General features: G+C 43.3%; 1 protein-coding gene and 2 long non-coding RNA genes across 3 annotated transcripts; 1 reads left to right on the top strand and 2 right to left on the bottom strand.

The window, feature by feature from the left end:
- Positions 1–32,230: 32,230 nt before the first annotated feature.
- Positions 32,231–39,788, bottom strand: HOPX (HOP homeobox). The gene is made up of 2 exons (XM_023638044.2): positions 39,645–39,788; positions 32,231–33,031 (listed from the first exon to the last, which is right to left on the bottom strand). The coding sequence occupies exons 1-2, from the start codon at positions 39,786–39,788 to the stop codon at positions 32,954–32,956; spliced, it is 222 nt and encodes a 73-aa protein (XP_023493812.1). The 3' UTR covers positions 32,231–32,953.
- A 589-nt stretch (positions 39,789–40,377) lies between these two features.
- LOC111772903 (uncharacterized) lies at positions 40,378–82,174 on the top strand. The gene is made up of 5 exons (XR_011437567.1): positions 40,378–40,513; positions 41,271–46,719; positions 62,487–62,569; positions 63,908–64,027; positions 82,016–82,174. It is a non-coding gene; the product is annotated as an uncharacterized lncRNA (long non-coding RNA).
- Positions 82,175–90,921: 8,747 nt separating this feature from the next.
- LOC138923649 (uncharacterized) lies at positions 90,922–98,410 on the bottom strand. Its single transcript, XR_011437566.1, has 3 exons — positions 92,741–98,410; positions 92,123–92,217; positions 90,922–91,597 (listed from the first exon to the last, which is right to left on the bottom strand). It is a non-coding gene; the product is annotated as an uncharacterized lncRNA (long non-coding RNA).
- Between the last annotated feature and the right edge of the window lie 34,215 nt (positions 98,411–132,625).

Genomic DNA, 132,625 nt, shown 5'->3' with positions numbered 1-132,625 from the left:
GCCAATTGGGAGAGATGGATGGAATTCAAACATTCACAAATACATGTAAAATTAAGCAGTGGCAAGTGCTGTGAAGGAGAGGGTACAGTGCTATGAAATAACAGAATAGAGGACTTTGGCTCCCTTAGGAAGGCAGGGGAAGGCTTCTTTAATGAAGGGACAATTGGGCTGGAATCTAAATATCAGTAGGATTAACGCAAGAGGGAACAGGAAGTCAGTCCAGGGGGTGGGAACGTGGGTTAGTGGACATTTGTTGATTTGGGGGTCACCCTGCCTCCATTCCTCCTCCTTGTGGTAAGAACTCCCAATTTTCTTTTGGGAAATTACTTTCTCTTCATTGTCTAAAGCTTTACTGGAACTTTTATTAAAGTGTCCGGGCCAAGGGATGGGCATGTGACTCAAGCCAGCCATGGCCATTGAACTGTCCTCTAGGGCTTTGGATCTTAAGCAGAGTGGTGCAAGGGGCAGGGGGCTAGTTGGGCCTATTTCTCAATACTGATGCCCTGATGAGACTTCGTTTTGCTCCTACTACCTGTGTTCCTGGAGCTGCCCTGGCTCTTCACTTATTCCTTAGACTTAGGAGCTGCTCAGTCTTCCAGTAAATCCCCTGTGGCAGGTGGGGAGATGCATCAGGGACTGAAAGAAGGCCAGAGTGTCTCATGTGGAAAGAAAAAGGGTTGTGTGATGCAGGAGGAGGCAGAAAGATGGGAGCCAGGCCATGCAGGGTCCTGGAGGCCACGTTAAAGATTTTAATCTTTATCTTAAAACCAGTGGGAGCTGTTGAAGTAATTTAAGCATAGGGATAACACAATCAGAGTTGCCTTTTGGAAAAATTACTTTGACAAATAAATTGGGGAGGGGGCAGTGGAGGTAGGTAGACCGAGTTAGGAGGCTATTTAGTAGATCAGATGAAAGATGAAAATCGTTTGGTGGTACCATGGTGGAGATGGAAAGATGTGACAGACTTGAGAGATATCTGAAGAGGTGAATTTTTACAGGATTTGGTGATGGATTGGATATAGGGTGGGAGAGAGGGAAGTGTTCAAGATAACCTGGATTTCTAGCTTATAAAACAAGATGGATATTGACAGTCTGAATATACAAGTGGACAATGGCCAGGCCATACATGACAATAGAGCTGACTCACAACCTCTGCACAACCAGATCAGGAATCCAAACCACAGCCTCTGCAGTCCAGAATGGTCAGGATCTGGTGCCTATTTTTTGCCCCCACTTCCAACACAGGACCAACCAGAGAAAGAAAGCCAAATATATCCTCTAAGCCAATCACATAGGATGCCCAGTTTCTAGTTAGCCTCCAACTTCCCCACGCCAACAGCTTCTAATCAGAGTATACCCAAGGCTTTCCCCCTACGCCGTCCCACTATAAGCTTTCCACTGCTCTGCCTTTGAGTCTCTGCCAAATGCAGGTGACAGTGGCTGACTCCCTTGCTATAGCAAGCTCTGAATAAATAGCCTTGATGTGTTCTCATTTGGGTGATCTTTCTTTCTTTACACAATAGAGAGCCCTTCACTGATGTAGGGAACACTGGGAGAGGACCAGAAGAGGAGAGTGGAGGGGCAGGTGTCCAGTTCTGGACACTTAGCTTAGAGGATGCCTTTGAGACATGTAAAAGGAGATGTCAGGTGCAGGGCTGCATTAGGACTTTCACAGACCCTAGGCACTTTTGCCTTTCTGGGTTCTTTCTTCCTTAAAATAATATTAAAAATTATATTTTATGATTGCATTGGTATAAAGATGGACATATGAATATTATATATTAAAACATTTTAAAATGAAAGTTAATTTTTTCTTCTCACTTAAAAAGAACTAAAACATTTTTGTGAGCTCCTAAAAATATTGTGGGCTGTCGGCACTGGGCCTACTGTACCCAATGCAGCCGTTGGCCCTGTTCAGGTAGGCGGTCCTTATATGGGTGTGTGTTTCATCGAGGAGACCTGAGATCTGCCAGAGATACATGTGTGTGAGTCGTCTCCGTTAGGTGTGATTGAAGCCCAGGGGTGAGAGAGGAGGGACTGAGAGAGTGTGAACCCTGACTGATGTTTACTGATATTGAGAAATTGCTATTAATTATATTTAGGAGGGTACTGGTATAGTGGTTTGTTTTTAAAAGCAGTTCTTTTAGAGGTGCATGCTGAAACTTTTGTGGATAAAGTGGTAACCAGAATTAGCTTCACAATAATCCCGACAGGGGAGTGGATGAAGGTATAGTTGAAATGATGCACTGTTGAGAGTTGGTGATTGTTGAAACTAAGTGATGGGAACGTAGGGTTCATTATAATATTATCCCTTCTATTAGATATGTTTGAAGTTTTACATAATGAAGTGCAAAGTGGGAGGGGAGCGAGGATGGACAGTTAGAGGTCAGCAGAGGCTTGAGGGGCCTGAGCAATGCAAACTCCCCCAGCACTCCGCCCCTCGGTCAGGTCTGCTTCACTCCCCAGTGTTTGGTGTAAGGGCTGTTTAAGGGGGGAAACCAAGGCAACGAGTCTCTATTCCAGGTCCGGGGATAGTGTGGAGGAAAAACAGCACATAGATGGTGAGATAATTTATAATTTGGTGGAAGCAGGATTGTGGAGTGCAACCCACTAGGAATAAGGTAAAATAAGATAAACTGGTGCTGCCACCCCAAGTCCAGGGGAATGGGAGGGACTCAGAACTTTCACCACACTGACGGCAGGGAGGGGTTTCAAGTTAATTCTAATTGAATTTTCAAAGGTCAGGATGCCTCTGTTGCCCTCTGGGGTGCAAGTGCTTGACACACAAGATATGAAGAATAAGTGCGAACAGAGAAAGTCTTGAAGACTTGCTTGTTAACCTGGGTTTGGTTAAAGGAAAGTAAATGGTGACATAAGTGTTAAATGTCTTCCTGCGGTCAGGGAGAGAGGGGGTGAAGGAGGTCCTGCTTCCGGTCAAGGAGGCCGGTTCTGGAATGAGGTTCTGTCAGGTATTAACTATGCAACCTTATACTAGTTACTTAACTTTTCCAGGAAAAGGGGCTGACAGTGTTTTCTGTTGGGATTTGAAAGGTTCCAATAAGTTGCACCCCTTCTTTCTTTGCCTGAGTTCAGAAACAATTGAGAAACCCAGGCAGATGGAGTTCACAGTAATTCATTCACAACCAATAAAGCTGTTTGGAGAATGTGACTGTGGTGGACCCAATGGATTTGCTAATATACCCCTCCTTCTGATTGAATTGAGCCCCTGGCAGGTCTCCTCCACAGGGCACACCTGTCCCCAGCGCACACAGAATGCACGCTCCTTACGGCTGGGAGATCTCAGGGGGAAAGAAATGCACTCCTTCTCCTAGATTCACCAGTAGGGGAGTCGCTGCTCGCATGGGAAGGAGGAAATAGTGGTGGGTGAGGGTGAAAGGCAGGAAGTTCTCCTCTAGTATTCTGTCTCTCCGCATGGAAGCAGGAGCATTGGGGAATAAATTATAGTTCAGCCCTAACACCTGCCTCATTGGGGTCTTGTGAAGTCCTTAGCACAGTGTCCAGTACAGAGTAAGTGGGTTTTGTTTTCTTACTCATTATTATTAGTGGATATTAAGAAGCTTCCCACGTCTTTCTGGATAATGGAGTTGACTTCCTCTGGTGATGCCAGTTACAGTCCCAATGAAAACACGATTCTCCTTGTAAGGGGTGGCGTCCACTTCCCCACTGCTTGAGTCTGGGCTGACCTGTGACTTGGCTTAGACCAAGTGGCGCAAGTGATACCATATGACTTCCAAGCCCAGGCCTGAAGAAGCCTTGCGGCTTCTGCTCTTGCCTTCTTGAAATGCTGCTCTGGGACTGCATGGGAAGAAACCCAGCTTCCTTGAGAGACCACTTGGAAAGAGAGACCCGGCGCCCCCAGACCTCACCTCTGAGCCCAGCCTGCAGCTCAGCCTCTGCTCAATGCATCCAGGAAAGAGAACCAACAAGACCAGCGGAACTGCCCAGCTCACCCACAGAATTGTCAGAAAAAAATGGTTATTGTTTTAAGCCACTAAGTTTTGGGTTGGTTCGTTATTCAGCAGTAGTTAACCGAAACAGGTAATGAGCTGGTGGAGCAACAGACTGAAGCCGGTGGGGGGTGAGAAGGGGGGGCAGGGGGTTCTGACTGCAGCTGGCTGATTTCCATAGGTTTGTGAGCGTGTCCTTGGTCTGGGTCTGCTAAATGAGCAAGCAGACATTTCTCCCTTAATTAGATGTTTTAAGCCCCTGTATCAACTTGTGTGAATTAACCCACAGCAGATCTGAACTTAAGTGACGCACAGTTGGCTGGTAAGAACCCGCATGAGTTGAGGCAGAGGAGTGTGGTGTTCGCTGACATCGCAAGTCTCCCACTTTACCTGACTCCTCTCTCCTCCTCCCAGAGGGTTTTGCTTCCTAAGGACCCATCTAAGGAGGTCCTGGCCCATGGCTACCCTTGGCAGCAGAGACCTACCAGTGAGGAGAGGGAAGCTGAAGACACACGTTCTTTCACAGTTTGTGTTGACTTTTCCATCTGGGAGGGGTTGCCAGGTGGGAAGACTTCCCCACCCAAAGCAGCGTGCTTCTGCCTGCCTGCCTGCTCTCTGTTGCCAAGGCGTGGTCTGCTAGAACTTCCAGGATGTTGGGCATCCTAGACTGGATTGCAAGACAGGGCAGGCATACGTCTGGAGACAGAGAAAGGTGGCTGTGGGGAGCGGAGGAGCAGAAAGAAGCAGCTAGTCTTCACTGTGAAGTGGGGAGTGAAGTCACCCCAGGATACCAGGGACACAATGGTGGTGGGTAGGTAGCTGCTCTGTGAAAAGTGGAGAGTGGCTATGGCTCAGGCAGATGGGCATCAAAGGAAATCTTTAACACACATCAGGTATAGCACACTTCTTTTTGTGTAATGCTCTAAGCAGGCAGGAGTGCCCTGGGGCTTAGACAGTTGGACAGCACCATAGTCTGACTTCAGCAAGCTTAAAATGTAGCCTAGGTCAGGGAGCCATTTTAAATTCTGGCTTCTCTGAGATTATTACCACATGGTTGACCATTGGTGGAGAAAGAAAAAATGACTGTACTATATGATTTCAAATTTACGGGGAGGCAATGTAGACATGGTTGGGAATGTACTTTCTAGCATCAGAATGGCAGGATTTGAACCCTGGACTTACCACTTATTAGCTCTATGTCTTTGGATAAATTAATTAACTTCTCTGGGCCTCAGTTTCCTCACTTGTAAAATGGAGATAAGAATGGTACTGTCAAATGCTGCTCCCCAAATTCCCATCTAATGGCTTCTGGACAAAGCAAAGCTGAGTTTCTAGCTTGCTGAGATAAGGGCGATCTCTACCTCAACAGAGTCTTAGCAGCATCTAGAAAAGGGAGAGCAGAGGTGGGGTATTTATGAGTTTGGGGCTTGATTAGGAGTGGACAAGGGCTTGACAGACACAGCAAGGCAAGGATTTCCGAAGGAGCCTTTGGGAATTGATGAGAGCAGGGGAGTATTTTCAGGACAATTAGCAGAAGTTATTTGTAACTTCATCTCCCTGGGCAAGAGTTTCCTAAAGCTGTAGTCCTGAAGGCAGTGGGATAGTAAAAGTCATGTTAATGTAGACAGTCAAACGTGTGGGTGTAGATGGTTCAGGTTCAAGTTCTCCCAACTTACCTTCAGCATTCTTGTGAAGAGTAAATGAGATAATGGATGAAGTGGTCTAAGTATAGACATGGCACGTGGTAAATTCTCAGTGATTGCTACCATGGGTAGTATCATTTTGCTGTCCAACCCTATCTCTCCTGCTAGTTTGTTAATGCATAAAATTCCACCTGCAGAATTGTTTTATCATAACCTAAGGCTTTATCCTTTTTTAAAATGCAAACACAGGCAGAAAGGGTACCTCATTAAACCTAACCAGGCATTTATTTACACCTCAGCATGGAGGGGTTTATAAAATCTTCAACAGGGAGCCTGGAAACTTAGAATATAAACTTTACTAACCCCTTAGGAGAAATGGTACTATACATCCTTAAGCTATTCTAGAGGGGGCTTGCACATGCCCAATCCATGCAAGACAAAAGGACAGTAGCTCTCATTCCAGAACCCCTGAATTTCTCTCTTTCAATCTGGGGTGTCAGGCTGCTCTGATCTACTAAGACATTCTTAACTCCTCAGTGTTTGTGCTTGCCCAGTGTATCAGTCAGTGTTCTCTAGAGAAACAGAACCAGTAGGAGATTATCTATCTGTCTATCTATCGTCTATCATCTATCTTTCTATCTAAATGAGATTTCTTGTGAGGAATTGGCTCACGTGATTATGGAGGCTGAGAAGATCCATGATGTGCTATCTGCAGGCTGAAGACCCAGGAAAGCCAGTGGTGGGATTCAGTTGAAGCCTGAAACCTTGAGACTCAGGAGAGCTGATGATATGAATCCAAGTCTGAGGGCTGGAGATGATGAGATGAGATGTCCCAGCTCAAGCACTGAGGCAAGAAAAAAAGAGTCAAACCTCTTCTTCTCGGTTCTTTGTTCTACTCAGGCCTACAACAGATTGGATGATGCCCACCCACATCAGAGAGGGCCATCTACTTAGTCCACTGACTCAAATGGCTAATTTCGTCTGGAAACTCCCTGACAGATACACCCAGAAGTAATATTTAATCTGGGTACCCTGTGGCCAGTCAAATTGACACATAAAATTAACCGTCACACCTAGTCACAGAGAGGAGCTGGGGATTTGCAGGTGGAAGAAGGGATGCTTCATTATCTCTAGAGAAGGAGTCCAGTTTGTTCTTGAAATCACAGACTCCCAACAAAGCTCCTTAGGCTAGAGAGGTAGTAAGCTGCCTCAGTTTACCCCAAAGTATCTGCAATCAGTCATCTCTTCTGCAGGTTTCTATACCATGCCAACAGGCTCTAGACCTGGGGATCAACCCTGGCTGTACCTTAGAGTCAACATGGGGGCTTTAAAAAGATACCTAAACAAAAAAAAGGAAAAAAAATCCCTAGGCTGGGCCTGCTCTTGCCACCCCTGACTATCCAACCCTCATCCAACTGAATCAAAATGTTAAGGTGAGCCCCAGGCACCGCTCTTTTTCAAAAGTGGCCCAGGGAATGCTAATGTGCAGCTTAAGAACCACTGCTCTAGACCAGTGCTACTCAAACTTCAGCTGCACGAGTCTCTCTCAGAGGACTTGTTCAAACAGATTCTGGGGTTTCACCCCCCAGAGATTCTGACTCAGAAGGTCTGGCTGGGGCCTTGAAGATGAGCACGTCAAAGATGCTCCCAGGTGGTGGTGATGCTGCGTATTGGTTTCCTAGGCCGCCATGACAAAGTACCACAGACCGGGTGGCTTAAACAACAGAAATGTATTTTCTCACAATTCTGGAGGCTGGATGTCCAAGATCAAGATGTCAGCAGGGTTGGTTTCTTCTGAGGCCTCATTGCTTGGCTTACAGATGGCAGCCTTGTCCCCCACATCTTCCTATAGTCTTCCCTCTGTGTATGTCTGTGTTCAAATTTCCTCCTATTAAAAGGACACCAGTCATATTGGATTAGAGCCCACCCTAATGACCTCATTTTTAACTTATCTCTTTAAAGACCCTATTTCCAAATACAGTCACATTCTGAGGTACTGGGGGTGAGGACTTGGACATATAAATTTTTAGGGGGACACAATTCAGCCCCTAGCATGCTGCCTCTTGGATGTGTGGAACCCCCCACTCTGAGTAGCAAGGCTCTAGATTCCACAGATCAAAGAACCAGTATGGGTTCATCAGTTAACAGCCATTTTATAAGAAATATGATCTCTTATGGCTTCTTTTATATATTCCTTTGCTATTAATGAGATCTCTGAGTTCTCTTTGCCCTTCCCTCTGGAGCGAAGTGAGCAAGGGGGAGAGAGGTAGAAGTCTGAGGTCAGAGAAATAGCCAGGAGCCAGGGCTTTGTGGATTACTGTGAGGACTTTTCATGTGAGAAGCAGATGGGCGTTCTCTGTCTCCTGACCGTCTGCTGAATATCCTAAGGTCTGGGAGATCGTAGTTCAAGATCTTCCCTTACCAGCCTGCATCAGCCAACTGAGATGTTCAATGGCAAGCTGTCTGTATTTCCCTTTGCTCATTTCCGTTTTAGTCTGCATGTTTTTTTAAAATTTTATTTTATAGTGGTAAGAACACAACATGAGATCTACCCTCTTAACAAATTTTATATGTACCACATGTTATTGTTGACTGTAGGTGCAATGTTGTACCCCAGGTCTCTGGAGCTTATCTTGTTGGACTGAAAATTTATGCCTGTTGTTTAGTAATTCCTCATTTCCCCCTCCCCCTAGCCCCTGGCACTACCATTCCGCAATTTGATTCTGTAAATTTGACTATTTTAGAGGCCTCATATAAGTGGAATTATGCAGTATTCATCTTTCTGTGACTGGCTCATTTCACACAGCGTAATGTCCTCAAGATTCATGCATGTTGTTTCATATAGCACTATTTCCTTCATTTTTAAAGGCTGCATAGTATTCCCTTGTATGTATATACTACATTTTCTTTATCCATCCATCTGTTGATGGATGTTTAGCTTGTTTCCACATCTTAGCTATATGACACCAAAAGCACAGGCAACAAAACCAAAAATAAACAAGTGGGGCTACATCAAACTAAAAAGCTTCTGTACAGCAAAGGAAACCATCAGCCGAGTGAAAAGGCAACCTATAGAATGGGAGAGAGTATTTGCAAATCATATATATGATAAGGGGTTAATCTTCAAAAATAAAAGGAACTCTTATAATTCCATAGTGAAAAAACTAGTCTACACAGGTTTGGTACACATGGAGTGGCTCTTGCAGGATAGTCTGCAAGGCTGACTTGAGGAACATCATAGGCATCTAGGGCTCGGGTGGCCAGGATTCTGCAGCATCTGCATTCACCTAAAAGAATGTAAGAAGTTGGCTGAAAAATGGCTGTTTCAAAGCCTCGCCCTGGGCCTTCCTTCAGCAGTGAGGTTGTAAGTCCTGCATGGGAAATGGTGGAACACAGACACAGCTTTGCCTATAATCTACGCAAAGTGACTTCTCAAGGAAAAGAAAGTCGTAGCCCAAGAATCAGACTGATTCTTGCCCTGCCAGGATGAAACCTCTTTAAAGTAGTTGCTGTCATCCAGCTCCTTGGAAGTTTTCATGCTGAAAAAAAGAAAACTCTCAGATGTTTACTAGACTTGTTGTGGTGATCATTTCACAACATGTGCAAATGTTGAATCACTATGTTGTACACTTGAAACTAGTATAATGTTGTATGTCAATTATACCTCAATTAAAAAACAAGCTTACTTTCCAAGTGTTTTTAAGATATATGAAATTCAGGGGACAGGCTAAGGGCTGCATTCAGATGTGGAGATGCATTGTAAGCAAATTTGATTTTTGTGAATTTAAAGTGTGAGAGAGGAAAAACTTTTCCTCTATCCTGTCAAGTTTAGTGTCTGGGGCCTGTGAATTAAATTGACAAAAGACAGATTAGCAGGAGAAACGGGTTTATTCCCGTGCATACGGAAGCCAACAAAAGAAGCAGCTGGCTCTTTAAATGCTTAAAATTTGAGGTTTACAGACCTAACTTAGGAGGGACAAGGGAGAGAGGGGAGAGGCTCTACGGGAAGAACAAATGGGTTTCTTTAAGAAAGACAAATGCATTTTTAGGAGAACAAATGGGAGAGAAGAAAGTTTGTGGTGTTTGTTTACGCAGGTGCGGTGGTCTTTCTGTCTTCCTCGGAGCCATGAAACTCCCCCAGACAAGGGATTTATGGTAGCTCAGTTCTCAGAAGTTGCCGCGTTTAGTCAGATAAGTGGAGAAGGCTTCTTTCTGCATCTGTTGAATCTCAAATGTTTTCACCTTAAAAAAATCTTCATGTCAGCTCTGGTTCCCACAATAGTAGGATGATAGAGAATTATTGTCTGACTGTGAAGGCGGTGACTTGTAACCTGTTCTCTGTTGCTGTCTGGCCCCTGGCTGAGGCCCGTTAGCTGGCAAACTGTAATTCCCTTCATTCCCCATGTCTGGAGAACTATGATTATTTGAAGACACCTGCAATTTTATGAGTGATTTTAACGTTTATTACATTGTTATTCTAACATTTACTATTTTTATAATTTAAAGGGTTTTATAAATCCTATAAAAATATTATTCAAAGAATGATATTGCCAAAAGTGGGCTTGAAAAATGCAACCATAAATCAAAAAGTTAAGAATAAAAGTTAGATATGATAAAATTGTGTGAATAAGGCCAATCAACCAAATTTGTACTCTGCTATCAATTTAAGAGGCAGCCCCATGGGAAAAATTTTAAATAGTGTTTAAAAATTAAAAGCAGCATTAAAATAAAAATGTATGTCAACAGTTATAGATTTTTGTATGCCAGGAATGCATCCCTCATACTTTTTATTTATTCCTATGGGAAAATGAGTCTTGATTTATGAGACATCTCTAAAAACTTCTTCCTTGAGTAAAATATGACCCGCTGTGTAAGATGGTGGACAAAAGCTAGACATCATTCAGTTCACAAGTAAAGAATCAAATTGCAATTCAATGGCCGTTGTGTCTGTAGACGAGCTAGACTTGAACAAACATCTCAAAACTGTAGGGCAACTCATCCTGCAAAATCATGGCAACTATAAGGTAATTCATCCTTAAAAATTATGGTAAGATTAGAGATGATAGGGGCCGGACCCTTGGCCGAGTGGTTAAGTTCTCGAGCTCTGCTGCGGTGGCCCAGGGTTTCACCAGTTTGGATCCTGGGCGTGGACATGGCACCGCTCATCAGGTCATGCTGAGGCGGCGTCCCACATGCCACAACCAGAAGGACTTACAATTAGAATATACAACTATGTTCCCGGGAGCTTTGGGGAGAAGGAGGAGGAGGAGGAAGGGGAGGGGGAGGAGGAGGAGAAGAAGAAGAAAGAAGAAGAAAAGAAGATTGGCAACAGATGTTAGCTCAGGTGCCAATCTTTAAAGGAAAAAAGATTAGAGATGATAAGTATGTGGACTCTGCTTGTTCGTGGAAGTAGATCTATGAAATAATGTTGATTGAAAACAGTTAGAATTCACAATAGTGCAGCTATTACAGCTATGGGAAAAAAATAAGCTCGTCTACTGATAAAGATGAGGACTTAATTTAAATATATGTAAATCGTGCTTATATTCATTGGCTTCTCATTTTCTCCAGAATTGTCTGTGTGAATAATAAAAGCAAATAGGAGTGGTTGCCAGGTTTGGGAGGCATGAATTGGTGGAGCATAGGGGATTTTTAGGGCAGTGAAGCTATTCTGCATGATATTGTAATGGTGGATATGTGTCATTATATGTTTGTCAAAGCCTAGAGACTGTACAACACAAAGAGTGGACCCTAATGTAAACTATGGACTTTAGTTAATACTAATGTATCAATATTGGCTCATCAGTTGTAACAACTGTATCACACTAGTGCAAGATATTAGTAATAAGGGAATTGGGCAGGGGGTGGGGGTGAGGAGGTACATGGGAACTCTCTGTACTTTCCACTCAATTTTTCTGAAAACCTAAAACTATTCAAAAAAAAAAAAAAGAATAAAGTCTATTAATTTAAAAAAAAAGGTAAATTAGTAGAAGAGAAGATTGCTGCATGATACATTCTTAGGGAAATCTTGAATCCTCTAACACAAATCAGTTTAAAACATGTTCTAGGTTCTTTGTTTATTTTGTATTAAGGTGCATTGTTTATTTTGCAAGAGCGTAAGGATTAAGAAGAAAACAATAAAACGCCTGACACCCATTGCCAAAATAAACTTTCTCATTTGGTTGATTATCATGAACATTACATCAACCAACTCAGAGGAATAAATTTCACGCTTCATAGGAAAAGTTCCAAATCCCCTTCAGTTTATTAATACGTAAACACTGTATCTTAGCAATTCTCACTACAGCATTCACCACATCAACCAACATATATGAAGGCGTTTAACAAAGTGCTTTATTGTTAGTATCTTGTTGATCAGCAATCACACATTTAACTTTGTCGGAACACACAGATTTTGCTCAGGCAGAGAACCAGGCCTTGAACTCCCTCTCTGCGTGGAAGTTTGGTAATCCAGGAGAAGTCAGACTCGCTCTCCACAGTCAGACCCAGCCTCCTCCAGCCCTGGGGCCACTACGTCCTTCTCCCTCATGCCACTCACCACCTTCTCTGCCTTGAATCATGGGCATAAACTCAGGTCTATGAAAAACACACCTTTATTCTCTATAACTCAGCTTGCTTTCTGGCCTTGAGCCATACTCCACTCGTCTGGTGGAAAAACAGCCTCACGTGTTTCTGGGTTCCAGGAGCCTCCTGAGATGTTGAGTGGTGGGGCTTGGGGGTGGGGTGAGGAAGATCCTTTGGGCCTTGGTCCAGACAGGTTACTGCTAAGGCACGTTACCCCTCTCCGTGTGTTCCCTGCAGGTCCCCCAGCTTTCTGCTGCTTTTCTGCGGAGACTGGTACGTGGGAGTCTTCCGCAGGGCTGCCTTTGTTCATATCTGCCTAGATACAGCCATTTTCTCGCTAGGATTTTTTTTTCCTTATCAGTGACTGTGTTGCAAAGCCAGGCACAGAACTTTTCTGCTCCTGGAATCCAGGACCTCTCATTTTTTCCTCTTTACTCCCATCTATAAAAAAACTCTTTCCGGTCTGGGGATGACACAGATTCTCTTTCTTTAATCTCCACCACATTGCCCCACCCCTTGGGTTCCCTAAGGGCTTAAGTTTTTGGAACAAGGGACAAAAATACTTTTAATCTATATTTGTTTTCTCTCTTAATACATCCCTCCCTCAAGGCAATGAGGCCAGAGCCTGCTGGAATAGAAGGAAGAGAAAGGAGCCCTGTGGAGAGAAAAAGGAAGAAATCCATATTTCAAAATATTATGTGGCCATGTATTTTATTTGTATGTAGGTCTTATCTCCCTAGTATATTTTAAGCTGCCTGATAGCATGAGTTGTTTTCTCATGCCTTCACAGTACCTGTGGAGTGAGGAGGCGTGTCCCCTGACGGTCACTGGTTCGTCTTCCTTAAGCCTTGGACAGCTTTGAGGAAAGCTCTGGAGCCTGTGGGATCATGAGGGTCACATCCCTGCTACTAAATCATAAGACTTCCCTTCCCAGTCGTTGCCAACTATTACATTTTTGGTCACCTTTGGAGACATTGGTCCTCTGAACAGTTCACCAGAATGGATGGAATTTTGAAACTGTTTTTCACCCAACGGAAAGGTTTTGGTCCAAATCATTAAAGGTGGTGAATATAATAACCAGAAGGGAGGGGGGTAGAAACCTTAATGGCACGAGTCTCCTACCCGCAAATGCCACATTGCTTATCCAGAATTCTCACACCTGATACTCGTTTAAGCTGAGGCACTGAAGGCCTATCTTAAAATGAAGCCCTATCTTAAAAAGTGCTATTTGCTGATGCTCTTAGGTTACCTTGGTAGTTACTCAGCAGAGCATAAACTCTGATGGAATTGAAGCTGGGTACCTGAGGGTTACTGTAAATATTCAATAAGAATATGGTTAGTCTTGACCTCTTCCCAACACAGACGCAGATGAAAAGAAGTTAATCTTGTTGATTATTTAACCTGACAGGTGATTCAAGGGTCACAAGGATTTATAAACTTGTTTTGCAGAAGAAATAGAATGCCTTTAAGGAAGTTAAAACCACCAGATAACCAGCCCCCAGCTACAGCTGAGGCCCAGATGTCTGGTCGCCCAAGGCTTATCTGCAGCAAAAGGAACAGGACTTCGCCTTTGTTTCTCCAAACTCCACCTTCCAAGCCCCTTAGCTCTATAAAAACCCCTTGCTTTCTTCTTTTGTTAAGGCAGATGTGGGGAGAACCTTCCACCTTCTCATTTTGGCCAATTCTAATGAAACTTTCTCCATCTCCAAGCATTAGTGTCTCAGTGATTGGCTTACTGTGCATCAGGCACAGGAATTTGAGATTAAGAGGTTCGATATCAGAATGAGACACAGGACAGGTAAGCTTTGATGGAAGAAGGTGAGGATGGGAAAAGGAAAAGGCCATATTCTCCCATGGAGGCTAGGATGAGAAATGGAATATGAAAGTGTCTCAGAAACCGGTCTAACAGTTTATAATTTTGTCCAGAAAAGGATGGCTCTGCATTGTGGAAAGGGGAGTGTGTGAGCCTATCAGCTTTCTTTTTTCTGAGTTGTCTGATGACAGCCTTATTCATTCTCCACTCAACTCCATAGGGAGCCTGTAGCTGCGGTATTTAGCTTCCCAGGGTTTTCACTGTGTGGGCTGGAGTCCCAGGGCCCCGGGTCAGTGGCTCCTACTGGGAGGCAACATGCTGATGGAGAAGGGAGAATAAGCTCTGTTTTGCTCCAACCACCTCTCTTTTCCTGCTTCAACTGCCCAGGGCTGAAGGTGCTCTCCATGCCCGACTCTGCCCTCACAGCCCTAAACCTTGTCAAGGCCATTAACTCAATTTTTTTTAGATATATCAAATAAAAAGGTTTTTTATTGAGATATAATTGACATATGACATTATATTAATTTCAGATGTATGACATAATGATTTGATATTTGTATATATTGCAAAATAATCACCAGAAGTCTAGTTAGCATCCATCGCTGCACATAATTGAAATTTTTTTTCTTGTGATGAGAACTTTTAAGATCTACTCTTTTAGTAACTTTCAAATATATAATACATTAGTACTAACCATAGTCACCATGCTGTATGTTACGTCCCTAGGACTTACGTATTCTATAACTAAAAGTTTGTACATTTTGACCCCCTTCACCCATTTTTCCCACCCCCTACCCTCTGCCTCTGGCAACCACTAATCTGTTATCTTTATCTGTGAGTTTGGGGTTTTTTTGGATTCCACATATGCGTGAGATCATCTGGTATTTGTCTTTCTCTGTCTGACGTATTTCACTTAGCATAATGCCCTCGATATCTATCTATGTTGTTGTAAATGGCAAGAGTTCCTTCTTTTTTATGGCTGAATAATATTCCATTGTTTATATATAGCACATTTTATTTATCCATTTCTTTGTCTATCGATGGACTCTTAGTTTGCTTCCATGTCTTGGCTATTGTAAATAATGCTGCAGTGAACATGGAGGTGCATATATCTTTTTGAGTTAGTGTTTTCATCTCCTTCTGATACAAACCCAGAAGTGAAATTACTGGATCATATGGTAGTTCTATTTTTAATGTTTGAAGATCCTCCATACTGTTTTCCATAGTGGCTGCACTAACTTACATTCTCACCAACAGTGCTCAGGGTTCCCCTTTTCTCCACATCCTCACCAGCACTTATTTCTTGTCTTTTTGATAATAGCCATTCTAACAGGTGTGAGGTGACATCTCATTGTAGTTTTGATTTGCACTTCCCTGATGATCAGTGATGTTGAGCACCTTTTCAATACCCATTGGCCATCTGTATGTCTTCTTTTATTCTAAACCTTTCTATTCCTCTAGCATTTCCTGTCTAAAGAGAGGTCCGTGCTCAGTTCAACTTCACAGCTGGGCAAGACAAGCTATTTTGGTGCCCAGCCTTCTGTCGGCTGCTGGGAATGGAGAACTGGGTAGTTGGAACCATCACCTTCCCCTCTCCAATTCCCATTTAAGTGGCTCTGGGATGTGCCCTGCTCTCAAAATGTGAAAAACAGCAGATGATGTCCCGCTGGGATATTTCACAATGGGGTGAACTTATATACTTCTGGCTTTGCAGCTTTTAGCAAGGAAAGCAAAGACCTTAGTCAAACCCCATCTGAGCTTCTGCTTGATCCTTAACCTGAATTCAATTCTGAAGGTGCACACATACCTGGGGGCAATTGTTCTGTATAAGGAGGGATTACGTGGCCCTTGAGAGCTCAGCTGAAACACTGAGGCTGGATGCTGAGCAACCTGTATGGTAAGAGCAGCCCAGGCCTCTTCCTCTCTGCAGCCCAGTGCCCAGCCCTGTGTCTGCTGCCTCAGAGCCACTTCCTCAATGTTTACAGTACTGAAATGAAACTGTATTTAGTCCACATTTATGGCATTTGGGTCTACCTTACCAAGCTTTTAAATATTCCCAAATAAGTCTCAGGCTCTAAAAAAGATAATGCTATTAATTGACTCAGAATATTCTAATTCTTTGTCACTGCTTTCCTTTATTGCTCACCATGTCCCCCAAGCATTAAGGAGTGCATGATGCAAAGGAGTAGAAAGTGAAGGGAAAGGCCCCTTCTTATTGTCAGACGCTCATGTGCTTTTATAGAATAAGTATTTTGTACCAGGACTGGACAGCATAGCGGATTCCTCATGAGAGAAGATGAAAGGAATGACAGCGTTGGCCAGGGCAGGCATACCAAAGCCTCTCTCTTCCCCCCAGCCAGCTGCTCAGCAGTTCAGAGCAAAACAACTCTTCTGTCAGGGATTTGTGTTGGACCTGACCCTGCTGTGGCTTTTTCCTCATACAATGTAAGGCAAGTTCCCTGATTATTATCCTTGGTTAGACTCAGCTAAACGCATGCACAGGACCTCTTAGGTTGCTGCTATTGTTCTAGAAGTTTCTGGGCTTTGGCGATGGTCTATGACTGACTTATTAATTACAAAATATCAAATTCTTGGGAAGGTTTTCACTCATTAACCTCACAGCTCCCAGTTGTTGGTGTCCATGGAATAGCTTAGCTGAAATGGAATTGAGTTATCTAAACCTGCAAAAGATTCCAAATGGTTAGTGTTTGACCTTGTGGTATATAGGTGGCAACCCTGTTTTCTGATCCCCAAACAGGACACATCTGGACCACGAGAAAGAAGATTTGAAATCAAGGCTGCCCTGGGAGTGGGTTATCTGATCACTCTATGTATATTGTATATTATTTGGATAGCTAAGTTATTTTCCTAACCTTGTTTTTCTTGGACAGATATTATAATTATTTGTGGTCTGTAACCTCACAGCAGCTTGAAGGTAGTGAAAACAGTTGTGAAAACAGTTGTGGGTAAAGAGAGGAAAGGAAGAGAGAAGCTGCCTCAGATGATCTGAGTGAGTGTTTTGGAGCTGCAGGTGCTACTGACCTAGAATTAGTTATAGAGAGTTTATCGTATTATTTATATTATATATAATATATAAATATTTTTATTATATTAAATTTAGTATATTATGTTAAATGTATTAATTAATATATAAATATACTTATTTATATATTATATTTAATATGTTAAATATACAATATATGTTATATTAAATATATGTTACATATATTTGATTTTGGAAATCCCTCTGGTAAATAAAACAATTAGTGCTGTGATGGCTCAGTGAATACTATTTGGTGAACCAGCTGAATTCCAGTTGTCTAACCTTTAGAGGCAAGAGTGCTTTGCTGCCTGGACTTTAATTTAACTTATTATTTTCCCTCATTTTGCCTTGCAAAAAGTCATTATTTGAGTTACCTATTGCTGTGTAACAAATTACCCTAAAACTCAGTGACTTAAAGTAATAACTGTTTATGATCTCATTTCTGTGGGTCTGGAATCTGGGTGCATCTTCGGTGGGTGTTCTAGCTCCTTGTTGGCTGTTGACTGGAAACTTCCCTGAGTTCTTGGCATGTAGGCTTCTCCACAGGGCAGCTTGCAACTTGGCTGCAGGCTCCCTCAGAATGAGTGAGAGAGTAAGAAGAGAGAGCAAGACAGAAGTCATAGTCTAATCTAATCTTGGAAGTGACATCTCATCACTTTTGTCATAGGGTCAAGCCCAATCGAGGGGAGGGGACTCCACAAGAGCATGAATGTCAGGTGTTAGGGATCATTGGAGCCATCTTAGATGCTGCCACCCACAGCTAAAGAGAGAAAAGTGACCATTTTATTTGGTATCAAAATTAGTATGACTTAGATACGACACCAAATACACAAGCAATTAAATAAAAAAATAAATTGGACTTCATCAAAATGAAAGATTTTTAAGCATCAAAGGACACTATCAAGAAAGTGAAAAGACAATCCACAGAATGGGAGAAAATATTTGCAAACCGTATATGTGATAAGGATCTAGTATCCAAAATACATAGAAAACTCTTACAACTCAACAATAAAACGACAACCCAATTTAAAAATAGGCAAAGGATTTAAATAGACATTTCTCTAAAGAAGGTATACAAATGATCAGTAAGTGCATGAAAAGATGCTCAACATCATTAGTCATTAGGAAAACAAATCAAAATCACAATGAGTACCACTTCATAGTGTGTTTTTTAAAAATGGAAAATAGCAAGTGTTGACAAGCACATGGAAAAATTGGAATCCTCATATACTACTGGTGTAAAATGGTACAGCCACTGTGGAAACAGTTTGGCAGTTCCTCCAAAAGTTAATACAGAATTACCACAGCAATGCCACTCCTAGGTGTGTGCCCAAGAGAAGTAAAATTGTACACTACAAAAAAACCTGTACACAAATGTTCATAGTAGCATTATTCATAATACCAAAAAGTGGAAATAATGCAAATGTCCACCAAGTGATGAATGGAAAAAAAATGTGGTCTATCCATGGAATATTATTCAGCCATAAAGAGAAATGAAGCACTGCTCCATGCTACAACATGGATGAACCTTGAAAACATTATGCTAAGTGAAAAAGCGTGTCTCAAAACGCCACATGTTGTATGATGCCATTTGTGTGAAATGTCCGAATAGGTAAATCCACACAGACAGAAAATAGATTAATGGTTGCCAGAGGCTTGGAGGAAGGGAGAATAGGGACTGACTGCTTGTAGGCACAGAGTCTCTTTTCAAGGTGATGGAAATGTTCTGAAATTATATATGGGGCTGGTCGCACAACTCTGTGAATATACTAAAAACCACTGAGTTGTACACTTTGAAGTGGTGAATTTTATGTTATATGAATTGTGAATTATATCTCAATAAAATTCTTTTGTTAGATTAATATGACCAACACCAACAATATTTATTGTTTGGTAGCGTGCAAAGAACCCTGCTGGGTTAGGTTCTAGAACCTAGATCAGTGGTTTTCAGCCTCTGCTGCATGTTAAAATCATGCGGGAGCTTTAAAAAATCCTGATGCCCAGGCTATACCCCAGACCAATTAAATCAGAATCTCTGGGGTGGGATCCAGGCCTCAGTGGTTTTCAGAGAACCTTGTGTAATTCCAGTGTGCAGCCAACTTTGAGAACCAGCACCTAGAGCAGAGTGACTCTTCAGCAAGTTGAGTTCACTCAAGAAGTGGTGACTCTCATGCCGTGTCTAGTATTTTCTTTCCATTAACAGTAGTCAGCAAAGAAAGCTGCGTGCCCTCAAGGACAGACTCCTCTTCCAAGTCAAGACGGCTTCTCAATTTCTCCTAGTTCACTGCTCTTTTCCTTTCTCTGGGTGACTCAGAATGTTCAGTAGTTTAAAGAGGGCGTATTTTATGCCTTACAATTCTTTTCTCGTTTTGGATTAGGTTGCTGTGATTCAACTGTGGGCAGAGAATCATTTGCTCCGCTTTGGAACAAAAGTTGGCTTCTGTCCAAATGAGTTGGCACTTTTGTCCTGAAAAGGCTGGATTTTAGAGTTGTGAAGTTCTGAGCAAAAATTAAGATACAAGGAGCTAGGAATGTGAGGATGTTTACATTGGGCCCACGCTCTCTCTTTCGTATTTATCATCCATCTGTAATCCTCTAGTTTATTTAACTGTCTTTGATCTTGGCCTCCCGAGTCTTTGCCTTTGGTGCTCTGAGTCCTCCACGGCCAGCAGCTTGCCAGGTTGCTTTGGCATCACATTTGCCCTGTTTGGCAAACCCATCTGGGCTTGTGTCCCAAACCACTGTAGCCCTGATTAAATCCATCAACCAAAGTATTAACTTTTTTCCATTCATCCCCAGAAGCTGGAGGCAATTTGTGGAAAAGATAGAAATGGGTGAAGAAACAGAAGTTAGAAGATTTAAAACAACCACAAAGAAAGGATCAGCAACAGCTACTGTAGGCTACGTAAGGACCAAGCCTGTGCGGTTCTAGTTAGTGACCCATCCTGGGGTTAGGCAAGGGGAGTAGATACACAAGATCTGCTCTGGTGCCATTCACCAATCATAATAAGAGAAATAACAATGAGAGAAAACTCTAGAAGGGAGACTGAGCGGAGACTGGCAACTGCAGGAAACTTCTGGTAAGAAGACAAGAAGTTGCAGAGTCTGTAGAGCCGAGGAAGCCCAGACAAGACAGGGTAGCGAAGTAACAAGCAGAGGCATGTGGATCTGCCCCTGAGAAGAGTGGAAATCAGACATCTTGCTAGAATTAAATGAAGTAGAATGCACAAGTTTTAGGTATATAGATCAATGAGTTTTCACGTATAAACACCTGTGAACCACTGGCCAAATCAATAGTTAGAACATTTCCATCTTTCCGGAAAATTTTCTCATGTCCCTTCCAGGTTAACAGCCCCCTCCCCTAACGCCGAAGTAGCCCTGTGCTTATTTATATGACTGTAAATTAGTTTTTCCTGTTCTTAAACTTCATATGAATGGAATCATACAGCGTATGTTCATTTGTATATGGTTTCTTTTGCATGGCGCATGTTTTTGAGGTCTATCCATATTGTTATGTGTATCAATAGTTTATTCTTCTATTCTCGCTGTGTAGTATTTCATAATATAAATATGCCGTAATTCTTATCCATTCTCCTGTTAATGGACATTTGGGTTGTTTCAAGTTTGGGGCTATTAGGAATCAGGCTGCTATGAACATTGGTGTACATGCCTTTTTGTGGACATACACATCCATTTTTCTTGGGAATATATCTAGGAATGGAATTGCTGGCTCATAGGGTATGTATATGTTTAACTTTAGTAGATACTGCCAGACAGTTCTTCCAAAGTGGTTGTATCATTTTACACTTTCACTAACAGTGAGAATTCCAGTGGTCATTTTTGAGATAAAAAGGAAGTCAGCAAATACCTTAACCTGGGTCAAGCTCCTGGCAGCATGAAATTCGCAAGGACCTGTGACATATGGAACCAGCAATGCTTTGCAGCTGAGTGATGAAAGAAAAACAATAAAAGCAGAGGCCAGAGAGGACGCCCATAACTTTCCCACCCCAACCAGTGCCCGCAGGAAGGAAACCCTGCAGCTATTTTTGGGTAGTTTGCTGGCATAGGACATTAGCTAGTTAAAAGGGAAAGGGGTTTGATGGAATGGAAAATCCTAAAGTTGTTTCCAATTAGCCTACTGAAAAACAGTAATCAAAAAAAATAAGCAGGGTAGGTAGCAATGTTTCCCATACTTCACTGAGCAGGACAGCTGGTTAAAAACACAGAATTTGCATTTTTACAGAGATACCCTAGGTAAAATCATGGGTGTTTCAAAAATCACTAAGAAATGCTGTTTAGAGGTTCAGCAATGCTTGCACAGGGTGTGTGATGGGGACAAGAGCGGGAATATTCCCATCTCACTTGACTTTACAGCATAGCACTTTGTTGACGCTGTCCTTTTTGACCTTTAAACATTTTGTTGAGTATCCTTTTAAACATGTAAAAATTGAGGGGAACCTTCCACCATTCACTTTGTCCCCTGGGGTTCTTCTTCCCAGTGTGCAGCTTCGAAATTGAGGGGCAGCTTTGTCCCTCCCTTTCTTGTTGCCAAGGAGGATAATCACCAGAAGGAACCCAACCCCCTTTTAAAGGCATTTGTGGTTAGTTTCAATTTTGAGTGACGAGAAGACATCAAAAATTACTGATACAACATTACAGAGTTAAAGCTGTTTGGCACATAGTAGGCACTTGACACATGTTGATAAAATTACATTTATTTCAGGAAAAAATGTATTAAGCGCCCTTTATGTGACAGGCACTGTGCTAGGGCAAGGAATACTACGGTGGAAAAGATAGAGGAGGTTTCTATTTTCAAAATCCATTTTCAAGAGGTTTTCATTTTAATGGGGAACTGGATTAGGCAGGTGTGATAACTGTTCTAACAAAAATATATGAACACCTAGTTCTCAGTGGTTTAGTGCAATAAAAAATGTTCATATCACGCATTTCATCTCAGTCCAGTTGGGGTTGGTAAGAGACAGATGTCCTGCTCCAGGCAGTCATGTGGGGTCTCAGGCTCCTTCCACATTGTTTTACGTCCACGGAGCCCTCTCCACTCAGCCAGTAGATTGGAAAGAGAGAGTTAGGAGACTGCCTGGGTAGTTTTCATGGCAAAGCCAAGCCTGGAAGTGGCATACATCACTTTACCCACATTGCATTGACCAGACTCAGTCATATAGTCACACCTAACTGCAAAGGAGGCTGGGAAATGTCGCTGGGTACAGAGAAGAAAAAGGAAACAGTTTAGTGAAGCCATAGCAGCCTCTACTGCAGGGGGGAAGAGTAACCAGGGAAGTGAGATCTGGTGTGGAAAACACTGTATGAGGGGGAGGTCAAGAGTGCTGGATAATATACAGGAAAGACACCTAACCCAGACCGGGCTGGGGCAGAGAGAACATCCTGAAGGAACTGATGCCCAAGCTGAGGCAGAAAAAAAAGTTCATTTCTCTCCAAGATATGGTAACTTGTCCATTAATGAGATACCCCCTTGCATGAACAATTTGTTTAAATCCAAAAACATTCTTTTCTTCAAAGTAACCATTAGAAAATAATAAGCCCTTTCCCGGTTACTCTCGGTCTCTGCTTTAAGGAGAAACGGCGTGATGTGGCATACTATTGGCTGACTGCCCCAAAGCCATTCCTTCCTTCTTCCTTGATAAGAAAATGCCAATTTTCTTCAGCCTTCAAGCAACAGTGTGTTCAAGGAAAATGGACTCTAGGAACTGGACTGTAATTATTCTAAGGCGACCATGGTAATCCAATTTACCTTTCATTCATCTGATGAATATTTAATGAGCTCCTGCTATGTGCCAGTCTGTTCTAAGTGCTATCTTTGCCAGTTACAGGTATGGAGTGGGGCATCAAGTCTGGGGCTCCAGATGATGAAGGGGAAGGGGAAGACTCTTGGGGGGCTTCTGGGAAAACGCTTTTCCTCTCTGATAAAATAAAATGAGAGTTGCCTGGAAAGAAAGCCAGGGCTCTTCGTTCCTGCTTTTGGGCAGTGTCATGTGGTGTGATGCTTGGAACTGCAGCAGTCATCTTGCGATCATGAGGAGAAAGAGAGGAGAATCTCAGAGAGAATGACCCAGAGCTCTGGCCTAGTCAGGCTATTGAATTAGCCAAACGTGGAATCACCCACCTTTGTTATATGAGAAAAGAGAAAGCCTGATAAGCCACTTTTAGTTGGATATTCAGTCACTTGTAGCCAAAAGCATCCTAACAAATATGTATGAGTTTGTTGGCATTATTTGTTTTGGATTAGAATGGGTGAATATTTTAATAAATGGATGAAGAATTTGACATTTTTCATTTTCTTCTCAGCTGTGTTGTTTGATCATAGAGGAATTTCTATCCCAGACATTTTTATGGATAGAAATCATCTTCTGTGATCTTATTGGCTCCTCTTTTGGCCACTGCAGATACCCCATTGGAAGCTGATATGTTTAGAAGCAAAGCCATATTCTCTTCTAGGTCCCTAGCCGTGTGCCCCTCTGGGAGCACTCCCAAGTGAGGGTTTTTTGGGTTTTGTTTTTTAATGTAGAAGAGGCAGCTTCTTATCTGAAGAATCATCTTTCCTTCTATGAACTTGGTAGACAGGTTCATTCCTTCCTCCCTGCCTCCCTCCCTTCCTCCCTTCCCTCCTTCCTTTCTTCCTCTCTCTTTCTTTCTTCCTTCTTTCACCATGGAATGAGTTGGGCTGTGAGCTGTACTCTTTGTGGTCTGTGAGATTTTTGGAGGTTCCATGAATCTTGTTCAAACAGAAAGCTGGCAAACTCGATGTTCTAATTCAGAGCTTCCTGGCTGAACTCAGTGGAACTCCAGCTGAGGAATTAAGTTGGTAAGCCAGCGATATTTGAAATGAGTAATGGAGATATTTGAGGATCAGCTTTAGTTTTGGAATAAGTATGTCAAGCAGCTTTTGCTAGAATGATTTGGCATAAAGTCACAAATATTTAAGATGCCACTTGGCCTCTCACCATCTTGATGATGCCAGTAGAAAGGATATCTTTCCATGAACTGTGAAATTTGGATGCTAATGCCTGTTTGCTCTGATTATTACATTGTTGATCTAAAATCATCATCACCCTTTTGGGACTTTCATGTCTGCCGTTTCTTATGTTGGTTTTGGTTGTTTTGACTAACAGCTATAATTTGAGGGAGAAGTACTGTGCTGGTCAGAGTACTGACAGGAAATAGATGGCAGAGGTAATTGAAGACAATTTAATGAAAGGGCTCTACAAAGATGGGGAATATTAAGGGAAACCAACAAGGGATAGGGAAACATTGGGGCTAATAACAGTTACTACTTCTAGGCTTAGAATGAGCCAAAGAGAGGGAGAGGTTACTGGAAGCTGGAGAGACCTATAGGTGTGGAGATGGCCTCCCGATAGAATCTGTGGCCTTAGCTAGGAGGACATAGTTACTGTCAAACTGTGACTCTGGATGAACATAGACAGGGAAAAAATACCCTCACCTTACTCTACTCTTATCCTCTGACCTCCTGCTAGTGACTGTCACTGGCTAAACCCAACCAGAAGTCAGAGAGCAAGAGAGCAAGGGAGTCAATCTGTAAAAGTCACCTTCCTTGGCCACAGAATAAGGTAGAAAAGGATGGAGAGTGGATAAGGAAGGGCAAATGTGCTATCCATTTGCGCACCTTCATTTTCATTGTCAATAACTTTAGAACTAGTTAATAAGTAGGCAGGTCCTAGATCCATGCTTTAATCCATATGCCTTTATTGCCAGGATACAGGCTAGGCTGTATCCCCAAACACTGTGACTTAGCCAAGATAGAAGCTGATTTCTCTATCAGGTATCTTCCCAGAGATAAGTCCAGGGCTGGTGTGATGACTTGACGGTATTCAGTGCTTTGGTAGATGTTAGTTCTGTTGAAAAACGTATTTCTAGTCTCCTTCCTCAGGAAATAAGGAGGATTGTATTTCACTGCCGCCTCGGGGTTAGGTATGATCATGCAGCTTGCTTTGGCCAGTGAGATGTGAGTAAGTGTGAGGTGTATCACAGAAGCATTTCGTTGCCAGTGCAAGGATCTCTTGCTCTTGTTTTCTCTTTCATTGAAATTTGTGGAAGCACTATTGATATGAAGGACAGCCATCCTAAAAAATTTTTCAGAGCTGCAGCAGATTTGTGGGAGTCAAAAATAAAGCATTGCTTGCAAGCTGCTGAGACTGGTGGTTGGTTGTTGGTGCAGCTAAACCTGGTATTTCCTGACTAACACAGAGACCCAGGCTCTTTCTGTTTTGCTGCCCTCCAACTCTAGGATGTTAGTGTCTTCTACATGCTCTAAGACAAGTTCATCACCATAGTCACCTTCTAGTTCATGAAAAGTAAGAGGGAGAAACAAGAGAGCTCACTTACTCTTTTTAGGAGCATGACCCGGAAGTAGCACATGTCACTTCATTTGGCCACACCTACTGCTTTAGTGATCTCTTGCATAAAAAATTATCCCAAAGCTTAAAACAACAAACATTTATCAAATTATTTCAAGAGCAGCTTAGCTGGGTGGTTGTGGCTTGGGGGCTGCAGTTCCCTGAAGGCTAGATAGGGGCTGGAGGATGCACTTCCAAGCTCACTCACACAGTTGTTGGCAGACCTCCGTCCTCACTGGCTGTTGTTGGGAGGCCTCAGTTCCTTGCCACGTGGGCCTCTCCACAGGGCTGCTCCACGTGGTAGCTGGCTTCCCCAAAACAACAAGTCCCAGAGACAGACACAGAGAGACAGAGAGAGAGAGAAAGACAGAGAGAAACTGCAGTGTCTTTTAGAACCAACACACCATCATTTCTGCTCTTTCTACTGGTCGCACAGATCAGCCTTGGTACCACGTGGGAAGGGACTGTGCAAAGGTGTGACTGCCGGGAGGCAGAGCTCACTGCAGGCTGGCTAAAAGCCTAAATATATTAGAGGTGAGAAAATACAGTCTTTAGCTGGGCAGCCATATCCTCTGATGAAACTACAGGAAGAAGGAGAGAAGGGCTAAGAGGACAATAAGAATTCCCAGCCTCAGCTCTCCCCTCTGGCCATGTAAACACACTCGTGCACTCTCCGTCTCCTACACGGATACACATTCTGTATCCTGGAAAGAGTCTATGCTTCTGGATTATGGTTCCTGTGCCCCTAGGGATTCCTAGCCTTAGGGTCACTATCCCCAGAAACTTGCCTTCTTCACCCCTAGACAATGCCGAATCCCCAAATAAAAAGCTTTTTAAAAAAGGAGTGGGGAGAGGGAGCTTCCATCTGGAAGAAAGAGAAAGAAAATCCTTCTGCATTGCTAATCTGGAACTCTAAGGATGAGTCATATGAATTATGAGCCAGTTTGTCATTGTGTTTAAGTAGTTGGATGAGTTATGTAAATTGAGATTCAAATCCAGTGTTTCTTATGTTTTCCTAAGTTTAGGTGGTAAACTCTCATAAGAAGCCACATTGAAATTTATGTTTAAGGGAGTCCATCCCCAGTGCAACAGCATGCAAATATTTATAAGAGTACAACCAAGGGTGAAGGGAGAAGGTCTTCAGAAACTTTGCTCTTCATGCCGATCATTGTTTATATAGACAACAGCATCATAGTACTAGGCTTCATGAAAACCAAAAAATCTTATTCTCCTGCCTTGCCAACAGAAGCAATGGCTGATGTCCCAGATCCTTGCCTGACTTATGTCCACTTCACTGCATTTTAGTGCTTCCATCATGGGAAAAGAATGTGAAATTTTAAATTATTTTTCTTCTTATCATTATTATTGTGAGTTACTTTGGCATTGAATTTGGGAAGGGATACATTTGAAACAGTTGGTATGAGGTTTTTAAATGAGCTTTTAGTGGGCAATGGAATATGTGGAACAAGACTTCTACATGAAGATAGCAAGGGTTGAGAGAGAGTAGCATGATTTTTGTCACAAGAAGGTGACAAAATCACATCTACCATACATTTGCCCTTAATTCAAAAAGGTATGTACTTGATGTCCATATATTATCTACTTATCAATGGTCATCTTTTCCTTTAATGTGCAAAAATAATCTTTTTCTCAAATCCCCATGGTCTGAGAAAACACTGATACTTTGCCCAATTATTTTCAAGGTTTGTTGGCCTATGTATTCCTGGCTATCTTTTACTCAGAATTCTTGCTTCTCTTGGATTCTTAGTTACCTTCATGGCCAATATTCCTCCTTCCATGCACTCCTCTCTCCCTTTCTTCACTCAGCTATTAGTCAGGACTCTTTTTGCCATAAATGACACATATACACCAAGAAGGGCATTCACTAGTTCACAGAGCTGGGGGGGTTGGGGTAGCCCAAGGGAAGAGTGAGAACCAGAGCCTCAGGACCTGGCCTCTCTCTCTCTCTCTTACTCCCATCTCTGCCTGGCTTCATTCTCTCCCATTACAGTGGCCTTCTTATGTGCCTGGGTAGATGGCTGCCTGCAACCCCAGGCCTCCATCCTCACAGCTCTCCAGGAATGAGGATAATAGAGAGCTACCCCTCCAGTTGCAACTGGGAAAACTCTGATGAAGGACTTTGGGCCGCTGAGGTCAAGAGCCCAGTGTGTAAAGGGATACGGCACAGTGATTGGCCAGCCTGGGTCATGTACCTAACTGAGTAGGGTGGGGAATCTGAGGCACTGTGATTAACCCCTCTACCATGACCACATGAAGTGGGAGGAGTTCCCGAGTGGAGAGAGGTGCTGTTACCGCATTACAAGAAGCAGAGAGCTGACAGAAACAATCACTTCCGCAGTCCACGGCATGCCACAAACATGACTCAAGCTGCTCCTTCCCCATCCCTCAAAGCATCACTAGTGCCGGGCCGTTTTGTGTAATAGAGCTTTCCTGAAGGTGGAGAACAACAGAGCAATGTCGGCCTGTCAACAGTCGGTCCAGCTCTGCACAGATGTTAATTTAAAGTAGAACATTTGACATTTTAAAGTCCCTAAGCCAACTCGGCCAGCCTTCTGGGTTAGTGACATGTTGCTGGAACCTACTTTCTCCTACCAGATCATTCTCCTCCATCTCTCCTCTCAGCGCCCAAGGATCCCAAACATCCTCCGACCTGACTTTCACGGAATGCAGTCGTAAATCCTTCTACCTGTTGTGCACGGCCACTGAGTTCTTCATTTTTTTTCTGCTTCTAGACCCATGTTTCACCACCAAAAAAACTCATCAAGGTGTTTTCATAATCAAAAGAGCAAATTTTCGCCTTAGGAGGAATCCTTCCATTCTGTGATATTGTGATTTATAATAAGAAATATATATTTGGTCTTTGTCCTGCTCCTGACAGGCAGCTCCTAAAACCTTTGTCAATTCCCAAGTGACAGGAGCAGTGGGAGCATCTTTTGTTATAATATCTGCTCTTTTGTCCTCCAAGAGCTCCAGTTCCTGAAATAGCTCCAGAATGATGGAGGTGAAGGGAGCGTCCGGTTATTTATAACAAGTCCTTTTCAACCACACCTGAGTTTGGGTTAATGCGGTGATTTTTGGAAAGTCCCTAGATAACCACGGGATGGGGGCTGGTTGCCAAGGGAGCTAACCTTGGGATTCGAGGGTTGGAACTCTCAGGCATCCTTCCCCTGCCTCCCAAGGAGGGGAGAGGGGCTGGACATTGAGTTTAATGGTGAGTGGCCATTGATTTAATCAATTGTGCCTACATAATGAAGACTCTGTAACAAACCCTAAGTGCAGGGCTCAGAGAGCTTCTGGGTTGGCGAACACACTGAGGTGCTGGGAGGGAGGCATGCCCAGAGAGGGCATGGAAGCTCCACACTCCTTCCCCCATATCTTACCCTGTGCATCTCTTCCACCTGTCTATTCCTGAATTATAGCCTTTATAATAAACTGGTAGTCTAGTAAGTAAACTGTTTTCCTGAGTTCTGTGAGCTATTCTAGCAAATCAGTCGAAACAGAGGAGGGGGTAATGGGAACCTCTGATTCCCAGCTGGTGGGTCACAAGCACAGGTAACAAGCTGGACTCACAATTGGCATCTGAAAGTGGGGGACAATCGTGTGGAACTGAGCTTTTAACCTGTGGGATCCGATGCTGACTCCAGGTAGATAGTGTCAGAACTGAATTGAATTGTGGGACACTCAGCTGATGTCACAGAGTGGCTTGGTGTGGGAACCCCCCCCCCAACATATCTGGTGTCAGAAGTGAAATATTTTGTGAGTAGAGTGTTGTAGTAGAGTAGAGAAAAACAAAGAGGACTTTTCCTTTACCCACCCTCTCAGAGCAATGATTCAAACTGCAGCTACCTTCTAAAGTGGATTCTTCTCCCTGCCCCATGAGTGTTTATGCATCGAAAACATGCCTCCCCCCAATACGGTATGCCATCGTGTCACAGTTAACATTAAGGTTCCCTCTGGGTGCTGAGATTATGGTTAATTTTTATAGGTTTTCTTGGTTTTATAGTATGTTTCACTTTTTTGCTTATCTCTATTTCTACAATTAACAAATGAAACTGGTACAAAGCAAGATAAAAGGACAGGGCCTTTGCTGCCACTGTACCTGTCAGCAAAAAACACATAACTCTTCCCAAAAGTCCCCTCCACCCAGTCCTCAACCTAAGCCTCATTGGCCAGACTGTGTCACATGACCAACACAGCTCCAAGGGAGGATGGAAAAGGGAGTATTTCAGTTTTCCAGCCTCTAAGGCTTTGGTAGAGAAGGTGGCAACAGAGAAGGGGGTTGGAATAATTATCAGTCTAAGCGACCAACAGTGTCTGCGACAGCAAAACTAGGACACAAGGCGAAGAAAGAGGGGATGGTGCAGTTGTTCTCAGTCTGGGGTGGGTATTATCACTTTGGTGTATGACCCTGGGCGTCCGGAATATTCTCCTGATAATAAAACTTAGAGCTCTGCGTTCTCATTAAGATTTGTCTCAGGCATCAAAATGAACCTCACCCTGTCCTCAGTAGTACTTTGTAGCAATAGTAATTATGATTACTTTTGACAAAGTGCTTTTTTCTTTTTGAGTAGAGTATTGCTATCCTTGTATTACGGTTGAAAAGTAAACTCAAGAAGGTTAATGGAAACAATTTCACATTTAAAGGGGCACCACCTTCTTGCCTGCCGCTGCTGGGCCCCGCAGAGGCAGAGGCTGCACCTGGACCCCGCTGCCAGGGCCAAGGAAGTCACTGCAGGGGGAGATGCTACCATCGTTAGTACTGCCTCACGAGAGATGCCGAGGGCTGGCCTCACCCACGATGGCCTAGCACCTGGAATTCTCGAAGCAGCTGAAGCCTGAGACAGGCGCCAATGCCATCGTGCGGGCTTGCATCCGACTGTGATGAGCATAGCTATATATGTCAAGTTGGTGGACGCCCTTTGTGCTCACACCAAATCAACCTAATCAAGGTGATGACAACAAGAAACCAGGGGCACGGGTAGGCCTCTGCACTGACAGAGAGGGAAAATTCCCGAAAGTGGATGGTTGCAGTTATGTGGTAGTTAAGGACTATGGCAAAGACTCTCAGACCAAGGATGTCGTGAAGGGGTACATCAAATGCAAGAAACAAACAAATAAAAAACTTGGCTCTTGTAAAAAAAAAAAACAGTGAATAAATAAATAAAAGGACAAGAATCCTCATTCCCTCCCAGCACCTGCCATTCAAACAGGACTCTTGACTCAGGCCTGATAAGCACAGGAAGTGATCCTTCTGCCATACACTGTGCTTCTCTTCCTCCAGCTAAAGGCATGCTCTCTGCCCAGCTGGTTAACTCTTCTTGGCCTGGATGGATTAATCTTGAATCATGTCTCTGGTGTGCTGGAAAGACTTCTGACCTGGGGCTTAGACCTGGGTTAGCACCTCTCTCATTGCCTGACAAGGACAAATCACGGTGCTCTGTGTCTGCTGTGTCCACAGCCACGTTAGCAGCACTTTTTTCCCTCCCTATCTGTTAGCCAGTGTCTACGACAGTGCTTTGAAAGATCAAGAATCCTCTCTCTATGCAGGTATTTATTATTCGCACACATTCCTCCTCATCCCCACCTTCTTCTTTCCAGAAAGTGATGTCAGCATCCAGCTCTGGGTGCTGACTGATGCTCGGACCCACTAATTAGGCTGCTGGAGAGCACGCCAGATGAGGCTGTTCTGTTCAGGACTCTGGTTCACTGTGTACTGTTTACAGAAAAAAGTTTTAAGGTAGAGGAAGAGGAAGTTTGCCAAGGATGTTTAACGGGATCTTGTAAACATTTGTATTCTGAGTAACTGTTAGTGTTTCTTATTCTGGGCTCTTTATTTTAAAGAACTGAAAAGACTGTGCCTGCATTTTTGGTAAGATTTCAGAAGTGTACACCAGCATCATTTCAGGCTGGGTTGGCAGATGCTGCTAGTGGCCTTTCCAACATTCATCCTCCCCTTTCTTTCTTACCAACAGAACCCTAATTTTGCTCAAGGCAGCGATATGCCCAATTTAAGATGCTCACCTTCCCAGACTCCCTTGCAGTTAGGAGTGACCATGTGGCTCAATTCTGGCCAATGAGATGTGGGTTGAAGTTGTTGTGAGGGGTGGGGTTGGGGAGCTCCCAGGAAATCTGTTTTAAAAGGGAGAGTCTTAGCCAGCATTTGCCTTTTTCTTTTCTTTTTCTTTTTTCGCTTGAAATGCAGACTCATTGCCCAAGCATCCACCTTGTATCCATGAACACAAGAGCCACATGCTAAAGATAGCAAAGTAGGAAGACAGAATGACCGCAGGTCCTTGACAACATTAAGGAGCCACCTACCTATTGATGCCTTATGTAAAAACAATTAATCAATTAAGCAAACCAAAAGCCTATTTGGTTAATCCATTGTAATCAAGTTACTGTTCCAAGCAATCAGACACAATCTTGATTGATAGACTATTAAGACATTTAATGTGCCATGATAGAAAATGGATGCAATTTGACTGTAGAGTCCTTTAGAACAATGCTGCTCAAACTTTCATGCGCACATGTACCCCTTGGGGACCTTATTAAAAATGCAGATTCTGATTTAGTAGGTCTGGGTTGGAGTCTGAGATTCTGCATTTCTCACAAGCTTGCAGCTAAAGCTGATGATGCCCCGTCCTGGACAGCCTTTGAGCAGCCAGGATGTGGAAAATGACAGCTCTTTTGTCCACTCCTATGTTGAAGCTGCTCTGTTTTTCTTTGATATGCTTATTATTTAGTTAAAAATCTGCAGAGGACTCAGTGCATTTTCAACAAAAAGTTAAGGTTTTATTTAGAACATCATTTTAGAGACAAAAAAGCAGTTCATTTTGTTTAGCAAAATAAATTTAACAAATGCATTTAAATGAGGTAAATTCAAGACTTTTGTGGATTTCTTTCTTAGTTACTTGCTTTTCTGCCAGTTGGAGTTTCTGTCTTCCAGCCTAACTGGGTTCTTTCCAAGTCAATGCAGCTTTAACCCAAGGAACCGCTTTCTGAAATCTGAATGACTCCAATATCCCTCTGTATTCTCACTGAGCCTCAGTGTATTAAATGAAACATAAGGAAAACGACTTAAGGGAGTAGATTCAGAAGGAAATGTTTTCCCTCTTGGTCATGTTATCTTTTCAACAGCGGCCTTGCCTGCTCTGAAATGGAGGGTGAAGGCCAATGGTTACTGTGAGTTGTTGGTCAAAAGCAAACTTCGATGGTTTTCACACCAACTGTCATCATGACCCAAAGGGAAATGCAAGCCACACCACTTTCCTAGCCAAGCCACTGCTTTACACAGAAGCTGCACATAGCTTCCTTTTGTTATTTTCTTTTCTAGTTATGTACATTAAAAAAAATACAACATTGTGTTAAATAGCAAGACAGCTAACAGTGGCACATACAACACTACACTGAAAAACCAAAACAGCTTGGCCAAGCCGAGGAGAGAAACAGCAGATGGTCTTCATGAAGGGAAGCTGCCAATGCCCACCGTCTCCTTAGTCTGTAACGGATCTGCATTCTGAGGGCAGGCCTTCCGACCGCCGCCACTGGGCCAGGCGCTGCTTGAACCATTTCTGGAGGAGGGAAATGTGCAAAATTACCTGTCACATACTGAAATAACGAAACCATTATTTTCATAAAAGGAAAGGAAGTTCATTCCCTTCTGTGGCCCAAATGGAAAGGAGGAGAGCAAAGAATGTGTCCATGGGAATGGTTCTTCGCACTGTGACACTTACCTTTCCTGCCTCAGGACTTTTGCACATGCTGTTTCCTATGTTTAGAATGTTCTGTCTTCATTCTTTAGCTGATGATCTCCTTCTCATCCTCCGGTCTCAGCTTAAATAGGACCCTCTCAATGAAGCCTTCCCTGACCACTTTATCTAAACTAGCTTCTCCACCCATTTCAGTAGTTTATCACCCTCACAGAAATTTTTAATATCTGTAATTATTTATTTGTGTATTCAGTTTTTAAGCTGTATTTCCTTCTAGAATATAAGATCCATGAAAGCAGAGACTGTATTCATCGTATCCTCATTGCGTCCTTAGCCCCTAGCACAAGGGCTTAACAGAGATTAATCAATATTTGTCAAATGAATAAAAGAAATTGAAGCACCTCCTTCAATTGCCCCACATAGATCTCTATGGCTGCTACATCTCATCAATGTGGGCCGATCTCACCAAGGGCCTTGCCCATCGGTAGCACTTAGTAGGTGTTTGTTGAATAAAATGAATGGAAAACTAAGCACTGGACAAGCTCAGAGAACTCCTTCTTGGGGATCTGTGGAGTAGGCTAGCTCAGTCTCTCGAGCTCCAGGGCTGCCGAGCAGTGAGAGAAGATAAAGGACCTACTACAGTTTACTCAGAGTCTTGTAGCTCTTCAGGACCCAGATATGCACACCTCATGAGAGTGACCATGGATTTAGGGAAGGCCCCAGATGCACGTGGTACCATGTGAAGGCTACAACATTTTCATATGTTGTAAGGCAGTGGCTGCCCATTATGCTACTGAGGGGTGGGGGACTCTGCAAAGAGGAGGTAAGGAGACCCACGCTGGGGGAAAGGCTAGTGTATGGACGACATTGGCCAGGAGGAAACTGGGATTTTAAAAAAACAACTTTGAGGGGTCGGCCCAGTGGCGTAGTGGTTGAGTTCAGTGCACTCTGCTTCTGTGGCTTAGGTTCATGGGTTTGGATCCCGGGTGTGGACCTACACACTACTCATCAAGCCATGCTGTGGAGGCGCTCCACATACGAAACAGAGGAGGGTGGGCACAGTTGTTAGCTCAGGTCCACTCTTCCTCAAGCAAAAAGAGGAAGATTGGCAACAGGTGTTAGCTCAGGGTCAATCTTCCTCACCAAAACAAAACAAAACAAAACAAAAACCCAAAAAACTTTGAAGAGGATCTAGTGAGGAAAGAGAAGCAGCAAGCATTGACCCACATGGGAGAATGCGAGTCAGAGAGCTCTATGGGAAGCTGGGAGCCCCACACTCTATTCTCCTGTGCTTCCCAACCTTTCACGCACCATGGCAAACACTGAGAATGAGGAGATGTTCATGTCATGCTGATGCAAACAGGCAAGCTGCTTGGGTAGCTGACCACAGGGGGCTCTGCAGTCCTGGGCCTGCCAATAGGAAGGTCCTCTGTAACCAATTGGCTATGAGACCTTGAAGGAGTCCCTAAAAATAGAGCCAGTCAGCTCACCTGGAAATGAAGAGGTGAGCTTAGGGGCTCTCTTTTGTCCCTCCTGGGGTTTCTAAAATTCACCTGTTCTAGGGGTAGGAAGATGAGAGGATAGAAACGAAGCAGAAAGAGCACAGCTGTGGGATGCCAGACCTGGGATGTGCTGATGGAGAAGGTGTGGTGAGAAACACCTAGAGGACTCCTGACTTGGCATGAGTCGGTCGACACCTGCCCAGATGCAGATTTAACCTCAGAACAAACAGGTGGGCTCTAGGGCCATCCTTGGGATGATCTCATCTCTGCAGAGATCTGGGGAGCTGAAGGGTAGTTCGGCATAAGCCCAACACCAGAAGAAAGGGTGAGAACCACAGGGAAGGAGTGCTTCAAAGGATCAAGGATCAAGAGCTTGAAAGGAGGGAGGCCACACGACCATTTAGGGCTAAGCTGGCTGCACAGCATACGACCACACCAACAACTCATGCTAACTGTACAAGAGAGCTCACACACTGAAATGCCTTACACAGCTGGCAAGATCAGCTGTCTTATATAGTCATCTAAAGCCAGAGGCAGCAGGCTACCCTTAGCGAAGTCTTCTCTTTGGGGGTTGCTCTCCAGGTGCCACATTTCACTCATAGGGATCACTAACCTTAAGGAGAAGAGAGCTCTCGTAACTTCGGTGGCTTTAACCAAAGTTCTGTTGCTAAAGGTGGGCACATTTTCTTCTGTCATCTGTGTGTGTGTGTTGTCAACTCTGGAATCTGGTGTGAGAGCAGTGTGGATCCAGTCTCATTAATGAGGCAGTTCCTGGTGGGGGGTGGGTTTCAAGCCTACTGGGTCTGATTCAATAGGATTTCCAGTTACTAGAGCCGAATAAATAGCTGAGATTTAAAGACTGACTAATTAAAACTTGGAGGAGGAGAGTCTCATTTTCTACCAGGATTCATTTAAGACAAAATGATTCAGCTGGCCTCATTCCGAAGCGCCACCCACAACCTGACGCCAGTAATGAAGCAGAATATTCATGTACGGTTACCGAAAATAACTTCAGCAAGGACCACGTTTGTGAACTGGTGAGCTGGCATCCAAACGCTTAACAAATTGAGCCCCAGCATTGGGGGATGGGATGAGGTTTACGGAAAGCTCAACTGTTTTCTGAAGATATATATTTTAAATCAAGTATGTATATAAAAATTTAGCAAACTAGTTGCTGTCCAACAAAAACCATTAAACACCTTGCTTGCTTTTTCTCCCTAACCTTATCACATCTCACGCATATCAATGCTAATTTTCCACCTGGCTTTATCCTCCTCTTCTTTGTTTCAGTGATCCCCTGGGAAAGACATTCATCCCTTGCTTGCTTATAAATGAAAGTCCTCATTACGCTCACCCATTGAAGGAGATTTATTTACTCCAGTGAACAGATGATAATTAGACACTGAGATGGGGAGGGCTTGAGGCAAAATAACATTGTTCTGTCCTTTTCTCTAGTAACTAACATTTCATTCTTTTCAGGGGGAGACATTTAGAGGTTTTTATTCCACTGATAAAACATCTAACAACTAAACCCACTGAGTTCTGGGAATAGTCCCAGGACATCCAGAGCAAATAAAAATACTGGAAGCCTCTCTAAGAACCAACGCCAGCTACACTGGGCTTGACTTAGTGATAACAGAAAACGCCAGATCATCCCAAACTCCCAAGGGGCTGATGAAAGAGCTTCCCCAGCTCCTTCTAACAGTGACTTCAAGTAAATAAAAGACACAGGGGTTGGGACTCTGCAAGGTTTGTCTAATTTAAAGGTAGGAGAGATCTAATTACTGTCATGAGAAAAACTCATTCTAAGATCCCAGCAAATGCAACCCATAAAGATATTTCCATCAGAGCCCCCTTCACCCCACTCTGGGTTCCTATAGATGTCCCCCCCCATAGCAGAGAATGTTGTCCTACAGTGGAACAGTTTACAGAGGACATCAAAGCCCCCAGTCAGATAACGTCTCAACCTTTAGCTCCTGTTGCCTTTGCCAGGGCATCAGCAGTGGTGGATCAGCTCTAGTGAACTATCTCATGGGCACATCTCATGCTTATCTTTCTTCTACTAAACTATTACTTGTTCTAGGAAAATGAAGAGTCTGATTCTGATTCTGGAGGTGGGTGGTGTTAGGGAGGAGGGATAAGGCATATGGAATAATATTATTTTGGCTCTGGTGACCTTTCCAATTGGGCAACAAAATGAAGAATAGAAACAGGGGAAGTGCTGATGCCAGAAGCTGCTTACAGGTAGGCCCTGCAAACCTTGGCTTTCACGGTGTTATATAGAGGGCCCCTACAAGGATGCCACAAATAAAACTAATTGTATTAATCCCTGAAAGTTCATCATTGGGCATTATATCTCCAGAAGACACTGTTTTTTTAGAAGACACTTTAAGAAATGTAAATACTGCTTGAGAAGATTATAGAAGAAATCATTCTCACCCACCAGTCACAGGATGGGAAGGGTTGGGAAGGGGTGGGGGTTTAAAGGATGGAAAGTTGGAAGATGAGACCCAATCCAGTAAGGGTGACAGAGGGCAGGCACCCTCGGGTACCCAGGAAGCCTCTTTCCCTGAACTTGCTAAATTTTGCCTCTCTCTGAGCCCTGGGGTCTCAGATGCTTCTCTGCAGGTCTAGGCAGGAAGACAGAGGGGCAAGCCAAGCTGTGGCAGCCTCAGGGAGGAAGAAGGTGTTGCCCCATGGCAGGAAAAGGAAGCCAGAGGCCCTGCTATGAGGCTGACTCACCCCTACACCCACTCATTTCAGGGTTGGGTCTACCATTTGAGGATGAGAGCAGAGGGGAAATTGGAGAAGGGCTGCCCAAGATGGGCAGATGAACCTGCTGTGCAGAGGTCTGAATTGGCCGACCTCAATCACAGAAAGAAGCAGGTGCCTTTCTTTCTTCCTGCCCCTCACCTGATTTTGTTTCAGTTCTCTTATAGAAGGAGAATCTTGAAGAAAGATTGAATATAGCCTGGAATGACTTGCATTTAATGCATGGATTTTTTTTTTCAAGAAGAAAAATAACATAAATAGAACTTTCGGTCCTTCCCTCCCACCCCACCCAGTTGTTTCCATTCTTCTCCTGTAGAGGCAACAAGGCATGTTGGTTAGGGGCCTGGATCATGACCCAGATGGCCAGGATTCAAATCCTACCTCTGTTAGTTCCGGTTGTGGTCTTGGGCAAGCTTTTCAACCTTTCTGTGCCTCAGTTCCCTCATCTGTACAATGGGGATAATAGTACCTCCCTCACAGCATTATTGTGACAAACAAGTGATTTAATACTTGGAGGGTACCTGGAACAATATGTGGCAAGTATCAGCCATTATAAAGGGCAACAATTATTCTGCTTTACAGGTAAGGAAATGATGGTAACTGGCCATGGGAGAATTCAGAGGCTGAGAAGAGGTTAGACCCCTAGTTGGCGCTGTGCCCACAATAAATCCACAGCCTTCTGTTTAAAAGATGAGTTATCGTTGTCTCTGTGATTACTCCTCTTTCTAAATATAGCGTAGGATTTTAAATGATAAAACTTCAGCAGGCTGCCTCCTCGGGGGCTTCCAGGAAACATGAGCAGTTAGACTTGGGTTACAGTAAATCACTCTCCATTAAGTTCTGGTTCTGGTGAGCCGACAGCTGTTGCCTTTGCTAAAAACAGATCTGCTTGACTTTCTATTTGCCCTATGAATGAGAGGGGTTTTTTTATGGGCAGGTTCTCCAACGTGCATCTGGCTTAATTAGTAAAAATCATTTTGGATGTGGGGTCTTGGTTCTAGGATCCACTGGAGCACCCATTACAAGCTTTTAAGCCTCCACTGAGTATGGTTCACGGTGAGGAGAGGACAGAGAGTCTGCTGCTCTGGTCTGTAAAATGGGAGGAATAAGGATGTCTCTGCTTCAGAGCTGAGACTAGAGGGGTGAAGCGCTCTGGGCTCCCCTGGAGAGATACTAGAGCAGTTCCAAGCAGTATCATCATGCATCACTAATTGTCTTTCCATGACCAAAGGGAAAACAGAAGCCAGAGTTTAGACAGGGTTAAACAAACAAACAAAAAGTCAGTTAAAGGAGCCAACTCTGCACCTGGAGGTTAGCAATCGTGGGCAGGGTTGCATTCTCTACCCTAAAGGATTTTCCGGATAATATAGGAGCCTTAAGAAACAGATAAATAAATGAATGCACTGCAGGGGACATCTGCTTCCACTCCCGCCAGCTGTAATGGCAAATGTCTACCTTCTCGGAAAAATCCAGAAAAAGACTAAACCTTAGAGCTGGAGAAGTTTTTAAACTCTGAACCCCATCTCCCTGGCTCCCTGCAGCGTCAGCTCTGTGGCTAAGGAAAAGCTGCTGCCCGATGTAGTGGAAAGAGCATGGCTAAGGACCCGCGCCATCCTGGCAACTCCCTCCCTCTGGGCCTCAGTTTCCTCCTTCACCAACCCTGAGGACTGAATTTATAGCTCATCGCTAAGGTGCCTTCCAGCTCTGACGTTCCCGCCGAGAACAGACAGGAGGGCGCTGGGCGCGGAAAGCGCACACCGCACCTCTCCAGAAGCTTTCGTTCACAGCCCAGAGAAGAAACCACCCGAGAAAGCGAGACAAGAGTGGGCCAGGGACGCTGCTCCCAGCCCGGAGGGAGGAGAGCGCGTTTATCCCGGGCTGTAGGGGAGAGCGGAAAAGCAAGGAGAAGGAAGGGTGGACGCGAGGTTTTCTAAGCAGCTCCTGGGGGAGCCAGCGCGGGCTGGGGGTGGAAGGACAGACGGGGCGACCATGGAGCCAGGAAGCGGGGATGCGGCGGTGGGAGCGATGCAGAGTCTGAGCTCCTAGGATGGGGCTCCTGGGGTGCGGGCAGAAGCGATGAAAGATCAGGGGAGGGGGGGAGGCGACGGCGACCCCCACTTTCGCGAGACGGCCCAGGCGAGGGTGGGCGCGGCGGCCCGGGCGGGCAGGGGTCGGAGTGCGGGGCGCGCGCCGGGGCTCACCTGGGTCTCCTCCTCGGAAAGGCCCGCCTCGGCCGCGATGAGGCACAGCGTGGTGGGGTCCGGGTGCTTGTTGACCTTGTTGAAATTGTACTCCAGGATCTCCACCTGATCCTCAGTGGGGCCGCTCGCGGTCTCCGCCGACATGGTCCCGGCGCGGCTGCAGGGGAGGGAGAGGCGGTGGCGGTGAGCGCGGCGCGAGCGGGCGGGCGGGACGCAGGGAAGGCGGGAGATCCGGGGCGCGGCCCGCACCCTCAGCCCGCGGGGCTGTCCCCTCCCGCCGTCGCACGGCCGCGCGAGCCCCGGCGGCTGCGGGCTGCAGCGGGAGCCTTCCCGGGGCGCGCCTCAGTGGTCCCCATCGGAGCTGCGCGTCCTCGGCCTCCGGGCTTGCCTGGGAATTTCTACAGCACCTTTCCCCGGGGGCCCTGGTCTGGGCTGGTGGGAGGAAGATGACGCCGTACCCTCTCGGCCCCAAGGCTCTAAGGACAGAGTGATGCGCGGGGTGATTTCGAAAAACCACCTTCAAAGCTTCCCTCCCGCGAGCCGGCGCTGCCCTGGGCACAGGCTCGACGGACCGCGTGCGGGGTACACCGAGTCCGCGGCGGGGACGCCTCACCCGGACGCGTCGTTCTGCCGCTAAAGTGGTTTAGCGCTTTGGGGCCCTCGCCAGGGACGGCCAAACCCCCTTCGCTCCCCTTTCAAACAAATGACCCACAGTACAGAAGTTACTTCTCAAAGTTGGGGAAATGAGGGCGGGGCTTTAATCTCTCGCTTTTGCAGAGGTGGAGATAGGTCCACAGACATATGATCTACTCCTGGAGTTCCTAAGGCCGGGAACTGAGCATCGGGAGAAATTTCCACCTGAGGGCTGTGTGAGTCACTCGGCAATCTGCAACCTCCTCATGCACGCCCCCCCCCACCCCCCGCCCCTCGCCCCTGCTTTTTCTAAGTAAAGCCAAGAGTCCAAGGCCTCCAGCCAACCCCCACTGTTCACTGCCCAGCATAGCCTGGCCTTTGTTCCACAGAGTACGGTAGAGAGCCCGCTTCATGTGCTCCCCTCGGTCAGGACTTCCAAGACCCTATTGAGAAGGGTCTACCGCAACTCTTTTAAAATCTCAGAATTTCCCCGTGATTATATTAAAATTTATTGCAAAGTCAAGAAAAAATGGGCCCCTTACCAGCTTCAAGGTCTCTTGTATTTCCTTCTTTTAGAACCAACATTGCTCTAGCAGATTTGGGGCAACATGACTTCCTGCTGCGTCCTCGCTATTCCTGAGTAGGCTCAATTGGCGGAGGTGCACCCTCCTCTCCCTCCCCCCAATTTAAGATATATTGAGGTATAAGAAGTTAGAGTCTTCAGGATTGTGGCTGTGGATTTGGTACTGACGGGCCAGGAGTTGCTGAGAGTAAAAGACCAGCACAAGTGTGGGAGTCCCGTTGGTTTGTGTCTTAACAAACAATTGCAAAATCACCCAACACAATTCTGAATAGGTTTTGATGTGGTTTATGCCTGGGGATGAGCCCCACTCTGCTGACCTGCCTGCATAATGTGCCCAAAGCAGTTACAGCCTTTTCTACTGTGACTTGCATTTCATGCTCCCTAAATAACTGTCTTTATCTCCCCTCTAGGTCACTTGAAGGGGCTTTCAGGTAGGATAAGAAGCCGTTCTACTGCGAGAGAATCTTGGGCTCAAGCCACTTGTCAGGTCACTGTGAAAACCCCCTGTGTTTTTAGGGAGCTCTGTGCTCTTCCACCTAAAAATCTGTAGCAATGATTCCTGTCACAGAACTGAGGCAGGATGGGCTCAAGCCAGGTCAGAAACGCCTCCTCTCCTGTTGGCAGCCGCCTCCCTCTTTCTTTGACACAGAACTTCGGAGCTGGAAAGAACCTTGGAGATTAACTCCTCCGGTGGACTCCTGTAGCAGCCCAGGAGAATAAGGCACAGGAAGACTTTCTTTCTCAACGTTGCCTGGTTAGTGCTCAGCACCCTAGAATGGGAAGCCTTAGCTTCAGTTTGAGTCCCATGCTCTGCTAGACCCTTCTCAGCAGGGTATTCTGTCTTTTCTTTGGCAGAAGAACTCAGGAGCGCAACAGTGTAAATGCAGGCAGGGGCTTGTTACCGTTTTCAATGGGCATGGACTGTCCTCGTAGGATAACAGTTCCAGCCAAAGCTGCCCACCGGAACCACCCACGTCTGCTCCTTTTGCCTAAAAGAACATAGGAGAGGGGAAACTGCTGTCTCTGGTTTTCTTTCTTGCCCTGGAAAGGTTCCATTAATTCCACTGACACAGTTCCGCTGGCTCTTCCATGAAAATTTTTGCTGCTTCTTTGTAGAATCTTCAGCCCTTCAGAAATAGTCAAAGGAACAGATTTCTAAACTGGACTCAGACTCAAGGACTGTTCTGCATGGACTTCTTTCCCTCTTTTTGTTATTTAATGGCCATTATATAAGTCCAGGGCGACAGATGTTCTTACGTTTAATCAGGTGCATTTTCTCATATTTTTGTGGCTTCCTGTTACAGGACATCGTATGAGGTTTCATGAGTAGATCCCAGTTGACTTACAGTACTTGTTGGGTTTGTTGGCTGAGGGCCGTGGGACTCGGTTGGCTGCTAAGGAGACTTGTGGGAGGACCATTTGAAAGCACTTACTTCGCCTAGGTACGCCAAACAAACAGACTTGATTTCTAGAAATGACGATGCAAGGTTTAACCTTTAGAGTCAGATCTACTGTTAATTCTCTACAACACTGGTCTCTTATTTCAGCCCTCTGGTTGACAAGTGTTTGCTGCTGCTGCTTGGTTTCTTCCCTCCCTCTCTCTCTCTTTCTTTTAAAGGAAACTTATAAACCAAATCACCCTAGTAACCTTAGGCTTATAAAACTTCTCAACTCTTTCCAGTAAGGAAACTGTTGAAAAGTTTCTCTGAAGGTAGTCTAAACAATTTCAGATGAAAAGAACTAAAAATATTTTAAAGCTTCTGAAACTTTGATCTTAGCACAAGTTCTGTTGTTGCTGTGCTTATTAATATCTTATGAAACATTCAAAGAGTGATTTGTCCTGTGGTGGTGTTTTCTTTTGTGGTTGGGGGAAGATGATATGTAAATCTTTTCTAGGGCTTAAATGAAACCCGCTGGCTTTTTACTAAATTACGTCCAATGCCTCAATAGATAGTTGTGCCAATCTGACAGCTTTACCTTGCTTCCCCAATCCTATAATCATTTATTTTAAAAGTACCTACCTATATGAACTAGCTCATGAGAGTGCTACAAACTGATAACCTGCAGAAATTGCTTTGTGCTCACAGTTACCATCTTCTCCTCCCACTCCCAGCCATTCTGAACTCTGTAATGCCACTAATATCAAACCAAGAAAAAAGGGTCATCAGTGGCAGATACTCCTCATAAAGAGAGTCCCATGGTGAGCTGGCCAAAAGCAAAGAAAGCAGATGGATCATTCTTTAGGGCTGTTTGCCAATTTTCTTTAGCCTGAATTTCCTTTATGTTCACTGTGGACTTCCTGGAAGCAATGGGCTCTTGAAGCATTTTGTAGTTTTTTAAGTGAGAAAAATTATGTGCTGCCATTTCTCCAAGAGAACTGGTGGGTGTTTGGATGGGGATAAGGGTGTGAGTAACTCATCACTTAATGAATTACTCTGAGCCGGGTCAAAGGGGGATCACGGGAGCTGTCAGTCTCTCTCAGAAATTCACAAATAGGAGTGGAATGTTGATGTGCCTCCCCAGGCTAACACCGGGCTGGTTTTAAAAGAAAAGATTTGTTTTTTAAATATGAACCTGGTGGTTAATGTCCTCAAGCTTAGAGCAGTAGTTCTCTTGCCCGGCTGGACCTCAGAATCACCTGAAGAAATGTCCCGGCCCGCTGTAGGCCTCCTGAATCAGGACCACACTTAGGAATCCAGCATGGGAGAGACACAAAGAGTATTTCAGCTTTCACAAGAGTTTACAATTTAATCATTAAAATCAATTCTAAATGTTCAGGTCTTCTTTTACCTTATACCTGTAAAGATGCATTAAAATATCTTCTAACTCTGATCCTGTGTGTTATCTCAACACTTGAGTTGACGGTAGGTTGAGGTAGTCTTAAAGGAATAAACTTTAAAAAAAATATACATTGGAGAGAAAATTTAGACACTATGCTATTTATCTTTTGTAAATATGATGAGGAATGGGGAAATTGCCTTTAAAATTATGAATTATCAAGAGAAATTTTTCCACACTTTCAAAAATTCAGAAATAATATAAAACCCTTTTAAAAATCTTTCAGAAAAATATATTCTTGTGTTGAGATCGGAGTTCAAGAAAGTAGATCATCAAAAGAAAAATTCCTTCCATCTCATCATACAAATTTCTGTAATTGATTTAGAAGCAAAAAATTACTATGGAAGAGATTCAGCAACTGTGACAAACGATTGTCCTTCTCTAATTTCTTAACTTTTTCAGTGAAAGATATGCTCAAATTTAAGTTATCATTTATATAGACAACTTATATAATAGAACTTGAATCTGAACATTAGACTATACACACCATGTACTATACACACCATATACTACACACCATGTACACATAGCATCATTGCTGTCTTCAGGGAAACAATATTTCAAATCTAAACAGGAAAATACATTTTTAAATGCTGCATTCATTCCGATTTTATATATTTAAAAAACTGGTGGAAAATACAACAAAATGTTAACAACGGTTATACCTAGATTATGGAACTGCAGGTGACCTAAAATTGTTTCTTCTTTGTATTTTTCTGCTTTTTCACATTTATTTCTTTGGAATTAGAAAATTTAATTTTTTTCCCTTAAAAAAAGACATCCTTGATCAGACCAGTGGTCCACCTCTCCCAGATTTTCATCTGATTATTGGTACTAAATTACATTTTCAGGAAAAGCATGTGAGTTGTTTTCCATCAAGTCTATTTGGAAGATTAGGGAAGTAAACATTTGCATTTTCCATTCAAGGGTCATTATGTATCAAAAGGATATATGTAATGTACATGTAAGTTATGAGGCATCAATTAAATAAACACTAGTAAACCCCATCCAATTTAAGAATTAAATCATTACCCAAGACTGTGGAAGCTACTTCTATTTCCTTCCCAAGCCTACCCTCTGCCTTATCTGCCCCCACAAGAAACCGAGGTTCTAATTTTTGTATTAATCACTCCTTTGCTTTTTAAATTAGTTCTATCACATAGTTTTGTATATTTTTGAGATGTAAAAATTGTTTCTTATCATATGTAATTCTTCTGTGAATTGCTTTTTTTCATCAACATGTTTCCAAGATTCATCCATATTTCTGCAGGTAGAGAAGTTCATTCATATTCAGTGCTGTTTCCGTTTTGTGAATATACTACAATTTATTCATGTCTTTCCTTTTGGTGGCTATTTAGGTTGTTTCCACTTTTTTTGCTATTATGAAATTGCCTCTCTGAACATTTTTGTATATGCCTTCTGAAACACATCTGGGAAGGTTTCTCTAGGGTATATACAAGGAATGCAACTGGTCATATGTGGCTGTTAGCTTTACAACATAATATCAACTTCTTTTCCAAAGTTATTGAACAAAACTACACTCCTACCAGTAGTGCATACCATTTCCTTTGCTCCACATCCTCATCAACACTTGTATTGTCAAACTTCTTAATTTTTGCCAAAATTGTTATGTCTTCTTTTTATCCATGAATAATACCTAAACCTTCTTGAAGCTATTTAAGTTTTCAGCCTGCCTAACTTCTTGGGGCTAAAAGATTCCATATGTTTACTATTTACCCTATAAAAGTATTTCCTGTTCCAGCCCAGAAGGAGATTTGAAGTATTTTTTGAGAGATTAGACTGTCTCCAGGCTAGCTCGTTATTTCCATTGGTCACCAAGAACAATACCAAAGATGTATGGAAAACTAATTACAGCAGACCTAGCAAAATGTTACTGTTTTACCTTCTACAGAACTCTTAGGAGTCAGGACTTGATTCTGCACTTAACAAAAAAATGTGTTAACCATATCAACTGTTGACCCTGCCCCCCACCCGCCCCCCGCAAAGGAGTGCATATCCAAGTCTCCAAGTGAAAACTAGAGATAGATTTAAAATGACTGAGTGAAGAAGAAGAAAGGATGTAGGGATAGACAGGAAGTGTAAAAGAGAGACTATCAGTCTGTGAGTTTAAAATAGGATAGAAACATGTAAAGTCAAATAATGTGCTCAAGTATCTGGCCTGCAGTACCATGACCACGGGGTGCTGAGCTCCAGCCCAAAAGCAGGCTGGTATTAGTTCTAGTTTCTCTCATAATCCTCTCTTAGAAATCAGAATGGAATTAGTCCTGTTTTGTGGTCTGGAAGGGTTAACTAACTTGTCTACAGGGTCAGAAGAAGACTCAGAATTCTACCTTTTATTCTGGTTATAGCAGTAAAGGCAGTTCATGATGTTACGAGCATCAAGATTGATATAGATCTCCCAAATATATTACTCTCTATCAATGTCAGAAATTCTAAGATATCACCAGATCACCTATTTGGATCACTGAGCTCTAATTTTAGTCATCATTTGACACGTCAGTGAAGAATTGGTTCTGGGGGCAGCCAGTCTTTCCCAATGTGGGCCAGACCACTGCTGACCTACTGTGGTCTCTCCAGCCTCACTCCCTTAGCTGCTCCTGCAGCCTCCTTGCAGACCCCCACGTATCTCCTGGGAAAGCCCTCGTGTCTACTTGACACTAAGGCGACAGAGATAATGGAATTGCCCCTTTCAAATTTTGTTCTGACTCCATTTTTTGAAGTGCAGATAAGTTGGAGAGACTTGTTCACGTTTGTCCAATAAGATCTGAGCTCCTAACTTTTGACCCAGTGTAACAGCTACAGGCACAGGCAGAACCACCTGCCAGCTCAGAACGACAAGCACGCTGTTCTCCCAGAACATGCTGCACTTGACTCGATGAGGCAGGAAGACTGAGATGCCAACTAGTACTTGAATTCATGCCGTTCCAACCCGTCGCCAGCAGCCATACCAACCCAAGTACCGCTTATTCCCCATGTTTTGTCAGGCAAAGGTGTCAACAGGTTTGTTTTGGTGTTTCAGCCCCGCTCTGAGATCGCCTATCTCTCAGTAGTTAATGCAAAGCTTAAAAATACAAAGTGCTGCCTTCTTTTATTTTAAGTTCGGCGTATCTGATGTGTGCCATTATATGTGCTCTATGTAGTCACTAATTCAGCTTACTACTTTCCACTTTGGATCCTCTTTAGATTCACTTTCCTCTTGCCTTAAAAGTGCCTGTTTCAGGAAACCCAGCAGAATTAGGAGCAAAATGACATTTGAGTTAACATAGTAAAAAGGTCAAATAATTAGAAGTCCTGGGTACTGATCATTCAAAACATCCCTTTGCTGAGCCTCCATTCTCTCACGTGAAGATGGCATATAATAACACACATCTTTGCCGGCTCACAGCTTTGTTGTAAAGTTCATGTGATATTATTGTAGGGAAAGTGTTTCTAAACTGTGAAATGCTTGCTTACGGAAGATATGATTGTTTTTTCAATGATTGTGAGCTAGGTGTCCAGTGGGGCATCTCCTGGGTGGCAAACTGATAAGAACAGTTGATAAGTTTCACTCGTTCTGGGTTACAATGTCTTTTTTAAATCTTTCTGGAATGGTAAAGCACAATGGTTGAAATCAGAACCTTTTTAAAGAAATCAAATGCTTTATGTATTGTTTCATCATAAGATGTATCCCAGGATGGAACTTCTCAAGACTAACAAGGTGGGGGTGGGGGCGGGCGTCATAGCTTAAGCATGTTTTCTCATTAGCATTTCTGCATTGTGCATTGATTTGAACTTAGTTGTTGGTATATTCACTAAAATAGTGGTTTCTTTTCTCATTCCTCAGCACCACTCCCCAATTTATCCTTTCCTCTCATCTAGTAATGAGGAAGCATTAATAGGACAAAGACGAATAGTGAGGAAGTTTAAAATAAGCAGGAACAAATACTCTATGAATTGATGAGTAGATTTTTCTAGGCTGACTTGGCCTATGAGAATAACGACCAAATTAAAATTGTTTTGAAGTAATTTGTTCACGGGCCTGTCTCTCCCACTAAATTACATGCTCTCCTATGGGGGGTATGTCATCTCTGATACGTTTATCTCTCTCCAGCATTCGTTTGGAGTATCTGACACTTAACGGATGCTCATTAGATGTCTGCTGAACTGAACTCAACCAATGGCATCTGGCATGACTTGATTTAGGATGTAAGTTAGGAAGACACTGCTCTGTGTTTTCAACAACCAGGACTGGCCATGTTCAAAACCAAAACATAACATTGGAAAAAATAGCTTTCCAGCCTTCTAATATCTTTTGGTCCTCACTACCCCAAACAGCAGAGTTGATTCCTATTTTTTAATTGCATACAGAAACCTTACTCCTGTCATAACAATAACAACATCTTTATTGAATAAATACTACGTGCCAGGCACAGTGCTAAATGTCTTAGATGCATTAACTTATTGAATCATCAGAGGAAGTAACATTATACGATAGGCACTCTTATTGTCTCCATTTTACACACGTGGAAACTGATATAGATGGAAACGTATATACCTTTCCCAAGGATATGTATATAACTTTCCCCAAACACAAATCTAGTGAGTGGCAGAGCAGGGATTCAAACCTGGAAAGCCTAGCTTCTGCATCCATGTTCTTAACCACTACACAATGTGTTCTCTTTGTGTTGAGTAGCTATGTAGACAGAAGAACCTTGATGGGTGGTTGTGGAAAGAGGGGCAATAAAGCCGCGTGGGGCCACCTGGGACAGGAGTGAGGCAGTGTCCTGTGTCTACGCTGGCTCCCCTGTGGGGTGGGGCTAGTCTGGGAGCCGTGCCCCCTCCCTGTGGCATGTTTCTCAAGCTTGGTGACCAGACATGGCTCTGACCCAGCTAAACGGATTAGCCAGTGATTTCAGTTAATACCACCAGCGCCACCAGCCAGGCTGGCTTTCTTTCTCCACATGCTCCTCTTTAATTGGTACAGACATAATTGAAAGATGACATGATGTGAATAATATAGTATACAAACGAGAAAAAGTTACAACATCTGACAGAATGGAATTGAAAGATTGGCTTCAACCAGACCAGCTGGATCTTATGACTATTGTTGCTACTTAATCCCTAAATGTACAGTTTTGTTGAATTGATTAAGGAACCTCCAGAAACTGTTGGAACAAGTCCCTCAGCGGTCCAGACTTTCTTCAGCTACTTACAGAAAATAGCACAATATCCTAAAAGCTATTGGAGGAAATGGTGTCTGTGGATGACTTCCAGCAATGAATCAATCATTCATTTACCCTGGACATGAAATTCTTTGTATACACACTGGGTTCTTTTCATTGATAGCCCACCTCGTGGCCTAATCCAAACTTTGTATGTGGAAACGTGGGAAAATGATGAAAGACAATGGTAAAACCTTAGGCTTCTTCTTTGAGTGTGCTGTGAAATAAGTGGCGTATTCAGTCTACCTCTTTAGGAACAAATGGGCAAATGAAAGAGGACATCCCATTTCCATCATGTCCTTATAGGAGATCTCCATCTTGTAAACAGTTTGCTTTTCTAGAGGCCTATCTCTATGATGATTGTTAGGAATTTAGAAAAAGTTTTCTCTAGAAAGAACGTTATCAATTGTAGATAGAGGTTAACCCACAAAGGAGAGTGTAACTAAAATGCTACGTATTTGTTACTGAAAAAAAGTAGAAAGTAATCCTGTTGACATATCCTAGTGAAATTTAATAAGAAATCATTTCTTTATTTGGAAAGCAAAAGCTTAAGAAAAAGCAGTTTTAATAAAATTTGGCTTAGAGAAATGAAGTTTTGGTGCAGATGTTGAAGAGGTTTTCAGGGACCTTTTGAGGATGTTCGAGGTTTATAACACAACTCGGATGTGTCCCAAGCATCCAGAATAGTCCCTAACACGTTGTTGGGTGTACAGTGAATACTCATTGAATGCTTGCTGATAGGCTTCATTTTCACTTCAACAAGTATGGCTTTTTTTTATCTTGATATAAAGGCATAATAATTAGAGCTGTATTTGTGTGTAGATGAAATAAAGAGGGGGAGAGAGGAAGAAAGGGAATGTTGAGAAGTATTGATGTGAGAAGTAGGTTGCCTGAGATACAATTAAGGAACAATAAAGAAAAAGCTAGAGGTTACTCTGCAAGGTCTCCTCCTCACCCTTCTACCCAAAGCACAAGGGAGAAAGGAGTGGGACAGATTTTGTGCGCCATGATTCCTGAGCCAGCCGCCAAGGGGCGCTGTCAGACAAGAACAGTTTAGTTGCTGGCCAGAGCTCTTTGTAGGTGGGAAGAGACAGAGAGAAGGAGAAATAAAGTGAGTATATAGCATTAGTCACAGAGGGGATATTTGTGTATCTTTGATGGATAAATTATATATAGGGGATAAATTTTAAATCCGAATTAATGAATGAAAATATTAAACTAGTATGGAGTGATGGAAAGAGCACGGGGCAAGGAGTCAGACCTGGGTTTCAATTTTAACTTCTCTACTTAATAGTCATATGACCTTGGCTCAGTTTTTAACTTATTTGAAACTTAGTTCTTTTCTTTGTAAGATATAGCTAAAAGCTTCCTTCCTTGCCTATTTACATCAGTTGTGACCCAATGAGATTATGCTCATGAAGCAATTTAGAAAACCGTAAAATGATATACACATTTCCAGAAGTGTTACAATTATTTTTTCATCCAGAAAAGTGATGATGTTGGGCCGGATGACCCCTGAGATCATTTCTCCTCTAAAATTCTGATGATCAGAGTGGCCTGAGTTTTAAATTATCATGTGATTCCTCATCAACTGTTCACTGATGTCATTGACCCGAGAAAGGGGTGTACAGTGGCCTGTTCTAGGCTATGTCTCTGATTTGCTGAACACTTTGTGCCTAGTTTCCACTTCAGGGCACAACTGAGGAGCCCATGAAAGATTTTGAACCAAGGTGCTTTTTAATATTCAGCCTAGCTGTTAAATTAACATGACCATATAATTTGTCATCCAACCTGGAACACTGAAGTATAAGATAATTACACCAAGACGACAGGCATATATCAGAAGTGTCCCAGGCAAATCTGGATATCTGGTCCCTTTTTTATTTGTAAAATGTTAAATTTCCCACTCAGGTATGAGATAGTAAAAGCGTTCCTGCTGAACTTAGGCATCTATACTGCTGTTACAGATTAGCGAGATGCCAGTCTGTTAGGATGTGAGAGGACAGAACCGCATATACCCAACCATAGTAATGAACAGGAGGCTGCTTTTTGCTCTTCAGAAAGCATTTTGTTGGAGGTCTGTGGTTAAAGGGAAGAGGATACACCAAAGCTTCAAATTTCCCGATCTTTCATTTTTATTGCAGTTTGAATATGGAGGATAGAAATTTGTGTGGTAGGCTGAATAATGTTTGGGTCCCTGCCTACTTTGGGTATTGTTAGGATGGTTGTGCTAATGCTTGGTAAGTGTGAATATCCATTACGTCTCAAGGTTTCGGCCTATGAACAAATATAAACAAAGGAACAAAGAGGGCTTGTACTAGAGATTTCCACAGGGCACAGCCGTGTGCTCAGGGCTTTTCAAACCACATAATACAGGAGGGGGGAGACTTGTAAAGTAAACTGAATTATCAAATCTCACTTTGAAAATGTCTGATACCCTAATACTCCAAGAAATTAGACAAACAGATTTTTGCTATGGGGGGAATCTCAATGTTTTCTACAGAAAACCATTAAACATAAAGAGAAATTTGTGCTACTAAGCTTAGAAGCAAAAACCGAAAAGATCAACTTTCTAAACAGCATGTTAAGAGAGGAAAAATGGCACAAATAAGTCAAAATGGCATATAATAGATATATTATTTTATTTTTTTGAGGAAGATTGGCCCTGAGCTAACACCTGCCAGTCCTCCTCTTTTTGCTGAGGAAGACTGGCCCTGAGCTAACATCCATGCCCATCTTCCTCTACTTTATATGTGGGACGCCTACCACAGCATGGCTTGCCAAGCGGTGCCATGTCCACACCCGGGATCTGAACTGGTGAAGCCTGGGCTGCTGAAGTGCAGTGCGTGAACTTAACCGCTGTGCCATGGGGCTGGCCCCAAGAAATATTATTTTTATGTTTTAGAGTATTTTTTGCCCCCCTTTAGTTTCCTAATTATATTTTATTTAGGAGAGCATTAATTAGATTAATTGGATCAATAGATTGCAGGGCAGGAAGATGTATGTGTTTGTTGCACAGAAGAGGAGGGGTGAGGATAGAACTCAAAAACTTACGTGCAGATGATAGAAATCAGTTTGGTATTTTAAAAATCTCATACAGAGAAGCCACACACAGATAACTGAGAATCAAGTAGATGGAATTGTCATATTGCTCTGTGACCATTTTGTCACTTTAGAATATGAAAAAATTAAAGTTTTTTCCTGCAAATGGTCTTGTTCCCAGTGTCTGACTCTGGAAAGGGCTGTTCATTTGTAATTCTGGGGACATGTGATCATGATTTATTTTTTTGAAAATGTATGCTGGGTTCTGTAATATTTTTGCCTGAGCCCTAGTGACATGGTAAGGAACAGTAGTTAGTGACCTCCATGGTGTATTGCACATGCATGATCAGTAGATGCTTAGCTGCCAGTTCATAGGCCTTCACAGGCGGTTGTCACCTGCCTAATGCAAGCTGGCATAACTCCTCAGGTTGTTGGTGCATTTTGAAAAGTCCATGAAAGACTCTTTAATAGAATGGAATTATCTCTTTGCACAAATATACTTGAATCAATTATTTTTTATGGTCCAACGACTGCTCTTATTTTATGACTGTAATTAGGTAAAGGATAAAATGACACACCTGGTACTTTGTAGCGCTCCAAATTATGCCAAAGTCCAACCATGCATGCTGCTTGTTGCCATGTGACTCAGTCATACGAGCCTTATTTTTTCCCCGATCGAGTTGTTGTTATGAACAGGTGTTCTACTAATGGGACAAACACAGGGTGTGCAGCTCTAGCCTACTCATTAACATCACAAAATAATTGAAAAGGACAGATTCACCAGCAAGTCCAGCTCAGGGGATAACTCTGAATCTACAGTAAATCGTTTCTCTGAGCATCAGACATAATGTTGCAGAAAGAGGCTGGATGGAGCCTCAGAAGACCTGCACTCTCCTTCCAGCAATATCACTTAAATCTCCAAGTGACTTTGGACAACTCACTTAATTGCTTTGAATCTCCATTTCTTCATCTACAATAGAAGCTGTAATCCTACCCCCACCTATCTCACAGGGTTGTTGTAGGATTCAATAAGATGGATTATGTTTATGAATAGCACTATAAATGATAAACACTGTATAAATACAAGCTACCATTATTAAGGTTCTAATTCAGCTTTCCCAGTGACTCAGGATATAATGTTGGGCAACTGAATGACATCAGGTTTTACAATCATTAAAATAGTAAAACATTTTAGAAACTTCACTCAATCCTATGACTAATAAGATTTCTTAGAAACTTTCATTGGATTGGTCCAGGTAATCAATGCCCACTATGGAGAAATGAAATGCTTCTAAAACTGACTAGCCCAAGTTTTAGAAAATGACACTGAAAAGGAGAGAGCACTGAAAATCATACTCTTTAGGTTCCAGAAAGCTATTTCAGTCGCTATTATAGTTTTAGTAAAGTACTAAGGAACTCAGAGAAGCTTCTAAATGTTTGAAATACTAGACTAGAACTTGTGATATCATGTGCCTCCATTTCTCAATATTCCAATTGGACAATTCCAATATTCCATATTGCCTAAAAAAAAAACATAGGCCTTTAGCCCTCCGTTTCCCTTCTCTGTCTCCCACCAACCGATCCAAAGGGTGACCGAGGATCTGTATGATGACATTTATTATGGCAGCATTTGTGAGAACTGGAGGCAGCAGAAATGGCCAATACTAGAGGATTAGATAAGCCAAGAGTGTCTATAAACAGCAGACTATTGAAAAGCAGTTAGAAATAATGCATTAGAAATATAATCAACAACACAGGTAGATCTTAAAGACATGGTGTTGAATTAAAAGAGAGAGCAAGAAAGAGGGAGAGTGGGGAGCAGAAGAAATAGAATGAGATGTAAAACCTAAGAAGGGTCTTATGTGTGCTATGAATTAAAGAATATATTAACTCAACATGAGCCGAAAGACCCAAAAAAAAAGACTTTAAAAATTAAAAGAAGGTTGGGCTGCCCCATCTTTCAGAGCTTCCAATGTATTTTTTGCATAATGAGGAATACTTTTTTTTTTTTTGAGGAAGGTTAGCTCTCAGCTAACTACTGCCAGTCCTCCTCTTTTTGCTGAGGAAGACTGGCCCTGAGCTAACATCCGTGCCCATCTTCCTCTGCTTTACATGTGGGACGCCTACCACAGCATGGCTTGCCAAGCAGTGCCATGTCCGCACCCGGGATCCGGGCCGGCGAATCCCCGGCCGCGGAGAAGCGGAACCTGCGAACTTAACCGCTGCGCCACCGGGCCGGCCCCTGAGGGATACTTTATGACCCACTTACTGCCCTTCACACTGCAGCCTACTCCAACCCTTAAAGAGCAAACTGAATATCTGGTCATTGACCATGACCACCCTCCCTGCTTTTCAGCACCATCATCAAATGGCTTTCTAGCCTTCTCTTATTCAAGTTAAATAACATCCGGTCCTTTTGCCACTCCTTTTGTTATTGATTTTATTAAATAATTAATAAAATGTATCGATTAATAAAATCAATAATAAATAAAATAAAAGGTTTGATTTTACTATTATTTTGTCATCTAGGAGCTCTTCTGAGCTAGTTGCAAGGACTCTCCTCCCTTTTAAATTGTGGAACCCTGAACCAGGTACAAACCTAATGAAAATAAGAGATGACCTCCCGCTTTCTTCACTCCTGCTTCATAAACCCCAGTTCCAGTCATCTCCAAAGGATTCTAGGCTACTCCCCAAGAAGAGTGTGAAGAATACATGATAAAGTGATAGACACTTGCATTTTAATTTAAATTTGCAATTTAAATTATTAAAGTTTTTCTAAACAGATTTCACTCCTGAGCACCAGTAGACTAGAAATTTGGAAAGGAGTGATTGGATATGAAAGCTAGGGAGGATTGTTTATGTAGCTTTCCTTAGGGAGAAACCACATAGGAAGGAAATGAAAGTACATCAACAAAGACTACAGATTTATTAAGCAGATTATCTAAGCAGATTTGTCATGTCCTTAAGAATTCCAGGAAACTTCCATCATGATCCATCTAGATCTAATGGCTAGAATGACTGCCATTCCTTTCCCACCCAGGATACACTAAGAGATTAGAACTGATCAAGGTCTGCCTTAGGTTGTTTCTGTTTTGTGTATTTTTTTTTTAACATGAAAAGGACAGAGTAACATAAAAGGACAGATGAAAAATCTGGCAGAGTTTTCATGTTTGGTCACATTTTGTCAAAACTATCAGAAGCAGATTACAAGAAATTATATGAGGATGGGTAAAAATTAACTTTGCTACTTTTAAAAGAGCTTATATCGCTATCCAAACATGGCCATAAGCTAACATTAGAACCTAAAGCAAATAGAGTAACTCGACCTTGTGATGAACAGTTCCTTGAACCCTCAGCATTCGTCCTGAACTTCTTTTTGGAAAGCCAGTGTAAATATACCAGCTCTCCTCCGTCTGGGCAGTACGGATACAATACTTCCTGCGGGGAACCTGAGTCACAGTGGGAGTGAGTGACTTGGCAGAGAGGCCAGAATGAGGCATGGGAAGGCCTGGGCTGCAGAGGCAGCTCAGCTACCAACCAATCTACTATTCTGGGCAACTCCCTTTCCTCTCTCGTACCTTCATGTACTGTATTCACAGGTGAACAGACAGTTTATTGCTCAGGCCAGGTATCTTTGAGAATGAAAGGAGGTGTATTAAGAATCCTGGGACTACTGATCTTTCAGGCTCCTTCCTGCTTTAAAATTCCACCACGGCTGACTTAGAGTTGATAATAGGACCCAGGTTCCTGACACCAGACCTGCCCTCTGCTCCCCAGGCTAGGCTGTCTCCTGCCTGGGCCTGTTCCACTGGGGTTCTGTTGAAAAGAGTGTTCAACATATCGCCTAAAGATGGATGAAGGTACTTCCCCAGCAAATAAAAAGGACAGCCTGACCTGTACCTGCTAAGTCATGTACTTACACACCCTAAACCCCATGTGTGTTCAAAATCAACAGCACTGGAATGCCAAATCCACATCAGGGTCATTGAAAGGCAGGGGTGGCCAAGGAAGCCAGGGCCAGGAAGAGAGCAGACACATGCACCCCCTGCATCAGGAGAATCCCTCTATTTGCAGCCTCAAGCCTGTTCTCCACCAGCCCGCCCAAGGTGAGCAGACAGGATGGGTGTGGTCCAGGGTCTGCCTCGGGATCCTCAGGTGCTGGTTTTTAAATGGGCAGGTTAGTACTTTATAAGTCGCTCCAGGACGTAGGCCACCCTTCTGCCAACAATTACATCTTTGAGTACCCCTATCCACCATCCCTGTTCCCTTGGCTTTTTAAAAGTTTGAGGAAGCCATCAACAACATCTAAGAATTAGTCTGGGTTAGGTCATGACACAGCCTTAAAAACATGTCCAAGTGAACTAAGCCGTTCCAAACTAAGAGAATTTGGAAACAAAGGTGAGGGGAAAATGTTCAAAGAAAAGTCATCCAAGGGAGGCAGCAATTCTGTCACTGATACTCACACTTATCCGCGGTGCAAACCTGTCACTCAGTTTTTAAAAATTATTATCATTATTATTTGGTGAAACTCTGCATGGCAAGAAGAAGAAACATTTGGCTTCCTAACAGCAGCACTCAACCAGTTTTGGCTGCCACCCTAATGCCAACAGCCTAATCCCTTCCCCCAGGGCTTGGGTCCCCTGTCTCTTGGTCTCCAGGGGCTCAGGATGGAGCTTACCTTCCCCTCCCCTCCTCGCTGCTGCTCTCATCAGCGAAGACTCTGTGCCCTCTGGCTGCCCAGCTGCCCTGGGCTCCCAGCTGCCTGCACACTTTGCCTCCCCAGACGGAGGTTAATGACACTCCTGGCCACGCCCCTCTTCAAAGGCAGGACATGCCGCGTGTTGCTGCCACTTGCCAACAAGAGCTTCAGCAATCTCAGCTTTCTGAATGGAAGAAAGGGCCCAGAGTCACAGGAACTGAGCAGGCTCCTTGCCCCGGCCTGCATGGCTGGGTGCCCAAGGAAGGAGCCCCCTTGTCACTAAGGCCGGGCAAGCTGCTCTGCCTGTGCCAGTCTTCTGCTCTGGAGAAGGAGCCCAGTAAGATTTATAAAGCCCTGTGAGGAGAATTTCTTGACACTTTATCTCCGCTGTAGTGACCTTAAGGTGGCTCTCCCTTCAGAAAGATAGATGAAATGCAGTCATCTCTGATGAGGATGAACACATTTAACAAAGAATAGACGGATTCAGGAAATGGAATCTCTCAGAGCCCAGTCTGTAGGGTTTCCCTGTGACATGTGATTTGAGGAATTCTGGTGAAAATGCCCAATCGTGGTATACTTTCCCCCAGCAAGTTGCTTGGAATTCTGACCAGTAGGGATTATAAATTTTGCCTAAAACTTGCTTCTCCTGATTGCCCCAAATGGTAATTATATAACATTTCAAAGAACTCCCAGATACGTTATCTTGCTGGAACCTATTTAATATACCAGGGAGGGCCATAACTCATTAAACAATTATTCTCTATTAACATCATAACTTTAATTAGTTTTCCTGAGATGGGTAAGCAAAGCCCTGAGGGGATGAAACCCAGGAAATCAGGCACCTTTGGATTGGAGGGGGGATGGGAAGCCATCTAAACCATGGCCGGCTGGCCTCGGCACTGTGGTCCCACAGGCACCCCCGCGTCCGCCCTTGTACCTGCAGAGGTGCCAAGGTGAGGGACAGACAGGAAAAGCAGAAGCCACAAAGATAAACTTCCCCCACTCACACTTCTGCCTGGGGCTGACCTGGAAATCACAATGAAAAGACCCTGTAGCGCCAAATAGACTCATCACGACACTGAGGACTCGTGCTCGTTTCTGAAAGAGCAACTTGGCTGTGCCCCAGAGCAGAGCGCCTGGTGCATCTGTCTGGATTCTTTTCAATAACTATAATCCTCTGGCTTAAATCAGAAATTACGTAGGGAACGAAGGGAGGCTTTAGTTTTGAAACATCCCTTCTCACACGTTAGCACAATCCTTAAATAACGCACTTTTGAGGCGCTGAGTAATTCCTGCCACTGGCCAACGCCGAGCGTGTCTGGGTTCCAAGAATTTGCTTGAAATGTGCCGGACACCTTATCCTAGATAGAGCTGAGCATTAGAAGCGTCGGTCTCAGGGGTCCCTCCTTCTTCCTCTGTTGTCCTCCCTGGGTCCTGGAACACGGTGGCCCTGTGGCAGACCCCTCCCTCTCTCGGGCCTCACTATCCTCATGTGCCAAGTGAGGGGTTGGGGTTTCACTGGTTCTCATCCTGGCTGCACATTAGAATACCTGGGGAGCTTCAAAAACAATGCGAGGGCTGCATACCTGGGGATTCTGATTTAACTGGTTGGGGTGAGGCCCAGTCCCGGGTATTTTTTATAACGGTTTTCCAGGTCCACAACCTCAGAGTTGGGTGTTCTCGGGGACCCTCCCAATTCTATGAAAGTCCACAATCCTGACAGTCTGCTCCTCCACTTTATTTATTGAATTAATTTTTTTTCCAAACATACTCATTTTTTATTTCCAGTATGTTGCATAGGCTGATTTTTAGAAATGCTTTTAATTAAAAAAAAAAGATATATTGTTAAAGTATTGTTGAGCATAATTGGTATCTAATGCTGCACATATCTAAAGTGTACAATCTGATAAATTCCACATATAGGGAATGGTTACCACAACCAGGATAGTGAACATAGCCATGGCCCCCGAAAGTTTCCTGTGCCCCTTGGTAACCCCCCCTCCCCTTCTCCTGGCTCCCCTTCTCCAGGAAACCACTGATCTGCTTTCTGTTACTATAGAGTCATTGCATTTTCTGTCATTTTACACCAATGGAATCATATAGTGTGTACTATTTTTTTGCCTGGCTTCTTACTAGTTATGTCCTTATACTTTAGATTTCAAGCTCTATGAGAACCGTTTCCACCTTTTAATTCTTTTCTCTTCCTCCCAGCCCCCAACTTACATTTGCTCAGAGAAGCCCCTTAATCATTATTTGCTTGATCACAATGAGACCTTTATAACCTTACAACGGAGCTTCAGTTTGGTGGCCAAGAAGTGCCCGCCATGTTAAGGGTCTCACCTCCCCATGACTTCTCTGTAGGTCCCTAGTAGTAGCTTCAGCTGAGTTAAAAAATAATGCATTAGCTTAAACCAGAGGTCTTCATTTAGGATCCGTGGCCTTCTAGGGGTCCAGAAAATGAGCATCAAGGTGTGTGTTGAGCGCTGGGGGGAGGGGGCTCTACCTGGGAAAGGCTCTTGGCTTTCACCAGATTCTAAATCTTTTTTTTTCTTTTTTTTTTTTTTTGCTGAGGAAGATTCACCCGATGCTAATATCTCTTGCCAATCTCCCTCTTTTTGCTTGAGGAAGATTTGCCCTGTGCTAATATCTGTACCAATATCCCCCTCCTTTGTATGTGGATTGCTGCCACAGCATGGCCACCAAACGAGTGGTGTAGGTCCATGCCTGGGATCTGAATCCTGGCCTGGGAAGCAGAGCACACTGAACTTAACCACTAGGCAACCAGGCCAATCCCCAGATTCTAAATCTTAATCATCAGATTCTTGATCTAAAAGCATGAACTATCGAATTAAAGTCATGCTTTATTCCTTATTGTACTCCTATATGCATTTTATGAATATGATGTCTAATTATAAATCCTCTACTGCCTGCTCCCCCTTCTCTACCCTTCCCCCTCCCACTACCTCTGTTTTGCTCTGGTTATACTTAACCCTACTTAACCAATTACACCGCTGGACCCTGTCGAGGGGCAGTGCTGCTTCATGGGAACTTTTGGCATTCTCCTTCTCTTTAAGACCTTCTCACCTCAACTATGGGGTGTGTTGTGCTTTTTTTTTATTCAAGGATTCTTATTCCACTTTACTTAACAGTTTACCCGAATACCTGGATAACAGTGTGCTCAAATATCACATACCTACATTTCCTCAAAACCCCAGAGCACAAGGTTCCTTTTCATCTTAAACAAGATCAATTTTTTTTTTTTAAAAGATTGGCATCTGGGCTAACAACTATTGCCAATCTTCCTTTTTTTTTTTTCCCCTGCTTTATTTCCCAAACCGGCCCCCCTCCCCACATAGTTGTATATCTTAGTTGCAGTTCCTTCTAGTTGTGGGATGTGGGACACCGCCTCAACGTGGCCTGACCAGCGGTGCCATGTCCATGCCCAGGATCCGAACCCTGGGCCGCCGCAGCGGAGCACGCGAACTTAACCACTCGGCCACGGAGCCGGCCCCAAGATCGATGTTTTTATTGTTATAACTGATAAGTGTTATAAGAGCCAGAAGTAACAATAAATAGCACTGTAAATTCACAGTTGAGCCACCTCTACTCAACCCAGAAACGCCTCCGCTTTCCCCTGACATTGAACACAAAATTATTTCTGAATGCTTTAATGTGCGATTTTACACTGAGATGTAGAATAGCAATACCAGCTTCTAAATGATAAGTTAACGTGCATCTGGCATAGCCATACAAGCGCTGGCTTCAAAACGTCCTTCAGAGATAGGAGAGAGCAAGATAAACATCTTAGCTGCTGGTCAAATGGCCCACATGGACTCTCCCTTGCTCCAAGTCCACCTCCAGCCCATGCACATATTGCAAGGGTCTGCTATCTTACACCCAGCAGCATTCTCTGGCTCCCTGCCCAGGGGCCAGCTCTTGACTTTTCTTCTCCCTTTTTCCAACAGAATAGCAAATATGAAACTACAGCATTTCAGTCCACTTTCTACCCGACCTCATTCCTCTGCGTTAAAGGCAAACCTCTGAGAGCTACTTACGTGGACGTGGCAAAGGCAAGTCCTGGGTTTGGAAGCCGGGTTTGCTGATGCCAGCCTGCTTAAATAGCTGGGCTGGCTGACGCAGGCTGTTGATAGCACGTTTATTTACGCCCGTGACTGCACGCTCAAGCAAGGACCTGAAAAACCTGCAGCGTGGGCAGGAAGAAAACAACTGAAAGTATGCCGAGGTTACATCTCTCCCGGTTATTCAGGTTTGATATTCAGGCGGTGACTTCTGAGAGTCTCATGGAACATTCTCGGCACTACCTTCTCGTCCCTGATCACTTTCTGAGCCAAGTAAGACGCTTCACAAGATTGGATGAGAGACATGCAGCTGAGAGAAGAAGGAAGAAACACAGGACCCTGGACCCTTGTGCCAAGTTCCTTATTTTGAACGGGCTTCCAGTTAGAGGTTGCCTCATTTCAAAGCAAAGGCTTGGTGAGGTTGATTTCACAGCTCTGTGGGCTGGATGCCAAGCTAAGAGCCTGGACAATAGCCCAATCAATGAAAAGTTGTTCTTTCAGGCACAGAACGTACAAATACAGATCAGTTATAAGGGAGGTTCAGGCTAGGATGATACTATTTTAGGTCTCCTTCAAAACTATCTTAATTTCTTTTTCCCTGCATCTGTACTTTCCTCCTGACCTCCCCTCTCTTGCCTTTGTTAATGAAATTCCTATCTAAGAGTTGAAAGATTCCCCATGAGAGCTCAGATAAAAAGCCAGTGTGTGAGCACGCCGGTGGGAGGATGTACTCCAAGTGTGAGAAACTGTTCGGTGGTACGAGTGACCATCAGTGGAAATGTTTCTAAGGGTGAGGGTATGTGTGTGGGTGTGGGGACCTGGTTAGTTGATGTTTCTCTTTATTTTATATCTAGATACAGCAGTTAATAGTCAATTGCAGAATGCTAAACACACCAAGTGGGCATGATTTTTGAGAGGATGAAGGAAGGGAGACAGGATTCGGTGAGATCATTTATGGGAGTATCTGTGTGTGTTTGCTGGTACGTAACACAAACTGGTAAGCGCCACCCAGATACACACATCCTAAATTTTTCACTTCATTGGAGAAAGAAAAAGCCCACTTGATTCTCTTGGGAACAGCGGCTATATGTGAAAGAAGAGCAGCAATCATTCAGAATATCTCTTTCCCTCTTAGAAAAGGGGGTGATGGTTGTAAAACATGTGTGGGAGAAAAGTAGAGACAGGGGGCCTAGCCTGCTCCAACCTTGGTTACCAGAGGAATTCTTTTGTTTCCAGCCTAATTCATTGCCTAACTTTTGACTGTTCTATGGCCAAATCTGGATTCTCGCCTCCCAGATCTCTTGAATGCAGTGTCTATGTCTTGTTCATCTTTTGACACCCACAGTGTCTGGCGTAAATTATTATGACAATGACAGTGATGATGATGATGATGATAGTGATCATCATCATCATGATCATTATCATCATCATCTAGAATCTAGAGAAACTGACTGTGTTCCAGGGTCTATTTAAAGCACTTTACAGAAAGTTTGTTTGCTTATATAATCTCACAACTCTGAGTTAGTTTTTTATTATTGTCATTTTACGGATGAGGAGACTGATACTCAGAAAGATTAAACAGAACGTACAAAGGTCACAGCAAGAGGTAGAGGTGGAATTTGAATCCAGATCTGTCAGGTTGCGGAGTCTGGCTTTACACTCAGGACTGTTTTGAACCATATTTAGAAAGTTGCCTGAGAATGTTTGCACCTATTCTTATTTTCTTCCTTATCATCTGTTTTCCAGAACATGATTGCCACAACCTCAATGACCTTGCCTGCCTTGTCTCCTATCGTCACCCCAGCACCTGGCATGGTGTTTGGCACACAGTAGGTGCTCAATAAATATGTGCAATTTACTCAGTTTCTAAATTCCTTTAAAGGCTGTGCAACCCAACAGACAGAGAGTCTGGCATCAGCAGACTCTCATCTTGGTTCAGACACATTTCTTTTCCTCTTGTGTAATGTGTTGGCTTCAAACTATTTCTCTTTATCCAGTGTATCATGGAGATGAAACTAAAAGTGGCAGAAACCATAGAGCAGTTTTAGATCACTTAAGAACTCTGCAGATAGGTGGTTTCAGCTTCAGTGGTGCAAAGAAGTCATCAAGAACCCAGGCTTTTTCTGTCCTTCATTTTGTAGCCCTCAGTGTGACAGCATTGCCTCCCCTCATTGTGACAAGGTTGCTGCAGTAGCTCAGTACATCACGTCCTTAAACAAAAACATCCAAAGAAAGGTAGGAAGGGATGTGGGCTTCCTCTTCAGCATCTCTTTCTATTTATTAGAGAGAAAAATCTTTCCAGAAGCCACTAGCAGACTTCCAGTTATGTCTCCTTGCTCAGAACTGGGTCACATGACCACCACATTGGCTAAATCCATCGTTTGCAAAGAGAATATGAATCAGGCTGGTCATGGCTCATCTCATGGGCCTGAGGGAAGGCTCCAACTTCCCCAGACAAATTTCCTTGATATCTGAACAAAATCAGGGTTCAGTTAACAGGGAAGAAGCAGAAAAGTGCTACCAACAATTCTTCCAATCCAAGAAATCCTTTAAAATATGATAAAGTATGCTTCAGTGCTTAGGCTCCACACCAGCCATGGCAGTTGAGTTTCACTATATCAGTTCTCTATTTCTATGCACCTTTTTTTTTTTTAAATGAAAAAAGCTTGCTTGGCTTTCAGCAAAATTAAAACTATTTCAACAACCCACAAATAAGGGAAATAGCTGGCCACAGTCAGTTTTTTTCCTACACATTTAGATCCTAGGTCTTTATATCACCACTGATTTTCTACATATCCAAGGAATAGCACACAATCTATCAGCCTCTTGTCTTCTCCTGTGTCTGATGGGATCAACGATGCTGTTGATTTCTTAGAAACATCAAGTGCAACACTGCAACTAACCATGAAAAGATTGCAAAACAGTCTAGAAGGGTTTAAGACTCAAGTTTACCTGCTGCTTTTCTTGTCTATTGTATTTCAGTGAATTCCTATCCCACATGTTTGCATCTGTCGCTGCCTGAGAGCGCCAGCTGCCTGGGATGTGTAAACCAGAAATATATGGCTGATACAGTAATTCTCATATAGTTCTTTTTCTCCTGGTGGTTGACAAACTTCAAATTAACACCTGCAGATGGGTAGTTATTTTCCTTCTCTTCGCTGTTCTAGACTTTGCCTTGCGGTGGGCTTCAGGAACTTCTCCATTGTCACAGATCAAGAGAATTAGGGTGAAGGATGAAGTGAGCTGGATTTTATACTCCACAAGGAAAGAACAACATCTGAGAGATGGTAGGTGCTCCATAACTGTTTGCTGAGTGACTAGAAGAATGGTAGAAAGGACAAAGTATGGGCTTCTGAATCACGCAGACTTGGATTCAAGTCCCACCTCTGCTACTTACCATCTATGTGATCCAGGGCAAGTTATGTAACTTCTTTCAGACTCATTTTCCTCATCTGTAAAATGGGAATAATGGGGGCCAGCCCCGTGACCGAGTGGTTAAGTTCTCATGCTCTGCTTTGGTGGCCCTGCTTTGGTTTTACCGGTTCTGATCCTGGGTGTGGACCCAGCATCGCTCATCAGGCCATGCTGAGGCGGCATCCTGCATAGCTCAACTAGAAGGACCTACAACTAGAATATACAACTATCTACTGTGGGACTTTGGGGAGAAGAAAAAAAAGAGGAAGATTAGCTCAGGGCCAATCTTTAAAAAAAAATGGTAATAATGATGTTTATCTCTCAGGTTTGCTGTAAGGACTAGAGATAATGTATGTAAAGCACTTAGCATAGTGCCTAGAACATAGTCTATGCTCAATAAATGGAGCTATCACTACTAGATACAACAAGAAGCCAGGTTTTCCTTAGTCATCTTTGTGGAGCCTACACATGGTGGGCACAAAATAGGTAAACTCAGCCCCATGGCTGAGTGGTTAAGTTCACGCACTCCGCTTCCACAGCCCAGGGTTTCACCGGTTTGGATCCTGGGCGCAGATTGGTACCACTCATCAGGCCACCCTGAGGTGGCGTCCCACGTAGTAGAGCCAGAAAGACCTACAACCAGAATATATAACTATGTATTGGGGGGGGTTGGGGAGAAGGAAATAAAGGAAGATTGGCAACAGATGTTAGCTCAGGTGCCAATCTAAAAAAAAAAAAAGAGTTAAACCTAAAACCCCCAAGTGCTTGAGCAAACTGGGGTGTTGGTAGAGCCATATAGAAGGCAGTGATATCTGGACAGTGGGGACAAATATGAGGGAAGCATGAGGAAGCAAGCAATGGTGCCGAGAGAGAAAAGCCAGTTCTTGGGGGACAGAGAACTACCAAAGGCACTTGAGAAAGTTCACCATGAAAGATATAAACCCCCCAAGGGCCCAAACCTGACTTGCACAGAAGCAAATTAGGAAGGGGGTAGACACGGCATAGGAGCTTACTTGCTGAAAGTCACCCCTGAAACACGAACTTGCAAGACAGAGAGACTGAGAATTCTCTGCAGATGGCGTAGAAGTTCTAATTCCCAGAGTGCCCTTCCTGGCCCAGCCTGGCTTGGATGTGGAACAGTGTGGGGAGCAGAAGAGGATCAGCAGAGGACAGAGAACCTTGACACAGAAGAGGATGCCAGCTGGCCTAGGTTGGAGACATTTCCCTTGGCTGCTCCTGGCACAGGGTTTCACAAGTCCCCTGGTGGAGGCATTGGCAGTTATAACATAATCTCTCTCTGTACGTGTTCTTTGTAGTTTCTTGTATACCTCGTAATGATTAGGTCATCCTTTCAGTGAACTGTAGGTATTTCCTCCTAAGCGTGGATTCCATCATCTGACCTAATCCGTTTGTTGTCCTTGTGGAGTCCTGAGTCAGCTGATGACTGGGAGTTAGGATGCGGTGGCGCATAAGCAGCACCCATTACAGAAGGTCCTGGGCAAGGCTGTTCCATCTGGTGTGGTTCATGCTGCCTTTGCTCTTCAACTTAAGAACCACAGTTTCTTCTCATTCCATGTGGTTTCATCCAGAGTCTAATGCATGGGGAGGTCGCAAGCATTGCTTTCCTTGAGATCCACTCCTGCTATTGGTTGGAGGAGAGGAAGGTGCCTGGGAAGGGGGTGTGTCACCCCAGTTGTGGAAGGAGGGAGGGAGGAGGCATCTTTCTTCACCCAGGAATGCCTCACCTCTCTCCCTCAGCATTAGGACTTACTGTGTTGGCAGGAGCTGTCCAGGAAGCAGCACGGTGACATTCTCAAGAGGGGTGGGGGTGCAGCATCACCTAAGAGTTTGCTCTTCCATGAATGATAAGATATTGCAGGTTGGGGCCACCTCAACCTGATTGTTATCCCCTAACACACAGGGTGAGGAAAGAGAGTCCCCACACCCACTACTGAAATGTCAGGGGTGGGCCCCGTGCTTTTAGAAAGCAGGGGGTGGGAGCTGGGGTAAAGAAAAACAAAGTCGTTTGATAAAAACCTTGCTTGACTGGGCGGCATCAAACCCAGGCACAGTCCACGCTCCTAACCACTGCAGGGCGCGACCTTCGCAGCCACTCCCAACCGTGACTTGTGACTTGTGACTTGAGACTCAGGGAGCCTCAGGCAGGAGAGGTAAAGCAGGCCCTACAGGTACCCCCAACCAAGCTCTGAGCTCAGTCTATTTAAGACGCTTGATGTCTGTGAGTGATTTTTACTTGGGAACAGAGAGGAAGGAGAAAGGAGGACTGAGCTAACAAAGATTTAGAGTTTGAAGACGACACCCCTCACCCCCTAAAACTGCATGTTTGACACAGTGGAGAAAGAGTTGAAAATAATTTGAGCTAAAATCATGAGTCAGCTTCAGGGAGAGAAGAGTTTTGACTAGAAGCTACAGACCTTCTTCCTGCCTCCTGCTCTCCACCCCAGAGGTGCCAGGTGAACTCACGGTGACTTTGGAAGCTCCCATCTCTCCGTGCCTCAGCCCCTGTCTGTATGAGGAGGGAGTGGAACTAGAGGATCTCTCTGAGATCCTTTCTGTTTTAATTGTCCATCCGCAAGGGGAGAGTCAGGAGCACGTGGATGGAGAGGAGGGAGCCCCGGGTAACCATGGGCTGAGAGAAGCCTCAATGCACAGTACAATTTCACCAATTGTTACAACATTGAAAGAGTCCACTCCCTTAGCATTGGTAAGTAGCCACTCCCGAGGCTCCCTAGTCCTCTCCTTCAACAACCTGGGCCTCCTCACACCACCTAGGATCCAGCAACTAGAGGGTAACACCTGGCACTGTGTCACTGTGTGTGTGTGTGTGTGTGTGTGTGGTCTTCCCTAGGTACAACCACGTGTTTAGTCAGTGCCTGGCCTTCTTCTGCAGTCCAGGGAGACATCCTGAAAGAGAAAATCCCTTGGGGGAGAGGGAAGGAAAGAAGGAAGAAAGGAAGGAAATGTCTAAAAGTCTTGATTTCTACTTTTGGGAAAAATATACTGTGGTCTGACTTTTTAAACTAATTCAGTGCAATTCTGCTCTGTGCATTCAGCGAGAACCTACCTCCCCCGTGGCCTTCTCTGAGGTTTCTGTAACGAGGCCTTGGCAGTGAAGTGGGTAATGATTCAAAGGCTCTTGTAAAATGTCTTCTGATGTGGCGAATTGCATAAATGGTGGTACATACTCTTGCATCTGCCTTTCACCAATCTGGAGAGTCAGCTCCTGGACTAGTCTTTCCAGTGAGTTCTGAGGAACCTGCAAGAAGGTCTGGTGTCCTGGCTTGACCTCCCAAAGCTGACGCCCCTGACTTTGTTCTCTGACTCAGAGGGAAATGAACTCTGAATTCTTCATCATGCTGCCATGGGCCAGATCTCTCCCAGGGCCAGATCTCAGGCTGAGGACAATTTAGGGTGGTACCAGAGTTCAGAGGAAAGCCTTTGGAGACAGTGTGGACCTGGTTCAAACTTAGAGTGAGAACCTTCCTGGCTTTCCCAGAAGTGTCCTGGTTTTGGCATTGAAAGTCCTGGGTCCCAGAAAACTTCCCAGTCCTGGGCAAACTGGGATGGTTGGTCACCCTATCTTCATCCTCTCACTTCACAGCCAGTAATTTAACCTCTTGGAACCTTAGTTTCCTCATATGTGAAATGAGGATAATGATAACCTCATACGATATTTGAGGACTAGGATTGATATCTCTCCAAAGATTGTTCAGGAAGAAAAGAGAAGATTGAGTGTCAAAAATGTCTTTCTGCCTCTCTTCCAAGAAGGAGTAGATATCTCCTCTCCCCAATATGTTTTGACTTTTCCAAGTGTAGGTGTGAGGACAGCACTTGAGGATTCTGGAATAGTCTTCAGAAGGCCTTGCAGGCCCTGGCTAATGCAGAAGGGTGGGTTAAGGGCTCTCCCAGCCCTATGATTATCTGATTAAGTCTAACTATCAGAAGCAGCTGCCTACTTGCAGAAGTCACTTTTAGCAGCTACCACTTGGGAGTCACAAATGAGGGATGATGAAGCCTTTTCTTTTCAGCGTCTTTGTTGCCCCTCAGCTATTGTCTGCAGAGATGATTAACTAATAGCCAGGTTCTGAAGGCCTATTTCCAAGTAACTGCTGTTTCAGGGCTGAAAACGGAAAAGAAGTCAGTGCTTTCAAAGGACTCCCTTGCAAGGCATTTGCAGCAGGCAAGGATGGATTTCACCGGCATCTTAATCCCTGGCAATAAAAGTCAAGGGCTGTCTTGGAGACCAGAGGCAGCAAGCAAGAACTCCAATAACAAAAGAGAGGCGGGAGGATTATTTATTCAAATGTGCTGACAGAAGAAAGCCTTAATCAAAGACACCATAGAAAACAAGCTGCAGGCTGATAGGGAGTATTCGGAACATGAAGATGTCAAAGGGATCCAGCTTTTTCTGAGCGGAAGGGGATTGCTGGGGGAAATGGTCTTTCGTAACTGAGCAGAGCTATGTCAGCACTAATGACAGGAGAAGGCTCTTATTAGGAAGATGCCAAGGGCTGGGGATTATTCAAAGTGCAAATATCTTCACCTTCCCATCCCTCCCACCCCCATCACAAGTGAAATAAGAATCATTAGAATTAGTGCCAGATTCTGATTGAAAATAGGTCTTCAGAAGTTGAAAAATTCAACAGCCAAGACTCTGGTACCAGTAATTAGTAACTAGTTCATATCCAAGGCAACTGACGGCACAATTTTGCATAATTAGGACACCTTTGAAAGTAGAGAGGAGAAAGGACTCACCAATTGGGAATTTACTGATTTGTGTAAACATTAGTGTGATCAGGGGTTTCCAATCCTCCAGTACCTCCTTCATATTTACATTCTAAATTAATGACTGGCCAAATGCCAAGGAGAGCAATGCTGTTGGCTTTTGGCCACACACAAAGCTGCCCATCAGATTCTGGGGAAATCTGCAAGACAGATGTTTCTAGGTTACTGAATCATCTTTTCACCTGTGCTTCTCACCCTTTTCTAAAGAAAATTAAATTCTGGAACAGTTAATTCAAAAGTCAAGAAATTTGATTATCAGAGTAATACATTAAGGCATACCCACTAGCCATGGCTGCATATTAAATCACCCCAAAGCCTAGTGACTTAAGTCAACCAAAAGCATTTTATTACCTCTCCCGGTTTCCCTGGTCAGGAATTCAGGGAGGGCATGGTGGGGCAATTCTGGTCTGGGGTCCCTCATGTGGTTGGAATTAGACAGAGGCTGGAGTTAGAACAGCAGAGGGATTGGATCCACTCAGTCTTGTTGGGTATGTTTCTAACCTCATGGTAGTCTCAGGGCCTCTCCATATGGTCTCTCCATAAGAGCTGGTTTGAGCTTCCTCACAACATGGCGGCCTCAGGGCAGTTAAGTGCTCCTGTGCGAGTATTTCAGCTCCCAAGGCAGCAGCTGCATCAACTTTTATGATGTGGCCTCAGAAGTCACGTAGCATCACTTCCTACCACATTCTGTTGGTTATAAATGAGTCACAAGCCCACCGAGATTCAAGAGGAATTTGACTTACTTCTTAAGGGAGAAATGGCAAGGTTCTAAAAAAGCAATGTGGGATGGAGATATTGTGGCCGTCTTTGGAAAATATAATATGCTATGAGGCATAAATAACTGATGATCAAAGCCTTTAAAGGAATTTTTTGTGTTTTAAGAAAACAGTATGTTAACCCAAATAAATCTCTAAATTAGTGGAATAAGTACTAAGGAACCTTGTGTTAACTGCCTTCAATCCCTTCTTCTCCACATTACCTCTTACTCTTTAGGGCAGAACAATTGGGTGTAATGTGATGTATTCGTTTATTAGGCTGCCATAACAAAGTACCACAAACTGGGTGGCTTAAACGACAAAAATGTATTGTCTCACAGTTCTGGAGGCTAGAAGTCTGAGATTAAGGTGTCAGCAGCATTGATTCTCTCTGAGGGCTTTGAGAGATAAGCTATTCCATGCCTCGCCCCTGGCTTCTGATGGTTTGCTGACAATCTTTGGCATTCCTTGTCTTATAGAAGCATCGCTCCAATCTCTGCCTTCATCTTCACATGGCACTCTCCCTGAGTACGTTTGTCTGTGTCCAAATTTCCCTTTTTATAAGGATGCCAGTCATATTGATTAGGGGCCCACCCTACTCCAGTATGACCTCATCTTAGTTAATTACATCTGCAATGACCCTAGTTTCAAATATGGTCAGTTCTGAGGTACTGGGGGTAAAGACGTCAATGTATGAATTGGGGAAGGGGTCTCTTATTTTCTGAAGGAAGGAACTTCTTTTTTCTTTTTTTATTGAGTTCATAATAGTTTACATCAATGTGCAATTTTAGCTGTACATTATTTCTTGACTGTCACCACATAGGTGCTGCCCTTCACCCCCTGTGCCCACCCCCCGACCCCTCTTCCCCAGGTAACCACTGAACTGTTTTCTTTGTCCATGTGCTTGTTTATATTCCACATATGAGTGAAATCATCTGGTGTTTGTCTTTCTCAGACTGCCTTATTTCACTTGGCATAACTCCCTCTAGGTCCTCCCATGTTATTGCAAATGGGATGAATTTGTCTTTGTTTCTGGCTGAGTAATGTTCCATCATATCTGTATATATACCACATCTTCTTTATCCAATCACCAGTCAATGGGCACTTGGGTTGCTTCCATGTCTTGGCTATTGTGAATAGTGCTGCAATGAACATAGGGATGCATATGTTACTCTGGATTGTTGATTTCAAGTTGTTTGGGTAGATACCCAGTAGTGGGATAGCTGGGTCATATGGTAGTTCTATTTTTAGTTTTTTGAGGAATCTCCATACTGTTTTCTGTAGTGGCTGCACCAGTTTGCATTCCCAGCAGCCGCGTATGAGGGTTTCCTTCTAGGAAGGAGCTTTTTTTGATACGGTTTCTGAGAGTATGAATAGGGGAGCAGGGTCCAATCTCAGGTAAAATTTTAAAATTTTATATCTATCTTCTTCTTCCCATGACCCTTGGCAGTCTCTCTTACCTCCTAAACACCTTTAAACTTTGAGTCAAAGTTTTCATTAAGGTTATTAATGCCATTAGAGTGTTTAGGATTAAATGCCTTTTTTCTGAAAATGTAATTATCAAATGTTGGTTATTGGGTCTCGTTCTTTCCTCAATTTTCTATAGTCCTGATGCCCCTAGTTATGGAACTTCAAGTTGCATAGAATTTTTCAAGACTTTACCCTCCTTGTAAGCTGGGGTTCACCTAGGCAGCAACCTAGTTCATTAAGGAGGCTTAAAGAGCAATTTATTGACTTTGAGGATTCGAGATTGTTCTCTCTCAATGTTAAGCAGACATTTAAAAATTTATTTCCTTTGGATGCTTAAAATGAAAAGAAAAAAAGACAGGCACATCCCGCCGCCTCTTTAGGCAAGCCACAAGTCTTTGGCTTTCTTGCCCCAGCACTTATCTTGCACTTGATGTTTTCAAAATACTATCCAATCATTAAATAGCCGGTTCCCACTACATCTTTGTGAGATGTGAAAATTCTTGCCATTTTTAGTAAAGGAAATTGAAGCAAAAAGCACCAAGGTGACCTGTGCAAGGTGACGTAACAGATCAGGAGTAGCTCCAGGTGTCTTGTCATTTCATGAACTAAAACTTTGTCCTGTGCCAGCCCAGGGACAGACTCTCATGGCCACATCCCTTTCTCCTCTTCCCAGAAGCCAAATACCCACTTTCCCCTTTGCTCTGCAGCCATTGGAGGAGCAGCAGGAAAGGCAGGAGTTAGCAGATGCCCGGCACATCCCTGCTGGGAGCAAGCTTGTTATCAGTGTTTGTAAAACACTCTCTGTATAAAGAGCCCCAGAAATCTTAAGAGGAACCTTTGGGATATGAAGCCTGAGTCAGCAGGTGGGCATCCCAGTGCAATCTCCTTTGTACTCACTGGGTGGTGAGATCTGGGATATTCAGGTCGTATGACAGTAATGAAAAAGGTGTAGAAGGTGTTCTAGTCCTAGAAAACTGTAATCTTCTTGATCACAGGCTGGATCAGAAACAAGCCCGCAGAAACTCTCTGTCTGGTCTTAAATCAATAAACAATAATAGCAACCTTTAAGGACTTTCCTTAGTTCTAGGAAGGTGCTGCATGAAAGAATCCCAGACATCTTGTGTGTCTGCCTCTCCAGGAAGACTGGGAGGCACCATAATGCACTCTAGTATTTGCAAAGCTCTCATTTTTTCTCTGGTGAGAGAAGATTGCATGTAACTGTCTGGTTCTATACTTGCGTGGAGGGAAATTGATGGCATGCAAATTATCTTATTTAAGATGCCACCCACACCTGTATTTGACTCTTAGGCAGGCCAGCAAATCCAAATCACATTCTCCTCTCTTGAGGTACCCTTTCCCTGCTTTTTTCTTTAGTCACTCACTTTAAACTATGATTGGTTTCTTAATCCACAGAAGCATAACTAGTAAGGTATGTTTCGCACTGATTATATGCTACTCACGTGAAGTGGCACATGACGCGGACCTCTTTCTGAGCAAGAATATAAGTTGAGGCTTCTCGTTTTCATATCAAAGTGCCATTTTGGTCCTGCACACCTAAATTCTAAGCATAGGGATCTCAGCACTTAGATCTATTTTCATAATCAATAGTATGAAACTCGTCTTATTTCTCATTTTGTATTGGCTGCTAGGAATCTCAGAGCCAAATATAGTGCTCAGTTTTACTATGTATTCTTAGGTTAAGTTTTCAGGTATAAAACCTTTACATTCACAATGTTTATTATTTATCCATATCTTAATGATTTTTTTACAGAGTTTTTTACTACAAGGTACCTCAGATCTTTTTTTAAAAAAATAATTTAAGCATGGTATTAATAATAAATAAAATATATTTTAAAAACCACTATAATTTTCAACACTGAGAATGGCCTTTAAAATCATAGTTAGTTTTGTCCATAGGTTGATTAGAGAACACTGGTAAGAGATAACCGGTTCTGATAGTTTTCTGGGATACACCCATACTGCCATGCTGGACATTAAGATATTGAAATCTCTCTGTGTGGATTGTTTAAAGCTACTTAACTCCCACCCTCTCCTGGGACCACTCCCTCAGGCACCTTCTCCAGGATCCAGCAACCAGAGGGGCCCTAAAGGACCAGCTCCAATGACCCATAGCCATTGTCTCAGGTCAGTGGCCTAGCCATTCTGGTTACGTATTTTAATATCCCCCTTGGAGGGAACGTTTTTGCTACTCTTGCCTCCTGTTAGTGCAAACAATAGATTTGCTTATTAATATAGGGGCAGGGTAGTGGGGAGGAATACAGACTCTGAAGCTGGACTGCTTGGCTTCAAGCCCTGAGTCAGCCTCACGTTGTCCCTGTGACCTTAGTGAGTTCTGTGTCTTCTCTCTGCCTTATTTCTCCAGCTGGAGTTGGAGGTGATAGTTACCTTCCTCATAGGATTGTTGTGAAGAATGGACGAGTGAATGTAAGCAGAGCAGTTAGAGCAGTGCCTGTGGGAAGCTCATGCGGTAGCCACTATTATTGAGCACCTGCTAAGTACCAGGCACAGTACTGAGTGCTTTGTGTTTGTTGTCTAACCCCCCAAAGACCCCATCAAGTAAGTATTATCATTGCTATTTCAAAGATAACTGAATCTCAGAGAAATTAAGAAACGTGCCCAAGGTCACTGTACTGGGGATGGACAGAGCAGATTTAAATTCCTCTCTCTGCCACTCGAAGCCCATGCTTTCCCCTCCGCTGCAGACTCTTCTCTGGTGCAAGCAGCACTTTGCAGCAAAGAAGAAAGAGAAGATGGCTGGCTTTGGTGAATGCTGAGCACGTGAAGATGCTCCGAGGGTATAGAGACCTCGCAGAGGATGGATGGCAAACGGAGTTGCCCTCTGACTAGAAGAGTTAGAGTTGCTGTTTGTAACAGGGTTCTGCCATCACCCAGGCTTAACACCTGGCAGTCGTCCCTGACCCCTCCCGTTCCCTTGCTCCCAGATCTAGTCACCACGCACCTCAATTCTGCCCTAATGATGTCTCTCACATCCCTTCCATTCCATTCATGCCTGTGCTAACACTCCATTTCAAGTTCTCATTACCTCATGTCTAGATCATTTCAAAAGCCTCTTAACTTGTCTCCCAGCCTCCATGTCTCTGTCACCCCTCCCCTCGCAACCACCAAATTATTCCTAAGGGAACTGCTTCCATCACATGATTTCTCTGTTCAAAACCCCTCAATGACTACCCAGTGTTTACTGAATACAGTTCAGCTTTTTACAATGACATTCAAATGCCTTCTTAATCTAATTCCAGTCTTCTTTCCCGAAATTCTCTCTCAGGACTCCTCTGTGAGAATTTTGTGAGATAGCCAAGATTGTTTACTTGTATTCCTTAGCCACACTATTTTCTTTCCCACCTCCAAGCCTTTCCCCACTCCATTCCCCATGCCTGGCACACCCTCCTCCAGTCTTCTAAGTTCTGTACATCCATCACGACCCAACTTGGCCCCCTCGCCGCTGTGACACCTCCTCTGCCCACCCCAGGGAAGTGGAACCCCTCCCTTGTCTGAATTATACTACTCATTAGACACTTAGCCCCCACTGCCTATGTTATGAATTAGCTTTCTGTTCGTAAATGCTCTTCTTTCCCAGGTACATTGTGACTGTCTTATAGCCAGAGGAGTGAAGGAGACAGATGGTGGGAGGGCTCTGACAAGGGGATATGGTGGTACAGCCTGGTAGTTAGGCTCTTGAGCTCAGAAATTAGACAAACTGGGTTTGAATCACGGCTCTGCACTAACTAACCAGGCAATCTTACCAAGACACCTAATCTCTCAGTGTCCCCAACCATAAAATGGGGATAATGACTCTCCCTTCCTCATAGAGCTGTTGTGAGGATAATGAGTTAATACATAGAGAGCACTTACTCAACGCCTGGTACGTAGATAAAGCTCAATTAATATTAGTTATTATTACTTTCATTATTGAACAAGAGGAGAGGGTTTGTGATGTACTAGACACTGTATAAATAATTCAATAGACTTTATTTAATTTGTATGAAACCCTTGAGGTATTGGGATCCTGCGCTAGCTATGCCCGAGCTGTGGAGCCTTCTGACCAGCCCTGAACAGCTAAATCTCTTTTCCGTGAGTGAGAAGTACACCGCAGTCACGTTTAAATCATGTTTAATGTCCCTGTTGCAGCTGGACTTAATTCTAATGGGCACGAGTCCTGTCACTCTACTGCTGGAAATAGCACTTCGTTCTGGTGGCCATCAGGAGCTTCATTTCTAGTATTTTACAAAAATTCTATTCAGAGGAAATGACTCAATTTAAGTCTTTCCCACACTGGTCATCTCTTTCTTTAGCGTGAGCAGAATAAGAGATTAAAGAGTAAAAGAGAGAGACACAGAGATCCTTTCTAAATGGGGGGGGGGAGGGGGTAGGATAAGACCAAACTCGGGGACCCTGGACTGCCACCACCCATTACACCCTGGGGATGCTGGAGCAGGTGGAGTTTCAGCGTTGGCATAATCTCTGCAGAGAATCATGTAGCTGGCATCAGAAGTGGATATTTCAAGCTGTGTAGATCTTAAGGCCAGCCTCAGGTCAGAAACATGTCTGCAGCTGGCTTTGGGATTTTTTTGTCATGATGCAGCAATTTGCATTAAATTGTAACCTTGATCTGTCTTTTGTGCATCTATACCTTGGAGGTAGACAAAAGCAAAATATAAAAATGCTAAGTAGGTTGTCAGATCAGTGACACCACACCCCTCATCCCACCTTCTTCTTGCTTGCTGGAGGAGCTTGTCCTTTCTATAGAGCTGTGAATTCTAGCTACTCACATTCTCAGCTTACCTTGCAGCTAGCTTATAGATACGAGACCCAATTTAGTCCAATTCACCTGCAAAGTATGCTGAAGGTCCTATGGAAACTCGTTCTTCACTGGATCTGATCTTGTTGATATATGATGCCTGAAACTGCTGCAGCCATCTGTGAGTATGAGGGAGGCATGGTTGATATACTGAGCAATGCAGAGCCAAGAGATGGAAAATACCTGCATCCTTGAGTATGTCATTGATCCAATCCTCTAACGTTGGACAGACTTATTGCTATGTGAAATAATCAATGTCCTTACTGTTTAACTAATTTTGGTTGGGTAGTCTGTTACTTGCAGCCAAAATCACCCTTACTGACGCAGCAGCCAAAGCATTTTAACATTCTAAGCTGTAATGCCATATGTTTATAAGCCACCCTAGTTAAAACAAATGCCTCTTGCCCTTGCTATTATTATGTAGCATGTTATTGCCCCATTTTCTAATTGGAGACAGGCTAGGGAAATATTCTATATCCACTTAATGGCAGATTATGCAGTTAGGCAGTCTGAGTTCGAAACCTGGCTTTACCTTTGTGATCTTGGGCAAGTTACTTAATTTCTCTGTGCGTCAGCTTCCTCATCCATTAAATGGGGAAAGTAATCATCCTGCCTCGTAGGTTTGTATTGAGGATCAAATGAGCTAATACATATAAAATACTTAGAATGGTTCCTGGTCTGCAGAAAGTCATCAATCAATTTATGTTAGGTTTGTTTTCATCCTCCCCAGGATTGCACCCTGCTGCACATTTCCAAGGCAATTTGCTGTCACACTTTCCACCTACATTTTCCTTTGCCAATCACTTCTGGAAATAGCTGAAATGTGGGACAGCGATGGCCAGCTCAGCCCTCTTGCTAGCATGCATACCACAGTGTCATCAGAAAAGAAATTTAAACTAACAGAAAGTAACAAATCTTTTGTCTGGAAACACCACAGAGAAGCCAAAATTCCCTACACTCCCCAGATCCCATGCTCTGGATGTCCTTCACCCCATGCACTGAGACAGAGGTGGCAAGGACTCCTCAGGGTTGATTTTCCCATAGGCCTCTGGGGTGTGCCCTCAGCACTGAGTGTGTCCCTCATCATCTATAGCCTTAGCCAACAGAAATGGGGAAAACCCACAGATCCCCTTACATCACTATCATTTTTCACTGTGCCACTCGTATTTCTCCCCCTTTTTAGCTTTTTTGCTGGGCCAAGATCGTCTTCTTGTCTTCTTCTCTGGGGTGACTCCTTTTCCCATCAACCCACGATTGTCCATCCCTTGTCAGGGACTGCAGAGGCTGTTTCAGCTTCTTACATCTGCATTACGCTTGTCAACCTAGGGCAGCTTTCAGCCAATCCTTCGGTATAGCTCATCTGTGGAGCCCTTGGCAGCTTCCAAAATACTTTGGCCCAAGTTATTTAATCCTCACAAAAGTCTTGTGTGGTGCCTGTTTTCATGCCAAACGAGAGTCCTCGGGCTTTTTCCCTTTCCTGTAGAGACCAAGGGCAGAGGGCGGTGGGACAAAAATATTTCACTCTCTTTGCCTTGTGGATCTGAGGCAATAAGGACCTTGTCCAACTTTCCCTCAGCAGTGAGTGTTTCAGATGGAGAGAAAGCAGAGACTCTGAAGAAACCACTCGAAGTCCACCTGAAAATTGAGCACTTGGCTTCTGAAGGAAAAACAAACACCTGATGCTTCTCTGGGCGGAAGGATCCAGTTCTGACTCTTGACAGATAGTCCAATCTAGAATAGAGGGAGAGGGAGGAAGAAGGCTCTGGAAACCAGCTGGCTTAACAAAGTACTTCCTGGTATGGAATCTTTTGCCATTTGTATGAGAAGCACATATCGGGATCCTTCAGATTAAAGACGCTCTATTGACTTCTTTATCAGACAGCCCCTCAAACACCTATATTGGCAATAACTGAGCTACAAACCGAGGAGCCCACTCTGTCGCCTTGAGGGGTGGAGGTTTCAGAGTCTTGGTGAAGAGCTGATGTGCCGTTGAGGTTTGTGTGAACAGGACTGTTGGTTTGCGGAGCGCTGGTGCCTGCATTCTGGAAGGTAGGAGGAAATGGAGACCTCTGCATATGGGCTGGTGCCACACACCTCTGCCACCTCAGCGTCTGTCTGAGCTGCCTGTCTTGTGGAAAAGTTCCTTTCATTTCCTCAATTTTATTCAGTGCCAGGTTGAGAGGCCTGGAGAGGGGTCAGGGGCCCAACCACTGTGTTAACCAAAGCAGTACAAGTGTCAAATAAATGCTGTTCTTTCCCTTTTTTCCTCTTTCTTTTCTGCCTTCCAGGAAGGTTTTTTTTAAAAAAAACAAAAAACACTCAGCTCACTTTCTACTTTCAAGCACACCCTGTTCCTTCACAAGGGAAAAAGAAGCCGACAGAGCAACATTTATTCATAAAGTCTCTATTCAGCTCTCCTTGCTTGTTTTGGGCTCAGGGTTCAGCTAACTGGTTCCCACAGAGCGTAGACCAGCAGGGGAGGTGGGGTTCACAGGAGAGAACGGGAAAAAGATCTGCTCTTCCAGAATGCGATGGAAAACCACAATATTTCTGGATGAGTGGCATGGAGCACGGCAGTGACTTTCTTCCCTATTTCCCCCCTTGGGGTGGAGGCTGCTTACCTCAGGGCCAGCCAGGCTCACCCGCCCGTTCCTGCCTGTCACGTCCTCCCTCTGAAAGGGGTTTTTTGGGGGGCAATGGGGCGTCTTCCCTCACTGTCACTTGAAGCCACTGAGTGGCTTTAACAGTAGAGTGATTCCCACCTTAGAAGGAGACAAGGGAGCCATCCTTCCAGCTGCTCAGGGTGAAAACTTTGGAATCATCCATGAGTCTTCTCTTTCTCACACCCCACTTCCAGTCCACCAGCATATCCTCTTGGCTCCACTTTCAAAATTTATTCAGTATCTATATCAGTGAGTATCCATATCTATAACAATGTAAATCACAAAATACATTATCTATATCTACAGATGGCTCAGCAAGAGAAACAGAACCAGCAGGAGATACATATTAAGAGATTTATCATGAGGAACTGGCGTACATAATTGTGGGGGCTGGTGAGGCGAGTCCGAAATCCATAGGGTGGGCCCTTAGGAAAGGCAGGTGGGAGCTCTCAGGTAGGATTTGAACCTGCCCCCGTGGCAGATTTACTTCCTCATCAAGGAACCCTCAGCTCTGGCATAAGGCCTTTCAACTAATTGATTCAGGTCCACCCTGAATCTAGGATAATGTCTCTTACTTAAAGTCAACTGATTAGAGAGTTTAATCACATCTAGAAAATATCCTCACGGCAACACCCAGGTTAGTGTTTGACTGAATAACTGAGGACTGTAGCCCAGCCAAGCCACACATCAAACCTGCCATCACCTTGTCCAACCTCGTCTCTCTCCTCCGCAGCCCCTCCCTGGTCCAAGCCACCATCATTTCTCCCCTGAGTTATTGCATTAGCCTCTTTATCAGTTTCCCTGTTTCTTCTCTTGTCCTGCCTGCCCCTCCCCCCGCAGCTGTTTTCAACAGAACATCTAGAGTGATCATTGCTCCATTGCTCAAAGCCCTCGAGGTGGGCAGAATAATGGGTCCCCAAAGATGTCCACGCCCTCATCCCCAGAGCCTATGAACGCGTTATCTCACGCTGCCAAAGGGAGTTTGCAGATGTGCTTAGGATGTGCATCTTGAGATGGGGAGATGATCCTGGGTTACCAAGTGGGCCCAATCTAATCACGCGAGTTTAAAAGTGGAAGAGAGAGGCAGAAAAATGGGTCAGAGAGACAGCTGGCTTTGAAAGTGGAGGGAGGGGCCGCAAGCCAACAGCAAGGATAAGGGGACCTCAGTCCTGCAACTGCACGGAACTGAATTCTGCTAACAAACCGAATGAGCAGGAAACAGAGTCTCCCATGGCGCTTTCGGTAAGGAACACACTCCTGCCAACAGCTTGACTTCAGCCTGGTGGACTCGTGTCGGACCTCCAATCTGTATAACTGTAAGATGCAGATTTGTGTCGTTGAAGCCACTAATTTGGGGGTAACTTGTTAGGGCAGCAATAAGAAAACGAACACAGCCCTCCAGAGACTTCCCATCCTACTCAGAGTAAAAGCCAAGCTCCTCAGAATCCCATCTCGCCTTCTCTCTGACATCCTTTCCTACCACCCTCCCTACTCACCCCCTCACCCCTACATCAGCTCCAGGGCCTGGACTAGAGTGAAGCTCGTGAGGCACTAGCCTTGAGGTGCCAAAAACTCAGTAACCAATATAAACAACATTTTAATGTAATATCACAATTAGTGCCAAAAAATCTATGGTATACAAAATATAAAACTTCAGAAGGAAGACAGGATTCTACCCTGTGTTTGCACAATTCCCCTCCCCTAATCCCAGCCCTGATCCTTGTTGTTTGCCCAAACTTCCAGGCACACTCCACCAGCAGAACTTTTTCATTTGCTTTTGCAATTATCTGCAAGGCTTCCTCCCTCCCCTGCTTCTGTCTTTACTCAAATATCACCTTATAATGAGGCTTCCCTGACCCTTCTTTTTTTTTTCTTGTGAAGAAGATAGGCCCTGAGGTAGCATCTACTGCCAATCTTCCTCTTTTGGCTTGAAGAAGATTGTCACTGAGCTAACATCTGTGCAGTCTTTCCTCTATTTTCTATGTGACACTGCCACAGCGTAGCCTGATGAGTGGTGCTAGGTCCATGCCCACAATCAAAACCTGCGAACCCCAGGCCGCCAAAGCAGGGTGTGCAAACTTAACCATTATGCCACCGGGCCAGCCCCCCAACCCTTTATTAAATTATAGTGCCCCTCATGAGTACTCACTGACTTCTCCCTTGCTCTGTATTTCCCCAAAGCATATTACACATCTAACATTCTATTTTATTTATTTACTACTGTAGAGGAGGTAAAATTTCTTCCCTGCTCTCTTAGGGTTTCCACTTGGGACTGTCTTAACAGATTAATGGAAGAAACGCATAAAAATTTTATTTCGATAAAGTTTTATGTGTACATGGGAGTTCTCACAGGAAAATGAAGACTCAAAGAAATTTCTAGGCCTAAGTGCTTACGTACTAGGTTAAATGAAGGGTGCAAATTGTGGGAAAGTAACTGAAAGATACAGGGAGGCTAAAGGAAGATAAGAATTATTATTATTTTTTTAAGATTTTATTTTTTTCCTTTTTCTCCCCAAAGCCCCCAGGTACATAGTTGTGTATTCTTATTTGTGGGTCCTTCTAGTTGTGGCATGTGGGACGCTGTCTCAGTGTGGCTCCATGAGCGGTGCCATATCCGCGCCCAGGATTCGAACCGATGAAACCCTGGGCCGCTGAAGCGGAGCACGCGAACTTAACCACTCAGCCACGGGGCCAGACCCCAGACAAGAATTATTTTAACAAGATCTGTTTGTACAGGTTTCTCTCGGCCTCGACTCCCCAGCTCTGGTGATAAGAATGTTCTTTTCCTCCTAGTATACGGAGGGCATCTTTCACATGAGAGTTCCATCTCCTGTTTTCAGGAAGAAAAGGGGAGGTCAGAATGCCCTTCTTGTACCTGTTGTTTTTCAAGTGCCTTTAGCTCAAAATAATCAATATGCCAAAGAAGCATATTTTGGGGTGATGTAATCTGAACCCTTTCACTACTTTTTGTTAACTGCTATTTCATCAAGGCCTAACGGTTTGTGGCATGGAGTAGGTATTTAATAAGTGTCTGTGGTAGGAATGATGGAAGGGAAGGAGAGAGGGAGAGAGAAAGGAAGGAGAAGGAAGAGAGGAAGGATGGAAGGTGTCAGTGGGGGAACAGGGCGTGTACGTGCGTGCACGGAACTTTTGCGTTGTTGATTGAAACCTAAAATCCCTGAAGAACTGTAGTAATTTCAGTCTAAGGAAATGTCAGCTTATAAACAGGGTTATTTTTTCTTCTCCCAAAGGGGAAAAAGCCATCCAGAGTCAGTGTGTTCTATTAGGTTAATTAGTAGATTTGGATTAACTGTGTACTTTCTTTTCTAGGCAATTAGCTGAATTCTGTTTCCACTGAAGTTCTGGGAAATGTTTGGATTTCATGCAGTTTGTCCAAAACCTTTTGAGACAGAGTCTCTGCAACCCTGTATTGAATAATGCCTAGAGATTTTATGCTCTTCTAGTTCCCCTCAACAATAAAAATTTAATTTTGATGATCTCCGTCCTCCAATTTTTTATAAATGGATCCTAAGAATGCTATTGTCAAAAATCAGTGATAACTTTCATCACAGATAAACTGGTTTTTGTTCACAATAACAAAAAAGTTATGATAGATATATTTCAAGATTGATTAGGATGGAAAATAGACCCAAGTTTTACCACCATCCATTAACTGACTAGCAGCCATGTGACTTAGGAATTGGCTGGAATGTGTGAGCTGGAATCTAAGCAGAGTGACGTTACGGTTGATGGCACACACTAAACTACGTGGATTGTGGGCCAAGGTGGTCAATGTGGGTGCGTGTAGGACAGTTAAGCAGAGGAACTAGCTTAGGAGAGAGAAGAAAAAAGAGGGGCAGAGGGAAGCAAAGAAGAGAGAGAAAGAAACTCAGAGACAAGCTTGAGAGAATAGCCTCCATTCCTCACGGCTCTGGCTGTCCTTGATTCTTTGCTTTCTGTCCATGTGTTCCCATGGCCTCTCTCCTCGACCTTCCTTAAGCCAGTTTGAGGGTTTCTCTGTTCCTTGTACTCAAAAGAGCTGACTAGACTGCATATTCCTGGGGATGGTCATTAAAAAGGCAAAAAGTTCTTTGAGCAGACTCGGAAAGCCACAGTCAGAATTGTGCAGTGTTTTCCATTGGAATTAAACAGTGGGTTTTGATGTTTTTAGTGTAGGAAAGAAAAATGAGTTTCAACTGAATGTAGCCTCTTGGATTGGCTCCTGGAAAAGAAAAAGAATATTGGTGGAAAAACTGGTGAAATCTGAATAAAGTCTGGAGTTTGGTTAATAATATAGTAATAGTAATTTCTTAATTTTGACAAAGGTACCATAGATAATGAAAGATGTTAACATTAGGGCAAACAGGGTGAAGAGAATATAGAACCCTCTGTACTACCTTTGCAACTATCAGTCTAAACTTATGCCAAAATAAAAAATATGTATTTAAAAAAATATGTTGCAGGGGCCAGCCCAATGGTGTAGAGATTAAATTTGCACACTCCACTTCAGTGGTCCAGGGTTCGTGGGTTTGGACCCCGAGTGCAGACCTACACACTGCTCGTCAAGCCATGCTGTGGTGGCATCCCACATACAAAAAATAGAGGAAGATGGGCACAGATGTTAGCTCAGGGACAACCTTCATCACACACACAAAATAAATAAAGTAAAAAATAGGTGTGATTCCTGGATAGAGAAAGAAGTAGAAGGATAGAGTGGAAAAAGCAACTATAACAGAAGTCAGAAAAAACTAGGGTCATATCTGGAAAATCTTGGGTTCAAGTCCATACGTTACTTCTTCCTAGCTGTGTGGCCTTGGCCAAGATACTTCACCTCTCTGATCCTCAGTTCCCTCATGAATTCATAGTGTTGTTTGGGGAGGCAAACAATGATACCAACAATGATGGCATGACATGATGAGCCAGGGTGGTGACATAGGAAGAGGAAGGAGCTGATCCAGCTTGGACACCTGAACCAGGTATGAATGAGTTCAACCCTCAGCTTATGCTTGATACTTTTTTCACTTTGACAAATAAAGAAGAAAGATCATCATCACGCATACCGTGATTACAGCCTCTTCAGAGATGCGTGTTCTGCACATAGAACATCATAAATCACAGTATAGTCACATTTCGTGGGTCACCAGGTAACGTTATCTCGTTGACATTTTTAATGTTTGCGATTGTCCTCATAAATATTTTAACTGAAAACTAAAACGCACACATACACACATATATATAACGTACTACGTAAAGTATGCTGCTGTGGCAGATGTTAGCTCAGGGCTAATCTTCCTCAAAAAAAAAAAAAAGATTGTTTAAAAAAACATATATGCCGATATAACATGCTGGTCAAGTTCGTGGCAGTAGACTCAGGCTCTGGGTTTGAATCCTAACTCCACCACTTACGGTGTCATGCTCATCCTCTCCTGGGCCTCATTTTCCTCCCACAAGGAAAATGATAGAACTTGCTTAAAAGACAATTGAGATAGCTGGATGAGGTAATGCCTGCAAATAACAGAGCAGAGTGTCTGGCAGCAAACACTCAATAAAACCTTGACTTTTATTATTAATACATTTTTACAGTTTGTAATAATTTGAACATTACGGAAGTGTGGAAATCCTCCATTATTCCACCCGCACGGCCCAAGATACTCACTACAACAGTTTGGTGCCTAGTCCTCCCCTCCCCCTCCCCACTTGGAGTCTTTGTGATTTTCTTGCCTGTTTGTATGGACTCCTCATATTGCAAATTGCAATCCTTTGTCTTCATATTTGCGGAATATTTCCCCCAATCTATTGCTTATTTTTGTTTTGATTATTGGCTTGAAGGTCACTTGGAGGTTTGATAAATAAGATTGTATAGCCTATGCGAGGGAGATTTCCGCCCGTTCCCAGCCTGATCGCCTTTCCCTGAGGAAGTTCGGGGTGAGGGGCATGGACAGTATCCAGATTTCAAGGAGAGAGCTGTGATTGGGTGCCCAGTGTCACTGACCGTCATGGTGGCACCTTCTGAGATGCCCTCGTTCCCATCTGCTCTTCAGTGCTGGGTCCATGCAGGTGCCAACCTGAGGCCTCTTCAGGTCCTCTGTCTGCCAGGGCCACCTCTGGGACCCTCCTGACCACAGCGACGCTCCTGTGCTGTTCTGACAGAAGCTCGGGCCTGTGGGAAACACTGAGGCGGACTCGCGCCTTAACCTCCATACGCTGCACCTCATTTCCCCTCTCCTCCCCTGCGCTGGGCTGAGCGGCAGGAACTCGGGGGGCCTCTCTGGGTCCTTCTATTCTTCAGTTTTCATGTGTGTCTTCCCAGGAAGTGTCAGGGCCCCATCTGAACAACTTTTTTAGGTAGGTAAATATTTGTGTGCAAGAAGTTAGAGCCAGTTGGACTTTGGGGAACAACAGCGCCGATCGGGCAGAGGGAGGGACTGAGCTGGGTGCAGCTGCAGCAGAGGCCTCCACCAATTCCTCAGGGAGCTCTGAAGGTGGATGGCCCCTCAGAGTTATCCTCAGTTGAGACAAGGGGGCGGACCTTTGTTCTTCCGCATAGAAGAATCATTATTACTGGTGTTCTCCAGGGAGGGGCCATAAGCTTGGGCAAGGCAGAGCCTCGCAATTTCTGCAGAAGACTGAGGTGAGAGCCGTCAGCAGTCAACACTCCTGGAAACTAGACAGAATGAGTGTTCAGTCCTGAAGGGGGATGTGGGCAGCCTCCACAGCATCCCCCACCCTGGCCCTCTGGACTTCGAGCTTTCTTTGTGGCCCCAGCCCCTATAACTCTTTTCACTCCTCAGGGCACAGAATTTTTATCTACTCTGTCGGGGTAGCCTGGATTTTTTATATTCTTAATTCATTGTGTTTGCCCCCAGGCCTGGGATTTTGAAACTCCAAAGCCAAAAATGAGCTTCCTTTGTTATTTACATTCTGCTGTGTCATTTCTTCTGTGAGACAACAAAACAAAGTGCCTCGCTGCCTACATGTGGGGCTGGGAGAGGATAACAGGAACACCAGGACAAAGGTTCAATGTATTACCTGCCGCATTCGGGAAACAATACGCAACGTGCGCCTAACATTAACATGATGCCAACAACCCGAAGTGACGCTTCGCAGGTTCTTCTTACCTAGTGAGACTCAGAGAAGAGAGCGTATGCTCAAAAGGGCGCCAGAGCACATCTTGCTAGGGAAAACATTTCAGAATCTCCAAGGGATGGGGTGAGAAGGGATTGGTGAGGTCTTTATGTTTAGCCAAAGAGAGAGCATAGTTATTTATAAATATGAGAACATGGCAAAAGAGTGAGGTCTTTTCAGAGGCGAGAAGAGATGGGACCCAGAGAACAGAATGGTCCTTAGCAGGAGGAAGGAAAGCTCTTCCATTTTAGCTGGAGGGAAAGAGGAAAAGTGGGAGATGTGTAGGAGGAATGGCAGGTCACTATAGAGTCCTCTTCAAGTGACGTCTTTCACTGAGACGTTGGAGGCAAGGTCGTGTGATGACAGTGAAAGAGGCAATACACTCGTGGAATTTTGAGGAGAGAGGAGAACTTTGAAATAGCCCCATGGAAAGCAAGAGAAAGCTCTTCTCAGAGACATATGGAAGGATGGGTGGCAGTGCAGGAGCCCCACAGAGACAGGCACCACTGGCTGAGGTTGGGAGAGTTTCTCTAGCACTGAACAGCACAGGTACGGGTTCAGATAAAGAGGAGTGAGGATTTATTTATTAGTTTTTACTTTTGTTTTTACTTTTAATTAAAGTGTAACATACACATAGAAGAGCGCATACCTTGTATAGAGCTTGATGGAGGCACACAATGAAGGTGCTTGCATACCCAGCATCCTAGAACCTCCTATACTAGTTTGCTAGGGCTGCTGTAACAAATTACGACAAACGAGGTGGCTTAAAACAACACAAACATATTGTCTCACGGTTTGGCAGCTAGAAGTCTAAAATCAAGATGTCAGCTCTAGGGGAGAATGCTTCCCTGCCCCTTCCTAGCTTCTTGTGGTTCCCAGCAATCACTGGGGCTCCTTGGCTTGTAGACATATCGCTCCAATTTCTGCCTCCATCTTCACACGGTCTTATTCCCTCTGTGTATGTCTCTGTGGCTCTCTGTCTTCACATGGCCTTCTTATAAGGAAACCAGTCATTGGAGTTAGGACCCACTCTCATCCGGTACGATCTCACCTTAACTAATTACGTATGCAAACACCCTATTTCCAAATAAGGAACTTTCTGAAGTTCTAGGTGGACGTGAATTTGGGGAGGACACTGTTCGACCTAGTATAACCCCTCTGTGTCTCTTTCGAATCACTAGACCCAAGTTTGTCTGTTTGTTTGATTTGTTTTGGGGTGTTGCCACAGGGTAAAATGGAAGGGAAATGGAGCAAGGAAGTTGAAAGTACGAGCAAAGAATTGCTGAGATGATGAAAGATGGAATCTCTATTAGGTTGGGGAAGAAGCGAAGACAAGAGATGAACAGGTGGGGACAGATGGTAAGAAGCAGAGGGTCAGGGATTCAAGGTTTTGATGAGGTTGAAAAAACAGGTCTACAGGGATAACCAAAGGAGACAGATGGAAGAATTGGAGATGGTGTTGAGAGAATGTCCATTTGAGTTTGACTATTTCTAATCTAGATAGTTCCACCGAACTACTAGTTTATTCCAGAGTTATTAATATACTGTTTGAATCACTGTAACTTTAAATTAGTTTTACCTTTCAAAATGCCTAGCCCCTTCAGGGTTATCTTTTTTCAGAACTTTCTTTGATATTCTAAACTGTATACTCTTCCAGACTAATTTTGAGATAATGTCAAGTTACAAAAAAAATTCTTATTGTGATATTTTGATTGGAATTGCATTAAACTTATAAATCCATTTAAGAAGAATTAATCTCTTTACTTAATATTCTTATCTAGGAACAGATTTTGTCTTATCACTTACTCAACTCCTTCACAACTCTCAATAAAATTTTATAGTTTTCTTTGCACATATTTTTGTAGCAGAACAGAAAGCTTCCTTTTGTCGTGGAGCCTGGACACAAAGAAGAGACTAGATGACCCTGCATGTAGGAGAAGGGTGGCTACATGATCCCAGGGGAACAACTGTGCCCTTTGATTACATTCTCAAAAAGGACTATCTTTCAAGTGACAATTAGTTAATATTTTAAGACTATGATGAAAATATGTTCAAGAAAGCCGTATAAAGACAAGGCCAGCCTGGTGGTGTAGTGGTTAAGTTTGCTGGCTCCACTTTGGTGGCCCGGGGTTCGTGGGTTCGGATCCTGAGTGTGGACCTACACACCGCTCATCAAGCCATGCTGTGTCAGTGTCCCATGTGCAGAGTAGAGGAAGATTGTCATGGATGTTAGCTCAGGGCCAATCTTCCTCAACAAAAACAGAAGGAAAAAAAGAAATGAAGTACTGATAAATGCTACAATATTGGTGAACCTTGAAAATATTATACCAAGTGAAAACAGCCAGACAAGAAAGGCCACATATTGTATGATCCATTTGTCTGAAATGTCCAAAATAAGCAAATCCATAGAGAGAAAGCAGTGGTTACTAAGGATTGAGAGAAGAGGGAAATGGAGAATGACTTCTTAATGGATGCAAGGTTTCCTTTTGGGATGATGAAAATGTTCTGGTACTAAATAGTGATGGTGGGTTGCACAACATTGTGACTGTACTAAATGCCACTGAATTGTATACTTCAGAATGGTGACTTTTGGGGCTGGCCTGGTGGCATAGTGGTTAAGTTTGCACACTGCTTCAGTGGCCCAGGGTTTGCAGATTCAGATACTGGGCATGAACCTACACACCACTCATCAAGCCGTGCTGTGGCGGTGTCCCACATATAAAATATAGAGGAAGATGGGTACAGATGTTAGCTCAGTGACTATCTTCCTTGAGCAGAAAGAGGAAGATTGGCAACAGATGTTAGCTCAGGGCCAACATTCCTCACCAAAAATAAAATAAAATAAATGGTGACTTTTTTGTTATGTGTATTTTATTGTGTGCACGCGCACACACACAGTCACACAGACACACACACAAGACTCAAGGCTATGATAAAAGCAGGGAAAGCAGGCACACGTTGTTCTTTTATTACACAATTGCTCCCCGCTCCACCACCACCACCTGCCCAGATCTTTGACCTGGCCGCATATCTGCAGGAGGGACTCACGTGTCTTGTCCACAGATGGGACTAGATGACACGTAAGGTTCCTTCCAAATCTGAGATGCTCTGATCTCATGATTGATTTCATTCCTTCCCCTTTTCCTCACAGACTCTCTTACTTAGAGATATATCAGTAGGACACACAGAGAAAGAAGCAAGAAATCTTGAGTCAACTGGATCCACATTCAAATCTCCACTTTGTCAATGCACTTGCAGTGTGACCTTGGGCCTGTGATGTCACCGAGGATCTCTGAGCTTCCTGCTTCCTTGGCTGTAAAGGGAAGATCGTGACTACCACCTTGCCAGGGTGCTACAGGGATCGGCGACATGAGTGGGGCTGGCACTGAGAGCTAAGTATATGTTCCTATCATTGCTTTTTTTTCATCAGAGAAATTCTGAACCCCCTACCAAGAAGTAGCTATTTAACCACCACTGACTTGGTGAGATCCAAATTTACAAATGTGCTGGCTGAAGTCCAGAAACATCTAGGCCCAATCAGATAACTATGGGATCTGAATTATCTTTGAGGCATGACTTGGCAGTTAGATTACGCCTAAGTAATAATTATTAAACTTTATATGTGTCAACCAGATTTGTCACAGATTGGGGGTGAAATGAGAGCATAAACTTATGCAAAAATTAAAGCCACACGGTCACATCATCTTGTCAGAAAAGAAAAGCAACAGAATACAAGATGCCACTGCCATTTACATGAAGGAACTAAGGCCTGGACTGCCCTCCCAGCAAAAATCTGCTCTAACATAAGCCAATAAGATGACAAATGGGAATCTGAAATGACTTTGAAATAAAATCCAAGATGTATCCGTGAAGGCGGGAGGCAAAGATGTTCTGGAACTGCTGTCTCTCCCAAGGGCTCTGCAAAACCCCTGAGGCCTCAGCTTGTAATTCTGCAATAGGGTCTCACATCTCCAAACCTTTCCTTACCGTAAGTTGACAAATATAGCCCTGCAGCCTGCTGTCTGAGAAGAGTTGGTGCTCCCTAGATTTTTCATGAGCTCTTGTCTTAGTTTGGGTTCCCCCGAAAGCAGAGTCTGACAGAAGCACTTGGTACAGGTGGTTCACTAAGGAGAGGTCACCTGAGGCGGGAGTGAGGGAAGGGGGAGTGTGATGTCAAGAAGGATAGTGTGATGTCAAGGTGACGAGGTACAGAAGGCCTCCTACAGCTATTTACCTAAAGGTGATAGAATTTACCCACTAGCTTCCATTCCCCAGTGGTTGGGAGTTGCTGTAAAGGACATTAACTCTCCTGCACTTTTGGGGTATTCTTACCTATGGGCTGAGCAGAGGCCCAAGGTGTTAGAGAAGGCCCTTGGGCAGAATGCTGAGGGACTGGATCTCACATGAGAGGAGGGATGCTGTCAGTGAGAACAGCGTCTGGCCTCACGTAAGATGACAGTCCACTTAGCCATGGCTGAGATCAGAGGTGGCCAAAGGGATGTGATGTGAGCCACCAAATGTGTTTGTTTCAGTGCTCCTAGATTGCCCAGCCACTCTTGCAGCTAGGTTGTGGTCACATGATCCTTGAGTCCGCATGGAGGACATCTGACAAACCCAGAACCATACCCTTTCTACTCATGTCCACTTCACCAGGGAGACAACAACCTCCAGGCAAGTGAGGGACGGACACAGGAGGGAGTTGTTCCTCGGAGTCAGGCAACAGCTTCAATACGGAAACTGTGAGAATTAGGTCTTTTTTGTGTTCTTTTCCCTCTGAGGAGCTAGATCTAACAACAGGCAGTTGACGTGTGTCCAGAGAACCTCTCAGCTTCTTGTAAATATACACATATGCTTGTATTTCTTTAAAAAGTTCTGGGTTTGAAGTTCATTGGTTTGGCTTAAATCACATGTCCATCTGTGAACCAATTACTGTGGCCAGAGTGTGGAAAACTCGGATTGGCCAGCCTTGGATCATGTGACAGATATATCAGCCTCATGTATACTCCCTGAGGGCAAAGACCACTGGTAAGTCAGGGTGAAATTACTTTAAGAAAGGAATAAATAAATGCTGGATAGCAAAAGTAACAGATATATACAACATACTCTTCTTTTTAAAAACTCTTTATTGAGGTATGACTTAAAGACAGTGAAGTGTACCAATCTTAAGTGTACAGCTTGATAATTTTTTATATACACAGTTGGGTAATCACCACCCAAATCAATATTTAAATATTTTCAGAACCCTCAAAGTCTCCCTTGTGCCTCTTCCCAGTCATAACTCCCCAAAGATAACCACTACTCTGATCTCTAACACCATAGATAATTTGCCTGTGCTTGAACTTCGTATAAATGGAATCATATAGTATATGCTCTTTTGTGTTTGGCTTCTTTCACTCAACATTATGTTGTAAGATTCATCCATGTTGTTGTGTGTAGCAGTAGTTTATTCTTTTTCATTGCTGTGTAACATTCCATTGTATAAACTCTTATCCAATCTATTGACAGTTGAATTATTTCCAATTTTTAGCTATTATGCATAAAACTGTTATGAACATGCTTGTACAGGTCTTTTGGTGGACATAAGTACTCCTTTTTCTCAGGTGTATACTCAAGAATGGAAATGCTGGGTCAAAGGATTTATAAATACTTAGCTTTAATAGGTATTGCCAAACAGTTTTCACTCCCACCAGCAGTGTATGAGAGTTTCAGTTGCTACAGAGTCTTGCAGCTGTGTAGTCCTTGTCAGTCCGTCTAATCATCTACTCTTCTTGATTTCTCAATACCCTTCTACAAAGAGATACAGATATTTGTCAGTAGACTGCAAAAGTCCCAGCCATGGAAAAGGCTCTGTACACCAACGGTAAAGGCTGAACTTAAATGCCTGGTCCTGACCCTAAGGGCAACAGGAACTCAGAAATGGGAGAGATCAGCATGGGCATGGGGAGATATGAACCTTTGGAGAGGTTGAAATGAGCAGGGCTTTGACCCGTTGGTGAGATTTGAATAAAGGAAGGAGAATAATGCAGTCATCCTGTCAGAGTGCACAGCTTGAGCAAAGGCAGAAGGGTGGGAAAGAGTTTGGAGTAGAAATCAGGGAGAAAGCTGACCTCACTTGAGCAGAGAGTACCTCTTGAGAGGAGCAGGGCGTGTGGTTGGATTGGTAAGGACGGGCCAGGCTTGGGCAGGGGGGCTTTGATGTCAGGAGGTGGGCTTGGGATCTGGGTGGCTGGAGTAGGGGAGGTGGCTGAGAGTCAGCAGGTCCCTCATTCAGTCTCAGTTTCCTCCTGTTTCTCACAGTAACGAGCATCTTACCATGATGAGTGTGATAATCATTTTTCTTTCAACAGGGCCCCTGAATGCGAGCCAACTGCTTCATTTGGTTCTCAGCTGAAGAAATAGATCTGTTCCTATGCCGGAGAGAAAACCAGATGTCCTGGATTGAGAAATGGTATCTCTACATGTACTTCAGAGGCGTTATAAGGGATCCTCAAGGGGTTAGTTTTGACTTTGTGTGATTTATACCTTCTGGGCTGACTTCGCTACATTAGAAGTCTTATGGCAGGTGTATCTGTATAAAGTGATGAACACAAGCCTGGGCTGCAGGCCCTGAGAATGGAAAGGAATAGCTCCACTTCCCCTGTTCTTCTAGAACTCCCCATGCCTGAGCCCATTTATCTCTCCACCTGCAGATTCAGCCCTTCAACGACCAGTCGATTCATTTGTTCATTCATTACTTATTCATTCAGCAAACTTTCACTGGATGCCTAGTGAAGGCCAAGTACTGGAATTGAAGACAGAAACAGAGTTTCTGCCTTCAAGGAGCTCACAGACAAGCAAGAAACACTGACACGGGACAATTGAATGCAAATAAGGTACGCAAAGAGCTACAATAAAGGTAATGCAGAGGACAGTAGGGGACATCAAGCCTACCTGAGGAAGTCAAAGAAACATTTGAAGCTCAGTCTTGAAGGATGACTTGGAGTTCACCTGGTAGGCAAGATCGGGAGGGACTTCCAAGTAAGCGAGAGCAAGCCACACGGCAGAAAGACTGGCAATCATACGGCTAGAGCATAGAGTTAGCGTGCAGAAGGATCTGGAGATGAGGCCGAGAAGTGACCAGAGGCACATCATGAAGGGTTGCAAATCCTAAGCTAATGAATACAGGCTTCACCCTGTGGACCATGGGGAGCCATTGTAGGGCTGGAGACAGAACTATATAGTCCAGTAGTTAGAACATCAGGCTGGCACGAGTGTGAAGGATGAAGCAGAGGGAGTGACCATAGAGACAGGAAAATCAATGTAAGGGTTTGTGCATCAGATCTGATAAAAGAAGATACAAGCTTAAAATAGACCCAGGACAGAGATGGTGGAGAAGAGGAAATGGATATTTAGGAGGTAAAATCTATAAGACTTACTGAGGTCGGAGGAGAAAAGGGGAGATCAGGAGAAAAGAATTTGGATGACAGTCGTATTCTGTCTGGGTGGATGATGGTGCTGTTATTTAGGAGAGGAAATGTTGGAGAAAAGGAAGGTTTGGGCAGGACAGGAAAGGGGAAGGGTAGAGGAAATGAGCTTAATTTTTGTCTTTGAGCTTGAAGAGTCAATGGGATATAAGTAGCATGTACAGTTGGATGTATGGCCTGGCACTCAGAGAGAGTTCTGAGCTGGAGATGTGGATTCAGCATCATCAGTACACAGGTGATACATGAAGCCTGGAATCTTTCAGGTGGACATGTAAAGTGAGAAGAAAAGAGGGACAAGGATGATGCCATGGAGAATGTCAGGCCTTCAGGAGTGTGTAAACAAAAGTCACCCAGTGAAGGAGTCAAAGGAGCAGTTAAAAGGATAGGAACAGGGGCCGGCCCAGTGGCACAGTGGTTAAGTTTGCACGGTCCACTTCAGCGGCCTGGCATTTGCCAGTTCAGATCCCGGGTGCGGACATGGCACTGCTTGGCAAGTCATGCTGTGGTAGGCATCCCACATATAAAGTGGAGGAAGATGGGCACGGATGTTAGCTCAGGGCCAGTCTTCCTCAGCAAAAAGAGGAGGATGGGCAGCAGATGTTAGCTCAGGGCTAATCTTCCTAAGGGGAAAAAAGAAAAAAAAAGATAGGAACAAAGCCAGAAGAAATTATAAACTGTGTGAGATCCATTTCTTCTTGTTCTTGGTGCATCCATATCACGCAGAATTTTCCGGCTCACTGTTATTGCAAGAATGAATAAGCAAACGAATGAAGTGGTGTCATAAAGACAAGGAGGCATTTCCAGAAGAGTACCACTCAAACAGTCAGTGACACAAGATGAGAACTAAGTGTCCCAGACTGTTCTGCACCTGAACAGGAAGCACTGGGACAGCCTCAGCCGCCTGTCCTGAAGGGCTCAGCCTGAGCTGCTCTCCTCCCACACAGACCGGGGGTGTGGTGGATCAGTGCTCGCCGTAGGGTATTCCTTATATTGTGGCTCTCATCCTTAAGCCTTCCCCGACTTCCACCCTAAAGTCCTAGAGCTAGGTGACTACCCCTAATTCAGTCTCCAAGTTCCTACTTGGGTACATCGCTATATTGTTATCTATGACTATGTAACAAATTACTCTAAAACTTAATAGTTTAAAACAACACACATTTATTATCCCACAGTTTCTAGGGTTAGGAATCTGGACATGGCTTCGCTGGGATCTCTGCTTCAGGGTCTCTCAAGTTTCAACTGAGGCAGGATCCATTTCCAACTCACTCAGTGGTTGTCGGTAGTTCCTCACGGGCTGTGGGATTGAGGGCCTCAATTCTCTGCGGGCTGTTGGCCACACGCTTCCCTCCCTTCTTTGCCACATGGGCCTCTCCATCAAGGCAGTTTGCATCATCAAAGCCAGCAAGAGAGAGCGTCTGTGGCAAGATCAAAGTCACAACCTTTTGTAACCTAATCATGAAAGGGACATCTTGTCATTATTGCTATGTTCTATGAGTTACAGACAAGTCACCAGGTCCAGCCCACACTCACGGGGTGAGGATTATACAAGGGTATGAATACCCAGAAGTGAGAATCACTGGGGTTCATTTTAGAAATCTACCTACCACAACTGCCTAGAACCTCCTTTCTTTCGGCAAACTTAGGATCTGTTTTGCTGAGAAGAATGCTTCTCTGACAATTGTCTTCACCATCTGGGTTGAACCAAGGCAGAAAAATGTTAACATTTCATTAAGTTAAGTTATGACCTTAACTTTTCCTGTACTACTAATCATTAATGCTTGTATAGTACTAACTACATGCCAGGCTTTACATGAGCTTCACAAATATCAACCCATTTAATCCTCACAACAATCTCTGAAGTGGATACTCTTGTTAACTCATTTTACAGGCAAAGCAACTGAGTCACAGAGAAGTAAGCAATTTGCCAAAAGTCACACAGCTGCTAAGGGGTAGGAATAGGACTTGAGATCCAAGAGTTTGGTTCCAGAATTTCTGCTGTTAACCGTTATGCTTTTCTATAACCCAAATATAAACTGGGATATGATGTTGTCCAGTCTCAGCGTGGTATGACATTAAAACAAAACATTAAAAATATTGAACAACCAAAACATAAATTCCAACATTTAATTAGCCTGAAAAGAGATTCATTCCACACTCAACAGCAACCTATTTTGCGTCTCGGAGCCTTTCATTTGCCAAGTCTCCCTTTCAAATTTTCCCTGAAACCCAGACCAGACTATTTTTCATTTTCTTTTTTCTCTACTTGTCTCTTAGCTCCTTATGATTTAGGTTGACCTGGTCTTCTGGCTTCATTCTTTAGGATCTTGTCTAATTAGCCCATGACCTCAATTTTACACAGCAAAGGGTAATCCTGGAACTGACTGAGCAGTTAAGAATTTTACCCCTTTTCCTCCTATCTGTCCAGTCTGATTTCTCTCTCCCTATTTCTATATCATAAAAAAAACATAGAAACAGTAGACAGAATGCTCCTTCAGGAGGAGGGGAGAAGGAGAAGCTGAGCAATAAAGAAAAAATTCTCTTTAGCTGGTGGAGGTTTGGAGAGGAGAAAGGACAATAGGCTAGGAACACAAACTAATAAGCTTTGTCTTTGTCACATTCCAAGGGATGCGTGACTGCTGCACTATGTGCTTGTTATCACAGACGAGGTTGCCAAGCCGACTAGGGCAGTCCCAGCAGAACTGAGGGTCTGGCACACGGCGGGGAAGCTTCCTTCTCAGATCTCGCTCAGCTAGCTCTTTCCTCTGAGGCTGTGAATTGGGGGAAAGCACATGGAAAACCAGGGAGAATGAGAGATGCTTCCAGTTCTCCAAGCCCCTCTGCCAACCAACAGACCCTGGGTCCACACTTTGCTTCCCAGCCTGGGGTCTGTTCACTGGAAGGTTGTGAGAGCTGATTTGAGGAAGATGAAATAGCCATGCTTCATTTTTTCTCAAAGTAAAATAAGGCAACTGAATCTTAAGTCCTATAGTAGCGACCTCAGCAAAGCCTCTCCGATAGGCCCCTCTTAGCCGTTGCTGCTGCCAACACCCTTGTTTGTCATTTCTGCCCTGATCTACTTCAACTGTCCCTAAGCCCTACCCTGCTTTCTGTGTTTCTCCACCTCCATTCATTTCACAAACCACTGCCAGTTTAATCTTCCCCAATACCAGTCGTTTTTTTTTAATTCAGGTAACACTGTATAGGTCTCAGGTATACAACATTATAATTCAACATCTGTCTATGGTACAGTGTGCTCACCAAAAGTGTAGTTTCCATCTGTCACCATATAATTGACCCCTTTTATCCTTTTTGCCCTCCCCCAACCCTCATTCCTTTCTGGTAACCACCAATCTGTTGTCTGCTTCTATGAGTCTGTTTTTGGTTTGTTTTGTCATTTGTTTTGTTTTGTTTGTTTATCTTCCACATATGAGTGAAATCATATGGTATTTGTCTTTCTCCATGTGACTTACTTCACTTAGCGTAATACTCTCAAGATCCATCCATGTTGTTGCAAATAGCAAGGTTTCATCATTTTTATGGCTGAGAAGTATTCTATGGTGTATATATACCACATCTTCTTTATCCATTCATCAGTTGATGGGCACTTAGGTTGCTTCCATATCCTGACTATTGTAAATAATGGTGCACAACCATAAAACTCCTAGAAAAAAACATAGGCAGTACACTCTTTCAGGTTGGTCCTAGCAATAGCTTGTTGGATATGTCTCCTCAGCAAGGGAAACAAAAGCAAAAACATACAAATGAGACAACATCAAACTAAAAAGCTTCTTCACAGCAAAGGAAATCACAACAAAATGAAAAGACAACCTACCAAATGGGAGAAGATATTTGTAAATCGTATGTCTAAAAAGGGGTTAGTATCCAAAATACCCAAAAGAACTCATACAACAACCAGATTTAAAAATGAGCAGAGGATGTGAACAGACATTTTTCCAAAGAAGACATACAGATGGTAAACAGGTATATGAAAAGGTGTTCAACATCACTAATATTAAGGAAATGCAAATCAAAACCACAATGAGATGTCACCTCACACTCGTCAAAATGGCTATTATCAAAAAGACAAGAAATAGTAAATATTGGAGAGGACGTGGAGAAAAGGGAACCCTCATACACTGCCGGTGGGAATGTAAATTGGTGCAGCCACTATAGAAAACAGTATGAAGGTTCCTCAAAAAATTAAAAATAGAACTACCATATGATCCAGCTGTTCCACTTCTGGACATTTATCCAAAGAACACAAAAACGCTAATTTGAAAAGATTTATACACCCTAATACCAATCTGATCACACCATTTCTCTGCTCAAAATCTCTCAGTTGCTCCCCTTTCCCTATAAATCCTCATCTAAACCTTCACGACCCTCAAAACCCTTTTTCTAGACATATTCTTCTACATGTATTTATTGTCCATCTAAAATAGGTGACTCACTGATTGCTGAGCACTGTACACTTTTCTGCTCCATGCCTCTTACTCCCATCATTCCTCCTGCCTCTAAAACCTTCCATTTCTCTCTGCTCCCCACATCCCCCATGGTACCAAGTTCAAAGACTATCTAAAAAGTCAGCTCCCTTGGGAGACATGTCTAGACAATTGCAACTGTGTGATTTCTCCCTTCTGTCATTTCCTGTATCATTCACATTTTTCTTATACTACCATATCCATGTGCCACCCATTTATTAGAAAGTGCATACTCAGAAAGAAGAGGTGCCTTCTCGCTAAACTTCGAATATCCTATGGTGCCCAGCAAAGAGCCTTAAACATGTGCATGTTAAATATTCAATAAGTAGCAGTTGAATTGAAATGAAGTTTGCAGGGCTGATATCTCTCCTGTCCTAATTTATTATCTAGTTTATCATTTTACATCTTTTGCTGGAATAGGCAAGACGCATTCCTTTTAGGAGGGAGGACGCGAAGGAAAGCACGGCAGAAGGCCTCAACCTGGCCAGTCACGGTCGTGTGCATTCCACAGCTTGAATTTCACCAAAGCCCATGAGCATTTAGTCTCTGGGTGTTACCTTGTGGGTGACGCCTTTAAGTAGCCTGACCTCATGCTTTTCAACCCTGTCACTTACCACCGTCAGAAGGAGTGTGGCACAGGGCACGTCAAACAGGAAAGATGGTTACATCGATTCAAGCCAACGAATATTCATTCAACACCTACTATGAGCCAGCACTCTGCCAAGTGCTGGGAACAGAGGGACGAACAAGAAAGACATGGCATGGGCACCTCTGAAATAGAATTCCAGTAAGAGTAGCTACCACGTACTGACAGCTCACTATGCCAGGCCCCGGACTCAGTGTCTGACATGCATTGTCTCTCTCAATCCTCACAGCAAACGCTATCAGCACCCTCATTTTACATGTGGGAAAAGGGAGGCTTAAAGAAGTTAAGTGTTTTGCCCTGGATTAACAGGCAGTGGAGCTAAGATTTAAACCTGGGATTTATGATTTGAGTCCATTCTTAGAAGCACCAACTTTGCTTCCTCAACATGTTTTTGATCTGCTCAAAACAGATCCTTGCTCTCTTTATTCTTTGAGTCTTGCAATGTGGCTTTGGGTGAAGGTACATATATTATAAAATTTGGCTTCCTCTGTCTCTGGAGAGTCCACAAATCCATAGAGCAATCTCCCCCAGACTTCTCCAACATTCCTTCACCTTCAGGACTCAGACTGAAATAGCCTGTGGGCAGAGGCGGTATCTACTCATAGACCTCAAAGGTATCCCTCCCACCTTTCTGTGCCCTGATACTCTCGACTATGTGTTTTATCCTCTTCTATTGTATGAGGTTTTGCATATTTCCTCAAATCCTTTGTGGACCAGGTAATGCAGAAGTAAATCTAATATGCCTTGCACCTCTTGGCTGCTCAATATGTCACACGAACGTAGAATAACGGATGCTTAACTCGTGAGGGAGACTTAGAGAATGTCTTATCCAGTTTTCATTTTGTTCCACGGAGATCCTGGTTGAGGTTGTTGGGCTCCTCACCTTCAGTGCTTCTGGAACAATCCACTCTAATGTCTTCTGCATATAGAGCTTCCTGGAACATTTCCTCTGAAGGATGGATTCTCTGACTAATAAAAGTTTAGTTTCTCATTGGAACCCTTGTGCATTCCTGGTGGGAATGTAAAATGGGGCAGCCAGTAGGGCATATGGTTCGGTGATTCCTCAAGAAGTTAAACATAGAATTACCATATGATCCAGCAACTCCACTTCTGGATATGTACCCAAAAGAAATAAAAGCAGGGACTCAAATGGATACTTGTATACCCATGTTCGTAGCAGTGTTATTGACAATAGTCAAAAGGTAGAAGCAACCCAGTGTCCATCAATGAATAAATAGATAAAATGGTACATACATACAATGGAATATTATTCAGACTCAGAAAGAAGGAAATTCTGACACATGCTATAATGCGGATGAACCTTGAAGACATTATGCTAAGTGAAATAAGCCAGTCACAAAAGGACAAAAACTGTATGATTCCCCTTTTATGAGGTACATAGAGTAGTAAAATTCATAGAGACAGAAAGTAGAATGGCAGGTGTCAGGGCCTGGGGGGAGGGAGGGAAGAATGAGGAGTTTCTATTTAATGTGTACGAAATTTCAATTGGGCAAGATGAAAAAGTTCTGAAGGTGGATGGTGATGATGGTTGCACAACAGTGTGAATGTATTTGATGCCACTGAACTATACACTTAAAAATGATCAAAATGAGGGGCCGGCCCCATGGCCAAGTGGTTAAGTTCGTGCTCTCCACTGCAGTGGCCCAGGGTTTCGCCAGTTTGGATCCTGGGCGTAGACGTGGCACGGCTCGTCAGGCCACGTTGAGGTGGCATCCCACGTGCCACAATTGGACCTGCAGCTAGGATGTACAACTATGTGCTGGGGGATTAAGCAGAAAAAAAAAAAAAAGACTGGCAACAGTTGTTAGCTCAGGTGCCAATCTTAAAAGAAAAAAAAAAGATTAAAATGGTTAATTTGATGTTATGTATGTTTTAGCACATTTTTTTCAAATGCTCAATTTCTCATTTAATGAAAGAGGGACTTGAGTTTCAAGGTGAAGTAGCTTGTTCGAGGTCACTTGGCAAAGTGATTAGCACAGTTGGGAGTTGGGAACCCAGGGCTCTTGGCTGTCAGGCCATGGCTCTCCCCATTGTAACCTACTCCCTCCTCCTGGGGACGAGGGGTCTAGAGGAGACCAAAGGGAAATGCCAGAGGTCATGACCCTCTAGACTCAGAGTGTCTCCATAGCAGCCCTTTTCCCTAGCCCATGGCCTTGCTCTCTTCATTCCACTTTCCCCTCCTTTTTCTCCCTGAACCAAGCCCTCTTGATGATCAAAACAGGCAAAGTCTTCATGGCAAGGCCCTGGAGAAGCAAAAGCAGATGGAATGGGCTCCACTGGAAAATGTATGTGTAGATGGAAGTTTTTCTGTTTTTTCCAAGTCTCTTGGCTCTTAGCTGTTGGGATTTCATTCAAAGTGGAATTTCCAGCCTTAGCTTGGCTCCTAATGCAAGAGTTTTGTTTTTCCGTGTGCATCTCTCCTGAACTTGTTGGTCGTCTCCCATGGATGCTCCTGGCTGCCATGCTCCTGCATCTCTGCCTGTTGAGCTTGAACAGTGCTCTATTATTGGGGAAGCATGCCCTGGCAAGCTCTGAGGGCACGCCCTGTCCTACCGGAGAGATGGCACACCTTGGGAAACAGGTTGTTTCACTCGCTTCAAAAACATCTGCTCCCTTAGAGCGCTCAGTGCAGCAGGGGAGAGGCCCCAGAGAGATCCAAGGCAGGTTTTTATTTGGTCTTCAGATCCTGATGGACCAAAGGCCTAGCCTAGAGTGGGAAGGCAAAGAAAAGTGTTGAGAGTTTGAAAACCACTCTGTGAGCTAAGATGAGCCTTCCACAAACAGATCAGCTAGTGTCCTGAAGGAAACAGTTTTTTAACATTTAGCCAACAAATATTTTTGAGCACCTACCATGGGCTAGAACACTGTGTTAGGAGCTGGGGATATGATGATGAATGAGTGAAATAAGTTCTCTGCCCTCACGGAGCTTATAGTCTAGTGGAGGAAGTAGATAATGAATAAGGAAACAAGAACATTGCAGACTGTGAAGCAGGAGAGAGGAGAGAGTGAGTTGACAGCAGGTCAGTGTGGCAGGAGGGGGTGGTTATGCTGCTACTTTCAATGAGGTGGTTAGAGAGGGTCACACTGAGGAAGGGGTCTAAGCTGAGACCTGAAAGACACTAAGAAGCCAAATATATGGAAAGCCAGGGGGAAAACACATGCAAAGGCTATAAGACGGGGTGGCATATGCAAGAACCAGATGGGCCACCAGCGTGACTGGAGGACGGGCAGGGAAGGAGAGGTAAGAGGCCAGGACATGGGGTCTTTGTGGGCTATAGTAAGGAGTCTGGCTTTTATTCTAAGGGCAGCAGGAAGCCTTTGAAGGTTTAAACATAGGTGGTAATGATTCTGAACTGACCCCACCTCCTTGGCTGAGACCTCCCTACACATTTCTCTGACCATTCCACTCTTCAAATTACTGGACCCCAGTTGCAAATAAAGCCCTTCTCTGCCCTCATGCTAAAGGGTAGAAATTGGGGTGTCAGAAATATCGTGCCAGAGACCCACGATATTCTCGAATGAACTGGGCCCGGCTAAATCAACTTTCCTAAGTTTCCATCCCTTTGTCCACTTTTAAGGTGTTGGAATTCAGCATTTAAAGCCTCCTCCTGTCTGAGGAAAGCAGAAGAGGAGCTCAAGAGTATATCGTGAATCTTACTACATCTGGAATAAAGATCAGGCCAGCTGATGCTTAAATTAAAAGCACAGCTTGCCTTTCCTCCCTCCTCTCACCTCACGAATAAAGTCGAGCAACAGGCATTGAACTGGTGAAGGACACATTCATCAGAAATCTATGTAGGCATATTTCTTTTACTTACCAAAGCTCCAATTAATCCTAATTAAGGCTCACTCATCTGCACCCCATTGCCCCAACCCCACCTAGAGAGGAAAACCCAACCTGCTCCCCACCTGTAACCCAGAAAAAGAGAAACTGTTTTATGAGAGTCCATGGACCCAGAGCCCTTTTACAGAGAAGTCATCTGCATTTGGTTCCCTATAACACTGCGCCGGGCCACGGGGTAGGAAAACCGGTTGACATCTGGAGGAGATGTTGGGAGTGTAGCCATCTCAGCTGGAAAGATGGGATTCTGGCCCATTTTCCTTCCTACTGGAGGATTGTCTTTCCTTGGTCGCTTAAAGGATTCCTGGCTCCTACTGTACTTTGTTCTTTGCTTTCATTTTTTCCACGAATATTTACTGAGCAGTTAATGTATGTCATGCAAAAATGTCTTGTATGAATCTTTTCTTGTGTGATGTAGTGGAAAGAGCATGCATTCTGAAGTCAGAAGACCTCGGTCTAGAGTCCGGGAGATTGTGCTTGCCTGGAGCAAATAATTTTACTTCCCAAAACTTTGGTATCTGCTTTGGCAACCTAAAGGCCGCTCTGAGGATCAAATATAATAATGAGTGTGAAATTTCTGTAAATTGTAAAGTGCTTCAAAATGATAGTTCGTTTTTGAAAGTATTGCATTTGTTCTAAGATGAATTTCCTCATGGTCACTCACAACCTCCAGCCAGGGGAAATCAAAGGAGGTTAAGTCTCACTTGCACACACTTCATCAAGGGCCCACTGAGCAGCCCTAACAATGTGTTCCGGTGGTCATATGTTTTTATAAAGCTTGGAAAATAAGAATATTTTATCAGCAATTGGTTAAAACCACTATGTTTTTCCTCTGCAGCTTCCTCACCGTGACTGTTTTTCTGTTGAACAGCGATGAGTGGTGGTAGGCATTTTCGATATCTGGCTAAAGAGAAGTTGAGTTGGGGAACATGAAGTTTGGATTGAGCGGCATATATTTCTGCAGTTTGCAGAATTTCCATGTTTAGTTAGGTTATTATTAGGCCTCCTGGTGTAGGAACGGCTTCCAGGAATGCTCCTTTCCCTACCATGTCAATTCATCTGGTGCCATCTCATAAAAGTGCAGGGCCAAGGGCAAAGCTGTGATAGGACCATGTGATAGGACCATGCACAGTAGCAGGACCAGAAATAGATGTAAGTAATGGAAGAGAAACAGGATTTCAAATGTAGGGAGGCAAAAGCTAGTCTTCAGAAAGTTCTTCTAATCATCAGATGTGTTCCATTGTAAGTGGAAGATGCAGTTCTCATTGACACCTAGCTAAAATAGAAGTTTGCTACTATCAAAAATATACTTGATAGTACAGTGTACACAATTATTAATACATCATATATTTTTCTATTTTTTATGGGAATCTTGCAAGATAAAATTAATCACAATACCTGGGTTTATAGGGCATAGACCGTAGCAGTATTACCTATGGCACGAACATCTGTGTGTGAAATTCCATGTTTATGTATCATATCAGATCAGATCACCTCTTAGCATATCTGATGCTTCTCGTCCTGACAAGGTCTGTTGGTTGATGAAAAGGAACACAACATTGCCACAGACATAGCAAAATGGCCTGAAGAAGCAAGGGTTCCTGTGCCAAAACTCCCATGCGTATTCATTAATAAATCAATGTAATGTAAAAATAAAATAAAGTAATGTAAAAATAATTTGATTACATAATTATGCAGATCAATACAACAAGAAGTGATTTAAAATTGCTCTCCCATAGGCCTTAATTTCAGATTAATTTTGTATATTTTTTAGAATTTACTGAGCATATAAAAATTACCCCAAAACTTTATAGAGGCATGTTGGACAGTTAATGAATAAAGATAATGTTATTTTTATTTTGATTTCGTGATGTTTGTAATGTTTGCCAGCTTTTTTACATCTGAAAATTACTATGATTTCTTTTCTCATTCTAGATAAATATTTATTTTGTGTTCTTTACACCTAGTTAATTTTGTGTTCATAATTTTGTATTATTTTTCCTAAAGAGGGCCCCTAAATTGTATAAGCTTCAGGCCCCTTGAAGCCTGGATCCACCCTGCCTGATTCGGTTACTCCATCCTGCTGTGGACATGAGTCCAGTATCCCTACCCCGCTCACTGCTCCACCCTTCACCAAGAGCTCTAAGCCCACGAGTGTGTGTTGCAGAACCCAGAGCCTGCCACCCAGGACAAGAAGCAGAGCATCCCAGAGTCTGCCAATGAAAAGATTCTCATTAATGGGTTCCTGGAAGTTAGGGTTAGGATAGGATACCAAGGAAAATACCTCTCAGATAAAAGCCATACAGAGCCAGCTCACAGGAAGATAGTAAAAGATTATTTACACATTGCACTCCGCTCTACTATTTCAAGCAACAATAACTAACCATGGGGAACTATCTCTGTGGTGGAGAGCGCTAGTTGTCTGCCAAAATCTATCTCTGGTTCTTCCATAGATGTAGATTTCAAGCCAAGCATATGGACACTTATCTAGGGGCTCCACTTCCCGGCCTCTTTGGTGGCTGGCTGTGGCCACATGACTAAGTTCACCAACGGAACGTGAGCAGGAGAGATATGGATGACTTGTGCCTGGCTTGCTTTTAAAAAGAAATTACTTCCCTAAACTTTTCCTATCCCTTCCCTGCTAGCTGGCAAGTGACAAATCCCACCTTCAAACATGCAGATGAGAACAATGCACTGAGCCAGAAGTTCCCAAACTTTTCCACTCAAATACCCTTAGTGTCTCAGTAGTTCTATCAGGTTGCTCCTAGGCCAAAAAGAAATAACCAATAGTTCTATTTGTTAAGTAGTTTTGTCCAAACAACCTAATAAGTACTTATTCCCTAACCCTTAGTGTGAAGGGTCTGATATTATATAGTATTTGTAAGCAAATGAGATAGCCAGTCAGGGTTTCATGGATGTTGGCAGAAGACACGAGATTCCTGGCTCAGAGACGAAGGAATGCATTACTCACAACAGTAGCAATAGTCAGAGTGTCAGCATTAGCTCTGGTTTGCTGACCTCAATTCCTATGGGACTATGTGAAGAGGGCTATGTGACATCTGCACACGGAGTGGGTTGTGTCACAGAAGAGTAACCTGAATCTCAGGTTACCAAGCTTTGGCACCCTGAATATTTTATAATGGGTAGTAAGCCTGCCTGATCTTTGCCCTAGAGGGAAACATTATTTGTCTTAGACTAGACAATAAGCAGAGCTGCTCTTTGTTCCAGAAAGAGCCACTATCTCTGTCTTCCAAGGCTATTAGCTATACAAACATCCTTGAAAAAATAGTCTGGATTAAAGGCAGTCAGTGCCTCTGCTTACAACATAGGCAAAACCATGAGAGATACATGGAGAATTGTCTCCCAACGTTTAGTAGCCATTTGCAAAAAATAATACACATAAATTGAAAGAAAAAGTAATACTTTATTTTAGTTTTAAACAACTGCAATCACTTGGTAATGGAATGCGTGTGCTGGCTGGGCACTGCTCAACTCCTCAAACCTTGGAATCTGATTGGACGCAGCCACTCCATTCCTTGTTCCACATTGACTTTCTCTTAGTGCTTGCTTTTTATCACTGCAACCACCAAAACCCGAGCTTCACAAAGATACGACGTCATCAAAAGGAAAGTTGTGCTATCTAATGTTGAAACTGCGAACTGCCTCAAGCTCGTAGTTTCACGTGGCATCTGTCAGATGTGGAGGGCCACTATGTTTTCCACAAAAATTGGACACATCCCGTGGTGCTCCTGTGAGTTCTTTCAGGCTCCCTGGGACAACTTGGTGCATGGTTTGGGAGCTGCAGCCCTAAGCAATGGTGGAAGAAGCACTTGATTCTGAGTGGCCTCATAGAGGGGCACTGTCTCGATAGCCTAGAATAAGTGGATTGTTATATCAGAGAGAAATAAACTTCTATCCTCTTTAAGTAAAATTCATGGGGTTTTTTGTTGCAGTTGCATAGCCTTTATCCTAACTAGTACAATCTCCTACATAATTTTGGCCGGGTCTCACATTGCAGATTTGATGACGTATGTTCTTACATTGTGGGAAAAAAAGTATTTCCTATGTGTTTCTTTTGTCTTTCCAACCTCAGTCATCACCTCAATCAACATTTATTGAGACCCTACTATGCCCTGGCTCTGGGCTAAGCATCCTTTCAAAACCCAAGTCCACATCTATGTTCCTCAGTTGCCTCAGCTGCAGGCTCAGGTCTCGACTCTTGAGCCAAGTCTAAGCAAGACCCTTCCCCATTTAGCAAGGAAGGTCTGGAAATCGCACTGATGCCTTGCTCTCAGGAGTAGCTGCTGTGCCTTGGACTTGGAACTCAATGAGGAGAACTTGGATGAGCTGAGCTGAACCAGTCCTTTTTCACCAATCTGGTTAGGATTAAGAAACTTCAGACCAAGGCCTATCTGACACATCCAGCAAGACACAGAGAACGTATCCAGAAAGCAGCATGCAAGCAACAAGACGGAGAGTACTTGTTTTCGCTGCCTAGAGCTGAGCTGGCTTGGATTGCTGCTGGGGTAGTGAGCTCTGTGTGTATCTGTGTAAAAAGGAACAAGAGGGATAGCAGGTTCTGACCTCTCAGTGACTGAAGGGAGAAAAGAGAAGAGGGATGGCTGAGCTGGCCCGGGTAGCTTGGGAGGAGCAGGCCCTACGTCCACTTACTACCTCTACAACACGAATGAGACACAGAGAGAGCAAGGCATGGGCCCTCACACCCTCCAGTTCTGCAGCATGGAGAGAGAGGAGAGAGCTAAGAGAGCTCCAGTCCTCCCACACCCAAAATGAGTGATATTTTAATGCACATTGATCACTAGTAAACTTGACCCAATAAGAGTCCTAGAATTTTAACAATCCATGTCAACTTTTCTTCTTCTTTTTTTTTTTCCTGAGGAGGACTGGCCCTGAACTAATATCTGTGCTGATCTTCCTCTATTTTATGTGGGATGCTGCCACAGCGTGGCTTGATGAGTAGTGCTAGGTCCATGTCCGGGATCTGAACCTGTGAACCCTGCACCTGTGAAGTGGAGCATGAAAACTTAACCACTACCCCTCTGGGCTGGTCCCTAGCTTTTATTCTTGAGGGCAGCATAGGTAAGGGGAAAAAAGATGAAGGACAGGAGAGTTCTGCCTCTCCTAAAGCTGTGTAATACTCACGGTTTTACTATAGCAGGAAGAATTTATTTGCCTAAGGATCTCAGATCCTTGTTGAAATAAAACAAGATTTTTGGTAAACTTTAAATAAACTAGAAAATGTATCTTAATCTGAAACCAGATTTCTGCTTTCAAAATCAACTGTTATATGTTATTATTATTTTTAACATGTAGATTTGCTTAAACTATTATTTTACTGAAAATAATACTATTATTTTATTGAAAGAGAAATATACACGTGGTAAAAAGGAATCAAGCAGTATGACTCTTAGCCAATATGGTGGGTGAAAAATGATACCTTGTTTTCATTTGCACTTTTTAAATGATGAATGAAGATGAGCATCTCTTCCAATGTTTAAAAGCTTTTTCTGTGAACTGCCTATTCACATCTTTTGTCCATTTTTTTCATGCTTACGTTGTTGGTATTTTTCTTATTGTGTTGTGAGAGTTCTTCATATGTGAAGGAAATTAGCATTTTGTCTATCACAACTGTTTTAAGTATTTTTCTGGTTTTTTTTTTTACCTTGTTAAAGATATCTTTTCCATGAAGAAATTTTTAATCATTTAATGTTCTTTTTTTTATGATCTCAGGGTTTCATGTCTTTTTCCCTTCTGATTTTAAATAATTTCTCCTAATAATTTATGGGCAATGCTTTTTAGGTTTGCATCTTTTCTCCATTTGGGATTTGTTTTGGTGTACAGAATTAACTAGAAATCCGGCTTCGTTTTCTCTAGATGGCCAGCCAGTCTTCCCAGCACCATTTGCGAACAAATTCTTGTTCTCCTCTGATCTGAAACGTCATCTTCATCATACTCTAAGTTTTCAGTTTTTAGGTTGATTTCTGAGCTCCCTTTCCTGAGTCACTGGTTTTGCTATCTCCTCATGGTCCAGGACCAACCTATTTTAATTAAATAGCAGCTGTGTTAAATTAAAAGTACCCAATTATTTGTCTCCTATTAGATTTGCAAAGATAATAACTTACATTTATTGGCACTTGCATTGAACCCTATTCAATTGCTGATTTTTGACTTTTTTGACTGTTTTGACTGATTTTGACCTTAAAATTGTTGATTTCATATGGCTTAATCTGATCTATTCAGGTACTTTCCTAAATGCTTTACAAATATTAATTCACTGAATCCACACAACAGCTCATCAAGCAAATATTATTGTGATCCCATTTAAAGATGTTGGAACTGAAACACAGAGAGATTAAATGATTTGCTCAAGGTCACACAGCTAGAAAGCGGCAGAACTGTGATTCTAATTGAGGTAGTCTGATGCCATAGCCTACACTCTTAACTACCATACTTTGAAGGCTCTGCTAAAAAAGGGGGGGGTGGGGCGGAGAAACTGTCAATTAGCAGTGTTGGCAAGGATGTCAGAAAAATAAAGGCACTCATTAAATGTATAAATTGCTACACATTTTCTAGGCAATAATTCGTTGATGCGCATCAACATTTTAAATACACATTCCTTTAACAGAAATTTGACTTCTAAGAATTTATCCTAATGATCTAAGAGTTCAGAAACACAGAGGAGTGTCTATTAGATATTGACTACTGCATTGTCTATAATGGTGAAACACTGGAAGTAACCTAAATGTCCATCAAAAGCGGATTGGTTAGATAAATTATACTACATCTATACAATGCAGCCAACAAAAAGGATCATGGGTATCTAAATTCTCTGACATAGAAGCCACCTGGGTCCATTATGGAACCCCTAGGATAAAGCTTTTCTAGTCACAGGGCTGGCCTTACATGGAGATGAAATTGGTGCTTGCCTGGTAATGACATTTGAGATTCAGAGAAGCTCCCTGCCCACCTTCACTTCAAATTACCACTCCCACTCATGCCTGACATTCTCCCACAGCCCTTTAGGTTGATCTTTGCTCCCCACACTCCTGCCTCTCCACTGCAGTGATATTGTGGGGAGCTGTAACTAATCATCTCTAGCTGCTTATGGTGAAGGTGGTGGTTGCTTTCCTTTCAAGAGAATGGACAGTGGCAGCATGACAGCATCAACGACTTTAATAAGAGCCTAAAACACAGAAACAAATAAAGGGAAAAGGAGGAGAGGAAGCTAAAGTTTGCTGAGCACCTTCTGAGGACAGAAGAACCCCATCTCATGTGTGGGTGAGATTCCAAAGCAAGCATGTCAGGCAAAAGTGCATATGGTCAAAAAGAATCTTGAAAATTCCTTAAATCACTCAGAAAATACTATCTACATAAAGTCATGTATATATACTTTTATGATAATATGTATATATCTGTGTAAACACACACCTTGATATATTATAAAAACTACATGTAAAAAGAGTATCTCAGGATGTTTAATTACATAACAGAAAGCAAAGTAGAAAAAGGGCAAGTGTTACTGAATTTACATAAGTGAATTGTGTGTGAAATAGCTTCCACTGCGCTTTACGTAATTTAATACTTTCAGCAACACTGAAAGGTCATCACTATTAGCCTTATTTTATAGAAAACTAAGGCTCAGAAAGGTTCATTGGTTTTCCCAAAGTCACACAGCCAGGAAGTGCCAGAGACAGGACTAGCACTCAGACTTACCTGGCTCCAGGGTCAGTTTTTCCCACTTCACCACAGTACCACTCTTCCTGATTCTAGGCCCAACAAGGGTCAGGAGCCCCCTCAACTTACGAATTTCATGATTTTGTCCTAAATTGGCCCTTGCCTTGTCTATATGAATGTTTAATACATATGTTTAACATGAATGTTTAATTGCTATGCAACAAATAACCTCATGGTGTCATTTATAAGAAGATAGAGTGAGAAGCAACCTGTCTAACAAACCCACATTCACAAATCACCTCAAAATTAGCATTTGGGAACAAAATAGAGCCCTTTTTAATGTTCCCTTTGAGTTCACTATTTCTTAACACTTGCTTTCCACCCAAAATTTGGATGGATTTTAGGCTCAAATATGAACCCCAGAGACTAAGCTGGAGACAGAAAATATGATGACTTTTGCCCATGTGGACCAGGAGAACTGGAAGTTAGCCTCTGAATAAATCTTGGAGCATTACAGAGCTGCCCTGTCCATAAGTGATGACCTAGGAAACTCTTCTCTCTGGCCAGGGGAAGTGGATGTGGCAGCTTGCCATCTGTCTGAGACTTTGGGTGTTAAAAAAATCTACCACTTGTGAGAAATCAAAGCCCAAGACCTGGACTTTACACTATCTGTGCGCTGCAGGAACTCTAAGCATATAAGGTAAAAAGTCAACGTAAGAACTAGCCAGGGCCATTGACACCCTCAGGGGTATGACAGAACCAAACAGGAAGCTGCTCGGTTGAGACACTTCCACTGCCAAGTGCTCATGAGAAATTCACAGCAAGAACAATTCCCACTGAAGATGAGTTTACAACCAAAAATTCACATCATGTGATTTGATTTATACCACTCTTAGAAAGAGGTGGCAGCCACAACAAATAGGAGACTATTTCAGAATTGGAAATAGTCAGCCAAACTGAAGGTTGGTGAGAATTGTTGCTTTCACATAGCATTTCACATGGTCGATTTATAGGACCAATGTATCAGCTAACTGGGTTTCTGTTACTTGTGGAGACTCGCTGAGGTTCTCTAAGTGGAAAAAGAAATGGCAGTCCAACTTTCCAAACAAGAGCACAGCAGGCATGAATCTGACGGGGTCAGGATAAACTCTCACAATGTGGAGAGTAGAATTAAGGGTTCTTCCACACCCGGGAATCCGCTTAGAGTCAGAAGCATGGGTCTCAGCCGTGTGCTACATCATACCTTGCTCCAAACAAGTGAGAGGATTATGATGAGGAAGGAGTCATGATGAAGCAAGAATAGAAGATTTTCTCTTCATGTTTCTATATTCTATCAAAGGGAGGGTGAAAATGTATTTTCCAAATTCGTTCTTTATTTAGTAAAATGAAACAAATCACCGTCCACTTTTCTGTGAACTGGAAAGAGAATCAAAGAGTATTTGAACCGATGGTTTATTTTTATTTCTCTCTGGGGGGTAATTTTTCCAAAAATAGTTGTAACTTGGTTGTGTTCGTGGGAGGAGGGGAGTTCAGAGTCCACCTGCATTGCCATCTTGACACCATCCTGCCTTATTTTTATGTGTAAAAGACAAACCGCTGGAAGCACTCGGTTAATTTTAACCAAGTTATTTATACATGATCTCAAGAAAAAATTTTAGACACACTGATTGCTAATAAATTTGAAGAGCAAGTACTTTGAGAGTAACTGACAACTAAATTCAGAAAAAAATATTTTATTCCACAATAATTCTTTGTGCTTAAAACATAAGCTCGCTATTAAATTATGCAGTTGTTTCCCTCACTGACATCAAAGGATTAGGATATGTTATCAAGGTTACCTGACACAATTATACTTCATGTTCTTGCTGAAATGATTATGACCCAACGACACAAGAAGAATTTCAACTTTTCTTCCTTAGCTGGAGGTAGCTTAAATAAATGTCTCTATTCCTAGCTTTTCAGTGACAGAAACTTGAAAACCATTAGGCCTGGCAGCCAAAGCAAATGGCCTTGGAACTGGTCCAGGATAATGGTTCAGTTGTGGGATCAGAGACTAACTTGTTTTTCAGGCTCTGCATCACCCACTCCATCCACTCTACCCCCAGGTCACGGGGTCATTCACACTGCTGCTCTGCCCTCAAGGCCCCTCCTAGGGGGCATTTGGAGGCTTACTGAATCTGGTTTCTCTGGAAACAAATACGTTTATTTTTATAAGTAAATATATATTTTTTAAAATAAGATGTCTTTAAAAAAGAATTTTCTCATTGGGAAATACTTTACTCACGTACTGAGAGTACTATGAAATTAGTCCTGGTTTGTTAGAAGCAAGCATTAGTTTTAAATATAAGTTGTGGGGCTGGCTCCGTGGCCGAGTCGTTAAGGTCACGAGCTGTGTTTTGGTGGCCCAGGGTTTCACCAGTTCGGATCCTGGGTGTGCACATGGCACTGCTCGTCAAGCCATGGTGAGGCAGCATCCCACATGCCACAACTAGAAGGACCCACAAGTAAAAATGTACAACTATGTACTGGGGGGATTTGGGGAGAAAAAGGAAAAATAAAGTATTTAAAAACAAATAAATATAAGTTGTTGCTAAATGTCCATCTTAGGGGATAAGTAAAAAAACGTTGTTACATTTACATAACAGAAGACTAATATTAACACAAAGAAAAGATAAGGAGACTTTTAATATACAGATGCAAAAACCTCTCCAAGATATATTGTAAAACAAAGCAAAACAAAAGCAAGTTGCAAAAACAATGTGTATAACAATGGAATGTGAAGCATCAATGGGAATGAATGAATTGCAACTGCATCTGTCAATGCAGAAGAATCTCACAGACACCATGTTGAGCGAAAGGAGCCAGACACAATCTTATCGAATCATTCCATTCATATAAGGTACACAGACTGCAAAAGTAACCTGTGCTGTTAAAAGCCAAGGCTACCTCATTTATAAATAGTACGAAGACAGCAAAAATGCAACCCCTTGAGGGATGTAGTGACTGGAAGGGACATCAAGGAGGGCCCTGGGGTTCAGGTAATGATGGTTCTTGATCTGAGTACTGGTGGCATGAATGTGTCCAGCATACGAAAATTAATTGAAGTGTGTCCTTTTTTAAATGTAGGTTTCTAAAGTGTGCCTAGGATGCTACCATTTGTGCAGAAAACATTTCTGAAAGTATAATAAGAAACAAATTACCTCTCTGTTTCTTGTGAACAAGCAAACTGTATTCTTGGGAGAGAGACTGGGTGGCTGGAGGACAGAAACAGGAGGAAATTTTCCCATTACGCCCTTTGATACATTTTGATGTTTGAATCATTTGAATGTATTACCTATTCAGAAAATTACCTTTCTTCAATAGTTTTTTGTTTTGTTTTTTGCTGAGGAAGATTAGCCCTGAGCTAACATTTGTTGGCAATCTTCCTCTTTTTTTTTTTCGCTTGAGGAAGTTTCACCCTAAGCTAACTTCTGTGCCAATCTTCCTCTATTTTGTATGTGGGTCACTGCCACAGCATGGCTGACAGTGGTGTAGGTCTGTGTCTGAGATCTGAACCCGCAAACCTAGGCTGCCAAAGTGGAGCATGCCACACTTAACCAGTAGGCCATGAGGCCAGCCCTCAATAGTTTTGTTTTTTTAAAATTATTTTTAAGGGTAAGTTTACACTGGGCATGCTGCCCAATACAATCATGTTTTTATAAACTTGATTCCTTACTTAGGAATTTACACCACCCAAGAGTGCATCATCATAAACTGTGGCCGGGATACCTTAGTTTAAAAATTGCTGCATTCTGAGGTAACTGGTTCTCCAGGGGAAGAATCTGCTACATTCAAATTGTCAACGTAAAAACGATTTTCACGGCAGAGTCTTCAGCATCTTGTTGAAGTTGAGGAAGAGAATGTTTTAGACAATGAAGACCATTTCAAGAAGCTGAAGAGCAATTGGGATGCAGGTTGTAATGGAATTTCATTTAATGCCCTTTGAAAAGCAAAGCTTGTCCTGCTCTCCATGTGTATTTGAATCTGTCAGGAACCCCAACAGACCAGTTTTGTACTCTGTGTGGATGCCTGCCTGTGGGTCTGTGTTATTTCCAGTTTGAGTCCAAGCTCCTGTCATCATTAAGATCGTCACATGCCGTGTGAGTTGGTGGAGTGGTCCATCTGAAGTCTCCCTGACTTCCATGAGGGGCTGAGGAACCCCTTGGAGAGAACTCCTCCTAAAGGAAGAGGGCACCAGACAGAATAAGTTTGTGCAGAGGAGAGACGTCATCTTGAGTAGAGTTTGGTGGCTGCCCCTCAGCTTGGTGTCTCAGCCCAGGATCCCCATATATTCGTGTCTGAGTCCTATGGGGCAATAACTAGAGAGCTTTTCATTAAAGAACACTCACTCAGTTAAACAAAACAAAACCTCTGTGGGACAGTGAGAGAATATAAGCCACATTATTTGTATCAGTTTCCTGAGGCTGCGATAAAAAATGACCACAGACCGGTGGCTTAACGCCAAAAAAATTTATTGTCTCCCAGTTCTAGAGGCCAGGACTCTGAAATCAAGATGTCAGCAGGACCACACTCCCTCCAGAGGCCCTAGGGCCTTGCCTCTTCCATCTTCTAACGGCTACCCCAGCAATTCTGGGCTTGTGGTCACATCGTTGCAAACCTCTCCATCTTCACCTTGCTTTCTCATCTGTATGTCTGTGTCTCCGTTGTGTGTCTATCTTATAAGGATACATATGACTGCACTTAGGGCCTACCAGGTAGTGAAGGATAAGCACCTCCGCTCAAAATCCCTGAGCCACATCTGCAAAGACCTTTTTTCCCGATAAGGTAACACTCACAGATGCCAGGAATTAGATGGAGATATCTTTTGGGGGGCATTTTTTGGCCTACCACATGACGCTTACACACTAATAACAGATTAAAATCCACAAGGGGGGACAAAGTGCTCACACCCTATTTTGCCCTGCACTTCAGGGTGACAGTGCAGGACACTGGCAGCAGAGTCCAGGGACATAACATGAGGCTCCGGGAGAAACTCCCTGCGGGCATCCAGAATTATTTAAGATGAGCATGGAGGACTTTGCAGGGAGTGGGGTCCTGCATCAGCAGGAGGGGGCAGGATCACCCTATGACCTTACTGTCTGAACAGCTTGGTAGGTGACAAACCAGTACACAAAGCCTGTGGCTGGCTTGGAGGAGGTACGAAGAGATGTGCTGCCTTCTCTAGCTGTAGCTGTTAATCCGACAGGTCAATCCATCTGAGGGACCCAAGCCCCGCCTCTCGTGTTGCGGTGTGCCCTGCCTCAGGGCGAACAGCCAGCTTAGTACTTGTCAAGGCTTCACTGCCCAGCCCCAGGCAACTTGATCCCTCAAGCTGGTTCTGGGTCTGGACGGTGTGTTCCAGGCCCAGCCTAAGGGCCTGTTTCAAAGGTCACCCCTGTGGTATCTCAAACCAGCTTGGGCTCTGCGACATGTAGGATGGAAATGGCCCAAGGCCCAGCATGTACACCAGACAGAGGCAGTTCAGGGGGTATGCATAGGTACATACCAAGGCGTAGTGCAGCAGGGTCCCCTGTACCGAGGCCTTGCAGGCAGCGGCGGCATATCAAACAATCTGAGAGTTATGGTCAGGGGAAGGGGTACAGGTAGGGCTGGATGGGGTTTGGAAATGGTTAAATACTTGCTGAGTGTCTGTGGGCAAGTCTTGAGATCTCTACGTAGAACCTGAGCTTTATTTTTGTTTTGTTTTGTTTTGAAGGAAGTACAAGTACAAATTGCGTTGTCTTCTTCCCTGCTGGCCTGCCTGACTACTCTGCTACTTGACAGAATCCAGTGCACCTCCTCCAGACACTCACCAAGCAGCTGGGGAGTGTCCTGCCACCTCGGCCATCCTAGTCCATCCTGTCAATGTGAAACACCTGCTCAGGCTGTCATGCAGCAGGACCAGCGCGCAGAGCGAGGTCTGGCCTATCTGGAGCCGTGGGTTTGGCACTGAAGTTGGAGAGACCCTTACAACGGAAAGGCTGGGGTGGGGACTCAGGGGCTAACGGCCAGGGTTTGCCTTTCGGTGATAAGATAGGGAGGGAGGTGGGCTTATTGCAAACAATTGGGTTTTATTTGCTGGGAGCCTGCTCAGCTCTTCACTGAGGAGGATGAACCTAATGTTTTCTGGTTTTTTTAAAAAAAATATGGTTGTTTGTTTTGGGCTCCAGCTTCCTGCAGTATCAGTTTCTGTCAGACCAGTTTGTTAAAAAAGCACTTTGAGTAAATACCAGAGGCCAGGATGAAAGTAAAATAGAGAGACTTGAAAAAATGTTCTGTTTTTACGTAACTTGAATTTATTTCCCACTCAGGGTTAAACAAAGTTCTCTTCAGAATAAAGAATGCCGGGGGATGGCCCGGTGGTGCAGCGGTTAAGTTCGCACGTTCCACTTGGCAGCCCGGGGTTCGTTGGTTCAGATCCCGGGTGCGGACATAGCACCACTTGTCAAGCCATACTGTGGTAGGCATCCCACATATAAAGTAGAGGAAGATGGGCCCGGATGTTAGCTCAGGGCCAGTCTTGCTCAGCAAAAAAGAGGGAGGATTGGCGGCATATGTTAGCTCAGGGCTAATCTTCCTCAAAAAAAAAAAAAAAGCCCATTGGCTGGAATAGGGAGTTTTGGAACCGAGGGAGAAATGGTGATAACCTTGAAGTTGGAGACCCGATCCTGTGGCATTGAAGGCATTTGATTGCATTTATGGGCTTGAAAACACAGGAGAGTTGTACCTTTTGTTATATAGTAGCTATGTTCCTGAAAGTTTATATGAAAAATTTCTAAACTGGTTCTTATGCACAATGCAATAGGTGAGCTCAAAGAAAGACACTTACCAGAAAGTCTTATACTGTGAGTCCCTTGCAGGGCCAGGACTAGGGTGAGGCTAGTACGGGGATGCCCAAAACACTTAGCAATCAATTTGAATAACATGTTAATGCAATCTTTTAACAAATCAAAATTAATGCAAAAAGTCCTTGATGAACAAATTATCAAAAATTTAAGTAAAGACAGGATGCGTCCCTGCCTCATTCTTCTCTGGGTTTCAAGCACCTGCAATTGTTTCAAGTGGAGCTAAGGCTACTTCCTCTCTGAGTGAGAGATGGAGAGAAATTTATAGGTAACAACCCCCATGATGCCCTCATCACTCACCAGCTTGCTAAAAATGACCCCACCCTTTTGCCCGCACTGCACATAAACACCATAATGACTGCTCATGTATTCAGTGACTGTTGAGGTTTTTATTGCATGTTTTTAATATCTCTATTAGTGTTGCCTAGATTAACTTGAAAGCCTTTCTGAGATAGACTTTCAACGGAAGTTTACAGTGGCCCTCACAAACAGAAGTACGGGCTAGACGATGGTGATGATGATCAGTAACATGCTAGCAACCACTAGACATAGAGTAAAATTGCTTTCCTCAAACCTGCATGCAGGACCACCGTGTGATGAGCAATGGGGGGATCCAGGGGGTTCAGAGGCAGAAATGAAAATGGGAGGTTAAATCCATTTTGACCATATGTGTGAGCCTGGATTGACGTTCTAAAGTACCACCACTGATGTATTTACTTTCTTCTTTGTTTCCTTTTGCCCAATGGGAAGGAAGTCCCTCTCCCTGGGCAGACGCTACTCTCCTGGAGGACCAGCCATGCAATGATGAACGAAAGAGTGGGGTGCCAGGTGTTTTCCTTTCTATCCCACCAGATCCACTTTCCGCCCCACTCTGTGCTTTAGTAGGCTGACCTTTCTGAACTGTTCCAGCAAGGATCTCAGGTGCTCTGTCTTTAAGTTGGATTAGGAAAATGGGAGGCAACAGCAGGAGATCAGAGATGGGAGAAGAGAGGTTGGGGTATTTAGTTCCCTGGCTCCCTTCTGACTGGGTTTGAGATTGATTCTTTCTCTACTGAATGCCCCAGCTGGTCAGTCCTTCTCTTCTGCTCTCTCTGAGCTTTGTAACCACTCCCTTCCCCTATCTCTTTAAAGATTGACACCTGAGCTAACAACTATTGCCAATCTTTTTTTTTTTTCGCTTTTTCTCCTCAAATCCCCCCAGTACATAGCTGTATATTTTAGTTGCAGGTCCTTCTAGTTGTGGCATGTGGAATGCCACCTCAGCGTGGCCTGACAAGTGGTGCCATGTCGGCGCCCAGGATCCGAACCAGTGAAACCCTGGGCCACCAAAGTGGAGAGCACGAACTTAACCACTCAGTCACGGGGCTGGCACCCTCCCCTGTCTCTTTAGACTCAGGAGTACCGTAATGTTCTAGTCCTGGGGGCCTTCAGTATCCCTTGTTGGTTTCCCTTAACCTCACCCATACCTTTGCAAATGGCCTTTTATTAAACTCTCCCCATTGCTCTCTGTTGCTGCAGCATCTGTCTGTTGCAGGACCCTTACTGATCTAAGTCGTAGACGCCTATCACCCAGCAAACGTGGAGTACTGTCCAGGCCTCAGGACCCTTGGCTGTGGCAGTTGCCTTTCCACATGGAGAATAAAGCAGCCCTGCCTGGCTTTTCCTGGCTTTAGATCCTGTGCACAAAGTGCACCTGTGAATAAGCAAGCTGCAGGAAGTTTAAAGAATGGATAATTCCCATTAGCATCATCTCTGCCTTTTTGGATTTAAAATATTTATTCAAGAAAGAGAAGCTTGATCTCGTTCCCAAGGACGACATCCAATCAGCTGCCGCTGAGAAAGAAAAGCCGTTGGTCAGCATAAATAAATACAGCTTAAGCAACTGTATTACTATTAAGCTTTCTGCCATGTTCCAAAACACCGAGAAGTGCAGAGACTTCAGGCCCTGGACAAGATGTTCTGTACCTCTGCCGCTGAGAGGTTGACAGGCCAGAGGGCTTTGCTGTGCTCCCTGAGGTACAATCCGCATCCTCCTGCACTTTTTAACTTGGTGTCTCATACCTAATGGCTCCCAGAACCCCCCAACACTGCTGCTGGTGAAGGAATCTATACACTCAGCCTTTTATACTGGGGCATTTAAAAAAAATTTGGGGGCTGGCCCCGTGGCCTCGTGGTTGGTTTTGGTGTGCTCCGCTTTGGTGGCCCGGGTTTGGTTCCAGGCGTGGACCTACACCATGGGTCAGCAGCTATGCTGTGACAGCAACCCACGTGCAAAATGGAGGAAGACTGGCACAGATGTTAGCTCAGGGAAAATCTTCCTTAACAACAAAACATGGAGTGGTGAGTTTTAATGTGGCACAGGGATTGTGGGCAGCAGCCAGCCCTGGAAAGCAGTGGAATCAAATACTGCATGTGAAAGCCGGGCGTACAGGGTCTGGCCTGTCAGAGGTGCTTCATCAGTACTAGCTCATCCTGACTGAAGGCAGGCCTTCTGGAGCAGGAAGCAAGGGGATTCTAATTTCCTTTTAGAATGAGTGCCACTTCTCAGGTCGGTTTCTTTGTTTTTTAACCAGAGTTCTCACAAGCAGCAATATCAATAGACTTGCTTTCCTTTTCTTCCCCAGGCTGGCACCGAAAGTGCTAATGAGTAAAATAAAAATGGATCATTTGGAAAATTAATCTATGTGCTAACGGTCAGAATGATGGATACTTTCAGGTGGTAAAGAGTATGCATGTGTGTGTGTTTGTAAATTCAAGCTCTACACAAGGTTTTTGCACTTTATGTAGATTATACCTCAATTTCCTTTTTAAAAGTGGGTCACATAAGACAAGCTACCTGATGCTGATACTGTGTATAAAGAAGTGTTTCCTTCTACTCTTACCTCTGCCATGGATCTCCCTTCCACACTGCTGACCACTGCCTAAAACTCCAATATGTAATCCACTTAATAGAATTAAAAAAAAAAAAAAAGTCACAGATTCACGGTAAGTTGCAAAAAAAAAAAAAAAAAAAAAAATACAGGGAAGTCCTGTGCATCCTTCCTTTTTGCTCCCCCAGTGTTGGCATTTTGCATGACTAAGGTATGATACCAAAACCAGGAAACTGACATTGGTACAAGCCACAGAGCTTATTTAGATTTTATGTTACATGTGCATTTATGTGTGTGTGTGTTGTTTGTAGTTCTATGCAATTTTTTCACATATAGATTCATGTAACCACCACCTCATTCAAGACACAGAACTGTTTCACCACCACAACACTTGATAGGATCCTAATAGGAGGAAAAGTAGTATTTGCAGTCCTCTCCCAACAGAGAGAGGTCCCATGGTTTATTTCTAGTTCTGTAGTATACTGAGTGGAGTGATGACTGGAGAGAAGAACAGAGACATCTTGTTTCCCCTGATGACTGTTGCTGACCTAGGGGTGGGTGTGTAACCTGGCTGGGCATTCAGCCCAATCAGACTGAGCAGAGGACGACGAGTCTGTGGTTGGAGAGACATTTGCTGTCCTTCTCACTGGCTCTTCCGCATACACCTCTGATTCTCCAGGTAAGCCTCCACCAGGAAGCCTGCAGTACAGCTCTCATGATTTTAGGAGGTAACTTATGATCCTAAGGAAAACTAACCTTGGGATGAAGCTGAGAACAGAAGACTGGAGGAGTAGAAGGAGCCTGAGTTCTTGAGGACATCATTGAGAAGTTGATCTACACAGTTACTGGAGCCCATCCTAACTCTGGGCTTACCCTATAGTGACACAGTGAGATCTCTTATGATTTTAGTCACTTTAAGTCAGGATATTCTGTTTCTTGCAGTCAAAAGCAAATAACTCAAGAGCATCTACAAAAACTCCACAGCTAATATCATATTTAATGGTGAAGACTAAATGCTTTCCCCCCCAGATCAGGAACAAGCAGGATGTCCATTCCCACTACTTCTATTCAACATTGCACTGGAGTTCTAGCCTGGGAAATTAGGCAAGAAAAAGAAATATAACTCATCCTGATTAGAAAGGAAGAAGTAAAACTGTCTCTATTCAAAGATGACATGATTTTGTATATAGAAAATCCTAAAAAGTACACACATACACACAAAAAAACTATTAGCATTAATAAACATGTTCAACAATGTTGGAAGATACAAAATCAATATATAAAAATCAATTATATTTCTATACACTAGCATGAACAATCCAAAAACGAAATTGAGAAATCACTTTTATTTACAATAACACCAAAAATGATAAAATATCTAGGAAATAATTTAACAAAGGAGGTGTAAGACTTGTATACCGAAAACCACAAAACGTTGTTGAAAGAAATTAAAGAAGACTTAAATAAATGGAAAAACTTCCATGGTTATGGATCAGAACGCTTAGTGTTGTTAAGATGATAATACTCCCCAAATTGATCTACAGTCAACGCATTCCCTACCAGAATCCTAGCTCCCTTCTTGCAGAAATTGATATGCTAATCCTAAAATTCATATGGAAATTTAAGGGACTCAGAACAGCCAAAACAACCTTGAAAGAGAAGAACAAAGTTGGAGGACTCTCTGATTTAAAAACTTACTACAAAGCTACAGTAATCTAGACAGTGCAATACTATAACATAAAGATGTTATATACAGATCAATGGAACTGAAATGAGAATCCAGAAATAAACCTTTAAATTTATGGCCAATTGATTTTCAACAAGAGTGCTAAGATAATTCCATGAGAATAGAATAGTCTTTTCAACAGATGGTGCTGGGATAAAGGATATCCACATGCAAAGAATTAAGTTGGACCTCAACATCGCACCATATACAAATATTAATTCAAAATTAATCAAAGACCTACACGTAAAAGTTAAAACTATAAAGCTCTTAGAAGAAAACAAGTGAAAATCTTCATGACCTTGGATTTGGCAATGATTTCTTATATATGGCACCCAAAACCACAAATGACATTGGGGTCATCCTGGTGGCATAGTGGTTAAGTTTGCATGTTCCACTTCGGTGGCACTGGGTTCGAAGGTTCAGATCCCAGGCATGGGCTTAGCACCACATGTCAAGCCATGCTGTGGCAGCATCCCACATAAAATAGAGGAAGATTGGCACAGATGTTAGCTCAGGGCCAATCTTCCTCACACACAGACACCCCCAAAGAAACAAAAACCCCACAAATGATAAAAGAAAAAAAATAGATAAATTGGACTTCATCAAAATTAAAAACTTTCATGAGTCAAAGGACACTATCAATAAAATGAAAAGAAAACCTAGAGAATTGGAGAAAATACTTGCAAATCATATATCTGATAAGAGACTTGTATCTAGAAAAATATAAAGAATTCGTACAACTCAGCAATAAAAAAGACAAATATCTCTATTTAAAAATGGGCAAAGGATTTGAATAGATATTCCTCCAAAGAAGATAGACAAATGACCGGCAAGCACATGAAAAGTTGCTCAACATCATTCATCACTAGGAAAATGCAAATCAAAACCACCATAGGATGCCACTTCACACCTATTAGGATGGCCATTATCTAAAAGACAATAACAAACGTTGATGAGGATGTGCCTTCCTCCAAGTAGCTCCTTCTTCAAAACTATCTGCTCAAAACTCTAAAAGCTCCATTCCTCCTTAGGAAAGCTCAGGCTTTAAGCACAGGGAGGGAGCTCACTCTTCCAGTGGTTTACGTCTCCACTCTCAGTGCGTAAAAACTTCCTGTTTCGAAATGCACCTTGCGGTAGATGCTGCAGTGTGCCACCTGGTTCCCCTCCAGAAATAAACGACTTAGTCTCCCAGTTGCTGGAAATGTGGCCAGAAGACATTTCTCCACTGTCAGCCCTCTTTGGGGACTGCCTCTGATAATAAAAAGTGCCTTGCCCAGTGCGCTGTCAGTGGAGGAAACCACAGGGGGCAACTGACAACATCATGTGTTGATGAGGAAGTGATGCATCTGGGACTCTTAGACATTGCTGGTGGGAAGGAAAATGATAGTCACTTGGGAAAACAGTTGGGAGTGTCTTATAAAGTTAAACATAGACTTACCACATGACCACTCCTAGATATTAATTCAAGAGAAATGGCAACATATATCCAAACAAAATTTGTCTAGAAATGTTCCCAGCAGCTCTGTTCATAACTGCCTCAAAACTACAAACAACTCAAATATATCCATCAACTGGTGAATGGATAAACAAATTTTGGCATATCTATACAATGAAATACTTCTCAGCAATAAAAAGGAATGAAGAACTGATGCACACAGCAACAAGGGTGGATCTCAAAAGCATTATTCTAAATGAATGAAGCCAGACACAAAATACTACATACTGCATGATTCCATTTATATGAGATTCTACGAAAAGCAAAACTATGGTGATAGAAAGCAGATCGGTGGGTTTCCTGAGGTTAGAAACCTAGGGAAGGGATTGACCACCAAGCGGCATGAGAGAATTCTTAGGAGTAACAGAAATGTTCTATATGATGATTATGGCGGTGGTGGTACATGGCTGTATACATTTGTCACAGCTCTTCAAATTGAACACTTGAAATCGGTGAATTTTACCTCAACTATAGCTTAATTTAAAAAATTATGCTTTATTTTTTAAAAAATTGCCTTGCCCAAAGCCAATCGCTTTCCAGGGGTATCCCACATTCAAGGATTGATCAAAACAGGAGGGTAAAGGCCCAACCCCCTGGCTCTAACTTGGGGCCACTCTGCAGGAACATTTCGGATCCAGATCTCCCTGTGGGATTGGTGAAGCCTCTTGATGGATTTGTATCACAGCTCAACTTCCTTTGTTGTCCTGCTTTCTCTCCTTTCCTTCCACAAGTGTTGTTCCCCAAAACACTATGATACCCTACACACACACACACACGGAGGCTTTAACATGTGGCCAGTGATGCTCGTTGCCCCTATTGCAAAACATCAAGGACATTAAGGGGTAGGGAGCTGGGGCCTCTAGATCCCAAAGTGAGTGGGACCAAGGTTCTTCTTATACGATTTTCTCTTTCAATATTCCAGGTGTGGGAGCTGCATATAGACACTGGTTCCTTTACCAGGGAATACACTAAATTAAACCAATCACATTTATACCCACTAGAAAAAAAACACTCCTCTTTCAACAACTCTCCTCATCTAGGTCCTTATTATCAGAGAGGGGAACACTGTCCTCATTCTTTGGAAAAGGATTCTTTCCTCATCTGTAAAGGGTACTAAATAATCTCTTCAGTTGTAGATTCAATGAGTCAGTATATGTGAAGGCACTTGGAGCAGTGTGTGTGAGCGCTATGCTTACCAGATTAACAAAAGAATGAGAGTATTTCTGAAAAGCAGTTCCCTTTGTTATCCCAGAAGGACTCTCAGACTTAAAGGTTAAGGTTCTGCAATTTCTTTCCCTGGGAGGACGTTTGCTAATTCTTACATCTTCATGTGAGACCTTTACTTGCATGTGTGGGAAGGGCTCTCGTCTATAAATGCAACAGAACACTCTGTGCTTGTATGATAACGCATATTACATTCCTCCACGATGGAATCTATTGCAACACCATCATGGAGGTATGTGCCTTGTGAATCTTGAGAGGGGTGGATTGCAGTCCATGGTGTTTCTTAGGCTTGTTTGTCCATTAAATCTACCGCCTCCCTTTGTTTTTGAGTCATATCTAGGAACTATTTCTTGAGTCGTGTCCTGTGGAACATATTTTTGGAAACTCTGATCTCTTCAGAGTGATTATATTAATTTAGGAGGATATTTTCCCCGAATGGCAGCAGGCTAGGAGTAAAATAGAGCTTGCTGATTGCCAGTTTGTGGCCTAACCCTAATAATCACAGCTACTCTTTATTGAGCAGCTATCCGCTGCCAAGCATTGTCTTGAGAACTTTACAAGCATCACTTCATTTAACTCTCTTAACAGTCATTTAGAGATGGCTGTTAGAGCCCCATTTTAGAGATGAGGAAATTGAGGAGCAGAACGGTTAAATAACTTGCCTAAGGTCACACAACAAGTAGTGGAACCAAGAGTCAAATCTAAGCCTGCCTGACTTGAAAGCTTATGAATTCCACTTTCCGGTTTGAATAGGGTGGGATAAAGGTAGCATTTCTCTTCTACTCTTCATTGAAATCAGCCAAAGGCAACAAAGAGATAGAGAAACAAAGACTCGAAATTCTTTTTCCTAGAAAGTAGGCGATATCTAAAACCCAGGTACCCAATTAGCTGGAAGGGCTGCCAAAAGCCGTAAAGATGAAGAATGGGACATGTGGGAGCAAGAAGAGAAAAGAAGCTATAGCAAGTGTCTGGGTATCTCAGAAAGAGCTGGGTGCAATTCTTGAAATCAAGAGGCAAACCTAACTCCTTTGTTTACAATATTGGGACAAGTGTGCACCTCCTGGTACCAAGAATTTTCTGGAAACTCATATCAAAAGACAAAAGCAAGCCTTCCAAGGAACCAGAGACTAGCCATGTTTGCAAGAAACTGTCTCTGTGGCAGCACAGAAGAGTCTGGGCTGTAAAGTCTTTACAGCTGCTCATCTTCATTGCTTAGGGAGAAACAAAAGCTAACAAACTCACTTAAAACCTCCAAATCAAGAAAAATTACAGCTAGCCTAACCCTTTTCCGACACAAACCTTCTGTAAATAGCTTGTCAAGGAAAAAATCATCTCCCACAATGATGAATAATATAAAAGAAACCAGCACAGGAAACTATACAAGATACAAGAAAAAAAAAAAAGTGAAAAAGAGCAGGAACCAAATGGTAGACAAAGAATGCACTGGAATAATTTTGCTATGTGATCAAATGTTTCATCATGAGTTTTTAAAACTTAATGAAGCAATTGCCTCTATGCGAGAACACAGAGCTAACAATGCTAAAACTCAGGAAGGACACAGTGAGATGATGGGATGAAAGGACCTGGCAGAGCTGAGATGTCAGTGGAAACCCAGAAACGAAGCTCATGCATTCCTCTACATGAAGGAAGTCCTGGGAGAACACAAAGAGGATGACAATGACGAATGCAAACAGTAGATTTCTCTTACGCCCCGAGCATGGTTGGAGGGGAAATTTGGGGCTCCATGAGCTCATTTCCAGAAATCCATGTTGGTCTGCTATAGCTTTTGTCCAGCTTTAGGGCTAACTCTGACTACAACTTTCAACAGACATCTTGTATTCACGGAGCTCAAAGTTAAAAACAATAGATTGTGTCGAATTCTCTTTTGGCTGCCAAACTGTTGCATGGGGAATTTAAGAGAATCATACCAATGAATGATTACTGTAGGTAACTATTGAGGGAATTCTTAAATCCCTTTACACACATACACACACACACACACAAAAGATAGATACTCACATACATCTTATATATATTGTAAACTTATATATATTGAAAAATGCATAGGCCCAGGCCTTTCCCACCAGAGACTACAAATAATTCCACATTCCCCTCTCATTGCCAAATTACACTAGCTCAAACCCTCATTGAGCTCACCTTTAGGAAATCTCATTTTTTCACCATGTTTTCCATACCAAACATCCCTGAAATTCCTGGAAAATGATTACTTGCTTCCAAAATCCATCCCGGTTGTTCCACACTTCCTTAGCCGTGATCAGTGCATCTCTGAGCCATCCTGGGCCTCCATTTGCGTTCCCAGATCCGTCCCCTGGAGGGTCCTGAAATGCCCTCCTTCTGGTCGCTGCACTTTCCCCCCCGAACTGCTTCAGCCCAACCAGGCACAGACCCCGCCCTTATTTCTACAGAGTGCTACCTGTAACCAAGCTGTAATGTATAACGAAGATTTTTCTGGAATGTGGTGGTTAACAGGAGGGAATTATTACACAGCCCTAAAATCTTCACAGGCCTAGAAACTTCCACAGTAGTCCCCTGTGGAGCACAGCTTTGCTTAGACCTCAGCCTGCAATGACATAGTGATGCCACGAAACCTCATTTCTCTCCTGGTCCCAGGAGTAAAACTTGGGTACATCTTCTCTTCTGAGAGTTCAGGCCCAAGTAGAGGAAGGCACTGCCCACTCACACCTGTGGAAAGCCGCCTTCCAGGAGCCTTGTCTCATGTTCCAGGACCCACCGTTTCCCAGAATGATGGACAGCAGAAATGTCCCATTCCTGACCAACAGGGCTAACCTTGCCCCAACTAGGCAAACAGCTTCTCAAGAGGTCCAGGTAATTCTGTGTTCTATGGGATCACAGTCTAGCACCAGGTCAGGCACAGCAAACCCAATCCAGTTTATTTTTTTAGAATCTCCTTTCTTGCGAGAGAACAGCTCTCCAGCTATTTTCAGTGTCTTGTGTCTTGATCTCCTATCTGTTTGCACACAATACACATGTACACTTTTACCAAAAATAAGAAATAATATACTGTCTATACCTTACACATTATCATTCAAGGCAGTTTCTTGGAGCCACAAATATCCAATCCATCCATTCTAGAAGAAGATGTGGTGGCCAGACTCAGAAGATAGTCCCGAAAGAACCATACCTCCTGGTATTAAATCCTTGTGTAGTCCTCTCTAACACAAAATCTAGGCTAGTCTACTGACCCATGTATCCAATAGAACATGGTAGAAGTGACACTGTCCCAGATCTAGCCCTAATCCTAAAGAAGGCCTGGCAGCTTCTACTTTGGAACATTTGGGAGCCCTGAGCAGTCACGGAAGAAGTCAGGCTGCCCTACTAAAGAGACCACATGGAGGGAGAGGTCATGCAGATAGAGGTACAGACTTCCAGTCATGTCTCCCAAGGCTCCAGACACGTGAATGATACCATCTTGAACATTCCAGCCAGGCCACTACTGGACTGCAGCTGCTTGAGTGGCCCCAAACCACTATGTTTTGTAGTGTATTGTTATGCAACTACAGATAATTGAAACAGAGCCTGTTGTCCTACACGAAATTCCCAGAAAAAAAGGATGGTTTACCCAAAAGGCAAACTTTCTACCTCCCATCTCTTATCTGCTTGAAGTTGTAAAATGGTATTTGTTTCCCTTTTGATATTTCAAATATGTTAGGGCCAGTTTATAGTGAAGGTTCAAGCTCAAAGTACCATCACTCTCTTATCCCCTTAGCAGTTTCTGTGTAGCTCACGCCCATCACAGGCGTTTAGGCCTGAAATTAGGGCACAGGAAGATCTCTTTCCTCCTTCCATGCCTAACTCCAAGGGTCATGGCCTTTCTCTATTAGGGTAAGTGAGTTAGTTAAATAAAACAGATCTACTTATGAAAGAGCATGCATTACATTAAAAGTTTTGCAAGTATGAAAAAGAAAAAACCACACATAAGAACTTTGAAAATATTAAGCTAGAGATATGGGTATGGAATGAAACGTAAAAGTAGTAGAGGAGTATAATGTACAACCAGATTTAAACTAAAATGTTCTAATTTGACCTTAAACATGGCATTTAGTATAAGGAAAGTCCATCTTGATCACTGCCTGAGGGAATCATTACTGGGGCAATGGCTACATCGTGCGGCTGTCATAACTAAAACACGTTCTTGAAATGTATAGGACGAGAATACTATTTTATCTCTGCTTACCCAAACAGACACATGTATAACCAATTCCTAATTACTCAAAAGCAATAGCAAGGGTATATCACATGTCGCTGATAAACGGTATTATGTCTGTTAGCCCCCTCTCCTCATCCCCAGGTCCCTTATCTTGGTCTTCGTAATGGCCTTCTACTTCTGGCCCACAATTACAAGGTCTATAGCAAGACAATTTATATCTATTCAATCATCCATTCATTCAACAAATATTCAATGAGTACTTACCTAGGACAGATACTCTTCAAAACACTCAAAACAAAGTGAAAACTCAATTCTGGCTGCCCTATCTCCGCTGCAACAAGTACAGAACATTTTGTAGTTTACAAAGTATGTTACCTCCTCTGGTGTATTTAATTGGTCACCAAACACTTGAACCTCTCAAAGAAGATGAGGCTAATTCCACCCACCCATCTCTAACTTGGTAGGGTTTGTTTTCATAACTTCAGCACCATTTAATGAGGGTTATTGTGGTCTGAATTATTGCAGACATAAAGAATGATAGTGACATCTCTGCAGAGAGAGGCCTAATAGAAGTTTCTTATCGATAAGTGGTCACAAATGTAGGTGATGGTGTCATTGCAAAATCACCCTTTATAAATAATACAATGCCCTTGAAAACTAAGTGCACCTCTGAATAATAGAAATGATGCAATCTGACATAGCGAAATAAATGAACAGTGTGCTATGATAACAAGTGCCTTATAAATACCTATTTATATCATATTAAACTCGGGTGGAAAATGGGGAAAATAAAAAGCTACACTCACAGATGTCTCTCCCAAGTTCCTGAGTAATTCTCAGAATTTTCCTGACAAGGTGGTCAGTTTTATGCTCCATGTCTTAGGACAATGTCCACATTTCCTTAGGTGGACCTGCTAAATTATTGAATAAGCCCAGGCAAATAATACTACTAAATATTTTATTACACAAAGAAAAGCATTTTGAACACGTGGCAATATTTTCTAAAAATATGTGAATTCTAGGAGCAGCAGGGCTAAAAAACAAAAATATTCAGAAGACAGTATGAATTTCTCATATTTAAAATGTGGACATTATCATCGTATTTGCTAAAATTTGGTTGTACGTTTCCATATTTGAAAAATAATTTGAACACATTTGATATGGGTGGCTAAATGATAGTGGTCATTTGAAACTTGTTCCTCAGAGGCTATATCTAGGGGTCAAGAAACTTAAGATCTAGTTTGTTTTTCAGTCCAGAATGAAGTTAACAAATGTTGAAAGCTATTAATTTTACAGATCATGGAAAAATGATGAGAAAGAAAATGAGAACGCCCTGTTTTCCTACAACTTCAAAGAATCCTATAGACATAACTTCATTCATCTAAGAAAACAACCCTGCTAATTATATTATATATAATTATATTATTACATATAATAAGCTAATCTCATAGTTACCTGTTTTATGGAAAGAGAATTCAGGCCTTGGGAGAAGAATTGTGTAAAAGTGAAAAAACCAGAAAGAAACCCCTAGATCGGGACCGGCCCCATAACCAAGTGGTTGAGTTCATGTGCTCCACTTTGGCGGCCTGGAGTTTCGCTGGTTCAGATCCTGGGCGTGGACATGGCACTGCTCATCAGGCCATGCTGGAGCAGAGTCTCACATAGCACACCCAGAAGAACCTACAACTAGAATATACAACGATATACTGGGGCGCTTTGGGGAGAAGAGAAAAAAAAGAAAATATTGTCAACAGATGTTAGCTCAGGTGCCAATCTTTAAGAAAAAAAAAGAAACCCCTAGATCTTCTAACTCTTTTGCTCAGTCTATACCCTCCTTGTAAGCTGAGATGCCTTTTCCTCCTAGTCTAGCTGGTTCAGTGGATCGTGAGCTCCCCGGTAGTGAGAATATATCTTCTTCATCTCCCCTCGTTTCATGTCACCACTTATACATAATTCTCTCCCTATCTTTCTGGTCACTTCTCAGTCTTTTTGTAGGCTCCTCTTCTACTAGATACCTCCTAAGTCTTGCAGCTATTGGTCCTTCCTTGGCCCTTTTTCCTTTCAATGCTATTCATTCGCCCTGGGTAAATTTTCCTTTCCCATCTCTTCACCTGCCAACCATGCTCAGATGAGTTTCAACTTTAATCTCCAATACCAACCTCTCTCCTGAACTCCAGATCTATGTGTCCAACTGTCCACTGAGTGTTTCCTGGAGTTCAGCATATCCAAAGCTGAGCTCCTCATCTTTCCCTGAAGACCTGCTCTTCCTCATTTCCCCCTATCTCAATGGCTGTAATATTCATCCACTTGAACACTGAAACCAGAAAATCGGGAATCATCCAAGACTCCTTTCTCCCCCACACTCCCTATATCCAAACAATCAAGTCCTGGCCATCAGACCCCCAAATCTCAGATCTCCCTTCACTTCTCCATTCCTATTGTTGCTGCCTTCTCTTCTTCGAATTTTCATTGCTACTTTCATGGACAAAAGACCAGCCTCCTTCACTGATCTCCCTGACCTCAGACAGAGCTCCTGGTCACCCATCCACCACAATGCCCCCTAAGCAGCTCTGTACGTCAAGCCTCTGGTAACCTTCAATGGATCCCCATCCAGAACGATATAACATGATCCCTCTCTACCTAAACTGCCTTATCTTACACCAATATCATACTCTTATAAATCCTTCCTTGTTGCATTTTATGCTCTGGAAATACCAAACTCTTTGTAACTCCCCACATATGATAGACCTCTCTGCCTTTGCACGGTCATTTTCTCTCTGCCCTACGCTGATATCTAGCTGGCAATACCTACAAGTTCTTCAAGTCCTGGTTCAAGCATTCCCTCCTCTGTGAAAGCCTTCCCTGACTCTTCAAGGCCAGGTTTTGTCCCTCCTCCATGCCCATTGCACCATCCACCCACTACTATTTGATCATTGACAGCATAGAGTGTGAGGCAGGATCATATTTTAATATATTAAATTATATTATTTTTTTCTTTGATAGCAGGCTATAACTTGCAGATAGGAAAGTGCACAGATCTTAGAGTGTGCAGCTCAGTGAATTTTTGCATGTGCACCACTGCAGCACTGCTATCCAGCACCACTGCAGGCTCCCTTATGCCCCCTCCCACCCAGATAATACTCCCTAAAGGAAATCACTAATCTTTTATTACCATAGATTCATTTGGCCTGCTTTTGAACTTCATATAAATGGAAGCCTATAAAATCATATCTTTATATGTCTGGTTCCTTTTACTCAACCCTGTGTCTTGAAGTTTTATCTCTGTTGTTATAGGCAGATGGTTTTTTTAATTGCTGAGTAGTAGCCCGTTATGGGACCACCATAACTTATCAGTTCCACCGTTGACAGGCATTAAGACTTTTCCAGGTTTGGTTTTTTTTACTATTATGAATAATACTGCTATGAAAATTTTTGCACCTATCTTTTGGTGAATCTAAAGATTCAGTTGATATAGACCCAAGAGTGGAATTGGTCATTCATGAAATATGCTTATGCTTAGATTTAGTAGAAAATAACAAGTAATTTTCCAATTTACACTTCCAAAAGCAATATAGATAGAAAGAGAGAGAGAGAAACAGATATGATGTAGAGAGATATCACATCTCTATCTATCTATCTTTGTATCTATCTATCTGATAGCCACAGTTGTTCCACATCGTCAGCAACTCATTATTGTCAGTTTCAGTCTTTTTGATTTTAGTTCTTCTACTGGGGGTGTTAGTGGATCTCATAGTGGTTATCTAGCATTTTCTATTCCCAGGATCCCCTGCCACCTCCACCCTTCTCCCATCTGGGCAGTAGTGAGAATATTCTGTATTCACTATCCTCAGCACAGGTTTGGTAGAGCAGAAAGGCAGACAAGAAAGGGTAGAATCAACTCCTAGATTTTTGGTTTAAGAATAGACTATGAAACTCATGCCAGAGGCAGTAGCTTGATAGGAAATGCTTTTAGTCTCAAAAGCCTTTCTTTTGAGCATCAGCATCTTGATTTTGAGTTATCAGAAGCTAAAATCCCAAAGAATTTAAGACAGTAAGATATTTCTATCATCAATAAATTTGGAAGACTGCGTGCTCATGTAAGACTGAGTTTTTCCCACTCTAGAGGAGGTGAAGATCCTCTGTACAGCAAGCCAATTCTGATGAGTGTCCTGCTCCAGACTAAGCCTGAGGGTGGAGTGAGGGAAAAGATAGAACCTCCAAGTTGGTTGGGGTCTCCCAGGGGAGAGGGAACCTGTTCCTAAAGAGGTTCCTAAACATCT

The sequence above is a fragment of the Equus caballus genome, chromosome 3, assembly GCF_041296265.1.
Source record: "Equus caballus isolate H_3958 breed thoroughbred chromosome 3, TB-T2T, whole genome shotgun sequence".
In the NCBI taxonomy this organism is placed as follows: domain Eukaryota; kingdom Metazoa; phylum Chordata; class Mammalia; order Perissodactyla; family Equidae; genus Equus; species Equus caballus.
The sequence above is the reverse complement of the archived record's forward strand: the minus strand, read 5'-3'. Positions and strand labels throughout refer to the sequence as shown.

What these genes read in the sequence shown, in the direction of transcription:
- HOPX (XM_023638044.2), bottom strand. Translation starts at nt 39,788, where the DNA reads ATGTCGGCGGAGACCGCGAGCGGCCCCACTGAGGATCAGGTGGAGATC. An exon ending in TTTCCGAGGAGGAGACCCAG is followed by an intron (nt 33,032 to 39,644) that starts GTGAGCCCCGGC and finishes TCCCTCCTCCAG; the next exon opens with AAATGGTTCAAGCAGCGCCT.